General features: G+C 42.0%; 1 protein-coding gene across 1 annotated transcript; it reads right to left on the bottom strand.

Moving 5' to 3' along the window:
• Positions 1-22,971: 22,971 nt before the first annotated feature.
• Positions 22,972-102,876, bottom strand: LOC126245092 (keratin, type II cytoskeletal 68 kDa, component IB-like). The gene is made up of 3 exons (XM_049948289.1): positions 102,766-102,876; positions 31,802-32,072; positions 22,972-23,450 (listed from the first exon to the last, which is right to left on the bottom strand). Exons 1-3 carry the CDS (start codon positions 102,845-102,847, stop codon positions 23,213-23,215), a joined length of 591 nt encoding a protein of 196 aa, XP_049804246.1. The 5' UTR covers positions 102,848-102,876; the 3' UTR covers positions 22,972-23,212.
• Between the last annotated feature and the right edge of the window lie 41,303 nt (positions 102,877-144,179).

Below are 144,179 nucleotides of genomic sequence, written 5' to 3'. Positions count from 1 at the left end.
TTATATCATCTTGTCCCTTTTTCTTGCCAGAGTTTCCGATATGTTCCTTTCCTCGGCGATTCTACTAAGAGCCTCGACATTCTTTACCTTGTAAGTCCATTCAATTTTCAATATTCGTCTGTAGCGCCTCTCTCGAAAGTTTCGATTCTCTTCTCTTCCGATTTTCCCACGGTCCTTGTTTCACTAGCATGAAATGCTGTACGCCAAACGTACATTCCCAGAAATTTCTTTCCCTATTAAGACCTATGTTAGATACTATTAGACTTCTCTTGGCGAGGAATGCTCTGTTTGAAAACGCTTGTCAGCCTTTTTAGTCACCAATGCATGGCTTCAACTGGATATGTCGTATCTGTAGAAACTTGTAGAATCTCTTCCAAGCCGAATTCAGCCAGCTATCAAATCTAGAGGCAATGTTACACGTTATTAGCGTGTCTCCTGGAAGTAACTATTTCTCTAATCCGGTGTGCTTATCTTCACATATCGAGGTACACATGACGCCACTGCAGTGCGTTAGTGGTGCTTCCCCACCCACAACGATGGTATCGTAATTTGCTTAATATGCAAATAATACTTGATATAATTTCAGCTTTGTGTTCACAACATTGATTTGTTCTCAATCAGTTACCTGAATATGTTCCTATTCCTAGTGATCCAGTAAGTCAGAGAGACAGATTACTAATCAACTACAGATTCATTACTTTATTAAAACTGATTGTTAACTTTTGTGGAGCTATAACTGTCTCAGGTGCTTAGTCAGTCTTTCGTATGAAATACTCGATATGATCGATAAAAGAGAATAGTAAAAGTTTTCCAAAATAGCTACTAAAGAAAAAGGCCTATTTACATTATTTAATCTTCATTCGTATGACAAAGTTTGCTCAGTATTGAAGTAACAATAGCTTTGTGGTCACAAGAAGCATTTTCCGACCATTACAGCTGTAAATCCTACTCAATTGTTCTCCATGTTGTAGGTTTGTGACGTTTTTATCCTTGTGTTCCCATCTACGGTTTTATCTTTATTGTGTCTGGTTAGAAGTAGTATTTCTGTAATCATTCAACAGATGGAAAAGTTTCAGGGCCGCCCAATTCATGAGCAATCAGTTCAATAACTATCTCATGAGAAATTATTCATGAAGTTTATTAATCATTTTCAAATGGTTCAAATGGCTCTGAGCACTATGGGACTTAACATCTGAGGTCATCAGTCCCCTAGAACTTAGAACTACTTAAACCTAACTAACCTAAGGACATCACACACATCCATGACCGAGGCAGGATTCGAACCTGTGACCATAGCAGTCGCGCGGTTCCTGACTGAAGAGCTTCGAACCGCTCGGCCACAGCATCATTTTTCGAGATATTTGTGATCTTATGAATACTGCTGGGTTAGTAAGACAGTAACAGAATCAGGTCCCCCATGTTTCACTTGCACTCTACTTAATGCCGTGAAGTATATGATCCAACTGAAAAAGTTTAGTAATCATATCAATTACCATAGCACTTTAATGATCAATTCCATATTACATTTTTCAAGTGTAAAGTGTTAGTTTCCTCATGTCTAAGTTAGCTGTGTAATGAACACTAAGTTTCTGCTTTAATGTTGATAGTATTCGTGAGCGGGGGAGAGGTTTCTACCAAAACAGTTTAAGTTTTTATCTTACCACTACTTACTGTTGTTTCGTGTCCAATTTACTAAACAGATTTAGTTGCAAAGTCAAGCTGTATTGAGTAGTTAGTTTTTTGATTTTGGCTAATTGGGCTGGCGACCGTCTTTCATTTACACGAATACAGTTTTACCTTACAACCACAATAACATTGGTTGGATCCCTGTTAAATTAGCTACTGCTCTGTCAAAATGGAATCTGTCAGATGACAAATCAGAGTCCGATTCCTTTCCATTAACATACGATCACTGTCAAATTTTTAATTCCTATCAAGTAACATTTTTGAAGATTGACTCACGCAGTAATAATCGGTAGTGCTACAGTACCTTTACATTTCCGTGTACACATGACGCCATCTTCACCGCATTAGTGGAGCGTCCCACCCACAATAATAGTATACCTCGTCGTTGTGAAGTTCGCCTGTCTCACAATGTAAGCATCTATTGTTGTTTTGCCTTTCAGTCCGAAAACCGTTTTGATGAAGCTCTCCACGCTACACTATCATCTGTAAGTCTTTTCATCTCTGCGTAAGTACTGCAACCTACATATATTTGAACCTATGATGCACTACTGCCAGGCCTCAAACTCAGTCTACAGTTTTTTCCCTCACACTTCTGTCCATTATTAAATTCACTGTTCTCTGATGACTCCCGACGTGTCCTATCAACCTATACCTTTTGTATGTCTATCCTTTTGAGAGGAGGTCTTTGGGACGACGGCCGTTTACTATTGTGAGAAAATGAAACGCCTACAGCCGTCTTTATGATTTTATTAATTTTGTTGCTAACAGTTTCGGCGCTTCAGTGCACCATCTTCAGGCTTTAGTTGATGCGGAAGGAGTTGCCACGATCCCTATGTATATCTCGTCAGTGGCCAGCATAAGTGGTTACGCAGTCTATCTGAAAACTGGTGGTTAGAGTGCTCACACCAAAGTTTTGAGATAGGCTGTGTGACCAATTACGCTGGCCACTGATGCGATACATATAGGGATCGTGTCAACTCCTTCCGCATCAACTACAGCCTGAAGATGGCGCAATGAAGCGCCGAAGCTGGTCGCACGAAAATAAATAAAAATCGTAAGGACGTTTCTAGGCGTTTCACTTTCTCACAATATTCCTTCTTGCAGTCACGTTATACCATAATGTTGTTTTATCGCCAGTTAGATGCAGCATTTCTTTACCAGCTACTTTGTTTACCAGCATAATCTTCAGCATTGTCGTCTAACATGTCAGTAGCTTCCATTCTCCTCTTGTCTTTACTATTCATCACTCGTATCCCACTTTCAACCAAACTCATTCTGCTTTCAAGAGGAATCTAATGTGGTATACCTTTTCATCGCCGTAGCTTCCCTCTTGGTATACAGCACCTGTTTTCCTACTATCCAACAGTGAACCAGTATCTCTGTCCCACTGTCAACACTATAAATAATTCTCTCATATCTCTCTACTTTTTTTTTTTTTCCTCCATCCGTATCTGACATTACCCTAGTATTCTTCGTTCTTCCCCAGACCAGTGAACTCCCCTCTGCACTGATGCCTTACTTTTCTGTTATGTGTCAGTACTCACATTCGACACCAGCCTAATGACAGTTTGTACAACATAATGTTAAAAGACTGAGATTTCCGAAATTCTATGTACTCGTCCTGTACAGTATTGTAACGATTACTATACAGGGTGTAAACGGAATAAGTTACCAAAAAAATCCTGTCAGTAGAGCACAAGTAATTGATTTAAAGCGCCTAGTAACATGTTTGTCCATTTTCTGCGGTTGGCGCAGAAAAAAGTTCATCTCGGGACAATGCTTTTGGAAAACTAGACACGAGACAGTGCACACGGATTAGACGTAGCTTGTGGAAACATTATGCACAGTAGATTGGCAGAATGCATTAAACAGGATAAAAATACTACGGGGTACTAGATCCACCCCTGCCGCTGCGCTTATTAGTATCGCGAGCGTGAGTCGCAAACGCTTAGGCAACAAAGACCTGCGCGGTTGAGTGACTATAATACGCCGTTCGTCTGCAATCATAGAGTTACCTGTGCAGACGTTATTGCAACTCTGCTAAAGGTCAGGTTGGAAGGAAGATTTGCCATGACTGAACTATGCGAATTTCATTTAATGTATAGAGCGGCAAAAAGAGTTTAGAGGGCAGCTGCGCGTATTTTTTGAGAACGTTTCTCATAACGAAGATTTCCTGCACGATTGACATTTGTTGCTGTTCGCCGAGGTTTGTATCATCATAGTTCTCTACTTCTACCTGAATATTTTGCAATTCATTCGTAGCAAAGTACAGTAGTTATCTTTATCCTTTTACATTTAAATCTGTATGCGAAACGTATTGTCTTTTCTGATGTGTCTCCGTTTTATTATCAAATAAATCATGACAGAATAGAGCTTCCGAGTGCGTATTCAATTTTTATAGATTGAGAGACACTGGCTCTTTACCACCCCGCGCAGAAGGCAGTGACCCACAACGCGAAGAACGTACATTGGAAGCTGAGGATCAAATTCTGCACCGCATCCACGAAGACCCTATTCAGACTACTAGAAACATCGCCAGTCAAGTGGCTGTATCGCACACTGTCGTTCACCACACTTTAAAAGAGGAGCCTCTGCGTACGCGTACAAGAGTTGGAAGAGCTTAAGGCAAATGCCGGGATGGTTCCTTCGAAAGGGGACCGACGCTTTCCTTCTCCATCCTATCCTAATCCGAGCGTGTGCTCCGTCTCTAATGACAAATGGTTCAAATGGCTCTGGGCACTATGGGACTTAACTTCTGAGGTCATCAGTACCCTAGAACTCAGAACTACTTAAACCTAACTACCCTAAGGACATCACACACATCCATGTCCGAGGCAGGATTCGAACCTGCGACCGTAGCGGTCGCGCGGCTCCAGACTAGCGCCTAGAACCGCTCGGCCACCCCGGCCGGCCTCTAATGATATCGTTGTCGACGGGACGTTAAACACCGATGTCTTCCTCCCAGGAAGAAGGTGTAACTCCAGCTGCTACAGAGTTTTCTGTGGGTAGAACTGGAAGAAAAGTTTCCGTTACAGGTCACGCTTCTCGTTTTTCACTTTCTGCCTCAAGGAAGCACCACACCTATCATCTAATCACCTTTTATGATGTCCGTCGGCGACGAGAATTCTCAGAGTGGTTTTTGTTACAAAGTGCGCAGCGTGATATTGTAAGCCAAATACTCGTCACAGATGGGGCGTGTTTCACTCGCAACGGAATAACTAAGTTCCGTAACATGCACACGTAGAGTACACACTCCGCACCAAGTAGTAGCAACATATTTTCTGCGCAGTTTTTCTGTAAGTGCATGAGCGGGAACAATCGATGATTACATTACTGGGCCTTAAGTTTTATCTGCCCGATTTACTGGTAAGTTACCGAATCTTTCTAGAGGATACATTGCTACCAGTTTTATTAGAAATGATTCAGTTAGCCGTACGTCATAAACATGTGGTTCCCTCAGGATGGTGCTCCATCCCACATTGGTCACACAGTACGGAGGTTTCTGAATAGACGATTTCCAGGACGATGGATACGACGTTTTGGTCCACGTCGATGGCCAGCACGCCGTCCTGATTTAAAACCATTGCGTTTTTACATTTAGGGCCATATGAAGAAACTTATTTATGCTCAGCAAGTAAATAATGTGGACCAGCTTACGCAGATGATTTTCGATGCTATGTGAACGAGTGCGACGAAAACTGGGTTCGCCGTAATGAAGCATGAGTCGAATCACATGGTGGGCATTTTGAACTCTTATTGTAGTAATGGTGTAAGAGGAGACAAAGTAATGTAGGTTTCATTTTCGTTGTGGCGCTGTTATAGAAAAGGAAAATAACCTGAATGTAATTTTTGTTATGGTATTGCTTTAGAAAGAGGAAATAGTTGATTGTAATTAACGCACAACAAATTATGTGGTAATTAGTTGATTTTATACTAAGGGAAACACATTTTATTTGAAATTAGCTTCTCTTTACTACCACGACCATCGTTATGCTAATGTTGTAAAAGAGAACGTCTGGTTGAACTTAATTCATTGTTTACGTAAAACGAATTACACGTTCTTGGCAACCCAATGACTGTTTACAAAATGGCTCTAAGCACTATGGGACTTAACATGTGAGGACTTCAGTCCCCTAGACTTAGAACTACTTAAACCCAACTAACCTAAGGGCATCACACACATCCATGCCCGAGGCAGGATTCGAACCTGCGACCGTAGCAACAGCGCGGTTCCAAACTGAAGCGCCTAGAACCACAATGACTGTTTAAATTACCTAGCTGCCGCGCCGCGTCGTTGTACACGTCCAGTGTTTACATTGCTCTGATTCGTCTGTTACCTTTCTCTGACTGCCGCGTCGATGTCGCCAATACACAAGCAAGGTCGTGTCTGTCAGTGGACAATGTAAACAGAAATAAATCTGCTATCAAACCTACAAATATCTGTCTTTTAGTAATACAAAAATAACATGATACAACGGTATTTCATTAGACTTTTTGTTCAAGTACACAGATGTACCGTCTATATAATTTTCGCAGCTTATACCGTTTCCACCCTGCGTATATTATCGACATCAGTTTTATTATCATTACTGTTATTTTTATTAACATTATTACATACTGCACATGTACTATTCACACTACAACGTTAACTCACTAAGGATATCTGGTTAGATGTAAAAGAAAGCCTGAAGCTCCAAATCTTTCCGAATTTCGCTTCAGTGTACGGTAATATTCCAAGGAATGTGTAGTAGAGCCAGAAGAAACTTATGAGGATATCTGTGACATTAATTTTTAGAGTAACTCAATTATTACTCTGTTACTATTAAGACGCGGAGGGAAATACGCTTGCCAGAGAACTTCGAGAAGAGATCGAAGATCTTAACCATACAAATAATGCTCCACACCAAAATGAACTGTGAGAAAATCTAGCAAACAGTGCGAATTCCCCTGTCAACTAATATTAAAACACTTACGTCCCAGAACAACCTCGAAATTGACAGTGTAATAGCAAGGATAGGATACGAATCTCTGGCGTGTTAAACACTGTGTGCCTCTGTAGCTGAGTGGTCAGTGTGGCTGACTGCCTCGTGGAGAATCCGGGCTAGTTTCCCAATACTGACAGCAGTTTTGCCTCGCTGGGATGACTGGAAGGGGATGCGCTCGCTCAGTCTCGTGATGTCAACTGAAGAGTTATTTGACAGGGTAGAAGCTGCACTAGGCCTGCCAAACAGACAATAGCCAGAACAGTGCCATAGTGACATCCAACCATCCAGACCGCAATGGAAATGGGTGACACGGCGGTTGGTCAGTGCGGACCGGCCCGTATGTGGCCAGAATGGCTGTGCGTTGTGTATAATATTAAATTCTGACATTTGTAAATTTATATTATTCTCGAATAATCAAGTTTTCCAAGGCCGCTAATAACGCATTTTTATTACTGTTATCGATTTCGACAGTTCTACGCTATCGTCATTGGATCTTGTAACATTATTAGGTATACATACTTTTTACAACATTGAAAGTCACATAGTGATGATGTGTCAAATTGTAATCCAAAGTGGCAGGCGAAACCAGAGAGTCACAAATAAAATACCACACAAATTAAACATACAACATGTGCTGACATCCCAGCAGAAAGCCGGCCGCGGTGGTCTCGCGGTTCTAGGCGCTCAGTCCGGAACCGCGGGACTGCAACGGTCGCAGGTTCGAATCCTGCCTCGGGCATGGATGTGTGTGATGTCCTTAGGTTAGTTAGGTTTAAGTAGTTCTGAGTTCTAGGGGACTGATGACCACAGATGTTAAGTCCCATAGTACTCAGAGCCAATTTTGAACCTCTCAGAAAACATTGCAATTAGTAAGTGCAGCTGATAGTATGGCGAAATAACTCCCACGTTGAGATGAATCACTGCAAACAGGATAAAAGAGCAGAAGTCCGTCGATATTTCTCACGTTACCGTTCATAAATGAAGCGAACTAATGAGTACCGCAATTTTTTGTATAAATGTTTCTTTTTTTTAAGTTACTGAAACTTAGTACGAAGCACGAAAGTATTCATCAAACGTAATGTATTTTGCCCTTCTCCTGATAGAAAAACGGTTCGTCAACGTCATTTGAACATTATGGAAACTGGATCAGTTTTGAAACAACCACCTGCTTGACGTTTGAGCGTCGTTATGTGAAAACATTCAGGCCATGAAGTAATAAATCGTACAACCTTCAAGGCGTTCTATAAGTGAACATGAAGCTATCCTTGGAGTTTTTGTCAGGGTATAGAAGAACGCTGCATCAGGAAATTGTGATACATGCCGACAAAATGCTGATGGCTTAGGTAGTAAATGAGAGTGGAAAAATAAAGACTAATGCGCACAGATGTCCAGTCAGTGAGCCAGTGTCAGGACGTTTTGCAGGACAGCATGTTGCTCGTACAGATACTGTATTGCTTAGCGGCTGTGCGTTTTTTGAACACCAAACAAACCAAATTTTCAGTATTAAGCAGTAAGTGCCCCGTGTGAAATTAGCGAATGTCAGCTGCGTAACCGCCTTGTAATTTTCTATTGCTCTGGAACCGGATTTGGCAGCATCAGTGTATCTACGATAAGGAAGCTGACCGAGGGGGCTGGCGCAGTGGTTAGCGCGCTGGACCGGCATTCTGGAGGACGACGGTTCAAAACCGCGTCTGACAATTCTCACTTATTTTTCCATGATTTCAGTGAATCGCTTAAGGCAAATGCCGGGATGGTTCCTTCGAAAGAGGGCGGTCGCTTTCCTTCTCCATCCTATCCTAATCCGAGCTTGTGCTCTGCCTCTAATGACATCGTTGTCGACGGGACGTTAAACACCGATGTCTTCCTTCCAGGAAGAAGGCGTAACTCCAGCTGCTACAGAGTTTTCTGTGGGTAGAACTGGAAGAAAAGTTTCCGTTACAGGTCACGCTTCTCGTTTTTCCCTTTCTGCCTCAAGGAAGCTGCCCATCCATCATATAATCACCTTGTATGGTGCAACGGATCGCTGATTTACATCGGTCGATTATTTCTTTACCTAAGGTCTAAAAATGTTACCCTTAAATCATTGTACCGTTAAAGAAATCAATACAAGACGTCGCCTTCATGTAATTCTCGAATGTTCACTAAGTCTAGGTCAGCTTTCGCGAGCAGCTTCAACGGTGTTCTGCTAGTTAAAAGTTCTGCTAGATTTATTTTCCCTTTAAAATGTTCCTTCTGTTTATGATGCTGAATCTGTTAATCATACATAATTGCAAAGAATAAACCTGGTTTAATATATTTTTTGTATGGGATCTAAAATTTAAAAACCTCTCTCACACCGGCCTGATTTAGCTTCACTGATCAGGATAGTAAAAACATGCGTATATTAAGGGGATTTTCATTGACAAAGCAGGCTTATCACATTCACACAGTTCAATACTGTTTTATCCTGATTAAATTAAGCTTAACTTAAATTCCATAAGGCAGTGAAGCAATTTCGAAGTCTCGGTGCGACGAAAATTGTCAGTCGATCTCCTGGAAACATTTGTAATAATTATTAACTTTCGGTGATCACATGGGGAAGACCGGAGATCTGCTGGTAAGACCGTGTTAGCCCATTTATTTGAAGTAACTGGATATCTTGAGCATACAAAACGGCAGGTTCGTCCAGTGTAAATCAGACGTTCCCCACTGATCCCGTGCAACACAGCGTAGTAAGCAGACACTGTCAATAATAATAATCCGTTAAATAATACGCGAACACAGTTACTTTAGTTTAGTTCATGTATTAAATTCCTTCTCATACAGAATCTCATCAAGATGGCGACTAGCTCAACAATACATACATATACGTCCTTCTTTTACGACTAATCGGCAAGAAGTCCTCTTCTTTTTCCTAAGAGAAAAACATAGATAGCAGAGAAGCTATTCCATGGAGTAAATGGACGCTCCAAGGAATAATTGGGCTTGAAACTACTTTGCCTTGATAATCGCTAAGATAAGAAGAGATATTTCGAGATATGTACTGAGTTATATGATTTATAAAATTTCTGTAAATATCGCGGAGAGACCGCTGCAAGAGACATTACACTGGTAAACATTTCAATGGTTTCTTAGACTCCTTGTTGCAATTACATATTTACTGTTAGATCAGACTCCTATTAGTGAAGAAATGGGTGTAATAATGATACTCGTTGCCATTGTTATTACTCTACTTCGATCTTTCCGGCGGCACGATAAGTTCTCAAACCGGTAATGCAGAATGTACTTTAGTGATTTCTTCTCTCGTCTTCATGACATTCCCTTTCCAACTTTACTTCCGGCAAAACACCCATTTTTCTCTGAGAACTCACTCAGAATTTTTCTTGCCAATTAGAATAATTTTTATGCCAACATTGAATATATTAATTACGTTATGAATGAGAAAAATACACTGCTGGCCATTAAAATTGCTACACCAAGAAGAAATGCAGATGATAAACAGGTGTTCATTGGGCAAATATATTATACTAGAACTGACATGTGATTACATTTTCACGCAATTTGGGTGCATAGATCCTGAGAAATCAGTACCCAGAACAACCACCTCTGGCCGTAATAACAGCCTTCATACGCCTGGGCATTGAGTCAGAGCTTGGATGGCGTGAGCTTGGATGGCGTGAGCTTGGATGGCAGGTACAGCTGCCCATGCAGCTTCAACACGATACCACAGTTCATCAAGAGTAGTGACTGGCGTGTTGTGACGAGCCAGTTGCTCGGCTACCATTGACCAGACGTTTTCAATTGGTGAGAGATCTGGAGAATGTGCTGGCCACGGCAGCAGTCGAACATTTTCTGTATCCAGAAAGGCCCGTACAGGACCTGCAACATGTGGTCGTGCACTATCCTGCTGAAATGTAGGGTTTCGCAGGGATCGAATGAAGAGTAGACCCACGGGTCGTAACACATCTGAAATGTAACGTCCACTGTTCAAAGTGCCGTCAATGCTAACAAGAGGTGGCAGACCCGTGTAACCAATGGCACCCCATATCAGTACGCCGGGCGATAGCCAGTTTGGCGATGACGAATACACGCTTCCAATGTGCGTTCACCACAATGTCGCCAAACACGGATGCGACCATGACGATGCTGTAAACAAAACCTGGATTCATCCGAAACAATGACACTTTGCCATTCGTGCACTCAGGTTCGTCGTAGAGTACACCATCGCAGGCGCTCCTGACTGTGATGCAGCGTCAAGAGTAACCGCAGCCATGGTCTCCGAGCTGATAGTCCATGCTCCTGCAAACGTCGTCCAACTGTTCGTCTTGCAAACGTCCCCATCTGTTGACTCAGGGATCGAGACGTGTCTGCACGATCCGTTACAGCCATGCGGATAAGATGCCTGTCATCTCGACCGCTAGTGATAAGAGGCCGTTGGGATACAGCACGGCGTTCCGTATTACCCTCCTGAACCCATCGATTCCATATTCTGCTAACAGTCATTGGATCTCGACCAACACGAGCAGCAGTGTCGCGATACGATAAACCGCAATCGCGACAGGCTACAATCCGACCTTTATCAAAGTCGGAAACGTGATGGTACTCATTTCTCCTCCTTACACGAGGCATCACAACGACGTTTCACCAGGCAACGCCGGTCAACTGCTGTTTGTGTATGAGAAATCGGTTGGAAACTTTCCTCGTGTCAGCACGTTGTAGGTGTCGCCACCGGCGCCAACCTTGTGTAAATGCTCTGAAAAGCTAATCATTGGCGTATCACAACATCTTCTTCCTGTCGGTTAAATTTGGCGTCTATAGCACGTCATCTTCGTGGTGTTGCAATTTTAATGGCGAGTAGTGTATAGCAGTAATGGATTAAAACATTAAAATCTCGTTCTGTACAATATATACACACCTAACAGGACACAGTTCCGTGATTTCATCTTATAAACAAAAAAATCAGTCAAGTTACATTTTTTATCATAGCTGGATGTTCCTGCCGAAAATTCTTTCGTAGCTTAGAGGATATTCTGTGTTCTCCCCGAAAATATCCATAGCCGGCGTAGCGTACGGTGCTGTATATTGTCGCAGTTAACTACTGAAATCACAGTTATACAGTTATGGCATTCTGCTCTCCTTCTCTTGTATCTGCAGTACCGGCATCAAACATCTCCTCTTTGTACACGATCTAGTGACTTCAAAAATTCCTTGGCCGGACTGAAACAAAGTGGTCGCCTAAGTGGAGCCGACACAAAACCTATCTGGATTTGTGGGATTCCAGTCATCATGCAATGTGCACAAATTTCGAAATCTCGCATCTGCTTTTCACCACGCTTCCGAGGCGATTTTCTTGATTTCAGTCAACTCTTGCTTTTTAACAGCATTGTTTAATTGTTGATAATCGATGTGATATTTGGACCATTAATCATCTAACACAAGAGTGTGAACCGGATTGCAGAGGGCAGACGTTTCAAATCAACGACACACATTGTTTCGTGTAGATAGAATACTTCTTGTTATGGCTCCCTTGCCATTCTTCAAATGGTTGTCGATCTTCTGCATATGAACAATGTTGGACCGCACGAAACCGTAGTATTCAGCTGCTGATTAATGAAAGGGTTGTCAGTCTAGCAGTTGTTCCATTAGCGTCCCAACCAGTTCCTGGTATTTTATGTACGATATTCGTTCACGATTTCACCATAGCAGCTTCGTGTCTATGAAGATAAGACCATGGTGATTATATTTAGTGCAACGCTGTGCCTAATGGTTCTGAAGAGCGTAAGTTTCAAGTGTAGGGCTTTTATTTTACGCATACAACTAATTTGTCTATTATCCAGATGAAAGAAACGGGCACTACAAATGTAGGGGTTGAAGTAGTTGGAAGTAGTATCGCATCACAATAATTGCCTCACATGTCTGAAAATTATTTTAATGTGACCTGAAGGCAATGTGAAGTTATTCGTCGTAATGAAAGTTTTGTCTGCGGTGAAGTTACTGTCGGGAATATATGACATAATTTGTGAAAACCTATTAATCCTACTATATTTTTACATAGATGAACGCGAAGACGAGAAGGAAGGAAGATGGACTCGAATTATTCTGTTGCATAAAACATTTTCCATTAACGAGGCAGAGATCAAGTGAGTGTCCCTAATTACTTGGCGTCTTCCTCTTAGGTGCGTCGAAAACAGGTTGTCTGGCTTGAGTACTGTATTAAAATTCCTCCTTACAATCTTCTACGAAGACGTCCAGTTCCCAAGAGAAGTGAGTGAACCTCAACAAACCTTCCTTTCAGTTTCCTCTGAATAAGAGTTTCGCACATGACCTTAATTTAAATCGGTTGCGAATTGAAGAGGTGTGTGGATTTCGATAAGAGCTGAACGAAAGTTTTCATAAAATAAATGCTACCTGTAACGTTATTTTGTCGTATGAAACTGAATTCTCTTTGCAATTACACTTAAGAAACCTGACATGCAAACCAGCAACATGGATGTCAATTGGGAAGACTTTTACCACACAAAAGAATAATAATTAATTTATTCGCGCTTTGTTGCATACAAATTTAAAAAAAATTACAAATAATCTCTGTAGCGCTGTTGTGTAGCATCATGAAGTAATAAATCCTGACTGAGACACGAACACAGGGTCTTGCCTTTTGGGCTCAGTGCTCTTACCGCGACTCAGGGCACGTCCTGAAACCTTTAGTAGCACCAGTATTTGTTGATTGCTTACTCACAATCTCCTTAGACTCTAATACATTGTTGTGCACCAACTTGACAAAAACAGATAGCATTTCAGGACACTGACTCACTTCTTCGATGCTGTAAAAATGTCTGTTATATATTTTCAACGGTGTTTTTCCAAGGAGGTAGCAGTACATAAAGTGGTTCCTAAATACTGCTATTTATTGAAAGCTCCAAATTCACCATTCGGTCTCATTCTATCCAGAGGTAGTTGAGGTTTAAGTAATCCAGTATGTCCAAAAGAATAGAAGCAATGGACGATGAACAAGGACTGATCAACAGCGCGTCGATAAGCACGCACTTTACTTTAGACACCGGGAGAGTGTGGTGGTAAGAAATTCGCAGGGCAGTTCCTGATCATCATTTTATTAATCAATGTCGTGGGTAAACTCTCATGAAGCGAGAACATATGACGCTGGTGACAGTGATCGGCCGTCTTAACAGAACAGTATGGTACATGTTGGGATGAGGTTTCACCCCTTCTCTTCATTGCATTTCGACAGTCATCCAATGTAAAAATACAATTCATAACTACACGGCTGCTCAGCAGTCATATGCTCGATACGGGAAAACTGTATCTCGTCAGATCATACACATGTGATACACTCAGCGGAAGAAAGATTGACAGTACCTCTGAACATCAGTGCGCACCATCAGTATTCATAAAGTAGATCACAATGATCATTAGCGATCAAGTAACAGGAATTTAAAGATAATAAATTCCATAATTTTAACACCTTTGTGACAGAGAAACTTCCCGGCGGGGTCAGGGATTTTCTCTGCCTCGTGATGACTGGGTGTTGTGTGATGACTGGGTGTTGTGTGATGGCTGGGTGTTGTGTGATGGCTGGGTGTTGTGTGATGACTGGGTGTTGTGTGATGGCTGGGTGTTGTGTGATGACTGGGTGTTGTGTGATGACTGGGTGTTGTGTGATGACTGGGTGTTGTGTGATGACTGGGTGTTGTGTGATGACTGGGTGTTGTGTGATGACTGGGTGTTGTGTGATGTCCTTAGGTTAGTTAGGTTTAAGTAGTTCTAAGTTCTAGGGGACTGATGACCATAGACGTCAAGTCCCATAGTGCTCAGAGCCATTTTTTGAACAAAGAGTAACGTCACTCTCGAGCAACTTATTAGGACACCGGACATCATTGAGTCTTAATAACTGAATAGCAAATTTTAGACAACAAGCAATTTATGAAAAGCTCTATCGCTGAAGCCCCACAAAGTGATGTGTGTGGATGGAAAGATACAAGCTTATTGGTTCAAATGGCTCTGAGCACTATGGGACTTAACATCTGAGGTCATCAATCCCCTAGAACTTAGAACTGCTTAAACCTATCCAACCTAAGGACATGACACACATCCATGCCCGAGGCAGGATTGTAACCTGCGATTTTAGCGGTTGCGCGGTTCCAGACTGAAGGGCCTAGAACCGCTCGGCCACACCGGCTGGCTACAAGCTCATTCTTTACGTTAAAAAGAAACTAAGAAAGGTTACTCGGCAGCATCTATGGAAATAGCACAAGCTCGGATGGACGAGGCTGAATAGGGGTGCGTCTTCCCTGTACTCACTCTGAAATGATTTAGACAAACACATAAAACCTAAAACGAGGATTTGATTCCTGCCCCTCCTGTACACAATTTGAGTATATTCTTGACGTACTTGAGGTCCAGGCATGTTTGATCCACATCCCTATGCATTCTCTTGGACAATAATATCACCTCTAAAATTTTGTGTGTAAATGTTCTATAATATGAACATTCTACCTGATTCCCCTCTGAGCGTAACACGGCACAATGCTCGGTTCATTGCCAGACACGAATTTCACTTGACCTATTTAATTCCTTGTAATTATATGTAATGCAAATTCCAAGCAAAACTAGTTCTGGAGCGGTAACAACACACTCACGGGAGATGCGATGTCGTTCCTGTCTGGCGGCTACCTGTTTTTCGTGTTAAAGAGGAAACAAGTTTCTGTTATAAACCTTTACAATGTAGGATGGTAATTACTACAGAGACGGTGGAAGAAACATGCCGTTGATACGGATGTATATTCATCTCCACTGAATGAACCGCATAAATGACAGTATGTGGAAAGAAATTTACTCGTCTGTCTTCAGAAAAAGGAAAGTTAAAAGTAGTCTTACAGCCTTCCCTATTCACTTCCTTGAGACACAAATCAGTCACGACAAGGCAATTACGCTGCATCAGTTAGGTAGCTACTGTTGGAGAAGGGAACTGGCACCGTGCTGGAGAGGTTGGAGATAAATGTGAGGGGTTGCTGGGAAACCCAGCGGGGACCCACACTTGGCTGCAGGCAGACAGAATGCGATTTTCGCGCGCCTGACGCAGCCACTTATTAGCTCCGATCCGATACATTATTTTCAGCCCGCGCCGGCCTTGGCATTTGAGTTACGTAAGCAGCGGAGGAGCCGGGTGATGCGCCTCGCGGGAAGTTGTTAAGGGCCAGCGCTGGGTAAGTCCGCGCCGTGACGTCACGCCGGCCAGCGTAAACAATGCGGCTGCCACGCAGCGGTCCTTCCGCGCCTTCACACGCCTGCTTGACAAACAGCCGTCATTACGTTCCCGACAAACTGCACGTCAAAGCTTGCACCATCGTTCTTAATTTATGACTGAGAAGTGTGGCTAGGAATATTCCGAAGCAAGTGCATAACTAGTGTGTGGTACTTCAGATGAATCTGAGGAAACGTTCGATGCCGACCGGTGTGGTCGAGCGGTTATAGGCGCTTCAGTCTGGAACCACGCGACCGCTACGGTCGCAGGTTCGAATCCTGCCTCGGGCATGGATGTGTGTAATGTCCTTACGTTAGTTAGGTTTAAGTGGTTCTAAGTTCTAGGGGACTGATGATCTCAGATGTGAAGTCCCATGGTGGTCAGAGCCATTTGAACCATTTGAAACGTTAGATGATCAGCTGCACATTTCACGAATCGCAATGTTTAAGTGGAGTCGTATACTACGTCAGTTACCTAAGCTGTTAACGCTTTATAAATCAGGAAGCGCTGAAAATTGTTTTTGAGAGGCAGATGGGAGAATGTTTCGCTGTGCACACAATACTCATAACTTTTCTACCTAATGAGACATTAGTTCCACGTTCTTTGATCACATTCACAATAAAAGTTGTGATTTGGAATGTGTCAGCTGAACAAAACACATTCTCTGTATACTGGCCATTTACGTATTTTTAACTGACTAACGATTTCTGTTCAAAAGTTTTCCTATGGTATAGAAAGAGTGGTTAAGGAGAAAAGCTTCCATCTATTGTCTGACATTTCGTTTCAATGGGAAAATTATTAAATAATTTTTTAGCTGAATATTTCACTCTTTTCTATGCCAAAGTTTGTGTCACTAGGGGGAAATGCAGATCATTTTTCCTTCTAGGACTCTGTTGGATAATATCCATATTACTGTCATACTTTTCGTAAGTGAGTAAATGTACTGCGAGGATATAAATTGTTTAAAAAATGCCCTCAAGATGTACGTATATGAAATCTACATATAATCCTATTTTCTTTTGTGCAATAAACACCATTTGCCAAACCCATTTTTGCCCGATGTTCCCAAATGGAACAATATTCTTTAAGTTTTCGTTTATTTCGAGTCATGTAATGGTTATTAAATTGTGAAATTCTTTTTACACTGCTTGGAATCTAAGTTTATTCTTAGTGCTCTGGATCAAATTTGAAATGTGTGTGAATTCCTAAGGAACCAAACTGCTGAGGTCATCGGTCCCCTAGACTTAAACACTACTTAAACTAATGTATGCTAAGAACAACACACACACCCATGCCCTAGGGAGGACTCAAACCTCCGGCGGGAGGGACCGCACAATCCGTGACACGGCGCCCTAAACCGCACGGCTGCTCGGGATCGAACATGTTTGCCGTCTGATGGTTATTGTATGTTTACAAAGTTGTTACTCATTTTAGTTTAGCAGCAACTGAAGTAAAAGCCATCAGACCTGACAGAGCAGAATATATCGACAGAACTGCTCCACCTGAACCAGAATCTCATTCTAATAAATATGAAAGTAATACTAAACGTTGCTCAGGAGATCACTCATCTTCTTATGATTGGGAGAAAGCTGACATTACTCCCAATTTCAATCAGTTTACTCCACTGCAAGGAAACGATATCTCCTCTAATCTTGTTGAGTGCTTTGAAGTCTTTTTTGACGATAGTATATTGAATCACCTTCGAGAAACGTTATCATGAAGGTGACCATAGTTTAGCAATTTCATGTGACGAACTCGGAGGTTCCTAGGCAATTTTGTTTCCGTCAGGGTACATAACCGTTCATAGCTGTAGAATGCTGTGGGAAGTCGACACAGTCCAGCAATGCACCCCAAAAGATTTTAAACAATAAAACAATTAGTCCACTGTGCTAATAACTCCGAAATACCATCAGGCAATCGATCTGGTAAGTTTTCACCCCCGATAAGGCTTCTGAATGATCACTTCTTGTCTCATCTAACAGTTGACGAGAGTATGGTATCACATTATGGCAGTCATCGAGCAAAGAAGTGTAACTGCATAAGATTTCGCTTCAAGTAGTAGTGTCTCTGTAGGCCACTTGGATACATAGTACAATTTGTTCCTTACAGCCGATAAGATATTGATATGCTGAACATCATCAGCTTAGGTGAGCATGTTATTCTGGAACTAGTGAAAGACTTTCCACCAGCTCCATACAAAATCTGGTCAGACTTTTTTTTCCTCAATTTATTTGGCCAAAAAATTGAGAGAGAAAATTGAATGAGATTCAGGGGTACAATAATGAGCAATAGAATACAGAACTGCCCTACGGATGATCCAAACAAAATAGCGAAGTTCCCTCGCAGTAGCTTCGACTACAGAAGAGAAAAACAATCGAGATCACTGATAGCTACTGGGAACAACAACAACAACCTACCAGATCATCTCATATGAACATGTAAACCTGTTCACACCATCAGAGAAGCCTGCAGTTGGACCCAGGCTGAAAAGTAAAGAGTAGTAGTTAAACAGCCGAATGTAGTCCAAGCGTATAACCGTTTTATGGCCGGCGTAGATCGGATGGACTAAAATATTTCGTATTTTCGTACATCTGTATGATTAAAAAAAATGGTGGGGGCCAATATTTATTTTCTGTCTTGACGTGTCAACGCAAATTGCATGGGAACTTTATAGGAAAAATATAAATAATAATTCTCATTTAGAAAGAACATAGTACAAGTATATTTTCAAAAGTACGATGGACCACTAACGCCAGAAGGAAGAGCTAAAACACCGAAAAAATTGCTAAAGAGGAATATCGACACAGTTCGCTTTTACAACATTGGCCACTGGATTTGAAATGCATCCAAACATGGAGGATGGGGAAAAAACAGAAGGCATGCGAAAAATGTAAATTAACTCTTCAAGAGTATTGTTTCAAGGATTAACATTCGAAGAATTAACTATTGGTGGGACGTAGGTAATAAATATTTGTACTAAAGCTTGATGCAGAGAAGCAGCAGAGACGTTCGTTCCGAGGTTTACGTTCCAACGGAAGCGGTAGCGCCACCGGCGCACACATTGACACCGTCTGCGACAGCAGTATGTAATCGCCAACCAATCATAAGCCGACCAATCAGAAGCCGTCCACCGGCTATAAAAAGGCTACCACAGCAGCAGTGAAGACAGTCAGTTGCTCCTGACGATGACGATGGAGGTAATCATCGAAAGCTTCAGTTTTTATTCAGAATTGATGCGGCAAGAAAACCGAATGTTTTACATATAAGTGCCGTCGCGGAAAAACTTCGTTCCCGTATTAGCTTTTGTTTTACTAAATAAATGAATAATACTGAAAAAAATGTTTTTTTTCTTTCTTACTTGTGCAATCCCTCTCATTCTTGGTGTTCACATTTGGGCATTAGGGAACAATGTTCCCTGCCGAAACCATTGGTGTACATTCAAAAATTATAGGAAGGATATCTCAAACAAATAACTTTAAGTACATTTTACATGATCGCCCAAAATCAAACAGAAAAAATAATTCAAGCCAAAGTGGACTAAGTGAGGAGTTACACTAGAATTTTATCATCAGAACATCAGTGAATTAAAATGTACGCCGGCCGATGTGGCCGTGCGGTTATAGGCGCTTCAGTCTGGAACCGCGTGACCGCTACGGTCGCAGGTTCGAATCCTGCCTCGGGCATGGATGTGTGTGATGTCCTTAGGTTAGTTAGGTTTAAGTAGTTCTAAGTTCTAGGAGACTGATGACCTCAGAAGTTAAGTCCCATAGTGCTCAGAGCCATTTGAAGCATTTTTTGAATTAAAATGTACAAAATATATTCAGAATATATTGACTTACGTACTTCCCATTATTCTTATGACAAAAGTAGCAGAGTTAGTTTACAAAACATTTTTTTCTTCAATTTCTCATTGACATACATCTCAAGACCTTCTTAACCAGTTTATTATGATTTTGTTTGCAACCTACATCCATAGTAGCTCTGACAGTCGGAAACGGGATGTCCTGCGTTTCTTCAAAATCTAAATCTAATCCATTTCTGCAGAACCAGTTAATAACTTTGGCAAAATTATGAAGTAATCGCGGTTGCTAAATGGAACTGGGCATTTCTGTAACTTTCCAAAGCTTTAAAGAGCCTTTCGAAAGAGGAGTACAGTAATATATTTGTTATCTCCTGCAGGGGAATATTTCGCAAGTGTCGTGGGAAGTATACAAGATTGCCAGCACAACGCAGTATCACTAGATCCGGCGCATAAACATCAAGAAAGAGAGCTGTGCACCTATCCGCAAAACGCTTCGCTACAAGTCACATCACACAACATATCAATACATTCATGATTCCAAGCCCTCTCGTACATCACTGATGAAATTTGTAAATCTTTTTCTAAATAACTTTTTCATTTATGTAGCAAATAAAGAAATTGCATCTCCTTTATTTTCTATCACTTGTTGAAAACGCAAACGATATCTGACGCATGTCTAACCAAATCTTCAGGATTAAAATTATGCATGTGGCAAAGATCTCCACGCTGAGTACTTTGAGTTAGGGCAATAATGGAAGCAAATTAATATTTTTTCGTCATATGCCGGGCTTAGGCGTCATAGCAGATAGCAACCGTGCGGAATGGCCAACGTCAGCCAGAATGCATACATTATAATATAATCCATTGACCTATTCTCGATGTTCAGTATCGATTTATCTCAATGCTTGCACTCATTTCTTAAGATAGAAGGGTAACTGTTTCTCCACCAATTCTCTCCACACTGTATTCTTCGGAGTATGCATTTTAAGTCCAAGTCGATGCTTGCACATTGATGAATCCTCTCACACAACTCTACACCATCTGCTTAAATTCTGTTGTGCTTCTGGAGAACGCTGATCAAGTCTTCGTGTCACGAATGATCCATTCTCTCGCAAGTTTCCATCCACGGCGATATTTTTTTTCCAATTCAGATGAAGCATGTAACTAAAGTTTTCTCTGTACATTTGTTATGTCTGTGGGGGGAGGGGGGGGGGCTACGCCTATAATGGGCTCGTTAAAACGGGTACAAATAGAAATGAAATACACTAGCCATACATGTAGAAGAAAACAAGGGTTGTGTTAGAATACAATTGAAGTTAGATCAGAATAGCACAGAAAAGAGGCTTAAGGTATTGACCGCACGTTAATCTGGAGATGCTTTCCTACAGCCAGTCATTAGTATTGGAAATCTGTATACCACCCAAAGGCGAACGACCCGATGTGTGCAGCTGAGACCCTTGCGTCTGGTGGGAGCTTACACATTCTATCCTGTGTTCTTCCTTTTTTTTTCCCTTCCTGATCAAATGATCATATGTCAAATTCTTACAATTTCTCAAGCCAAAGTTATTTTTAATTTTTTATTTTTTGTCTTAAGCGTATACTAGGTATTTTATGAAATAGCAATACAGATTTATTTATTTCTGTACAAAGTGTTACAGAAATGTAAAGTAATATACAGTTCATTTAATAAGGTAACTAATAGACCATCAGTGCAGATAAATGTTAAATGCAAATATTGCATATTGTCTGACTGTTCGGACGCTACAGCTACCAGCTGCAGATACATGAAAGTCTATAAATGCAAGTCTATAAATTCCTATAGCAAGTAACGCTCCATCTTAGACAAGCCATGAACCGTAAACAGTGGCAGTTCCACCGTGGGCGTATCGTCAACGTCGACATGGGAATGAAACATACACAACCGAGTCTCCCATGGGTAGATAATCAGATACCTCGTAACACCTGAAATATTCATTCCGTCCATTATTTCCTTAACCCAAAACATGATCTTCTGCAGTCTGCATACTTTTGACCATGATAGTTTCTGACACGTTGTATAAAGAATCTGGAAATAACTGTATTTAAGTTTAACAGATTATATGATCCAGCGTGTACTGAATAATAGAATACAATGAACAGTGATCAGTATAAGAAACATTTACTTCAGGCACAGGGATAATAGGCTTAAACGAATGGCTTCGATCTAGTTAAAAGCGAAGTAGGCAGGAACCATTCTAATAATCATGCCTTACGTGCCTTACGGAGTCCTCGGGAAACAGAAGTGTGGGTAACAGGACGTGAATTTGAACCATGCTCCTCCATTATGAAAGAATAGTGCCTTATCAAAGGCTACCACTTGCTCCAAGTACGTTACATTTACAAACGCCTTCAGACTATTTTTGCAAGCGGAGAAAGCCCTCGACATTGTCTATTGTAATAAGAGGCTTTGATGATGGTATTATAAATAAAACGCGAAAAACTTCCTCCTCAAGTATAGATCACATATTTCAGCTGCACAAGGGTCGATAACGAAAACCAAAGAATTATTTCTGGATTATTTGGAGGAAACTAAGCAACCAGACTTTACTCTTCGACCATTAAAATTTAAAACGACTTATAAGGTACGTACTCAATAACATTTTTTTTATTTTTTATTTTTTTTTTTTTTACAAAATGTACTCTAAAAAGGTGCACTGGTAACTTACATATGTATGCGGCGAAAGCTTGATAGGATATTGCAAAAAATGCAATTAATCAGAATGAATCAATGGATAATTTATTAAATTTATTAACTCAATCAGAGACATAACAGAGAGACAGTGTTACAGTTGTTTTTGTTTGTTTGATAGGCGGCACACGGGGGGAAAATTTCATACAGAAATTGGTCATTATGGAATTGGTCCAGCACTGCGTCTGATACCACTGACTTCTGAGCAACGTTGCTGGTTGTTCTAGACTAGAAATATCGTCGATATCTGTTTATGTATCCTGTCAGAGAAAAAGTGTTTAGAGTCACGAATGGTATACACTATATACATACCCCGACTGCAACAACGTTTTAAAAACATTGTCTCTAAACGCCTGTTTTAGTTTAAGTTCGACTAATTCGGAACAACAAACGTGCTAAGAAAACATACACTAACTGAGAATAAGATGGGAGCACATCTTTTATTACGAATGACGGAATTGTCTCGCTTTAAAAACACGCTAAAAATATAAGTATAAAAATTAGACGGTAGGGTTATGTTGCAAATCATGTATTAAAATTTGAGCAATGCTATTTATTTATGCTTAAATGGTGAGAGGCTGAACACAACGTTGGAGTTATGGCAGTGAGTTGCAACACCTGCGGGTGCTTTGCTTACATTTACAGCTTTGGTCAACTTGAGGTTTTCTTCGGTAACTTGTGATGGTAACTACTACGTAGCAGGAATTAAATTTAAAAAAAAAAAAAAAAAAAAAAGCTTGAGCATGGAGACATTTTTCCTAGCACAGCAGTTGTCAATGAGACGAGGCCGCTGCCCTTCGTAGAAATGTCGTGGCGTTTCGCCTGGCAGTAGATAGGCGTCGCATCAGTCGCCGCAATAGCTCCGGAGATTTCAACGCTGGGTTGGAAGACGAGCCGCGACGGCGTACGAACTCTGGCGGCAGCTGCGGGAACTGCTGCTGGCCGTGGCCGAGGCCCTGGCTGTGGCTGAAGCTGAAGCTGGCCGAGTGATGGACCGCCGCCCCCGCCGGCCTGAAACACGGCGGAGGCGGCGCCTGTGTTAGCGTACACTGTTCAGAGATCGGTCTGAAAACACGGCCGTTAGTCTGAAACTGGGATACATCTACGTTCTGAAACGATTAAACGTCAACCTGTTTGATCAGAATTACATTTTCCAGTTTTTTCTTGATTTTTTTTTTAATTTCGAACGACTATTTTGTTATATTAATACAAATACAGAATTACAAAGAAGAGAACATTAAAGAAGTACCCTTCTTCAGTACAGCCAAGTGCCTTAAAAATCATCCCATAAGGTTGTTAATCTCTACTAACATAAATCATTAGGATTTGAAATCAGTTGCAACATAGAAGCATGATGGTGCTTAAAGAAATAAAGGACGTGAAACGTCTATGACTAACACTTAAAACGTTTTGTCCAGTTGTAAATGCAGCCTTCACAGATAAACGACAATGATATTTTTCCTGGTTTAAGACACAACAGAAATACAAAATGATCAGTGTGGTTTCGCAGAGGAAGACTGCACTGACACAACCCACAAATGCTATCTGTCCGTATTCGCATGTGATTTCTCAAAGTTACATTAACCACCACCGGTGGCGAGCAATTTGATGGAGAACCTTTGACAGTGCATAGCCACTCGTCCTGCCGAAACGACAGAACAGTCAGAGAACCGTCAGCCATATAACCCAAGCAAGATCGTAAGAGATGGAAAAGAGCCACCGTGGTACAACAACCGAGTTAGAAAACTGCTGCGGAAGCAAAGGGAACTTCACAGCAAACATAAACATAGCCAAAGCCTTGCAGACAAACAAAAATTACGCGAAGCGAAATGTAGTGTGAGGAGGTCTGAGAGAGGCGTTCAATGAATTCGAAAGTAAAGTTCTATGTACTGACTTGGCAGAAAATCGTAGGAAATTTTGGTCTTATGTCAAAGCGGTAGGTGGATCAAAACAAAACGTCCAGACACTCTGTGACCAAAATGGTACTGAAACAGAGGACGACAGACTAAAGGCCGAAATACTAAATGTCTTTTTCCAAAGCTGTTTCACAGAGGAAGACTGCACTGTAGTTCCTTCTCTAGATTGTCGCACAGATGACAAAATGGTAGATATCGAAATAGACGACAGAGGGATAGAGAAACAATTAAAATCGCTCAAAAGAGGAAAGGCCGCTGGACCTGATGGGATACCAGTTCGATTTTACACAGAGTACGCGAAGGAACTTGCCGCCCTTCTTGCAGCGGTGTACCGTAGGTCTCTAGAAGAGCGTAGCGTTCCAAAAGATTGGAAAAGGGCACAGGTCATCCCCGTTTTCAAAAAGGGACGTCGAACAAATGTGCATAACTATAGACCTATATCTCTAACGTCTATCAGTTGTAGAGTTTTGGAACACGTATTATGTTCGAGTATAATGACTTTTCTGGAGACTAGAAATCTACTCTGTAGGAATCAGCAAGGGTTTCGAAAAGACGATCGTCTGAAACCCAGCTCGCGATATTCGTCCACGAGACTCAGAGGGCCATAGACACAGGTCCCCGGTTGATGCCGTGTTTCTTGACTTCCGCAAGGCGTTTGATAGTTCCCCACAGTCGTTAAATGAACAAAGAGCATATGGACTATCAGACCAATTGTGTGATTGGATTGAAGAGTTCCTACATAACAGAACGCAGCATGTCATTCTCAATGGAGAGAAGTCTTCCGAAGTAAGAGTGATTTCAGGTGTGCCGCAGGGGATTGTCGTAGGACCGTTGCTATTCACAATATACATAAATGACCTTGTGGATAACATCGGAAGTTCACTGAGGCTTTTTGCGGATGATGCTGTGGTATATTGAGAGGTTATAACAATGCTAAATTGTACTGAAATGCAGGAGGATCTGCAGCGAATTGACGCATGGTGCAGGGAATGGCAATTGAATCTCAATGTAGACAAGTGTAATGTGCTGCGAATACATAGAAAGATCCCTTATCATTTAGCTGCAATACAGCAGGTCAGCAACTGGAAGCAGTTAATTCCATAAATTATCTGGGAGTACTCATTAGGAGTGATTTAAAATGGAATGATCATATGAAGTTGATCGTCGGTAAAGCAGACGCCAGACTGAGATTCATTGGAAGAATCCTAAGGAAATGCAATCCGAAAACAAAGGAAGTACGTTACAGTACGCTTGTTCGTCCACTGCTTGAATACTGCTCAGCAGTGCGGGATCCGTACCAGATAGGGTTGATAGAAGAGATGGAGAAGATCCAACGGAGAGCAGCGCGCTTCGTTACAGGATCATTTAGTAATCGAAGACTCTGCAGGAGAGACGCTCAGTAGCTCGATACGGGCTTTTGTTGAAGTTTCGAGAACATACCTTCACCGAGGAGTCAAGCAGTATATTGCTCCCTCCTACGTATATCTCGCGAAGAGACCATGAGGATAAAATCAGAGAGATTAGAGCCCACACAGAGGCATACTGACAATCCTTCTTTCCACGAACAATACGAGACTGGAATAGAAGGGAGAACCGATAGGTACTCAAGGTACCCTCCGCCACACACCGTCAGGTGGCTTGCGGAGTATGGATGTATATGTAGATGTAGAAGAACGCCAACAGGTACTCGTAAAACAGTATGAGGCTATGATAATGTCGTCCATTCCTGTTTCTTGCACGTAAAGAAGCTATCACAGCCTAACTACTACCAATAAAGAAATCAAAATTAGCAACAAGTACATTTCATTTTGCGAATAGCTGAGCTTAACAATGAAAAGACAGCAGTATGCACCCCTGTTACAAGGACAGAGACACCAACAGTCGCGCTGAATTGCTTGCCGATACTCTATTGGTTCAAATGGCTCTGAGCACTATGGGACTCAACTGCTGAGGTCATTAGTCCCCTAGAACTTAGAACTAGTTAAACCTAACTAACCTAAGGACATCACAAACATCCATGCCCGAGGTAGGATTCGAACCTGCGACCGTAGCGGTCTCGCGGTTCCAGACTGCAGCGCCTTTAACCGCACGGCCACTTCGGACGGCGATACTCTATTGATGTCATTTTCAATGAAAAAGCAATTCTTGTATTGTCGTAAAGCAATCACATCGTATTCACGAAATATGAAGAAAAACTGCTGTACTGCTGTCAATTATCTTGCTGATAACTATTAGTTCCTAGTAAAATTATGCTGGAAAATAGCTTTACATTAATAAATGATTATAAGCAAATAAAAATAGAACCGACTCCTTTGGCAGTCCCAGTGCGTACGAAATTAGATGCTCGTCAAAAATTTTCATGATGAACATTCTTCTCGTTTGTAATCTCTGTCCGTACGACATCAGTTATACTACGTGAGATTTCATTTAGCAGACTGGATGTAATAGCAGAACGAAATTAAATTCCCAGTATACATGTATCGGAAGTGACATTTATTTGTAGATGGATCATAAATATTATTTATTATTTACCAAGGCTTAGAAAAACTAAAACATACAGTTTATAATCTCTTTTAATCGCATGAAACTCAATAAATATACAATAGACCATCATGTTATTCGTCTAGCTAATTTTTGAAGCTGCATTCGTAATTGAGTTTCAACTACATAGTAATCTACTACACGGCCGAATAAATTGATAGTGATATGCACTCACTTGTCAGAAACTGGTGAAGAAGAAGAAGAAATACATCTCACTGAGACAACGTATGCCTTTCTGCGAAACTCTGTAGGTGAAATGAATATAGGCGTTTCGTTCGTATCAATGGTTCTGTGACACACCATTATACTTGTTTGTATGAAATCAAATCATATGTGACGCCATGCTTGTGAAACCACAATAGGAACATCGACTTGGAAGCGACAGTAAACGGCAGGTAATTCAGCGATAATTAGAGCGAGGAAATGGATGCAGATACTTTGAAGGAGATGGTTGTATGAAATTATCACTTTGAAAATGTGGAGAAGTAAAGAAGACAACCAATCAGAGAAAATGTTACAGCAATATGTCGTCATTTTGGGTTCTGGCCAGAGCTTACTGCCTGCAGTCCCAGAATGAATAAACACAATGATAGGTAGAAAGTGAATTTTGGAGAAATAAAGGAGGAAAACAAGCCTAAAGTGTAATGTCCCTTCGATGTCGAGATCATTAGAAACACTAGCTCGGATAGGAAATCGGCAAGATCCTTTTCACAGAATATGGCATTCACCTTAGGAGACTTCAGGAAATCGCGAATGGCCTACATCAAGAAGACTGGGTGAAGCATCTTGGGAGAGAAGGGTCGGTGCTGTTCTAATGATCTTTTGAAACTACAACAGTGTCATGGCAGCAAAATTTCTACTAGGAATTAACTACAGTATTAGTGACCTGTTTGATTTGCGCAGCAGAGACAAATAATATGTAGTACTCGGCATATAAGTTGCGTCAAATTACAGTTAAAATGCAACTCTTCTAGGTAAATTACAGCAAAAGAAGCCTCCTCAGTAGAGATCACTAACACATTCTTTCGTGGTGGTGCTCAACTTTGAGGTAACTCAATCGAATCCTGATCGTGGAAGTTATTTTCATAGCCAGAATTTTGTCGGCAAAGAGGTAGTGGCGTAAAATTCCTGATCATTATCACCAGAGTTTGCGCCAGCGTTCTGGGAGAAATTCAAAACCCCTCCACAATGTCTCATTGAGTGAGGGTCCGTGGCTGTGATGCTGATCCGTTAGCTGGGTGGTCGTCGGACCCTGCGAACCCCTTTTTGCTGTTCGAGAGCGGCAGGCTGTACGTCGGCACTGACATCCTATCTCTTTTTCGTTATCGTCAGCATCAACAACGACACATTCATGGTACTACACACTACATATGCACGTATCAGTCACCACCACGACTTATTTTACACTCAATACAATGATACAGAAGTTGTTACAATTGTGCCTGCTAGAAGGGCTTGCACCAGGCTACACTACATGCCTTGGTATTAGCATGATTGCTAGACTGAGCTTTCAAATGTTCAGATGTGTGTGAGATCTTATGGGACTTACCTGCTAAGGTCATCAGTCCCTAAGCTTACACACAACTTAACCTAAATTATTCTAAGGACAAACACACACACCCATGCCCGAGGGAGGACTCGAGCCTCCGCCGGGACGAGCCGCACAGTCAGTGACTGCAGCGCCTTAGACCGCTAGGCTAATCCCGCACGGCAGACTGTGCTTTAATTTGTTGCGACTTACGTAGCAGGAACTTTATATCGAGGGCGTTTTTTGTCCTGTTCATCAAAAGCAAACAGCGGATACTTGGGAGTCTCTTGGACACCATAAGGTTGGTTGCAGGGTATAGATATAGATAAGCTAGGAAATCGGAACACAATCTCATAGCGTTCAAACCGTTGCGGAAGGACGAAGCTGGTCGAGTTGAAGTCCATCGGCCAGGTTCAGACTAGAGTAAGACATTTTTCTACGTCTATCCTCCCGAGACTATGAAGACTTAAAAGTATGCGAAATTCACTGAGATTTCAACGGAACTCTTACGCAGAGAAAAAAAACAGATGTCTGTGCCTTACCCGTATTGTGATTGTGTAAACCGTGTTAGACTAATTTAGAGTAAGCAGAGTATAACATAAATGGACTGAGTGAAATCAGGGTGCAAGATTTAAGAAAAATAAATAATACATTGAAATATTTCTTTGGTTTATACTTTATTGTAGAGTAATTTCAGTTGAAATCTTCGTTCATGTTTGAAGCCGTTGAAAATGGTTTGCTATGATTTTGTATTCCTCGCTGGGAATCTGCCCAGCGAATAAACTACACTGTATTTCCTCATTTTCAGAGTGTTGCAGGGCTATCTGTTTTAGTTGTTAAAAACCATTCAAAAGCAAAGATCGCATAAAAATTTCTTTATTTAAGACGACAGGTTTCAACAGTCATTGCTTTAAAATCTTTTTGTTGTAAAATATGCTCACTTTACACTGAACCTCATGCACAAGATGTCAAGTGGATAAAACTCAGCACGTCATGTTATTAAATATTTCAGCAATGACAAACGTTTGTAATGTGCTGCGTTTCAGTCACTTGACATCTTGTGCGTGAAGTTCAACGAAAAATGAATATATTTTACAACAAAAAGATGTTAAAGACCTAAAGATGACGGCAATGAATGTTGAAAGTTGTCGTCTTGAATAAACTACAGCGTATTTATTGAGTGAATCTAGTTAATTGAACTGAGTGGCACTCTTTTTTTTCTCTCTGTACAGGTCTATGTTACCTATCTCCCTCTCCTAGGTCACTAACCCATGCTTGTCCGGTGGCGCTCGACACGGAGACAAGTAGGTTAGAATCCTGGTGGTGGAAAATTTTAAATGTCAGTGTTTGGCCGGCAAGGGGAGGAGAGGTGGTGGTGCAAAGTTCCTGTTCATCAGTCTTTGCGCCAGTGCACTGGATTGAAGTCCAAACCTCTCCGCAGTGTCTCGCGAATTGAGGGCATGAGTGACTGTTCATGGTGTTCCTTCCGGCGGCTCTCCTTGGTGCTATCCGAGAGGAGAAGAGACCATGTGCCATCAGCGGTAGCATCATCTCCGTTCCCTTCTTGCTTAACACCAGTACCGCAACGCTAGACTGTACAAACACTCATCACAGTCATCAATACGGCCGGCCGAAGTGGCCGTGCGGTTAAAGGCGCTGCAGTCTGGAACCGCAAGACCGCTACGGTCGCAGGTTCGAATCCTGCCTCGGGCATGGATGTTTGTGATGTCCTTAGGTTAGTTAGGTTTAACTATTTCTAAGTTCTAGGGTACTAATGACCTCAGCAGTTGAGTCCCATAGTGCTCAGAGCCATTTCATCAATACGACACATACACTTGACACTTCATAACAGTTCCGAGGAAGACAAGGGCAAATCCCGTCCACTGATACCCATTTGCTCCCCAACGCTCATTTCCTGTATATGGGACTCTATGTCAAATTGGTAATGAGTTGCGATAGATAAAAAAGGAAGATCACGATTAATCAGCCCATCAGAAATATCGTCAGATGCGGAGCACATGTTCGTATTGGACAAGGACGAGGGAGAGGAACCATTACGGTATTTAGTTTCAGCGATTTAGGAATATCTTCGGAAAAGTGAATTCCGATAGCCGAATGGATATTCGAAGCGCTGTCTTCCCATGTACGAGCTTACTACATCGCTACTGCGCATCATCACCTAGTTACTGTAGGTAAAGTGTTCAGTGAGCTGAGTGTTTCTGGTAGATGGGCTGCTGAGATTGCAGTACACTATGCGTACGAGGCTAGTGAACTTCATGCTCCCGGGAACAAATCTCCTATTACTGCTTCTTCAGAGACTCTTACCTGTTAGGATAGGAGCGCTTCGTGTGTTGTAATGCTGCTGCACAAGGTACTTGAAGGGAATGCTTGACTAATGTAGGATGAATATAGCATGACATCTCACTACAATAACAATGTTATTACTTTTGTTCTTTGAATATTGTAAGTTGAACACTTTATTCATGTAAACATTATACATTACTGTAAATAAGGAACTCGTGCCATACATTAGCTTAAGAAAAAGATAGATCTGCGATTGACAGCGAAACGGTTCTACATCTTATGATACACTATAAACATTGTCAATCACAATTTAGCTCTTTAGGAACTATCATATTGCTAGCTCTGGCTTCATCGTCCAGAACTACCTAGGCTATTCAGTGAGTTCCCTTACATGGATAAGCATCAATTTGTAGTAATGTGGTTGAGGTTAATTTTCATAGTAAACACATTAACGGAGGAAAAGCTAAACAATTAGAACTTCACATGCTTGACGTCAGGTAAGAAAATGGAGCACAGGGTAGAGAACACATGCCCCTTTTTTAAACTTTAAGTTTAATTTAAAAAATTAAGAAATTAAGTAGCAAGAATTAATAATTTATGAGTATTTTGCTGTTTCTGCACTAATGTTAATTAATTCAATTATGCTACTAACTCTAGTGAACTTGAATGAGTCGTAAAAAAAATTTAAAGAACTGAAGGATTTTAAATCTATGGCTTAGACATAACGACAGCTTCGATTAATTTTTATGTCTAATTTCAGTTAATCTAGGTGAGCGGAGATTACAAATAGTAATTTATCGGATCAGGAACTGTGTCCAACGCATGGGCTGTACTATGGCTCTTGCATATTTTGTATAATAATATACTGGTAATAGAGAATACAGTGTTATGTTCTTGTGTGAAAATGCTGTTGAAGACCGAATCTTTCAGAAGGATAACCATGGCTGTATCAGTTTTTCGGATGAGTGTGTATAGAATGTGAACAGAGTGAGAGGGGTAGCAGGTTGAAGAGAGCGCTTGTCGAGCCTGGGAAGGAGCCTGGTCTCCCGCCTCCCGCCGCACCCGACGCTCACCCGAAGCTGGAGCTGTAGGAGGCAGCGTGCGCGCCGCTGCTGTAGCTAAAGGCGCCGCCCCCGCCGCCGCCGTAGCTGGAGGCGTGGCTGGCAGCGAACCCGGGACCGCTGAAGCTGGAGGCGCCGGCCAACCCACCCTCGGCCACGGCGCTCGCCCCCACACCGCCCCCTGCTGCCTCAGATGCCGCCGCCGCAGACGCAGACGCCGTGGGCAGTGGGGCCGCCGCCGCCACCACGTGGGGCTCCGGGAACACGAAGACGTCGCCCGCTCCTGCGGAAGATCACACTTCATAAGAGCTGCTCAAAGCAGAAATTTCAGTGGTCTCGCAAACACATGTTGCTACAACTGGGAAACTTATTTATGTTATATTCGCACATATTGTAAAGGAACTAATGTTAAGTGCCAATTTGATTAAAAAAAAACGGAAACAGAATACTATGGTGGTCAAAACAAATGCTGCATATTCTGAAGGTGGTAGGGGTAAAATACAGGGAGCGAAAGACTATTTACAATTTGTACAGAAACCAGATGGCAGTTATAAGAGTAGAGGGGCATGAAAGGGAAGCAGTGGTTGGGAAGGGAGTGAGACAGGCTTGTAGCCTCGCCCCGATGTTATTCAATCTGTATATTGAGCAACCAGTACAGGAAACAAAAGAAAAATTTGGAGTAGGAATTAAAATGCATGGAGAAGAAATAAAATCTTTGAGGTTCACCGATGACATTGTAATTCTGTCAGAGACAGCAAAGGACTTGGAAGAGCAGTTGAACGGAATGGACAGTGTCTTGAAAGGAGGATAAAAGATGAACATCAACAAAAGCAAAACGAGGATAATGGAATGTAGTCGAATTAAGTCGGGTGATGCTGAGGGCATTAGATTAGGAAATGAGACACTTAAAGTAGTAAATGAGTTTTGCTATTTGGGGAGCAAAATAACTGATGGTCGAAGTAGAGAGGATATAAAATGTAGACTGGCAATGGCAAGGAAACCATTTGTGAAGAAGAGAAATTTGTTAACATCGAGTATAGATTTAAGTGTCAGGAAGTCGTTTCTGGAAGAATTTGCATGGAGTGTAGCCAGTATGGAAGTGAAACGTGGACGACAAATAGTTTATACAAGAAGAGAATAGAAGCTTTCGAAATGTGGTTCTACAGAAGAATGTTGAAGATTAGATGGGTAGATCACATAACTAATGAGGAGGTTCTGAATAGAATTGGGGAGAAGAGAAATTGGTGGCATAACTTGACTAGAAGAAGGGGTCGGTTGGTAGGGCATATTCTGAGGCATCAGGGTATCACCAATTTAGTATTGGAGGGCAGCGCGGAGGGTAAAAATCGTAGAGGGAGACCAAGAGATGAATACACTAAACAGATTCACAATGATGTAGGTTGCAGTAGGTACTGAGAGATGAAGAAGCTTGCACGGTATAGAGTAGCATGGAGAGCTGCATCAAACCAGTCTCTGGACTGAAGACCACAACAACAACATTGCGAAAATGTAATATTATACAAACTGAAAGTGGAGGGTATGCCCGCACATCCACCGTCGTCGCGACTGCACAGATATTGCTTCGCCGTTTTCCCCCCTCCCACGAAAGCAGACAAAACGGGGTGTAGAATATTGTCGATATGAAGCTATGCTGGGGTGCTGCGGATGCCAACCAAGGGAGTCCTGCTGTGAAATGAAATGGAACCCCAGACCATCATTCCTGGTTGCGCACCCGTATGGAGGGCCACAGTCAGGTTGGTATTGCACCACAGTCCGGTGCGTCTCCAGACACGTCTTCGGCCTAAAACCTCATTGACTGGAGCAGAATTGTCTTCAGCGATGAGTCCCGCTTCGAAATGAGCCGCGATGACCAGCTAAGACACATCTGGAGTCGCCCCAGACAACGATGGGATACCAGCCTGACTGTGGCCCGCCAAACGGCCCCACATCTACATCTGCATCTACGTACATACTCCGCAATCCACCATACGGCGCGTGGCGGAGGGTACCTCGTACCACAACTAGCATCTTCTCTCCCTGTTCCACTCCCAAACAGAACGAGGGAAAAATGACTGCCTATATGCCTCTGTACGAGCCCTAGTCTCTCTTATCTTATCTTTGTGGTCTTTCCGCGAAATATAAGTTGGCGTCAGTAAAACTGTACTGGGGTCAGCCTCAAATGCTGGTTCTCTAAACTTCCTCAGTAGCGATTCACGAAAAGAACGCCTCCTTTCCTCCAGAGACTCCCACCAGAGTTCCTGAAGCATTTCCATAACACTCACGTGGTGATCAAACCTACCAGTAACAAATCTAGTAGCCCGCCTCTGAAGTGCTTCTATGTCCTCCCTCAATCTGACCTGATAGGGATCCCAAACGCTCGAGCAGTACTCAAGAATAGGTCGTATTAGTGTTTTATAAGCAGTCTCCAAAATTCTACCAATGGACCGAAGACGACTATCCGCCTTCCCCACAACTGCCATTACATACTTGTCCCACTTCATTTCGCTCTGCAAGATCCAAGAGAACATGTAATAACTCTGTAAGTGTCAAGCCGAATAACTAAACGCATAAGGGCCAGAGGCGGACCAACGTGTTATGGGCTTGCTCAATTTGTGAAGCCCTTTCTCCTGAATAAGTAATTCAATTTTTCTGAAACTGTAATCATTTTTTTTATCTGTACATGTACATCCTATTTACCGATTTCCGTCCCATTCTGATAATTCCTTAGTGGTATGTGGCTGTTTTTTCTTAAAGTGTACTTCGGCAACTTTTGGATACCACCTAGTATGGTGAAAAGCAACTTCATAATAATATTAGAGCATGGCAGAGGACATCGAATGAAATTTCCAGACTCCCAAAGGCTTGGAACGCGCCGCTTTGGCTATAAAACTGCAGTCAGTCACTGACTAGCACGTGGAAGTGTGTGTGTATGTTTAAACCAACTTGCCTCAGCTAATTTCTGTCGTATTTAAGAACTCAGTAACTACTTAAATTAAGTGAAGTTAATGGTTTCTTTTAGACGGTGAAAGCTAGGCAGACTTTGCATTCCTATCCACGGCTGGTTACGCTAGACGCGAATCCACTCTGATATTTACGGGGTACAGCTTGACTATTAATTTAGCTATGCAGGAAGTACCGTAACGCCATCAGTGCATTAACACACTAAGTTATATTCCTGAACAATACTGCAGTAAGACAGCCGACATATGACGCTGCAAGGCGCTATCAACGTCGCTACGAGGTTGATGTATTCGAAGAACATGATGATTGCCGCATCCTCTTACTGAAAACCGTACTACTAGGCGCATTCCAATACGTTCACTTACAGGCCGAATTACCTGGCACTCGTCGCTAATTAGTTGTCGTTTTGTGACCCTAGCTCCACAATGATGCATTTCCGACTTATGGTCATCCGGATCTCGATTCGACGGTCCCTACCTTGATCTGAATAATGCAACACATTTCAAAACCTTCTTCAACGTTGACTGAAATGAGCTATGGAGTATCCTTCAGTCCAATACAAATAATACCTTGATAAGAAATAGTTTTGTTTTCACAAAGACGTATGAGCTGCTCTTTCCAGACACATAAAGTCTATTACAAACTCAATCGAAAAAAGATCAACGGCGTTACACAGCAACGAAGTGTGTTCCGTCTGACAGTTTGTGACTTTACAACCAGGTAGTTTCAACTGAAAGTGATGGTGCAGCTGTGACTGATGTTATAGCTGAGTAATGACGAATGTCGTGTGATACTAGTTTCCTTGTTTCTTTGTACCAATATTCAGTCTCACAGGAAGTTTATTAGGTATAATGAACTACGGCAGATGGATAATGCAGGTAATTAGATCAGTTTATTGCATTGGGTATTGCATCCTCCGTTGCAAACATGGTTTACGCGAGCAAGAAAATAGAAAGCTCCAGTGGTTATATGAAAAACCTGAGATAAACCTACAAACACAATCGCGTTTGTTCGCCAGCCAGCAGCACCACTTGACGTGGGGGCTTACCAGCATAAAGAGCGGCCATGAGAGAACCCCCGTGCGGCCTTAACACTTCGCTGCTGGAAAGCACTACCCCATGGATACTAGCTGCCTATTTGCTATTTGCTGCCAATCACCAACGGCAGCTACCTGCCAATCACTTTCTAGAGTGACACATCCAAAAGCCTGCCGACATGCTGTTTCTTACAAGTCACCTACTAGGGTCGTCTTCCAGTCAGCCACCAGAGTATGGTTCAAATGGTTCAAATGGCTCTGAGCACTATGGGACTCAACTGCTGTGGTCATCAGTCCCCTAGAACTTAGAACTACTTAAACCTAACTAACCTAAGGACATCACACACATCCATGCCCGAGGCAGGATTCGAACCTGCGACCGTAGCAGTCGCACGGTTCCGGACTGCGCGCCTAGAACCGCGAGACCACCGCGGCCGGCCCACCAGAGTAGATACAGTCATAGCGATCTCTCTTCAAATTGTCCAGTGACATCCCTGGTATGTGACACTGACAGTTTCGATATAGAGGAAACCAACAGTATATCGGGAAAGACATTCACCAGTATTCGGAAATCAACCGTCCTGAAGATAATAGAAGCAAATCGGTCGATACGTCGGCAATTTAGCTGCTTTACTGTTTTACAGTGACGCGACCTAATACCCAAAATTTTGTTCAAAATGACACTGACCGTGGAAGCCTACTAACTGATAATGACAGGTATTTTCACTTTAATATGTTTATTATTGTTTGTTTTATCAGTTGTATTTGAATAGCAATTACTTTTTCCCAAGTTTAACCTTTTAATTCAGTTTTTCCTATCTCGTGAAATGTTCTACAATTTGAAGATGACTGGTCCATGCAAGGGGATCTCCAGTTAGCGATCGGCGTTTAAATATTTGTAAAACAGCTGATGCCACAACGATATTAAAAGAATGAATATGGTTAATTTTACTAGCAGAATTAAAACTCCACGAATGACATGGGCCGCATTTGTCGATTGTTAATCAAAAGCAAATGCGAAAACTGCCTTAGAAAAGAACGACAATGTCTACTGAAATGCTTTTTTAAAATGGCTTATTTTCCGTCACAATACCATTTAATTTCATCAAGAAATCATATGTAATTATTTTGGAAAATAAAACTAAACATTGATAAATAAAACTATTTCTTTCCTTCGTTCTAAATTTAAAAAATACTGATTTTCTGCGAAGACAAGTTCCTGTAAATGAGACCCGGGGCCACCACTTCATCTCACCATCGAAAAAGCCATCGATTTCATATACTGGGAACTATATATCCTCTGTTTCCGCGGATTTTCTGATCAATTACCTTAGAAAGGTTAAAATCATAGTTATCAGATTCTAATGAAGTCTAGTGGATGAAATGCATGAGGAATGCACTAGAAAAATCCTAAACTGCCAAAGAAAAAGAAAAGTTTATCTGCCCACAAAGACCCTTACGTGTGAGAAAACTTTAGTACAAAACGTCTGAAGTCTAGTGGATGAACTGCATGAGGAATGCGGGAGAAAAATCCTAAACTCCTTAAGAAACATAAAAGTTCATCTGCCCACAAAGACGCTTTAACAGCCAAAAAACTTTAGTACAGAACCTTTGAGCATTCACCTGCCTGGACAAAAACTTCTACTTCCACCTAGTCCAATCTACATGAAGAGATATTTGTAACTGGAGGAGATCTGAGACTCATGAAGAGGTTGTGGTAGACAGGTTCTAAGGCGAAATCAAACCCAAAAACACATGTAACATGACTCGATGAGCCCTGTATTTCTGCGATACATCGGCAGCTGCACGTATACAGCTCAACGTGAGAGTGCCACAGGAAATCTGACAACGTGAAAATGACAAGGAAAACCGAAAATGGTGCTGACCCCCCATAGTACACAAAACGGGTCAGATCGCTGTTTCAGAAGAAACGAAAAAAGCATGGTAAATTTGAAAGAACGCAAAATCCCAAAGATTGGCAAAGTTTTGCAGAAGTTCGAAATATAGCTGGTAGCTCAATGCCAGATGCTTTTAATAATTTCCACAACGAAACTCTGTCTCGGAATCTGGCAGAAAACCCAAAGAGATTCTGGTCATACATGAAGCACACCAGTGGCAAGACGCAATCAACACCTTCACAGCGCGATAATAGCGGTGAAGTCACTGATGACAGTGCAACTAAAGCAGAGTTATTAAACACGGTTTTCCGAAACTCCGTCAAGAAAGATGGCGAAGCAAATATTCCTAAATTCCAATCAAAACAACTGCCAAGATGAGAAACATAGAGGCAGATATCCTCGGTGTAGCAAAGCACCTTAAATCACTTAATAAAGGCAATCCGCTGAATTACAGGCCCGTATCACTAACGTCGATTTGCAGTAGGGCTTTAGAACATTGAAGTACCTCGAAGAAAAAGATTTATTGACATATAGTCAGCACGGATTCAAAAAATATCGTTCTAGTGAAACACAACTAGCTCTTTATACTCAGGAAGTAATGAGTGCTATCGACAGGGGAATGTCAGATTGACTCCATATTTTTAGATTTCCAAAAGGCTTTCGACACGGTTCCTCACAAGCGTCTTCTAACCAAACTGCGTGCCTACGGAGTGTCGCCTCAGTTGTGCGACTAGATGCGTGATTTCCTATCAGAAAGGTCATAGTTGGTAGTAATAGACGAAAAGTAATAGAATAAAACAGAAGTAATATTCGGCGTTCCCCATGAATTGTTATAGGCCCTCTATTGTTCCTGATCTATATTAGCGACATAGTAGACAATCTGAGCAGCCGTCTTAGATTGTTTGCAGATGATGCTGTCATTTACCGTCTTGTAAAGTCGTCAGATGACCAAAACGAATTGCAAAATGATTTATATAAGATATCTGTATGGTGCGAAAAGTGGCAATCGATCACGAATAAAAAAAGGGTGAAGTTTTTCACATGAGTACTAAAAGCAATCCACTAAATTTCGATTACGTGATAAGTCACACAAATCTGAAGGCTGTAAATTCAACTAAATACTTAGGGGTTACAATTACAAATAACCTAAATTGGAACGATCACATAGAAATTGTTGAAGGTAGACTGCGATTCATTGGCAGAACACTTAGATGGTGCAACAGGTCTACTAAAGAGACTGTTTACACTACGCTTGTTCGCTCTGTTCTGGCGTATTGTTGAGTGGTGTGGGATCCGAATCAGGTGGAACTGACGGATGACATTGAAAGAGTTCAAAGACGGGCAGCTCTTTCTTTTTTATTAGACCCGTGGTCTACGGGTAGCGTCTTTGATTCACTTTGATTCATAATCAAAACGTCTTCGGGCCCGGGTTCGATTCCCGCCACTGCCTAAATTTTGATAAAAAATCAGCATTGGCGGCCGAAGACTTCCGCCATAAGAAGTCAGCCTCATTCTGCCAACGGACTTGTCAAAGAGGGCGGAGGAGCGGATAGAGGTTCAGGGCACTCTCTTGTCCTAGGGGTGGGAAATTGCCCCTAAAGGCGGAAGAATCAGCAATGATCAACGACATGAGGATGCAAAAGGCAATGGAAACCACTGCATTAAAGACACGTAACGTGTATCCACAGGACATGTGGCCTGTAATTGAAGAAGTGTCATGATGATCTCTCCATTGGCAAAAGATTCCGGAATAGTCCCCCATTCGGATCTCCGGGAGGGGACTGCCAAGGGGGAGGTTACCATGAGAAAAAGATTGAATAATCAACGAAAGGATAACGTTCTACGAGTCGGGGGCGTGGAATGTCAGAAGCTTGAACGTGGTAGGAAAACTAGAAAATCTGAAAATGGAAATGCAAAGGTTATATCTAGATATAGTAGGGGTCAGTGAAGTGAAGTGGAAGGAAGACAAGGATTTCTGGTCAGACGAGTATCGGGTAATATCAACAGCAGCAGAAGACGGTATAACAGGTGTAGGATAAGTTATGAATAGGAAGGTAGGGCAGAGGGTGTGTTACTGTGAACAGTTCAGTGACTGGGTTGTTCTAATCAGAATCGACAGCAGACCAACACCGAGAACGACGTCGCAAGCTGAAGATGAACAGATATAGAAAGTGTATGAGGATATTGAAAGGGTAATGCAGTATGTAAAGAGGGACGAAAATCTAATAGTCATGGGCGACTGGAATGCAGTTGTAGGGGAAGGAGTAGAAGAAAAGGTTACAGGAGAATATGGGCTTGGGACGAGGAATGAAAGAGGAGAAAGACTAATTGAGTTCTGTAACAAGTTTCAGCTAGTAATAGCGAATACCCTGTTCAAGAATCACAAGAGGAGGAGGTATACTTGGAAAAGGCCGGGAGATACGGGAAGATTTCAATTAGGTTACGTCATGGTCAGACAGAGATTCCGAAATCAGATACTGGATTGTAAGGCGTACCCAGGAGCAGATATAGACTCAGATCACAATATAGTAGTGATGAAGAGTAGGCTGAAGTTCAAGACATTAGTCAGGAAGAATCAATACGCAAAGAAGTGGGATACGGAAATACTAAGGAATGACGAGATACGTTTGAAGTTCTCTAACGCTATAGATACAGCAATAAGGAATAGCGCAGTAGGCAGTACAGTTGAAGAGGAATGTACATCTCTAAAAAGGGCCATCACAGAAGTTGGGAAGGAAAACATAGGTACAAAGAAGGTAGCTGCGAAGAAACCATGGGTAACAGAAGAAATACTTCAGTTGATTGATGAAAGGAGGAAGTACAAACATGTTCCGGGAAAATCAGGAATACAGAAATACAAGTCGCTGAGGAATGAAATAAATAGGAAGTGCAGGGAAACTAAGACGAAATGGCTGCAGGAAAAATGTGAAGACATCGAAAAAGATATGATTGTCGGAAGGACAGACTCAGCATACAGGAAAGTCAAAACAACCTTTGGTGACATTAAAAGCAACGGTGGTAACATTAAGAGTGCAATGGGAATTTCACTGTTAAATGCAGAGGAGAGAGCAGATAGGTGGAAAGAAGACATTGAAAGCCTCTATGAGGGTGAAGATTTGTCTGATGTGGTAGAAGAAGAAACAGGAGTCGATTTAGAAGAGATAGGGGATCCAGTATTAGAATCGGAATTTAAAAGAGCTTTGGAGGACTTACGGTCAAATAAGGCAGAAGGGATAGATAACATTCCATCAGAATTTCTAAAATCATTGGGGGAAGTGGCAACAAAACGACTATTCACGTTGGTTAGTAGAATATATGAGTCTGGCGACATACCATCTGACTTTCGGAAAAGCAGCATCCACACAATTCCGAAGACGGCAAGAGCTGACAAGTGCGAGAATTATCGCACAATCAGCTTAACAGCTCATGCATCGAAGCTGCTTACAAGAATAATATACAGAAGAATGGAAAAGAAAATTGAGAATGCGCTAGGTGACGATCAGTTTGGCTTTAGGAAAAGTAAAGGGACGAGAGAGGCAATTCTGACGTTACGTCTAATAATGGAAGCAAGGCTAAAGAAAAATCAAGACACTTTCATAGGATTTGTCGACCTGGAAAAAGCGTTCGACAATATAAAATGGTGCAAGCTGTTCGAGATTCTGAAAAAAGTAGGGGTAAGCTATAGGGAGAGATGGGTCATATACAATATGTACAACAACCAAGAGGGAATAATAAGAGTGGACGATCAAGAACGAAGTGCTCGTATTAAGAAGGGTGTAAGACAAGGCTGTAGCCTTTCGCCCCTACTCTTCAATCTGTACATCGAGGAAGCAATGATGGAAATAAAAGAAAGGTTCAGGAGTGGAATTAAAATACAAGGTGAAAGGATATCAATGATACGATTCGCTGATGACATTGCTATCCTGAGTGAAAGTGAAGAAGAATTAAATGATCTGCTGAACGGAATGAACAGTCTAATGAGTACACAGTATGGTTTGAGAATAAATCGGAGAAAGACGAAGGTAATGAGAAGTAGTAGAAATGAGAACAGCGAGAAACTTAACATCAGGATTGATGGCCACGAAGTCAATGAAGTTAAGGAATTCTGCTACCTAGGCAGTAAAATAACCAATGACGGACGGAGCAAGGAGGACATCAAAAGCAGACTCGCTATGGCAAAAAAGGCATTTCTGGCCAAGAGAAGTCTACTAATATCAAATACCGGCCTTAATTTGAGGAAGAAATTTCTGAGGATGTACGTCTTGAGTACAGCATTGTATGGTAGTGAAACATGGACTGTAGGAAAACCGGAACAGAAGAGAATCGAAGCATTTGAGATGTGGTGCTATAGACGAATGTTGAAAATTAGGTGGACTGATAAGGTAAGGAATGAGGAGGTTCTACGCAGAATCGGAGAGGAAAGGAATATGTGGAAAACACTGATAAGGAGAAGGGACAGGATGATAGGACATCTGCTAAGACATGAGGGAATGACTTCCATGGTACTAGAGGGAGCTGTAGAGGGCAAAAACTGTAGAGGAAGACAGAAGACTGGAATACGTCAAGCAAATAATTGAGGACGTAGGTTGCAAGTGCTACTCTGAGATGAAGAGGTTAGCACAGGAAAGGAATTCGTGGCGGGCCGCATCAAACCAGTCAGTAGACTGATGACAAAAAAAAAAAAAAAAAAAAAAAAAAAAATAGCGGAGATGGTGCTACAGACATGATACGTGCATTGGAGTGGCAGTAATTAAAACAAAGGCGTTTTTCGTTACGACGGAATCTTCTCATGAAATTTCAATCATCAGCTTTCTCCTCCGATTATGAAAACATTCTGTTGGCACCCACCTACATAGGGAGAAATGATTATCACGATAAAATAAGATAAATCAAGGCTCGCACAGAAAAATTTAAGTGCTCCTTTTCCCACGCGCCGTTCCAGACTGGAACGGTATAGAGACTGCTTGAACGTGGTTCAATGAACCCTCCGCCAGGCACTTTATTGTGAATAGCAGAGTAATCACGTAGATGTAAATGTAGGTGAAACACTACACTAAGCGGCCAATTTTGTTGTCAAATTGACCTCTCCAATAGCTTTGACAGATTAAAGGACTGAGGCCGCTGTAGTTGGCTCAGCAGACATTGTCTGTACCAGTAACAACTGTAACTTCACGCTAACAAACGTAGCACCCTTGCACGAACTGTCGCCGCATAATCCGTCAGCACTCCTCTCGCTCGTTTAGACTGTCACGCGAATTTTATCTTTTTTTCTTTTTCTCCAAGACTTGCCGTTGCATTTTTCCCCTCTGCTCTACACCGCTACCCTTCAAAAGCTTGTGCTAGCTCCCAGATAGGACAATGTTAATGAGCAACCACACCCAGACGTATGGCCAAACTCAGATTGCGTGAACAGCAGATTAACCGTTTCCCAGAGGGGATAAAACTTTTGGTGGTGATATGTGCGTATAGGAGTTCTAATTATTTAATTATAGCAACCGTAGACGAAGAGTGACTAGATCTTCCACAGCTGGACTTAAGAAGAGGAATGTTTTTAACAGAAAAACGTCAATAGCGTGACCTAAAAGTTACTTCGCTGAGAAATAAGTCTTTCCTTAACTTAAAAATACAGCCTTTTTTACTTGCACTAGAAATTCCGTCCGATATGTTTCGCGCATTGTTCCAGACGGTCCCAAAGACATAAATGTTGGACGTACATTGAAGGTATGTATAATACGGACGGAGACTGAATGACATTTCACCTTGAGCCTATGAGATACGCCTGAAGAAACTAAATTCGATTGGGTGTGAACGAGAAGTTCGATGCACCGAGACAAAAGGAGACTAACCACTACGTTTCCCGAAACTTCTCATGCTACCTAAGAACGGACAAGCTGTTAATTTTAAAACTATCTGACAATGATTATGATATTTCATGCTTTCGTATTGTCGGCTACATACACTGTGGTTCATAGTGGAAGGAAGCGTAATGAAAAATCTAGGTATCTTCATAGAGGTTGTGAATCAGGTGAGAGGATACGACCGTGTAAAGTCGAACAAGACATTCGAAACCAAGAAGACGAATGGGCAACGAAACTTTCAGATAATGACTTCCTCCTACAGGTTTTCAGGACCACAGCCACTTGTAAACTTCCTGGAACCATCTGACGTCCGTCGTGTTCCCGTGAAGGTAGACTCGTTGCATTCGATAGGCGACTATTGACCTTGGCTTTTGTTCAGGTGTCAGGTTGTTGACGACTACTGCAGTTTCGACACCTTCACAGGGAGCGCGTGATAGAAAAAAACACTTCCGAGAAGAATGACATAGGTCTGGAAATGCTTTTTCCCGAATCGCTTTCATTCTAAAGTATAGACCGAGAAGAATGACGCTCATTAACAGAGTTTTACACCGTGAGATGTCGCCAGTTTCGTATCTGTAATTTTGCAGATGAATGTCAAACAACAGATTCCTCATAATGCTTAAGACGTTTCAGTTTAATTTATTTTCCCTTCTATGGAACACTAGACGTGAAAGTTGAAGCAATTTCTAAACAGAACTGCAGTCGTTTTCTTTCTTTGACATGAACCAATACCAATCAACAACAACGTGGAATTGCGGGAGCCAAATCACGAAAACCACTAGACGCTGCTGTGATGGGTACCTATTCACGGACAGCCATTCTTAGTCAAACAACCATCTTCGTGTCACCAATTGACATTAATTCAGGTAAAATGAAAGTACCTTGGCGTGGAATATAATAACACTAAGCAACCTTCCTTTAATCTGATGGATTAATACGTGAATTGATCGCTTGACCGAAAGTGGTTGTCTATAAATAAATGTACATCACAGTAGCTTTCGGTGCTCCGTAACGCCTTTCTTTAAATACACTGAAACTGTATACAGCTGGATACGGGATATAATCAGCGATTCAAGATGAAACTCTGAAAGACATGGATCAAGACAGTCGGGAAGAAGCAGTATTTCTCGACTTCCAAAAAGCCTTTGGCTCAGTACCACACCTACACTTACGACACAGCATAACCAAATTTTATCAGTTTTTGTTTCTCGTAATGTTTTAGTGTTTATATATAACTTTGCAGTGCTGATGAAGGATATAAAGGTAATTTTTTTCTTATTTCAATATTTTAGGTGTAATTTCAAAACATTCACTATTACTAAAACTAGGCTAACATAAGAAACTATTGTGTTCAACAAACTGGGGAATGATATATAAGAAAATAATATTTACAAGAACAGTATTTATAACAAGCAACAGCCATTCAAAAAGCATATTCTTTAGTTTAGGGTGAATTTAATTAAAAAGTGATCTTCTTTTGTGTGGTGCTACCTTCGTTTCACCCACAAAGCCCCGTGTATACTCCCCTATCGTAGCTGTATGCCACTTTCCTTGATACGTTTTCTCCACAGACCAAATGTCTTCCTGGAAATGTTCCCGTGTTCTTCACTCACATTTTCAAAAATCTGTCTAAAGAAATCAATATGTGAATACAAGTAGGTCATTTTAACTGACATTCTTCGTCCAGTGGTATTGCAGCTTTGAATTAGAGCACCATTAAGTTTTAGGTAATTCTCATTTATTTTCACATAGAAACCCATGTACCAGTATTCTGAAGGACTCCAGTGCATTACGTTCGTTTGGAGTCATTACTTCCTCCAGATCTTTCGACTGAATGTAAAGTGAAGCGAACCAGAGGCCCGGTAAACAATTCCACCTCTCACTTTTGTTTCAGATGTCTGGGGTTAGGCCTTTGAAAGTGAAGAGCAGCAGAATCACCAGCCACACCTTTCTTGAGCTGTTTAATTAGTCCGTATGCAATATCCACAGGGAGTATGGCCACAATACAAAAATAGCAAACATCATTATGGTTTATGAGCGCCGTCAAAATTCGACGGACTACAAAAGGCATGGTTTTTCTTTCGCCTACCCTTCCAATACAGACCTACAGCTTCACATGGCAGACGAATGGCCCAAGAAATATCCACATCCCTAACCGTAATTCCAACGTAAGACTTATATGCATTGCAAAACTCTCCTAATACAGTGTTATGTTTAACTTGTTTATGTCCAATGTGACAGCCACAGACATAACAGAAAGAGTCAACTGGTAATTCCGGCTGCAATTTTTTAAGTCACTGTAAAGAAAACACAACAAAAAACTTAGCAGCAATTTCGAATAAACTAGAAAACGGAAGAATAATTTTGCACTAATTTTGCATTGAACGACAATGGAAATGAATCTAATAAAAAACATGACACTGTGAATTATCAGGTGTAAGTAAATCAACGAACAGTGTTTTATTCTAGGTCTTTTACAAACAAGGATATCCTAAGTATCTACAAAACAATTACAAACAATCCTGTTGGGTGAACATCCGCAACTGAGCATTATAGCATAAGTTGAAAATACTGCTTAAGTTGTAAGTTACTTTATTTTCACACGTCCGGTTTCGGACTGTTATAAGCTCATCCTCAGGTGTCGTAGCTGTTCTGTGGTCCCCGAGCGCAGCGTGTACCAGGCGCGGTGTGCTGTCTATGAGCGCAGAACAGGGGGTTCAGCACAACTACAACACCTGAGGATGGGCTTATAACAGCCCGAAACCGGACGTGTGAAAATAAAGTAACTTACAACTTAAGCAGTATTTTCAACTTATGCTATAATGCTCAGTTGCGGATGTTCACCCAACCTCTGCTGCAAAATAATTATTATTTTGGCAAAACTAAGGTCATTTTAGTATTCTGCACGTCAGTTTTATTCATAAGGTGATGTTAAATTTACACAAACAATTTCTTGTTACAGAGTGTTGTCGAAAGTACGATCTTACGGGGTATCAAACGAAACTGGTGACTGCATTGAGGATTTCTTGGGAGGGGGCGCTGCCTACTATCTTGGATGGAGAGTCATCGAGAGACGTAGACGTCTTCGGGTGTGCCCCAGGAAAGGTTTCCGCTGTCTTTTTTTCTGTCTTGTTGTATACTAATGATTTTGCAGATGAAATAATTTAACTTTAGACTTTTCGCAGATGATGCAGCTATCTATAATGAAGTACTGCCTGAAAAAAAGCTGCACAAAGAATCAGTCGGAACTTGATAAGATTTCAAAGTGGTGTAAATACTGGCAGGTTGCTTTAAATGTTCATAAATGTAAAACTGTGTACATCACAAAATGAAAAAAAAACGAAGTATCCCATGACCACAGTATCAACGAGTTACAACTGTATTCGGTAAACTCATACAAATGTCCGGATGTAACAATTTTTAGCTATGTGAAATGTTAGGCTCAGTAGCAGGTATAGCAGCGCAGACTTTGATTCTATGGTAGAATATTATGGAAATACAATCAGTCTGAAATTGCTTGCAGATCACTCGTGTGAAGCATCCTAAAAGCAGCGGTCAAACGAAAACAGATAGGAAAAAAGTAAACTGTTTATTGTTTCAAATGTAATCACCATAACTGCTAATAAAGGAGGTGAATGCCTTCATGGAAAAAGGTTTTCAGTCGCCTACAGAACAATAATTGTTCCAAAGCGAGCACCTCTTCATCCGAAGCAAGTAGACGGCAACGGACGTCTTTCTTCAGCGCTCCAAGTATATGGAAATCTTATGGGCAGAGATCAGGACGATATTCAGGATGTGTAAGGGCTCCTAAGCAAAACTTCCGCAGCGTAGTAGAAACAACCTTACTAACATGTGAACGGGCATTATCCTGCGACAGAATAATGATGTCCGTCAACATTCACGGCGTCTGGACTTGAAGGTGCGCTTCAATATTTGTAAATTGTCAACGTGGATTCCCAGGATTGTTGATGGACTGCACCATTCTGTTGCAGGATAATGCTTGTCCACACATTACCAAGGCTGCTTCGACAAAGCTGCAGGAATTTCACTCATCCTCTAAACAGTGCCGATCTCTCCCCGTAGGATTTTCATAATTTTGGAACTCTGATGAAAGATATCCGTGGCGTTCAGTTTGCTTCAGACGAAGAGGTGCTCGCCTGGATACAAACACAGTCCCGCAGGCGACCGCAAACATTTTTCTGGAAAGACATTGATCATCTCGTCTCACAGTAGGGTAATGGTATTAACACTTTGGGTAACTACTTTAGAAGTAATAAACATTTTTGTCTCGTTTTCATTTGATTGCCGCTTACAGACTGTTGATCAAGTATGTGGGACCCGAATCTAATAATTCTAACAGGGGGTGCTGAAAATGGCAGCGCGGGATTAGCCGAGCGGTCTTGGGCGCTGCAGTCATGGGCTGTGCGGCTGGTCCCGGCGGTGGTTCGAGTCCTACCTCGAGCATGGGTGTGTGTGTTTGTCCTTAGGATAATTTAGGTTAAGTAGTGTGTAAGCTTAGGACTAATGACCTTTGCAGTTAAGTCCCATAAGATTTCACACACATTTGCTGAAGATGTACAGAGAACGGCAGCACGAATGGTCACAGGTTTGTTCCACCAATGAGAAAGTGTCACGAGGAACGCCTCTCATTTCTGGACTAAATGTTAGGACCAGAAGAATTTCGTGGACCACGGCATTATACTCAGAAAGGCCATCCATTTTTGCCGAATGATATGGATTTTGGCATCATCGGGATAAGAACAGAGAAAAACCATAAGATGCTACACTGTTAGTGAGGTGACAGTCCTCTTAGTGTTGTTAACGTCCAGAGGATTTTAAAGGTTACAGTACCTGGTAGCCAAAATTCTACGAAACAAAATTGCTTTGATAATTATTCTTAACGAGAAGCTGTTCCAAAAGTTAATACATTTCTTTTGCCCTATCAGAGTATCATGAATTTAGTTTAATCAAAGAGACACCATAGAAAGCTCAATGTAAGATAAAAATCAAAGGCCTGTTATGTAACATAGTTTATTTAAGGAGTACTCAAATGAACCTAGTACTTCCCCAGGGGCCTGCCTACAAAGCTAAAATACCCATAAACATCTTAAAACAGGATGATAGTAAAGAAAGGTCAGTTTACATTCCAGAAGAAAAGACGCACATGAAATGAAATTTTTACATATCCGACAAAAATAGAGATGAAACTGAAAAGAATGTTCAAAATGTCTTTAGTTTTAGAAAAATATGCAAAATAACTACTTATCCACAAAACATAAGGCTTTTAATTTATATTCCACATTGTTTAATGCGAGAAGGGAACATCTCCAACTCAAAAAAAAAAAAAAAAAGTAAGCTAATGGTATTGTAAACTGGACAAAAATTACATAATCTGTAGCAAAATACAACAACATATTTTTAGGAAAAATACAGAATAATTTTGCTTTAGAATTTTTGTACAAAGCACTTTTCTGTTTCTCCTGTAAAATTTGGAAAAGATGACCTGTTTCCTTTCTGCAGGTACCAGTTCGGTAACGACATTCTTGACATCAAAATGTTCAACGATACAATAGTGTAAGAACTGAAACAGCAAAAAATATCAAGAACACCGGCAGACATAAATTCATCTCCAATTTATTTTATAGGCTACCGGTTTAGGCCATATAATACGCCATCATCAGGCCCTCTGTATTACACTGTCCAGCAAAATTAAAGGATTACTTCTTCGAAACCCGTTAACTGTCTCCCATTTCAGCGTATAAGTTTGAAAGATGGCTCAAAGATGCCTACGACCTGTCTCTATAATGACGCAACAGCGTGGCGCGTTATAATTTCACCCTCAGACACGACGACGCTTCAAAAGCAAGGTGACGGCACGCGCGGAAAAAGGTCAGAGCTCAGAAGTTCGTGTGACGTCACATTGGTACCAAGTTTCACCACAATCTGTCCAGCACCAGAGCGTGGAACTGTCACACAATGGGATAGTCGCCAGATGGCCTCTTACCCACATTTCACCCTTCTGCTGACGCCTCTGCGATGGAGGTGAGAACCGCGACGCCCGGCTTTGAAATATTCTGTTTTCTTATTCATTTTCAGTAACACTGCTGCACCGAATCGAAACGTAAAGGCTTTAGGGGACGGTATAAATGGCATCAACGAAACCGCACCTTTCCCTGTGACGTCCATTTCCACACATTTCGCGGTAGAAAACGACAGTTCGCAGTGTGATGAGCATCATAAATACCCTCTTGACAGCCTTTAACACTGTCGGCACCCTCTGACGTTTCAGACCTTCCTCTGTGGAAATTGTGGGGCTTCATCCCCATTCAACATGATCGCAGTGCAGTGCGACAGCGAATTCTGCTCACATGTTCAGGTTGGTACCACTGTGGACCACCCAGACCCATTCCATGAAATCTGAACGTGATCCAAAGCAGCAAAGTGTCCTTATGCTTCTTTCAGTGCTCCAATCTCAAACCCTCCTGTGGTGTGATCACAGAGGGGTGTGAAATTGACGTATGCAAGAGTAAATTCGTAAAGCGTCTCTCTAAAACCCCAAGTCCAGCAAAATTCTCGGTGACACCTGCCCACGTTCACTGAGAATTTTAAAAATGTGCCTTTTCGGAGAAAACCTGCGAAGGAGCCTGAGGCACCTGCAAGTAGGCAACCACTTGACACGTGTCTGGGGTCAGTTGCCTGCCTACAGGTAACTAGGAGTATCTCGCAGGTTTTCTCTGTAGAGGTAGAGGGCTGTTTGGAAAGTAATGTCTTATCAGTCATGAAACGGAATCCACGGTGAAAATCAATAACTTTTTATTTGTAACAGGCAGCTACAGTTTCCAGCTACTTCTCTATTTAGTTAGACATTTGTTGAAGCGTTGTACCACCTTCCCAAGTCCGTCGCAGAAGACAGCTGCCTGTGCTTTCCAACAACTCTCTACCTTGGTCTGCGGCTCGTAGTCCGTCCCAAAACACTGTCTTCATGGCCATCGGTTCATGTGAGCAGAGATGAAACTCAAGGGAGTCAATTACGGTCTGTATCGTAGGTAATCAAATACTTCCCACCAAAAACGCTGCAGGAGCAGCTTCATTGCCCCTGCAGAGTGCGTCCGAGAATTGTCAAGAGGAAGGAAACACATGACAGTTATGTTATGTGGGCTGCATCACATCAGGCGAAATCTCTCACAAGGCACTCACACTTGGCGATAGACACCATTTTCTAGGAATCTTTAAGTGGGCACTGTGCGCTCGGAACTGAAAAGATCAACTTGACGCGATATACGGCCTTGTTAGGAGACATTGCCCAATACATCTGTGGAAAGCTTCATCGGATTTTCACTATAGTTTCCATTTCGCGCCCGATCGGACCTTACTTCCTGAATAGCCCTCGTACATTTTTAAAATACTCAGTAAATGTGGGCTGGTGCCACTGATGGTTTTGCCAAACTCAAGGTTTTAGAGGAAGTCTTTGCCGTTTTATTGTTGTGTGTGTCAATGTCGTGCACCTCTGTGATCACGCTACAGGAGGGGGTAAAACAGGAGCGGCAAAAAAGTGTAAGAACCCTCTGCTTCTGTAGATCACGTTCAAATTTTGTCGGATTGGTTTAAACGGTTCCTACTAGTACCAGTCTGTACACGAAGGCAAAAATTGCGGTCGCACTGCACTCCAATGATGTGTAATCACGTTCATTATCGATGCAGCCAAACGATATCAATAGGGACCTTCAAGTGTGTCAACAATGTTAAATGTTCTCAAGAACTTCTTCCTGTTGCTCATCGCACTGCGAACTGTTATTTAAGAAGCGAGATGCATGGGAATCGACATATCAAGGAAAGAGGTGGTTTACTGAGGCCCTTTAATTACATCCCCTGAAGCCTTTTCGTTTCGATTCTGTGCGGTGGTGTGTCTGAAATGTTTTCCTCGGCCATCCATAACAAAACAGCGTATTTCGAAGTTGGGCATCGCCGTTATGGCTTTCATCGCCGAGGCGTCAAAACAAGGGTAAATGTCGGTAATAGGGGCTGTGAAGACCTTTCCATTGTGTCACAGGTCCACGGTGGCGTTAGGCAGAATTGTGGTGAAATTTGACGCCAACGTGACAATATTAACCTACATTAAACGTTACATGAGCTTCTGAGCTCTGGTCTTTTTTTTTTTCACATTTGTCGACACGTTGTTTGAAGGGGCGTCGAGGCCGAGGTCGCCATGCTGTTTCACCATTACATAGGAACGTTGTAGGCATCTTTGAGCCAAATTTCAAACTTATGCGTTGTAATGGGGGACAGTTACGGGGTTTCGAGAAAAAGTGATCCTTTAATTCTGTTGCGCAGAGTAGTTAGTGGCTGAATTTTCCAATAACAAGCGTATGCATGTCATACGTAAAAATAGCCAGTCTTCGCACCAGCTAATGCATGAGTGGCATTAGCACACGACAACCTTACCTCTGAGACATTCTCGTGCGCTAATGTGCGCGCATAAGCTGGTGCGAACAGTGGTTATTTTTACATTTGACATACATACTTTTGTTAATGGAAAATTCATCCACTGTCTAGTATAGAGGGCCCGATGATTCACGTATTATACCGCCGAAACCGGTAGCCTAAAAAATAAATTGGAGACGAACTTTCAGCTGAAGGTGCTCTTTACCTTCTTACATAAATATCGGCTGTTGTCCTACAACTCTGCAAAGCAAGAAGGGTTGCACCTAAGAAAAAGTAACAGTTTTGCTACTTACGAAGCAGTATTGTGGAAGATGGCCGAAGCAACGAAGATACCTCGCGATAATGGCACAGGCGAAAAAAACTTTCTTGAATAGAAGAGCCATACTGATTTCAGATGTTGATATGGAACAGAGGGCGCGCCCGGGTTCCCGGGTTCGATTCCCGGCGGAGTCAGGGATTTTCTCTGCCTCGTGATGACTGGGTGTTGTGTGATGTCCTTAGGTTAGTTAATTTTAAGTAGTTCTAAGTTCTAGGGGACTGATGACCATAGATGTTAAGTCCCATAGTGCTGAGAGCCATTTGGACCATTTTTGGAACAGAGGGAGGAAAGATTCCACGAAAGTGTGAGTCTGTAGCTCACTAATGTACAGAAGTGAAACGCGGACCATCTCAAATCCGGGGAAGAAGAATCTGGAAGCATTTGAAATGTGATGCAATCGAAGAAGGTTAAAAATTAAATGGACAGATAAAGTACGATATGAATAAGTGTTAAAGAAACAGGTGAGGAAGTACATCGAAGACCCTTAGGAGGAAAACGACTGGATAGTAAGACATCTGCTACGGCAACAAAGATGCTCTGTACCTGGTGATACTTCCTCGTTGACGAAAGCTGAGAAGGTCACTGGTAGAGTCGTAATATTTCGAAATGTTGCTTCGTGTGTTAACATGAAATTGCTCTTAATAGCGCAGTTGCTTTCCTTGACATTCTACTCACGGCATGCAATGCAGATGGACAGAAGAAATTTTATGCTCCTTCCGTGAGCAATTATCTGGCAACCTACTACATCGTATCACTTCTTTAGTTGCTCTAACACCCATGAGTTTATTTTTTTACAAATGATATAACAGTTGTGTAAAAGTTCGAGATTCGAAGACGCCCCGGTTTTTATGGAGTCAAAATTATTACCATTGCTGACATTTTATAACTCATGATGCATCAGGATGACGTCAGGGCTCTACAGCGTGACCAGAACTCGCTTTTATGTTCCACGAAACTGACTTAATTAAAGCCGTGGAGGCAAAACGGGAAAACTATTAATTCCTTTTTTTTTCCTCTTCATGTCTCTTTGAGCAAATAAAAATATGGTACTCCTAGTAAAATATTCCAGATTGCTACCTCCGTCTTATAGCCGAAGTTGCTGACGCAGACTTCTGCAGTGGCCTTCGAGTCAGAGGAAGCCGGTTCGAGTATCAGCAGCAAAATAAATTTTCAGTATCACTAATTTTTGGTCCGCAAGGAAATGAGAAAAATGGTTCAAATGGCTCTGAGCACTGTGGGACTTAACTTCTGAAGTCATCAGTCCCCTAGAACTTAGAACCATTTAAACCTAACCAACCTAAGGACATCACACACATCCAAGCCCGAGGCAGGATTCGTGTAGCACCTAGAACCGCTCGGCCACCCCGGCCGGCCGGAAATGAGAAGTGATGGCGTGAAGTTCTTGATAACTAGGCTTTGGGGCAATGCCTTAGATTAAATCCAAAGGTCATGTGGCACTGCTGACGTTCACTCGGTTGGGGACTTCAAGCTCTGCTGCTACCATGGTGCTACACTAAACGAAAAAAATCGCAGCACCAAGAGATAGTTAATGTAGAGTAATGAAATTTCAGGAATACATTTGTCTAGGTAACATATTTAAGTAATTAACATTGCATGATCACAGGTTAAGATAAGCGCTAGATAAGCCATTGCAAATGTGAACTGCTGGTACATTAATAACCAGGGTAACCGCCAGAATGTTAAATGCAAGCATGCAAACATTCATGCATTTTGTTGCACAGTTGTCGGATGTCAGATTGTGGTATGGAGTTCTCTACATTTACATCCATATCTACATAGGTACTCCGCATGCCACCATACGGTGCGTGGCGGAGGGTACCCTGTACCATTACTTGTCATTTTCTTTCCTGTTCCTCTCGCAAATATCACTTTGCAACGTGACGCACAGATATTTGAACGACTTGACTGTGTCAATCACGACACTGGTAATACTGTATCTGAACATTACAGGTTTGATCTTCCTACTCATCCGCATTAACTTACAGTTTAGGGCTAGCCCAACCAGAAATTTTGTCTAAGTCATTTTGTATTTTCCTACCGTCACTCAACTTCGACACCTTATCGTACACCACGGCATCGTCAGCAAACAACCGCAGATTGCTGCCCTCTGTGTCCGCCAAATCATTCATGTACATAGAGAGCAATAGCGATCCTATCACACTTCACTGGGACACTCCTGACGATATTGATATCTCTGATGAACACTCACTGTTTAAGGCAACATACTGGGTTCTATTGTGTAAACAATCTTAGAGCTACTCACGTGTCTGTGAACTTATTCCATATGCTCGTAACTTCGTTAACAACCTGCAATGGGGCACCGGGTTAAATGCTTTCCGGAAATCAACGAGGGTTGCCCAGAAAGTAATGCACCGCATTTTGTTTCTAAACCGAAAACAATGCTACGAATGCGAAAAGTTTCGTATGTATTATTTGAAGTCTCCTGGCCGTCCGCTGTGGACGAGTGGTTCTAGGTTCTTCAGTCCGAAATCACGCAGCTGCTACGGTCGCAGGTTCGAATCCTGCCTCGGGCATGGACGTGTGTGATATCCTTAAGTTAGGTTTAAGTAGTTCTAAGTCTAAGGGACTGATGACCCCAGATGTTAAGTCCCATAGTGCTTAGAGCCATTTGAACCATTTTGAAGTTTCCTGAGAGAGTGCGCCAAGTTTCCGTCTCTTCCGACAAATGGCGTAGCTGCAGGGCAGTTCCAAAATGGCGCGTTAGAAGCAACGTGCCGTCATTGAATTTCTCACTACAGAGAAATACTGTGGGGAATATTTACAAACGCTTGTGCGAAGTCTATGAAGCATCTGCTGTCGGCATAAATACAGTCAGTCGCTGGGCCCGGAGGGTGAGGTCATCAAATGCGATTCGGCGGAGCTCCACGATTTGCAGCGGTCGGGTAGACCATCCACGGCTGTCACATGTGACATGTTGCAGCGAACTGATGTTGTCATTCGCGAGGAGAGACGTATTACGACTCGGCACTTGGCGCTGCAACTGTCAGTCAGCAAAGGAAGTTCACATAGATAAGCCCTGGTTCCACCACCAGGACAAGGATTGATACCGACAGACATACACGCCCTTGTTTCGTGGTGGAGGAAGGCCATAGAACGGGATGGAAATAAAGTGGAAAAATAGGGTGTGTAGATAAAACGCCATTCTTTCGTGTGTGTAAGTCTCATTTTGTTCAGTAGAGAATCGTTAAAGAAAAAAAATGCCGTGCATTACTTTCTGGGCAACCCTCGTACAATGGTGCAAGATATTCCAAATTCTGAGAAAAGTAGGAGTAAGCTATAGGGAATCTTGGATAAAGTGCTATGTCTACTAGAATAGAGAAGGAATAATGAGATTGGTAGACCAAGAACGAAGTGCTCGGATTAAAACTGAAATAAGATAGGGATGCAGTTCTTCACCTCTAGTATTTATTCCATACATCGCAGAAGCAATAACGAAAATAAAACAAAGGTTCAACAGTCGGATTAAAATTCAGGATGAAAGGACTTCAATAATAAGATTTGCTGATAACATTGCTATCCACTGAGAAAGTGAAGAGGAATTTCAGGACCTGTTGAATGGAATGAACAGTTTAATAGGTACAGAATATGGTTCGAGAGTAAACCGGGCAAAGACAGAAGTAGTAGGAAAAAGCAGAAATGAAAATAGCGGGAAGCGTAACATGAAAATTGGTGGTCACGAATTAGAGGAAGATGAGGAAATGTTCTTCTTCAGAAACAAAATACCCCACGACGGACGAAGCAAGTAGAACATAAAATGCAGACTAGCACAGGCAAAGAGGGCGTTCCTGGGCAAGAGATCTCTACTGACATCCAACACAGATATAGCTTGAGGAAAGAATTTCTGAGAATGTACGTTTGGAGAACAGCATCGAGTGGGGAAACCGAAACGGAAGAGAATCGAAGCGTTTGAGAAGTGCTCCTGCAGAAGAACATTGAAAATTTGGTTGACTGATAAGATAAGGACTGATGAGGTTCTCCGCAGAATCAATAAAGACAGGAACATATGGGAAACAGTTGCAAGAGGAAGGTCAGGACGATGGGACATGTGTTAAGACATCAGGGAATAACTTCCACAGCAGTAGAGGGAGATGTAGAGAGTAAAAATGTACGGAATACAGAGAGAAAAAAAGTACTCTCAAGAGGTGCGTAACCTTTACTCTGTATGCCGTATTTTTGTTTGTGGCGAAGGGTAGTTCGCGTACCCCTATAATTTCTCACTTTTTCCCCGTCCCATTTCTGAAAGGTGCACAGACACAATGCTGTCATAAGCCTACATATGAAGTCGAATTTCTCAGATTTTTGCCGTCATTGTAACTATAAAAAGTTCAAGACGGTGTTGTGAACTACATCTTTCACTGGTAAATTATATTTTGTTTGGGTGCTTCCAATGAAACTCAGTCTGACATTTCCTTTTCGTACAGCTAGTTTCATGTTGTCGTTCCACTTTGAATTCTTAAATATTTTACGATTGTTATTTACTGTTTCCAGTGATTGCTCGTCAGACGCGTAATGGAATAATAGCGGGTCTTTCTGCCTAGTTCCTTTTACTTATGTTGAGAGTAAACCGCCAGCTCCTGCACCGCGCGTCAATCCGCGAAGGGTCGTAAGGACGACTGGTACTACATACACTACCGGCCATTAAAATTGCTACATCAAGAAGAAATGCAGATGATAAACGGGTATTCATTGGACAAATATATTATACTAGAACTGACATGTGATTACATTTTCAAGCAATTTGGGTGCATAGATCCTGAGAAATCATTACCCAGAACAACCACCTCTGGCCGTAATAACGGCTCTGAAAAGTTAATCATTTGCATATCACAGCATCTTCTTCCTGTCGGTTAAATTTCGCGTCTGTAGCACGTCATCTTCGTGGTGTACCAATTTTAGTGGTCAGTAGTGTATATTGAGTGATCACTCTGAAAGACCAAGAGATGTAGTGTGTTCGTGTGAGACAGCATTATTATCAACTAGTAAAGTTTTAAAAGGGTTTCACTATGGGTTCCTTTCGGCCTACAGTCGAATGGTACAATACCCAGGTTTGTGGGGCATTAGGATGTGACAATAGCCCAGTGTTGTACTGCATACGCATCGTCAAGGTTCCGGTCGGCACCGTCTGATCCGACGAGAGAGAAATCGCCGTATTCCGTTATCAAGAGTATCATATCCGCTTCACATCAGCGCCTGCCATTCGACAACATGTAACGGACTCCCTGCGACAGTCTGTGCCATCTCGCTCCATTGGTCGGAGACTAGCAGCAGTCGGGCTAGGAAGTTACCGTCCCCTGGGTAGGCTGCCCTGAACACCACAACACAAAAGGCTTCGGTTGGAGTGTTGACGCGACCGGGAGACATGGACTGCTGATGACTGGCGTCGCGTTATGTCCAGCGATTATCGAGGTTCTGCATTACTCCAGTTAACTACCGTCAGCGAGTACAGTAGCTGCCTTCGGAGAGGTCCCGTTCTTCTAGCGTTATTCCTGGAGGATGGTAGTGTTTGAGGAAACACTGACGACACAACACTACGTCACAGACAGTTTGCGTGCTGGTGTGTTACCTCCCATGCCACAGTATCATTGTGCCATTTTCAACAGGACTATGTACGTCCACACATGGCACGATAGTGAAGTAAGATGGTAAGGTACTACAGTAGCCAGCAAGATCCCTAAAGCTGTCACCGATGGAACATGTGTGGCACCAGTTCAGTGCCAGTCCCAGTGCCAGCATCCAGGATATCCAGAACCACTTACAATAGTCTCAGTTGAACCACTGTGGACATGGGTCAAGCAGTCAAGTCTTCGAAGGAAGCACTTGAACTACGAAGTCACGACATCCAGAAACATACGGCCCCAGTATGCCAATATCGATTATTTGTAGAGGTTCATATGGGACCTGAGGATGGCATAATGAAATGGCGAAACTGGTAGCGAAAATAAAAAAGAATAACATCTCAATTGCATGATTGGTTGGGAAATTTCTTTGTTAAACTTAGAACAGTTGTGGGTCAGCTGGACTCAAAGGGGATACAACGGCTTTATGGCACCCTTTCAACGCCAGTGGGGTGCAACTTCATACTGATAAGTTCTTTGTAAATTTGATTCGGTTTTGTAATCACTGGAATAATATAAACACCCTCTCAATCCGTAAAGTTTCATTTCGTTTCCCCTTCTGAGTGGTTTGAAATGGTTCAAATGGCTCTGAGCACTATGGGACTCAAAATCTGAGGTCATCAGTCCCCTAGAGCTTAGAACTACTTAAACCTAACTAACCTAAGGACATCACAAACATCCATAGTTTATTTCTTTTTTCATGCAGTGTACTTAATCCACACACATGCAACTCAACCATCGTGAACATGTCTGTGTTGTCCGTTACGGTCACAGGAGCATAAATCTTGTCGTTTATCATAGTCGTGAATTTTATTCAGTTTGGTATAGCGTAGATCTCGATAGTTCTGCTCGTCTGATTTTGGGACGAATAGGCTGATAGGGTGGACATCATGAAGCTGTGGAGAGATGACCCGTGTTTGTGGTCTTCCTTATTTCAGCATCTTAAATGTGCTCAGTAAGATTACGCCATGTCTTTCTGTGTCGTGTCCTGTCAGTTGCCGTCTCCCTCTTCATGGTGGAACAGTGCGACATTTTCCAGTATTTTCGTTCCTGTAAATCCGTTTGTGTTTCTACATTTTGCAGTTAATTTCTTTGCAGTGCCCTCTACTCGCCCTCGTTTTATTTTCTTACTTCTTGCTCAAGGTATTATAGGCTACTGGACGTCTTTTGTGACTGTAATAAAAGTCTTATTTAAAGCACACGTGTTTCGTTTTATTTCAAAGCATCTTACTGTAACAATTGGGTTCTTCTTACAAATCTATCTGTCAGTGTCGTAAACAGTTCTCGTTTTTTGCATTACAACTATTGAATGGTAAATTACAATTAGTAATCACGAAGTTTTGCTTACTACTTCATTCCTGATGTTCTTCCACATATCGTTGTTCAATGTTTCGAACATCACACTTCACTGATACTTTATATACACTGGTGTCATAACTTGAGCACGAAAGTAACTTTCGCATGATTTGCCCCTGTAACATAGTTGGATGCAACCTGGACCATACATAGAAAGAACAGCTGCAGTTGAAACGTCCCCTTTGAACAATTATACAAGACTGTGCTTATACTGACACACAATATTTTTGGCGCAACGCAATCTGACTTTCAGTAATCCCTACAAAAGAATGGCCCTGACTAACATTAACCTATACGTTTCACAAATCACTTACCTCACAAAAATCTTCGTTACTCGGACTACTGCAAAACAGCGAGCGCCACTACTGCCAGCTAAATAAAAGATTCAAACTACGGAAGATACTAACTACTGACAGGCATAGTTAGCAAATGAAAGATTTTAATAGAGAACAAAAGATGTATTTACCTTAATAGTCATAATATATATAGCAGTTCATGACATCCATTCTTACAAATCTACTGTTTTTGATGGACACACCTCCAGATTATCCATTCTCAAAAATCCGCCATCTCACTTCCCCACATCCACCACTGCTGGCGGCTCACCTCCAACTGCGCAACGCTACGCGCTGTTAACAGCCAACTGCCCAACACTACAATGGCAAATTCCACCAATGCCACCCAGCCACAGACTGCGCAGAGCACAGCCAGTGATTTTCATACAGAGCGCTACATGGCGTTACCATTAAAAAAACCTAAACAGCCTACTTACACAGTATAGTACGGAAGATCACTGTAACAAATACTTAATGTGACTAATGAAGATGTCACTTTTATTCGAGTACGAGGGGCGTTTAAAGTCCGTGTGAAGTCCAAAAGATGACACGACTGGCGCGTATCGAGGTCACGTTTAGTGAGTAGCAGTCGAGTGATTGGCAAAAACTGGACAAAAAATAATTTCATGTGGCGATTAAACGTTACTTTATGAAAGTCAAAACGCCTCAGGAGACTAAAGAGAAGCTTGGTAAACATTAAGGTGACTCTGCACCTTTGATTAAAACAGTTTATAAGTGGTTTCAAAATTTTCGGAGTGGCCATATGAGCACAAGTGATGCTGACCGTTCTGGACGCCATGTTGACGTTACGACTCCACAAATCATTGATAAAATCCATGATATGGTGATGGATGACAGAAGAATTAAGGTGCGTGAGATTGCTAGTACTGTGGGCATTTCGAAGGAACGGGTACATAATATTTTGCATAAACATTTGGACATGAGAAAACTATCCGCAAGATGGGTTCCGCCATTGCTCACGCTTGACCAAAAACGGAATCAAGTGAAGTGTTGTAAGGATGGTTTGCAGCTGTTCAGGAAGAATCCGCAGGACTTTAAGCCTCGTTTCGTCACTGTGGATGAAACATGGATACATCACTATACTTCTGAGACCAAACAACAACCTAAACAATGGGTTACCAAGGGAGAATCTGCACCAAAAAAGGTGAAGACGACAATGCACCAGCACACACCTCAGCAGTTGTGGTCGTAAAATAATTGGAAATAAGATACCAACTCGTTTCACATCCCCCATATTCTCCAGACTTGGCTCCCTCGGACTACTATTTGTTCCCCAATTTTGAAGAAATGGTTGACGGGACAAAGATTTTATTCAAACGAAGAGGTGATTGCAGCAGCTAATAGCTATTTTGCAGACTTGGGTAGTTCCTATTATTCGGAAGGGATCAACAAATTGGAACAGCGTGGACGAAGTGTATAGGTCTAAAAGGAGACTATGTCGAAAAATAAAAAATGTTTACACCAAACACGTAAGTACTTTTTATTTTTTTGCACGGACTTTTCAAAGGCCCCTCGTACAATATTCACTCCGGTCATCGCGATTCGTGACGGTCTCCTACACGTTACAAACGGCGGGACTTGTTTTTAGTAGAGTGTGTAATCATCGCGGACGACAGTACGTGCCCTGCAACGTGCTCACATACTGGCCACAAGGTTGGTGAGGAGTTCTCGCGGTAGGGCGTTCCATTCCTACATCAGCGCGGCTGACAACTGCTGGAGGTCTTTGGTGCGTGTGGACATGCTGCAGTGTGACTCTCTAACGCATCCAAAACCACGTGATCGACTGATTTAAGTCGAGGGAACACCTGCGATATTCGATGCGGTCGCACATTGTCCATAGAAATGGATTCAGGGCCGAATGCACCCACGAAAAGACGCACATGGGGGAGGATTACAGTGTCACAATAACGTTGACGGGAGACTGTACCGTGTTCGAAGATTTTGACTTCAGTACGACCATGCAACAACATGCACCTCTCCCCATACCATAATACACATACCACCAAAACGATCATGTTCGACATTGCTGGTCGTAACCGCATATGGCGAGAGGTGGGAACACGAAATGCACCCAGGAACATTGTCTTGTGGTCAGCGTGGGAACACGCTGCAGAGGATGCAGTAAAGTCCGTAGTGATCACCTGTTAAACAACCCTGTTAAAGAACCAAGTCCCAACTTTTGAAACGTCCAGGGGACCATCATAAATCGAGGTGGCTTCAGTGTAATTACTGGCTTTGAATAAAAGCGTCATTTTTGTTCGTCTGATTGCGTATTTTTTTCAGTTACCTTCTGCACTACACTGAAGCAGTTCCTTCCATGTTTTGTCCAACTTTCATCGAGCTACGTTACTTGGATGTGAGACATCATTTGAATGTTACATTCGTCATTAAGTTTTGCACGCTAGTGAATTTTCGTATTCATGTTGTGTAGATGCACTAGCAATTTGTTTTTTGTTGCAAAATGCGACCGTCATTGTTTGGTTCGGTTAGTTTGCTGAGGCGTCTGCTATTCCTGTGTACGTGTGTGTGTATGTGTGTGTGTGTGTGTGTTTGTGTGACTGTCTGTGCGCGTGCTCTTATTTTTTTTTCTTTTTTCGATTGGTGTGTGTGTGTGTGTGTGTGTGTGTGTGTGTGTGTGTGTGTGTGTATCTGAGTGGGTGGGTGTGATGTTGATATATGTCCTAACTTCCGTGTGCACAATTATTACTTTGTTAACTTTGTTAAAGCACAATTTTATTCTACTGTAGCAGGTGATCATGAGTGGGTATGTTGGTATTCTTATGTTGTACTCTTTTTGTGGTGGCTACAGCAACTGATTATTATTTATCTACTATATCTTTTATTGGTTTAAATATCTTTTGGTTGTTGAGGTTTGTTTCTTTCTTTCTTACTTGTTTCTTTTCTATGGCTGCCGTTTGGGTTTGGAAGTTACCTTGTTGTATTAGGAGATTTTTTTGTTTGTTGAGCCTGTTTACTTTTATATCTGTTTCTATTGCGGTCCTGTTGGCGATGGAGGTGGGTTAGGGGTTGGTTCTCTTGTCAGAAGTGCTCTGCTAATGTTGAATGTCTGGTATCATATATGCATGATCTTTTATGTTCTTTATATTTTGTTTCAAATGTTCTGCTGATGTGTCCTAAGTATACAGCTCACAGTTTGTAACACTGGAGTTGAATGTCTAATTTTTCATATAAGTCAGTTTCATTCTCCTTCTTTAAATCTTTCTTTATTAAATAATTACCTTGGTAAGGTATCTTTATTCCTTGTTTTTTTAGAAATATTACCAGTTCTGTGTGTCAGCTTGTTTCTACATGTCAGTGTGTACCAGCGTGGCTGTTGAGCTTTGGTACTGTGTCCTTATTGTGTAATAGTGCTGTTGTTAGTGTCTCAGTTTGTGGTGAGTGTTGTGTGTCGCTGGATTTGTGTGGTGTTTTCTTTTACTTATTTGTATTGTTTTATTTTTAGGTCATTCTGGGTTTTCTTATACAATTTTGTATCCATTACTTTCTGCTATTTGAGTTGCTAGCTTCTTATTGTAATTCCGTTTGTCTAGGGACACTCTGTTTGGTCTGTGGAGACTGTATCTGAAAGCTGCTTATTTTTGGCACTGTGGATAGTTTCGTGATTTGTGTAATATTGTGTCTGTTGTCGTGGTTTTGCTGCAAATATTGAATGCGTTTTAGTTACTTTTCTTTGTGATGGATACATCTAGAAAATTTATTTGACCTACTTGTTATTATTGTGAAGTGAACTTCATGTTAATATATAGTGTGTTTATTTCTATGTGTTGTTGTTCTGTCTTTGTTTCTGGTTTGCCTACCATGCATAGGACGTCATCGATGTATCTAAACTAATGTAGTAGTCCGTATTTCCTATTACTATTTTCTGTAATAACCCTTCTTCTGTATAACTCATGAAAGTATTTGCTACCTTTAAAGAAAAAAGAGACCCCACTGGAAATCCTTCTTCTTGTAAGTAGAATTTTTAATTAAATTCAAAGTAGTTTTGCTGGGTAATAAGGTGTAGGGTTGTGCTTATCCTTGAGATAAGCTCCTGTGATAATTGATTGTATGTATGTGTATATTGTTCTATCATCATGATTGTTTCTTTGACTAGGATTGTGGAGTTTATGTTTTCTACATCAAATCAATATAGCTGTACCTGGAACATATATGTCTTTTATTTGGTTTATTAGTTCCTATGTTTTTTGAAAGATGTGTCATTTTGTGTTTTGTACAATTGAGTGTGTTTAACACATGTCTGGTAAGTATGTATGTGGGTGCTTTTCTTTAATTTATACCTAGTCTCACAGGTGTATCTACTATATGAATTTTAGTTTGGAGCAGAGTTCTGGAGCATTAGGCTTCGTATGTGTCAGTCACGTTTTTTGTCTATCTCCGAGTGTATGTTGTGTAGTTTGCAATTCCTTTTCTTTCATTCTTGTGTCGAATGTGCTTGTTGGGTCTGACTTTACTATTTTGAATTTATTCTGTGTAATGAATTCTGGTGTTTTGCTATTGTACACTTGTTAGTCCATGAGACCCACCTTATTTCCCTTGTCTGCTTTGATTATGATTGTATTCTTTGTGCATTTACCCTCTACAGGTTTTCAGAGGTTTAGATTCGGCGGTTATCCCTTTTGTTTTATTGCATTCATGTCTTATATCTATGATGCTTTTAACTTCTTTTCCTATTAATTCCCTTGTTTGACCTATGTCCATAGTGCTTATATCATTCATCTGTTCTTCATATAGTAAGTTTTCAGATACTGTGATCAAATTTTCTTTTTATTGTTCATTTACTTTTATTTCTACATTATGTTTCGAAACTTCTATAGCAGTTCTGTTTTTTCATCATGAAATTTGGCGTCAGACACCTATCCTCCACTCAAAGCCACACACACACACACACACAGATACACATACAAACATACACACACACAAGCGCGCGCGTGTACACACACAAAACACACACAAGTATGTATCCTTCCCCCTGCTGAAAACGAAAAAAAATTTGTATATATCATTTAAAACATAATGTAAAAATAAAAGTAAATGAACATTACAAAGAAAATTTGATTACTGTATCTGAAAACACAATATCTCAAGAACAGAGGAAAACACAAGCACTATGAACATAAGTCTAACTATACATATACTAGTCGAAAAAATAAGAAACACACACATCCACAGAAATATAGCAGGCACCTCCACAACCACAGAAAATAAAACAATTTACCACTGCATCAAAACAAACTACTTGAGGTTTAAGTCCATCTACACTGTGTACAAAGATAAATATGTCCAGGGTAAGTGAAATTTAATGTTTCAAGAGTCGGGCACCTGTGTGTGGCAGAATATTAGGAGTGTTGTAGGAAGCAAAAAATCTTGATTAATAATAGTAATTTAATACTTTTAAATAGTGGTACAGTAAAACATGAGAACTGTTTTCAATCGTGACAATCAGATTTGCAAGAGAAACTAGACTGTTACAGTGAGCACTGAAGATGCTTTTAAAGGCATGGGAGTGACCTTGGTATACACTTCCATGAAGATGTAGAAGAAAAGGCGATACTTGGTCACTGAGAATGTCACTTGTATGGCCTAAATAAGACTTTTATTACACTCGCAAAAGGTGGTATGCAACCAGTAATTCTTGTATAGCGGTAAATGTGGAAAAAAGGAGGACTAAAAACAAAAAAGACGACATTAAATAGTATATATATTAGGAAGAGAGGTAAATTGTTCTTTGTGTCAAATCCTGAGCTCTAGTTTCTTTTCCAGGTGGTGCTACTTCGTACGCCATACTTCTTATAAGCACACCAGAAGAAAGAATAGTCACGTTCAGAGGACACCATGTTAATACCCCCTCCAGCTTTGATAACGGCCTCAGTACGGTGTGGAAGAGAGTCCACACGGTTTTTCAGGTGTGCAGAAGCCACTCATTGATCGTTAGATCCTGTAGAACTACCAAATTGCGGGGATTCGCCCACTGCTCCAAATAGTCGCAGACAGTTTCTGTGCGATTAAGCTCGGGTGATTTAGCGCATCAGTCGAGGAATGTTGGAATACCTGAGTGCTCATCAAACCAGGAGCATGTGTGTGAAGAAGCCCTGTCAACGCGGCTGTTGTTATCTTGGGAGGTGGGGGTGACCACGGTATACACATTCATGAAGTTGTAGAAGAAAGGGCGATACTTGATCACTGAGAATTTTGAAATAAGCATCCTGCTTTGTGTTCACGGTGCCCTGAAAGGATAGATCCAAGTCGTGATACGAGAAGTAGCCTCTAATCTCCAGCCTGAATTACATCCTCCACACATTGCGTGTTAACTGCCTCGTGAGGCCGTCGGCGGGGTGGACGCCTAGTTTCATTCGAAAAATAGGCAAGAACGCTACTAGTCGAATCATGCAATACGCCTTCAGTCAGTTACCGTCTGGCTACTGCGATGCTTGGCCCATTAACGCTCGGAAACCAGATCAGATGGTCCTGCATTAACCTGTCGGCAGCTGAGGGTTTCAATTAATTATCATTTATTCTAGAGAAGTCATCAGTGGTATCTGTTCTTTCGAGAACAGTTACTATCTTCATATATATAGTTAAAGGCTACCCAGCCATTGACCTTTGTCTGTGAGAATGCGCACAGGTTGTCCGAATTCTTACAGGAATCGTCACCTAAGTGTGCGCAAGTAATGAGTGGATGGGCAAATATCTATTAGGTACATTAAGTATGTAGATTGTGGACAGTTGGGAACGTGTGTCTCATGGGAAGCGTGCAAGGTATAAGCCCCTGCAGTCGCGTTATTCATCTGTGTCCTCGGTGGCTCAGATGGGGCGCTGGCACGGTAGCTTAGCGTGTTCGGTCAGAGGATTAGCAGCCCTCTGTAATAAAAAAAAACTGAGTTAATCGATCAACAACGAACTTAAACGGATGTCTTACGACGTCCGCCCCGAGCAGATGCAACGAACGAAAGCGAACAAAATGAGATTTTTAAAAAAATATGGATAGAGCGTCTGCCATGTAAGAAGGAGATCCCAGGTTCGAGTCCCGGTTGAGGTACACATTTTCAACTGTCCCCATCGAGGTATATCAACAACACCTGTCGGCAGCTGAGGGTTTCAATTAATTATGATCTACCATATTTTTTACTACTCTTTTGGCTACAAAATCCTATTTTTCAACATTTTCTCCGTTCAGTGTGACAGCCTTACGCTACCTTACTGTAAGTACCTGTTTCCTTATGCCTGCATGGTACCACTCTACTGCTCAACATCGGAGCCAACTTGTTGTTGCATTAATAACCTCTCATCAACCAAGTACTGCTTCTTGCAGAGAGCATCCTTCGTTGGGCTAGTCGGATGGAAGTCTTCTGTTATGTGACAAGGAACCCAGTCTGCACACAGTTTTCAGTACCCTAAATGGTGGATATCCTAACTGGTGGATGAGTATGTCAGCGATACCAGCAGAAACATCCAGTTGAGGTGTCTAATTGTGATCCGTCGATCACCTCGAATTACAGTGTCCACACGTTCCAACAATGCCAGAGTCACAGCTGGGTGCGGCCGGCCGGCACACGGGAGATGGGACAGGTTTGCTCGACCTTGTTGCGATGATGGCGGACGCCAGCCCGACAACTCACCGTGCTTTTGTTCGCTGCCAGGTCTCCGTAGACATTCTGCAAGCGCCTGTGAATATCTGTGAAGCTCTGGTTTTCCACCGAAAGGAACTCGATGACAGCTCTCTGCTTAGAAAGCACTTCCGTTACAGACGCCATTTTGAAGGCTAAGTATAGCGGCGCCACCTATCAGAACCTTGTGAAACTGTAAGGGCTGAAGCGAGAATAATCCACGATCTCTAACGATAAATTCCGCATTTTTCCACCGAAAGTGGCGGGGAAAAAATGTGTTGCGTTACTTATCGAACTCCTCTCGTAGTAATGGGTACATCCAGAAACGATAGCTCCTTTCTGACATTCTGTCTTGTCTCCACCTCGACCTATCTTACTGCACTTGATTAGATGCACTCGAGCACTTCACTGCTAAGACTTAGTCAGCGATCGGGGGTCGCATTGCCACCCGGTACAAACTCTATGATTTATTCAGCGCTCCAAAGTGACCAGTGTGCTCTTTCTAAGTTATACTGTGGCTGCTGAGATTATTAGGTAGAAGCTCGATTACAACGTGATGCTGAGAAAGCTCTTTAATTCACCATTGCGGATTTGCACATACACACACTAGCCGGGAACACTGCCTACCCGTTGCTTCAGGTCAAACTGCGGCCGTGACAAAACAGTTACGTCGAGTTACGCGACCGTGGGCGCCCGCGAATGTCGAGGCGAGGCTGCGCGACCCATATCGCACGGTATGGGAGGCGGCGCGACTATGCACGCGGGGCGCGGTCCGCATACAGAGCGCCAATTAGCCACCTGAGGTTCCCGTCGCGGCCACCAGCCGGATGTGGCGCTGGCGGCGGCGGGCTTTCCCCAGACGGCCGCAGCAGGCAAGTGCAAGGTCGGCCGCGCGGGTTTCCCCAACCTGTCCCGTCCGTACACAAGCCGCCTACCATCTGCAGCCGTTTACGTTATTTTCCTCTGTTTGCAATGAATCTTCTGCGGAGATGTGACGTCACTGCTGCCTCAGGGCACAGTAATAGAGCCATTATTCTTTGCGCCACGTGTTAGTCTTGGCCCACAATCTCTCTGGTAGCGTCACCGTGTTTACTAAAGAGCAAGTGGGATCGACTTGTAAGAACAATGGAGAAATACGCTGTGCTAGCTTAATAAAATCAACCTCAGGGTAAAGACAGCGAATGTTCCACAGAAACAAAAGTTATGTCGGGTACGCTTAAAGAATGCGTTACAGGAACCGTAATATTCCCGCTATCTCCTTCTTCTTCCTTCTTCTTCCTTGTCTCTACCGGGTCGCCACTGTTATGTGGGATTTGGTAATGTTAGTGCAGGTGGTGATGAGGTGACGCCAACACTCCCCCCAGGAGGAATTACCTGTCTGCGTCTAGACTAAATCTCATGTTCAAGTGCGAGGACGTGCTCTAAATGTTTGCGTAGCATGTATCTCAGGTGGGACATGGGTATTATCTCAATATTTACCTAGCTGGATGTGGGAAACCGCCTAAAATCACATCTAGGTTGGCTGGCTCGCTATCACTCGTCGTCCATCACTAGGCGGATTCATCAGCGGTAGGATCGGTTTCCCAAATCTCGAGAGCGGCCCTTTAACGTGCTCATTCATTCGGGACGGTAATGTTATCAACGGTTTTGGCATGGTTGGTTTGGGGGGGGGGGGGGTGGGAGATGTCCTTCCTATCGCCACTTCGTGACGAAAAATAAGTTATATTTAGTTATTCGTTAAACCACGAATTCATGAGTCAATGAGACAATTAGCTCTGCTTACTTCTAACAATCTTGAGCCGCGCGTGGCTCGTGTTCGTGCCATCTCTTATTTTACATCCTGTTTGTTTGTTTGTTTGTTTGTTTTTACCATACTGCCACATCGTTATGTTAGTTTCAATTTCTGTTGTCATTGAGTTGGTGTTTTGCCTGCCGATGAGCGGCAGCATCAGCGCTTATCGATACAGCCCTGCCGTATCATCTTTGCTGACTTGTATTACTTCCCGGTTGACTTCTGTCATGCAGCTAGTTGGAACGGGCCTGCAGTGCGGTTCGGACCTGGCAGTCGTAGAGTTGGGACGCGGCGGAAGTCTGTCGGGTTGGAGCAGTGGTGAGGCTTGGATAGCCATGGATCGCCCGACCGTCGCCGGCACACATGACTTGAACTGGGGACGGTCTCGGTTGATCGTCGGTTGGTCGTCTTACCGGGTGTATTCGCTCGCCGGTCGCTTATAACTCGCGGTTCTGCCGTGTCATTGCCCAGTCACTGCTTTTAGCATTGGCTGCGTTCTTCGTCCAAGTGTCTGTGTAATTGTGTGTAGCTTCTGATGTCGACTGCTCAGTTATTTTAGTGCTCTCCATGGTGGGGTGCGAGTCGTCGGTTGGCGTGGAGCAGCGAGGAAATCTCTGTAGGGCGTCGTTTGGCCGGGCCCACTGGCGGCCTCTATGCAGTGTCGGAGTGTGTGGGGCTGTTCCTATTGCTGTGAGGTCCGTGGCTCACCCACCCTGGGCATGAAAGTGCCGTCTGGTTCTTGTTGTTGGCTGTTGGGACATTCCCGCGAGCAACAACGTGTGTGTTCGAGTTGGCGAAGGTTTAGCCACCGTCCGGTGGAGTCTAACTGTATTTGGTTATTTGCAATTGAAGTGCACCAGCGGAATTTTCTGCCTTGTGGTCGTTAATGTTCTGGTTACCTGCCCTGGACGTTGACGTAAATTCAGGCACTGTCCTTTCCTCACCGTGTTGTCACTGTCCAGTGTGTAATTTGACAGCTATTGTATGCTAGGTTGTGGGCGTCCATACCTTTTACGTTTTGCATTGAACTCCCAGTTGCGTGCTGGTCGAGTGGAGCGCAAGTTACCTTGTCAGTGGGTCTGTTGACTGTCTGTTGGTTGGGTTGGGTTGTCGTCCGATCGAGAATGGTTGCACCGACTGGCTGTCTCACCTAAGTGATCGTTAGTATTTCAAGTGCTGGCCGCACCCCGCAACTTCTGAGCGCCGTTAGTTGCACTTCCATTTCTTATTTTCTGTTGTGTGTATTTGTATGGCTCATAACCGATGGTTTTGAATTAAAGTTGAATTATTTTTAGTGGCGTTTTAAGTCATGGGCCTTCAGCCGTTTTAAAATTAAAGCCCCTTGCTTGTCAAGTGTTAGATTGTTTGGGGCCTCCAGCCCAATTGAAGATAAGGCCTTCTGTCGTGTGTGTGTGTGTGTTTTTTTTTTATTTAATTTTACCTTGAGTCTTAAATCATGGGCCTTCCGACGTCTTTTAACCAAGGTTGTTGCTTTTCAAGTGTTAGATTTTTGTCCTTCAGCCAAATTATAGAACTTACTTGAATCTTAATTGTAATTGCCTTTTCAAGTGGGTAGAATAAACGAGAGCACAATTACGCTGAATGCGACCTGCAGAAAAAAGAACACTCCTCTAATCAATTACCTGTATGGTACCCTGGTGTTTAGGCGTTTCAAACAAAGTTCTGCCATCGACATCCAGAATCTATGTTCTCGAAAATATCCTGAGTTTTAACTTCTGTAGACACACACACACACACACACACACACATACACACACTATGTCACAATGTCTGTGTGCGTGTTTGTGAGTGTCGCTGACATCAGATTATATTTGTTTCTTCATGATGACACGTGTCATCCACATTAATAAATTACTTCTAAATTCTTCACCCCTTCATTTGACACACACACAAGCACACGAGCGAATTCATTTAATAGCGCTGTTTGGAATTTCCCATCGATGGTTATTTAAATTATTCTGTAACACTCCAGACTAAAGTAGCACCTTCACAGAATTGTCACCCACGAAGGATTCGACCGAGCGAGGTGGCGCAGTGGTTAGACACTGGACTCGCATTCGGGAGGACGACGGTTCAATCCCGCGTCCGGCCATCCTGATTTAGGTTTTCCGTGATTTCCCTAAATCAGTCCAGGCAAATGCCGGGATGGTTCCTCTGAAAGGGCACGGCCGACTTCCTTCCCCATCCTACCCTAATCCGATGAGACCGATGACCACGCAGTCTGGTCTCCTTCCCCAAACCAACCAACCAACCACGAAGGATTCATGTAAGTAACATGTCATAGAATAATCTGAAAATCATTTTGCACTAATACTGAACAAATGACGAAATATTCATTTCACGTAAAAAGCTGCAAGATGTGCTCTAAAAGGCGTGCCAGCATCAAGGCGGGAGAGCGGGTGAACCTCCCCACATAATATCATATCATCCCACCGAGAACACTCATTCTGCAAGCCTTGTGGCTTCACGTATCAGTTGCAGTGGCTGTGATGCAACAGAACAATGATCTGCGCTTCCTGGTAGTCTCGCTGTTCCAAGAATGTTTGGAGGTCGCTACAGCGCGGCGTATATATGTGAGCGTCGGCAGCTGGGAGGCTGCAGAGAACTGATCTCTGCAACAAGGAGGGTGTGCTCTGCTAGACGCGCAAACACCTGTTCGAAAGAAATCGCCTACTTGCAGAAGTGACCAGTCCCTTTCTGTGGCGATAGACCCTAAGACACCCGTTTTCATGTCTGGGTTGCAATAAAATTTCGACTCAGGTGTTTTGCTGGCGTTAGAAACGTGCCTCTTGACTGTTGCCACCAAATTGCTTTCCATCTTTCACTTTTTTGTGGCTTAAAGAGTTGAGCGTGTAGGACACTGTTGATTCTGAACCCAATGTCGGGTGGGGCTATAGCCCTGGCGGGCTCGTTAAGTCCTAATCGTATCTCCGTTCTGTGCTTTAAGTCCTTTCCACGGTCAGTGGCAAGACGTAATTTTACACGGCTTAGCTTGGTGCACATACATATGATCACAAATGTACACATTAACACTACCTCAACAGTAGTCCATCAGAGAAAGAAATGAAATATCGTGTAGCGAGGGCCCCCTGGCGGGTAGACCAGATCGCCTGGTGCAAGTCTTTTGAGGTGACGCCACTTCGGCGACTTGCGCGTCGATGAGAATGAAATGATGATGACGAAAACGACAGAGACGCCCAGTCCCGGAGCGGAGAAAATCTCCAGCACAGGCGGGAATCGAACCTGGGCCCCGCGGCACGACATGTCGGCACGGCGGCAGACATGGTGCCACTGATGGTTGCAAAAAACCCGTAGGTGAGGAGTGATACAAAGACAGTTTTGATGCTTGCGGAAAGTGTTGAGACGCTCCAGATTAACTGCAGAACAACTATACTCCACATTGGTAAACGCGAGGCCTATCCCTGCTAGAGATGACGTAGAACCTCTTGACACCGGCAAACTTTCTGGTCGGCGAAGGACCACTAAATGTGCGCATTTGACACGAGTCTGTCACACTCAGTCTGACCAAAGAATTATCACAGCACACTACGGCAATAAAAATAGGATTATACAGGCTCATCTCGATTACTTGGAGTCTATCAAGTCCATACACATTGCGAATTCAAATGGTTCAAATGGCTCTGAGCACTATGCGACTTAACTTCTGAGGTCATCAGTCGACTAGAACTTAGAACTAATTAAATCTCACTAACCTAAGGACATCACACACATCCATGCCCGAAGCAGGATTCGAACCTGCGACCGTAGCGGTCGCTCGGTCCCAGGCTGTAGTGCCTAGAACCGCTCGGCCACTCCGGCCTGCTATTGCGAATTCATGTTCACGTAATTCTAAATTTATCGACTGTGATGGCCGCATCCAAGCTTTGCGAGCGCACGGTGAAAAAGTTAGTACAAGGGTTGGAACTTTAATGGCAACTATTTATTTACAACTTATACAAAATAGATATGTGTTTCAAAGTTTTACTGACCTTCAAAGTAGTCACCAGCATTGTGTATAACCTAGCTCTAGACCTTCCCAGTTGGAGAGAGATACGGTGGCCTTGCTGGCCAAGGTAGAGTTGCCAGCGATGCGGAAGTCGTAGGATACTCTTAGTCCTGGCCAGTTGTGTTGACAGTTCGAGCGACTCGGTCTGTCCCCCCGACGAATTTGTAGCAATTCTGGAGCGAATGCCGTGAAGTGTTTCCTTCAATTTAGAAATCGAGCTGAACTCACGAGGGCTTAAGTCAGGGGAATGCAATGGCTGGTATAGCACTTAGCAGCCCCATCAGTCGAACAAATCAGTAACAGCTTGCACTACACGTGCTTGACCAATGTTCTGCAAAATGATGGTCAGGTCCTGCAGAAAGTACCATCACTTCTGTCTCTAAGCTGGTCGTAGGTTGTGTTCCAAAAATGAACAGCATAGAGACAGAAGTGATGACACTTTCTGCAGGACCTGACCATCATTTTGCAGGACATTGGTCAAGCACGTGTAGTGCAAGCTGTTACTGATTTGTTCGACTGATGGGGCTGCTAAGTGCTATACCAGCTATTGAACTCCCCTGACTTAAGCCCTCGTAAGTTCAACTCGATTTCTAAACGGAAAAAACACTTCACGGCATTCGCTTCGAAACTATTACAAATTCGTCGGGCAACAGACAGCGCCGCTCGAACTGTCAACACAACAGGCACTGCTAAGAATATCCTACGACTACCACATCTCTGGCAACGGGTTATACACAGTGCTGGTGACCACTTTGAAGGTCAGTAAAACTTTGCAACACCTATCTATTTTGTACGAGCCGAAAATAAATAGTTGCCACTATTAAAGTTCCAACAATTGTACTTATGATCGTGTACAAGCACCAAAAGGTCTCAAAACTTTCCCGACGATAACTGCTGACGCTGGCTTATTCATGTCATGCAAACAGGTTTTACATGAGGGGACACACTTCGCTTAATGGAATTTATAGGAGCTGTAATAGACGCAGCGCTTCCTTGTCAGGAGATCTACTGTTCCAATTAACTTTCGATTACACTCCCGTGCCAGTGGCCCCTCTTGTCCGTGCTAATCAGAAATAGACGTTACTCAAAGGTAATAAAAATTACGGTCTATTTTGGATCTTTTTGCGAAGAAAGTGGCCATCGGGACGAAGAATGTGTTACACTTTCTGACGACACTGCATGAAAACAGAAACTGAGACTTACTAACGGGTGTTTTCTATGTCTAAACCGACGACTTAAAGTGTCATACTGCTGAAAGAAGCGTATGGCATTTTGTGATGACTGTAAAATACCGAATCACAAATCGATATCCATCGAAGGTACGTAGTGTAAGATCTTAGTAGCAATGAGCAAAGTCACTTCCGTTATTAACAGGCTGCGGACGGATCCCGAATTTACTCATGTCTCGCGCCAGGTGTTGAGGTCGGATCACGTGTTTAACTACAAGCTGCGAACAGATTTCTGCTGTTTATGCCGGTAGCAACGTAGCAGACGTGATTGTCTCCATGTACCGTATGCTTCTTTAGCAATGTCATATATCAGGTAGTTACCATTTGCGTCTACGAGTTCCTCCTCCTTTTAGGGATGGCCCTTTTCAGAAATGAAATGAACGACCGTGAAATAGGTCCAGAGGCTGTTGCCGGTCAGTATTTAGATGTACCTTTACATGTAGTTAGTGATTACATCACGATTACAATTTATAAAAAGTGGTACTTTTCTGCACGAATTAATAATCATTTTTTCATAATGTCGAGAAACAATTTATCTTCAAAGACCGAAAGTTTAAAATAAAAAAATGCAGAGTTGAAGAGATATAAATTTTTTCGAGATTACATGAACGAACCAAACAGCTAGCGCGCAAAATAAAGTTTTGTGTAATCAAACGACTGTACCGTAGGAAGATTAGAGCAACTGCGTTGATCAAGCTCCGGCCACGGTGCTAAGATGGAACAAAGACACAAAAAAGACGCTCTGCGTATTAACTATCCGAACGGGACGGAGTTTGATAGATGTGATGTACATGTAGACAAACATATGATTATAATTTCAGAAAAATTGTATGATTTATTCAAGAGAAAGAGCTTCAGGAAGGCGATAACGCATTGGTCCACCTCTGTCCCTTATGCACACAGTTATTTGGCTTAGCGTTGACTGACGGAGTTGTTGGATGTACTCCTGAGGTATATCGTGCTAAATTCTGTACAACTGATGTGTTACATTGTCAAAGTCCCGAAATGGTTGGAGGGCCCTACCCATAATGCTCCAGACGTTCTCAGTTGAAGAGAGATACGGCGACCTTGCTCGTCAAGGTAGAGTTTGACAAGCACCAAGAAAAGCAGTAGAAACTTTCGCCGTGTGCAGGCAGGCTATGTCTTGCTTGAATTGTAAGCCCAGGATGGCTGGCCATAAAGGGCAACAAAACGGGGCGTAGAATAACGTCGACGAACTGCTCTGCTGCAAGGATGCCGCGGATCACAACCAAAGGGGTCCTGCTATGAAGTGAAATGACACCCGAGACCCCATCACTCCTAATTGTCGGGCCATATGGCTGGCGACAACAGGTTGACATCCCACTACTGTACGGTGCGTCTCTAGACACGTGGGTGGCCTGGAATCCCATTGACTGGTGTACAGTTGTCCTCAGTGACGAGTCCCGCTTCGAAGTGAGCCCTAATGACGAAAGACGTGTCTGGTGACGCCTCGGACAACAATGGAATACCACCGTGAGCGTCGCCTGCTACATGGCCGGACAACCAGGCGTGAAGGTCTGAGACGCCATTTCACTCCATAGAGGAGAGTAAATCGTGGCGCGCGGCATCAAACAAGCCAGAAGACTGATGGCTCACAAAAGAAAGACAAGACCCCTTTGGTTGTCATCCGCAGCACCCTTAAGCACAGCGGCACGTTGAAGATATTCTACTCTTCATCGAAGCCATCCTGGCCTTACATTTCAGCAAGATAATGCCCGCCCACACACGGCGAGAGTTTCTAATGCTTGCCTTCGAGATTTCCAAATCCTACCTCGGCCAGCAAAGCCACTGGATTTCTCTCAAACTGAAAACGTTTGGATCATTATTTGCAGTTCTCAAATAGACTCGTGTTTTGGCTATGTAACGAGCCGGCTGAACAGAATCTGTCTTGAATGCCTCAGGAGGACATCTATGTCAATAAATTCCAAGCCAAATAACTACTTGCGTAAGAGCCAGAGGTGGACCAGCGCGTTATCGATTTGCTCAGTTTGTAAAGCTCTTTCTCCTTAATAAAACACCCAGTTCTTCTGAAAATGTAATTATTTGTTTTTCTGTACATTTATATCACTTCTACCAATTACCGACTAATTCGGATAATTCCTTCATGGTGTATCCGCTTGTTTTTTATTGTTTATATTCGGCTCAGTAAGTTAAAATAGCTGCAATGCGCCAAGCTTCAGTTGCGTATCGTAGGGTCAACAGGACTAAGAAAACTTACTCGATGTGTGTTAAGAGCCGGCCGCTGTGGCCGAGCGGTTCTAGGTGCTTCAGTCCGGAACCGTGCGACGGCTATGGTCACAGGTTCGGATCCTGCCACGGGGATGGATGTGTGTGATGTCCTTAGGTTAGTTAGGTTTAAGTAGTTCTAAGTTCTAGGGGACTGATGACCTCAGCTGTTAAGTCCCATAGCGCTCATTTTGTGTGAAGACAACAGAAACCAAGCAACCCTCATATCAAAGTCGTTAACAGGAGATTTGAAACTGCCTGGCTCCTACCAACGACAACTTAGAGTTTCCACGTCTGAATCCCATACTAGCTCCTCGTGCTGCTACAGCCTTGTCAGTTTCGAAATTACAGAAGTGTAGACTGACGCTACGACTTTCGTCAACACGTATGAAACAGATCAGTGGTTTACGCCACAGCCCTATGTTCCAGAAGATTATGGTGGCACATGTCCGCGCACTGCACTTAGGTGATCGACGAACAGTTTCCCAAAAATACATGCCCATCGAGCTTTTAATTGGTAGTGACCATTATTGGAAAACTGTCTCCGATAGACCACCGATCCGCGTTTCTATATCCACTGTTCTGATTCTCACCATATTCAGTTGGATTCTCATTGGGAGAAGATCTGCTGTCTTTGTACTTTGGACTCAGATGCCCACAGACGACGAATTGAGACAATTTTGGGACCTAGAGGTAACTCGCTTAACAACACATCGTGATCCAGTAATGACCAATATAAATTGTGTCTTTCAAGCCCACAGACGACGAGTTGTGACCATTTTGAGACCTATAGGCAACTGGCATAACTGCACATCGTGATCCAAGAATTCCAGGTATCTTATTTTGTGCTTCATGATCGAAGAGTCGTCCGCCTTCATAAGAAATATTATTCAGTATTCTGCTAACCAACAAAATGCAGAACATAGATTTCGTAGTTCGCATAAAAGGCTTCTTAGCAACGACCATCATCTTATACTGGACTACACATAATAATACACTGAATGCATAACGTAGATTTCGTAGTTCACAATAAAACGTTTATTAGCAACGACTCCTTACAAGACATCAACCATCATCTTATGTTGGACTACACATAAGCATGTAGAGCTCGCTCCTCCTGAAAATCCAAGTGACACTGAAAGATTGTAACTCTAATTTGCTTTGCTGAATAGCGTAAGATTGTGACTTGAATTTGGTATGCTGAAATCGAGTGCTAATTAGACCATGAAAGCGGTTACAAGCCGTTGAGCTGTCTGGGGAGAAGTTAACCGTGCGTTTACTGGGCCACTGTTTCAGCAGGTAACTAGTCTAAGTTTACCATATTACCAATCAGTCTATCATTGATTATAATCTTTTACAGTCATACAACAACCGGTAATATATCTATATAAAAGGAGAATTTAAATAAAAAGAAAGAAATCAGTTTATATTTGCAAATTTATTTTAAAGATTGTTCATTGAAATTTCAGCATATTATACGTGAGTTATAACTGAGCTGGTGCCTTATTTACGATTGTGAGACTGTGAGATTGGAATATTACGGAACACATAAAATATGGAGTCAAGATTGGGAGACTGGATACAACACTGCATTCATAAAACAACACACAAAGAACATTGAAACGCATGCAAGAGAAAGTTAATCACTACAAACAGATTCAGAGATTACTTTCATAGCACAATCCTGTCCGTCTTGTAATTACCCTTCACGTGGTCAACTTGGTTTACAGAAAGCGTATAACTCCGCAATAATTTAGATAATAAAAATAAATTAGATCAAAAAGCGAATTACAAAACAAAAACCTCGAACTGGTTACTAACGTCCTACTATTAACCTGATGGGTCAAACAGTTATATAAGCACGTGGTACTGGTCTCACAAAGTACACGCCACGTGGGTTGAACATAAAGAAAAGTTGGTATATTCAAAATCTTTTCAAGACGATACGTTATAATCACACAAGCATTTGCATTTAAGATTGATCTTACTTAGAGTTACTGACCAACACGTGGTTCCACTTTACTCACAAAGTAGTAACAAAGCAACTACCGCAAATTAATCTGAACTGGACACGAGAACTACACTCCGCTGCAATTAAAGATAACCTTAGCTATTTTAAAGCTAACCCGAAATAAAATGATTAAATTCTCAGTTAACCTGAACTTAACAAATCCATTGTCCTATGGACTTAACAGACACGCGCTTGGCCGGAGATCTTACCACTTCAGACGCTCGCACCGCCAGACTGCAACTGCTGGACTGCCCTGCGCTACTACTGGACTCCAACTGCCCACTCTCCAGCTGCCAGACTCCTACTGCCTACCGCTCGGCTGCAACTCTCCAACTTCCAGACTCCCACTGAACTACCCAGCGTGCTCCCGAGAGTCGCTCACAAAGACCAACGGAAGGAGCCAGAGGGGCAGCTTCCTATACCAACATGACAGGGGACGGACCGGACCATACTAAGAATGGAAACCTCTCTGCTTTTAGGAACCGTAGCTACCTGTTTCAACGTTGGTCCTACTGTTCTCTAGCAGACAGCCTTGTCTGCTACCCTCAAGCATGCAGCTACAAACACATTTGATCATTCATCCTCTCACACAGAAGGGAAGGGGGATGACAGTATCTTATCATACACAGTATATAAAAGAAAGCGGATGTAGGTTCCGTATGAGACTGTGTGACATGAATTACATATAAGAATTACATATAAACTGTGCTTTAAAGTGTAGTAGTGTGAGAGATCGTTCTTGTTTACGTGTAAAAGTAACACGTTCCACTACTCAGTCTCCTCCCAGATAGTCAGAAACGCCACAGTAAATTTAGAAGAGGAATTTATTCCTTAAAAGACAACAAATTTGAGAAATTAAACATGAAAGGAATCCAACAGAGACCTTTCATAACCCCAACGCTCCGGGAAAAGACTGTGCAGGGAATTTTCTGGCCATGCTAGGACATTCCCAAGCAGGCTTCTCACACCCTACTTAAACCCAAAAGTGTAAAGAAAAAGGCAAAAGGTCACCAGCTACTTGCTAAAACACAATAATTTCAAACATCTTTACAATCTACCAATTTCAAAGAGAGAAAAATAAAAACACACAATCTGTGACACCTATTTAAAAGATCATGTAGACCTAAATCGGTCAGCAAGTAAAAACAATGGTTCCTGTGTCATTAATATGAAAACAATTTCTGGTTGTTACCCTTATGGAGTTCACCAGTATTTGCTCATTGCAAGAGCCAACTGATCACAGGCAAATTTATGACTGTTTATTAACAGGCAAAATTTATGAAAATAGCAAAGGTGCCACAGCAATTAAAAAAAAGAACATCAAATAACATCAGTATCATAAAGTAGAACATTACAATGCACAATTCGCAAAAGGCAAAAAATCGACAAAAAAAAACATGTTTTACTAAGTGGTTATCGCAAAAAAATTCTATATCTTATAAAACTAATAATCTGTAGGATTAACCTAACTATGTGGCACTAATTTAATCACTCTACAATATTTCAGTTAGTTAGCAAACAATGAGCACTGTGTCATTATACTGAAAGTACAATAATTGTGTGATTGTTACCCTTAAGGGGTTCCTCACAATAAATATGCCCCATGCAAAGGCTAATCGATCACAGTCCAATGAGAATGAAAAGCTATCTGACTGATAAAGGAAGCAGTGCCACAGCAATGAATTTACAAAACAAAATATCACAAATCTAATACCTAACACAAGAACAAACATTGATCAATAAGACAGTACAATAGTCAACATCTCAAACAAAACACCAATAAATAAAACACCTGCAAACTACAAGAGTCAAAGTTTCAAAACAAAACAAAAATATAGAACACCTGCAAAATACAAGAGTCAGAGTTTAATAAACACCAATAAATCGAGTCCCTGCAAAACACACGAGTCAAAGTTTCTGTGACAGAAACACACGTATATGCATTGAATTAAGAATCGTATAATCACTGTTCACTGATACACTCACTAGTTCCACTGTTCCGAGGCACAATATAAGGGGAGGGGGAGGGGGTTCGTCGCCGCAGCTGTCAGTAGGGATTTTTGTCCATCTGTTGCGTGCGATCCCGCCGTCTCTGCCCTCTCATGAAGTTTCTCTTGTGTCACGAACATCTCGATTTTGTTCCATGTTTGTATTGTCAAATTCGTGCAGTATCCTCGATTGACATGCCAGGTTGATATTCCTGGGCAAGGATGACACTTCAATGGCTCTTCTTCGTGTCACCCTTAGCGACCAGAGAACATCGAACCATGAATTACTGTCGCTTGACAGTAGGCATCCGTCAGGAAATGTCGATAGGCGTCGTTGACGTCTGCAAGTTTCTTTGGACAGTACCTGTCAAAAGGCTCCACTCCCTTTGTGTTGTTACACCGCAGCCGTCTCGTCACGGTCGCGTGCGTGAGGTGCGTTGCCAGGAGATGGATTTCCGCGCGGTGGACCGCTCGCCCATCTCAGGTCATTCCCTTCAGCTAGGGTCGCGCGGGCGGCCGCCCATTAGCTGCAGGTATACGGGAAAGTGTTTGCGGCGTAGGGTCTTTTGTTGTCGGCCGCGCTCCCGAAGTGGCCTGGCTGACAGCGTGTCCCGCTGGGAAACCCGCCAGTTTACAACTACCTGGCTGCTCCCGCTGTCTCTTAAGAGTTTTGCCGGTTCGCTTTCACGTTCTCAACTGCATTCACAGAAATTTTTTTATCATCCTTATGTGATTACACAATGTCATACATAATACCACTTAGTATTGTCTTTCACAATTTTTAAGAACAAAGTTATATGAATCGACAATATAAAATTAAAAGTTAAATGACTTGACAATATAAAAAATAAAAGTGAAATGACTTTACAATGTAAAAATAAAAATTAAATGAACTGACAACATAATATTTAAATCCACATCACTAATGTGGTTCACTTGTGTTTTCATAAATCAAATGCCACTTATTAATCCACTAAAATGAATAGGGTTATGCCTTGCGTAAGTATAGGTTAGGAGAGCATGGGGTTCACATGTTATTTACACACACACATGCACACCTGTTGTCTATTCTACAAACTAACTACCCATAAACATGCATTACTCAAAATTCTACTTCTATCCACTACTAATTAATCCAACAAGCTACTTCAATGCTACTTCCAACACCGTGTATACACCACTACAGCAATGTTCTAATTTGTCCTCTTCTTTACGCTCGCTGCCTACGTCTTGTCACATGATAAATATGGAGAAACTTTCCTTAAACATACACAGTAAAAAGAACAATGGTTATTTACACGCAAGAACATTTATATCAGTTCACCCACCTGAAAAGAGACTCACAATTATACATTTATCATACTCATATATTCACACATCAAACAGTAAGAAAATTTCCTCTAAAAATTACATTATCACAAGAATTAATCACACAGATGGCTCTGAGAAGGTAAAATATTTTAATTATACAGGTTATATTACATTTTCTTACCCATTTTGCTTCGATTTCGTTCCTTCTTTACGTTACCTTTCGCCTTCAAATCAGTTATTTCGCCTGTGGTGGTTATTCTGGATTCATTTCTCATGAATGGCAAAATTGTGGTCACCTCTATTCTGTAAAATAGAATCATCTTAACATATTGAACTTACAACAGACACAAAAGCTCCGAATCCTCCTGTTGTTTATATGACAAATGTTTTGCTTCATTCTTATTACCTTAAACCAAGCTTTCCTTCGTTCCCATAATCAAAATTATTTAATCATCCTCTACCTTCAAGAGGGAAACTTCCTCAGTACAAACCATATAAGCTGCAGTGCATCCCGCACCAGCGAAAACAGTAGGCTGTAATGCTCACAGCATCAGCAAAATCACATAAACGTCGCTTTTCTAGGACAAGTATTCACGCAGAATAATTTTTCAGGCTTTGGCTCAACATCAATCAAGACTACAAAAAGGATCCACATTTCCGTTCCATTCTCTATTTGCTGAAAAACTGCTCGTATTTGACTACCACAATAATATTTCAGGGCCACGTAAATTACACAAACCACAATTCTTCTTTCACCTTGAAGGGAATCAATCTACTTACGCAATCCACAGGCAACACTTTACGTACTCAGCTATAAAGAACAAAAAAAACATATATCATCAATATTAACATATCATCGCATATTGGGAAGCCAATGGTTAAACAATCGTATTATCGCATCCTGTTTTCAAGATTCCAGATTTACTCATTACTTTCTCAGAGTTCTCCTATCTTAAAATATTCATACAGCACGCATACTATAGTAAGAGATCCTCATTTATACCGACAGATATAGAATAGTAATAGATAGATAGTAGCACTGAAAGCAGAAAATCGGAAACAAGGCTACTAACAGCTGGGGACCTGGGTTTGCCAGACCCATAATATCCACAGATCGGATATTCCCCTGAGTTCTTGCAATTTCAGCAACGATCTTGCTTCTCTCAGGAGCAACTCTTTTCAATTGACACAAAAAAAAGCATTTCACTTGTTCACAAGGAAACCTTTTATCCTTACGTTTGAATCAAACTAAATCCTAATTGCACAAGGAAAGAAAACAAATTAACAACATCACTTCAATCAATCACATAAAAATATCTTTATCACTATATTTACCATCATATTATTCAAAATGCCTACGCCATAAATTTAAACTAATCAATTCTCTCTCCTCACCGTCCTCTCTACTTCTCACTGTCCTTTCTACTCAATGTATGGTTTTACGTTTGACACATGGTGTAGCCCTTTTGATTTCTTCGATCGAAGAGTTTCCACTTCTATGGCGTTTTCATGGGGAATCCTCCTTATCCGATACGGGCCGCTAAAGAGATTAAAAAATTTCTTGCAGACACCTGACCGTTTGTTAGACAGCTTGTGTGATCTGATAAGAACTTTTTGTCCTACATGAAACACTGTTTTTCTCACGTGTTTCTTATACGCCTTGACTCTGGCTTCTGCTGCACGCTTGATGTTGCGTAAAGCTAAGTCAACAATTGCGTTCCGGCGTAGTCTCGGCTCTAGTGGCCAAGGCACCACCTCTTTGATTTTGCTTGGGGGCTCCTTGTTTTTCAGCACAGTGATTGGCGGAAGCTTTGTTGACGTATTAGGCAACTCATTAATTATATTCTGAAATCCTTTTAGGTGTATGTCCCACGATCGGTGATCACGACTGCAATATAACCTACATAATTTTCCTAATTCACGCATAATACGCTCACTGGGGTTCGAGCTGGGGTGAAAGAGAGAGATATATATAGGTTTAATTCTTCTTCTTCGAAGCATCCGCTGCCAGTATTGCGATCTAAATTGTGGTCCATTATCCGAGATAACCCTTTTCACGCTCCCAACTTCATGCAGAAACTGCTTTGCAAATGCAGTTGCCACTGCCCTTCCTGTGGCTCGCTTCAACGGAGTCAGACACACAAACTTGGAGGTTAGCTCTACCGCTACGAAAACATATGCAAAACCTGATTTAGATCGTATTAGTGGCCCAAATAGATCCACGGCCGCGAGGTCACAAAGTTTGCTTGGTATTATCGGGTGCAATGATGCAGCATAAGTCACTGTGGCCGCCTTTGCTCGCTGACAAGGTCCGCACACTCTAAGTACACCACGAATACGCCGTAGCATGTTATTAAAATAGCATGTCTCTTTCAGTTTTTCACAACATTTCTGTGCTCCGAAGTGACCATAACTCAAGTGTATGTACCATATAATTTTGTTTACGAGTTCCTCCGGAATCACCAACACCCATCTGGAGTCGTCCGGGGCTCGTTTCTTGAATAATATTCTGTTGCGCACTAAGTAGTACTGGCGTATTCCTACATTCTCCTTGTCCTCCCACTTCTTCTTTATATCTTTCAATACTGCGTCCTTATCCTGTTCGTCCGCTATACTCCCTAAAGAGGTGGTAACAAAATTCTCGAACGCTACATTCTGTAAGTATAGGATGCTAAAATTATTTTCACCGAGTTCCCTTTCTTCTGTGTGAACCAAACCTATAGGAATGCGCGATAAAGCGTCAGCAATTACATTTTTCTGTCCAGGAATGTATTCTACAGTGAAGTTATATTCCTGTAGGTATAGTGCCCAGCGTCCTAGTCTCCCATGCGTGATTTTTGTGCTCATCAGAAATTGGAGTGCACGATGGTCAGTGTACACCTTGGTGGTCCTCCCAAATAAAAAATACCTAAATTTTGAGAATGCCCAAACTATCGCGAGTGCTTCGAGTTCCGTCACGGAATAATTTTTTTCACATCGAGAGAGCACCCTGCTCCCAAACGAGATTGTTTTCCAAGTTGTAATATCATCATTTCCTTCCGTTTGAAACAGTACCGCACCTAATCCTGACAAGGAACTGTCCGTCATTAAACAGAATTCTTGTGTCAGGTCGGGATGCACGAGGATGGGAGCCTCTACCAATGCCTTTTTTAATTTATAGAATTCATCCTGTGCCTCTTGATCCCAGACCCACAAAGCGTTCTTCCCTGTTAGTCCACATAGACGGGGTGTACCAAGTACACTAAAATTTATAAATCGCTTATAAAAATTACACAGGCCTAAGAATGCTCGCAACTGTTTTTTATTTGTCGGCATTGCACACTCCGCTATCGCCGCAATTTTCTCCGGGTCAGGTTGTATTCCATTTGCTGAGACAATATGGCCTAAGAATTTTATGTTCTCTCGTCCGAACTGTGACTTATCTAAGTTGACTGTTACACCTGCCTTCTCAAAAACATCCAGTAGTCTGTTCAGAACGTCATTATGGTCCTCCCACGACTTTTCCGCAATTAATATGTCATCCACGTAAATTGTCACTCGCTGTTTCAAATCATCAGGTAAAATGCTATTTAATCCCCTTATAAAAGCAGCTGATGAGACGTTTAGTCCGAACGGGAGACGCCGGAATTGGAAACAATTTCCGTAACACAGGAACGCTGTATATAATCTGCAAGATGGGTGTAGCACGATTTGCCAAAAACTCGAACGGAGGTCGACAGATGATAGTACCTTTACCCCGTGGAAACGTTGTAAGAGTTCCTCAAGGCTCTCAGGCCTGTCCGTTTCCGACATGATAATTGTGTTTATCTGTCTCGAGTCTAGCACCAAACGAACTGAGTTGTCGCGTTTTGGCACGACAAGCAAAGGTGAGTTGTACGAGCTTACTGCCCGCTCAATTATTCCTTGTTCTAACATCTTGTTTATTTCCTCCTCCACCTGTGCTTTATACGCCACGGGAATAGGGTATGGTCTAACAGAAAACTTCTGATGGTCACGTACTCTGAATTGGTACATAAAACCCTTAATGGCCCCCGGAGTCTCAGAAAATACCCGTTCATGATTCCTAAGTAGGCAATACAATTTCTCCTTTTCCCTGTCCGTGGTTCTGACACCCGCGATGCTCTTTCTCAGTGCATCAGCAAAAGCAACATCTTTCCCCTGCTCACCAGACATAGAGCACGACTCACTTACATAGTTCACGAGTAGCTCCAGTCTGGGTTGCGACTCGGTTTGAGCTTGAAATTTTAGGCAACTAATTTCTGATTCGGCACGTAATATGCATTCATCAAATACTAAATTAATTTGCTGATCCCCAACTTGAACTGTCATTACTCCTCCACCCATGTCAATTACCGCATGGTGGGTATTCATGAAGTCATTGCCTAAAATCATTGCCACATTCAGCATTGGGAGCACATAGAAATTGTACTCAAACTCTCTTCCCTGGCAGGTAAAATTAAGCCGAGTCTGCCTTCGGATTTCTACGCTCTTACCGTAGATTGCGCCCTTCACCTTTATTCCTCGCACTTGAAAAACGGGCCAAGTCCCAGTCCCTTCGCATTTTTGAAATGCTGCCTCGCTCACTATCTAGAAAGGGCTTCCAGTGTCAATGATACACTTAAAACATATTTCGTTTACTGCAACTGTCACGACTGGATTTATTCCCGAAATTTTAGCACTCGTAGTTTCTTGCAACAGATCCTCTCTAATATCTTCCCTCTCTATATACCGTATGCACTCCTTTGCCATGTCGTTCATTGGTTCCGATTGGGCGCCTTCTGCGCTGATCGTTTGTCATTGCCGGTTTTGTTCATTTCCATTTGCTGGATTATGTCTAGGGTTAGCTGGCCGAATTTCAACATCATGAGGTGCTCCGCCTATAGTCCTATTCCCACCGTGTTCACCGTAGTATCGATTCTGGTTGCCGTAACTGTTCCGTTCACGATTCTGTCCACGTCCTCGATCATTTCTGTTGCTCCACCTGTGTTCGCGACTGTTACCCCAGTTTCTATACGGCCTGTCCCGATTATTGTTTCGTTCGCGTCGCGACGACCAGTCACGCCGTTGATTAGTAATACGGCCACGACTGCGATCGCGCTGCTGTGCCCCGTAATAACTTTGTGCCTGATTAGGCGGACATTCTGCTGTATTGTATTCCATCTCTTGGAGAAGCGTTTTAAACGTTTCCACGTCCTCTTTGCATCGTCCCGCAAGAATGACGTGCCGCAAGTGCATCGGCAATTTGGTGATGCATATCCTAATTAGTTCCGCAGGCCCGTATGGGTCGTATAAAAATTGATTTGCCTGCAGCATGTGGTCGAATAGGCGTGCAGGGCTGCCGAAACCAGACTGGTTCAAATTTGGTAGCATAATTATGCCATGTTTGACCCTATCTTGTGCCGCTTCCGACCAATAGGCGGAGAGAAAGGCTTGTCGAAACTCCCGAGTGGAGTTGCAGTGACGCGCTGCCGACCTCATACGACTCGCCGGTTCGCCTTCCAAATAGCCACACATATACTCTATTTTATGTGAACTTGCCCAGTCGGGAGGAAGACAGAACTCAAATTGCTCGAGCCATGCTCGTGGATGTATGCCTTTTTGAGAATTTCGGAATATCTCAAATTTTCTTACCGTAAGGAAATGTTTGAAATCAAATCCCCGCATTTCCTCCTGGCGAGGCCCTTGAATGTTTCTATTTGTCTCATGTCTGCCCCTTAAATTACATTCTTCCCTGTCGTCAAAATCTCCCTCGTGGCCGGAGTCCCTCTCTGCACTGTTCGTACGGCTATTTTTATTGCTATTGGCGAGTTCGGAATCACACGCCATGCGGTTTTCCAGATGCGCCACGCGTTCTTGTAAATCGCCTGTTACAGCTTTGTGCTGTCTGTTTACTTCAAACTGTCCCTTCTGGAATTTAAGAAGCGAACGCACTTCTTCGGTCTCTGCGGCCGCTACCTGTGTGATATTGTTCTCGCTTTCCGTCAGCTTCATTGTGCCTACCATGTCCGCTAATGCCGCGATCTTCTCATCTATTTGTCTCTTGTCCTCCGCCCCAGTCTGCTTCAATTGTTCGACCTGCAGTTCCAACGCGTGGATCGCTAAACTGTTGTCCGCTATTGTGTTGCTAACGGCCGTGGGACAATGCGTTTCAGCATCTTGGACCCTCGAGAGTACCTGCTGACGATCTCTTTGGCATTGTTCTCTCAGCTCTTGGAAATTCCTAAGTAGCCGTTCTTCGCTTTCTTTAGATTCCGCCTCGCCACACTGCTTGCTCTGTTCTAGGGCTTGCAGACGGTCATCGATTTGTTCAAATGTACGGCCTAATTCTTTCATAATATCGCTTTTTATTTCACTTGCCAGATTGTTTATTCTTTGTGAGATATCATCGGACACTCTCTGCATCGACTTGTCGACTTTATTTGTCTGCTGGATTAGTTTTTCGTCTATTTGTTCGCCTAGCTCTCGGATCGATTTCTCAGATTTTTGCGTCATTTGTTCGCCTAGCTCGCGGATCGATTTCTCAGATTTTTGCGTCATTTGTTCGCCTAGCTCGCGAATCGATTTCTCAGATTTTTCTGATTTCTGCGTCATTTGTTCGCCTAGCTCGCGGATCGATTTCTCAGATTTTTCTGATTTCTGCGTCATTTGTTCGCCTAGCTCGCGGATCGATTTTTCGGATGATTCTTTTTGTTCTCGGAACAATTCTTTATTTTGTTGCAATAAGGCTTTCATGAATTCCGCCAAATCAATTTGGTTAGTTGGAGGCGAATTAATTTCTGGCTCTGATGTGAGCCCGTTCGTGCTGTTTTGCATTTCGTCTGAAGTATTCCCCATTGCATTTTCGGAACCGCCCGACGCGTTAATATTGGAAATCAAATTATCCCCTTGGTCCATGTTGCTTAAGTTGTCGGACCGCTTACTTTTAGCTTGGTTACGTGTCAGCATTAGTGCAATTTACACCCAGTACGTAACACACTAATCACAATAAATGTGTCCCCCAAAAATTACGACAGTCACAAGAAAGATACCCAACCTAGTACGCAATTTTTTCATACGCAAAACAAATTTTTATCTTTGTTCGAAACCGTGGAATTTACAAGCGAAGAGAAAAAAAAAAAAAACAACACACATATATAGAACAAACAAATATAGAAAAAGACAATATAGAACAAGACAAACAACACAACGCCGATCAACAACGCCGTGAATCTTTTGAACGTCTGCTCGGAAACAACGCAAAAGTTGTTTGAGCGCTGTAGGAAAAAAAATTAAGATTATAACACGCTCGCAATCTAACGTATCAGAGATTCCAGAGTCTAGCGGAATCACAGAACAGGGTCGCCATGTGAAAGATTGTAACTCTAATTTGCTTTGCTGAATAGCGTAAGATTGTGACTTGAATTTGGTATGCTGAAATCGAGTGCTAATTAGACCATGAAAGCGGTTACAAGCCGTTGAGCTGTCTGGGGAGAAGTTAACCGTGCGTTTACTGGGCCACTGTTTCAGCAGGTAACTAGTCTAAGTTTACCATATTACCAATCAGTCTATCATTGATTATAATCTTTTACAGTCATACAACAACCGGTAATATATCTATATAAAAGGAGAATTTAAATAAAAAGAAAGAAATCAGTTTATATTTGCAAATTTATTTTAAAGATTGTTCATTGAAATTTCAGCATATTATACGTGAGTTATAACTGAGCTGGTGCCTTATTTACGATTGTGAGACTGTGAGATTGGAATATTACGGAACACATAAAATATGGAGTCAAGATTGGGAGACTGGATACAACACTGCATTCATAAAACAACACACAAAGAACATTGAAACGCATGCAAGAGAAAGTTAATCACTACAAACAGATTCAGAGATTACTTTCATAGCACAATCCTGTCCGTCTTGTAATTACCCTTCACGTGGTCAACTTGGTTTACAGAAAGCGTATAACTCCGCAATAATTTAGATAATAAAAATAAATTAGATCAAAAAGCGAATTACAAAACAAAAACCTCGAACTGGTTACTAACGTCCTACTATTAACCTGATGGGTCAAACAGTTATATAAGCACGTGGTACTGGTCTCACAAAGTACACGCCACGTGGGTTGAACATAAAGAAAAGTTGGTATATTCAAAATCTTTTCAAGACGATACGTTATAATCACACAAGCATTTGCATTTAAGATTGATCTTACTTAGAGTTACTGACCAACACGTGGTTCCACTTTACTCACAAAGTAGTAACAAAGCAACTACCGCAAATTAATCTGAACTGGACACGAGAACTACACTCCGCTGCAATTAAAGATAACCTTAGCTATTTTAAAGCTAACCCGAAATAAAATGATTAAATTCTCAGTTAACCTGAACTTAACAAATCCATTGTCCTATGGACTTAACAGACACGCGCTTGGCCGGAGATCTTACCACTTCAGACGCTCGCACCGCCAGACTGCAACTGCTGGACTGCCCTGCGCTACTACTGGACTCCAACTGCCCACTCTCCAGCTGCCAGACTCCTACTGCCTACCGCTCGGCTGCAACTCTCCAACTTCCAGACTCCCACTGAACTACCCAGCGTGCTCCCGAGAGTCGCTCACAAAGACCAACGGAAGGAGCCAGAGGGGCAGCTTCCTATACCAACATGACAGGGGACGGACCGGACCATACTAAGAATGGAAACCTCTCTGCTTTTAGGAACCGTAGCTACCTGTTTCAACGTTGGTCCTACTGTTCTCTAGCAGACAGCCTTGTCTGCTACCCTCAAGCATGCAGCTACAAACACATTTGATCATTCATCCTCTCACACAGAAGGGAAGGGGGATGACAGTATCTTATCATACACAGTATATAAAAGAAAGCGGATGTAGGTTCCGTATGAGACTGTGTGACATGAATTACATATAAGAATTACATATAAACTGTGCTTTAAAGTGTAGTAGTGTGAGAGATCGTTCTTGTTTACGTGTAAAAGTAACACGTTCCACTACTCAGTCTCCTCCCAGATAGTCAGAAACGCCACAGTAAATTTAGAAGAGGAATTTATTCCTTAAAAGACAACAAATTTGAGAAATTAAACATGAAAGGAATCCAACAGAGACCTTTCAACACCATGCTTTACCTTCCGCATCAAGCAGTTAACAAGGAGTAACTTGATTAAATGAAGTGAACGATCGTTTTCAGCGCGTCTTATGAGATCAACGCTTTCGCTCTCAACAATGTTAAATAGATGTGACATTCATGTATATATGAAATACATGTGATGTACACCGGCGAAGCCCCGGGAAAAAACCTAATGTGAATAAAATGTATAAGTCTATGGGTTTGGAAATAGGCAGTTCTGCCTAAGTTTAAACAATGGATTGAAGCACTAAGAGAGCTACTTCAAGAGAGGCGATTCATTTAAGATCCAGTTCAGTACCAGGACGCTTGAAAGATCGCGCTCGATCTGGAGAAAGCTGCTTCGCATTTTGCTTGTGGAAGTAATTTTCGACAGTAATATTCGGCCAGTGGGGCAAGCACAGGTGGTGGCATAAAGTTCTCCATCAGTGCCCGGGGCTATCTTCCAAAGCTCTGTCGATGTCCCATGTAGCGAGGGCACCCTTCTGCTGGATGGTGGCGTTAAGTTCAGTAGCTCCGCTCCCAGACGAGTAGGCTACGAGCAGGCTCAGAAAGTCGCCTTATTTTTTTTCGTTTACCAACAATACAAATACCAAACTACACTCCACGCGCACTCATCACAGCCATCTAAACGAAACAGTTACGTTCAACCACGAAACTCATTCTTCATAAAGCCACCGAACGGTCGAGTATAAAAAAGTTTGAATAATTTAGGCCTCTGTACGTGTAGGTAATTTTCCAGCCTAAAGTGCTACACAGAATTCACAAAGTAACTAATTTTGTTGTTATCAGAACTGTCGGGACTGGAGATTGGAGATTTATTGGTACCATCCGCGAAACCAAATGTAACACTAAAAGATGTTAATATGTCGGATCTCATTAAGTAGTTTAAACTGAATACGTTAATTAAAATTACAGATAGCATTAGCGTTAGATACAACATGCATGTACTCGATTTCTAGTGTCCCTGTGGATATGTAAGTAACTACAGGATTAGCAAAATAAAAGTGGCCCAGAAAATATTTCATATACCTTAAGACAGCCAACCCAACGTACGTACATCATCCGCAACTAGGCAGATGGTGTTAATTAGGTTTCCTCTCTTAAGGGATGACTTTTATTTTGCCCACCCGGTATAAGAGTACAGATCCAATAAAATTTATTCTGACGCTTAATTCTTCTTTCGCCTCCTGCAATGAATGTCGAATGCGAAAACTATTGCGTTGCACCATTCGGAACCCATGGTGAAGTGTAGGTAACGATGTGACTGCCTCCGTAAGTCAGTTCAAAGGCCGGAAGTAGGGAAGGACATCCTACCACCAATACAGCTACGTGTAGTAGCGCACTTCAGTGTTCAAACCTTCGGGTTGAGGACAGTTCCGCGCTTGCGCAAGTGGGCAGTCATTTCTCAGCAACAACATACCGAGGTGGGGGACTGGGCTTTCAACAACGACTCCATCCAGCGAACTGACGCTTCTCTTGTAACCGATGCTCTGAAGTGAGGAAAAGAATCTTTTTTCGAACTGCTGAAAAGTACCTACATTTAATCTATTGCTGTCGCAATACTGTCATTAGAGATGGTGGTTATCGCTGAAACAACAGGTTTTCGGTTATACCCGTTCTTTCAACTCCAGTTTATTCTGACTGTTAAACCGCTCGAAATAACCGATTTCTGAAATAAGTTTCTGAAAAAGCCGATTTTCGGTATTTTATTGCTGTTATTTTTTCCCTCAAGAGAACCGCAGCAAGTCGGTCGAAATGTCGGCAGTTTAGCTGATTTAGTAGTTTACTATGACGCGGCTCAGTACCGAAAATTATTTTGTCCAAAAGAACACCGGCCGTGGAAGCCTTATATCTTACTCCTTGTGTTTGTTGCTCGTTTCTAGTCGTCGCCGTTGTTGTTAACATAGCACTGATCGCATTTTCCATTTTCCATAATAACCCAATATTTCAAAGCAATGGAAATTTTACAAATAAACTCTTTGTTTAAGTTTTATTTTAAAAAAAATTACATACTGTTATCTCAGTTTTTATGCAGGATGTTCGGAAATTTCCGTTACAAACTGCAAGGATTTGTAGAGAGGAGTGACGGTTTCAATTCAGATGTTTAGCTCATTCATTTCTCCTTAAGGACTTGGATCAGGCGTGACGCAGTGCAATTATTAGGTAAAAATTCGAAAGGAAGCATAATGGTACATTCATTTATCACTTAAGAACATTTGAAGTATTAACTCTTAAACATTACGTGTTTACATAATTCCAAACAAAACAAGAACCCAGCATGCTGTACGTAGCGAACCGTACTGATGCATTACAACAGCTGCTCAATGTACTTAAGTGATAAATCGAGGTTTCGTTATGTTTCCTTTCAAACTGTTACCTAATAACGCATCAAGCTTAATTCAGTTCCTCAAACAAAAGTGGATGCGTTAAATATCTGAACTGAAAACGTGGTAGAAACGGGGTTCTGTTTGAAATATTATGCACTCATTCGCCTCTGCAATTCCTATAAGTTTGTAACGGGAATTTCCGAACACCCGGTATATTGCTGGTTCTATCATAAGTGGAATGTTATTACACAAGACCACTAGACTTTTAATGATACACTCACAGTTTACCATAGCTGAGCTGTATATTCAATACACGCTCAGCTAGTGTATACCTGCCCTTAGATAAATTACATTTCGTACTTACACTGATGCTTATCTCTGCAAAATTGTTACATACTAAGCTACATTTTACATCTAACTTTGTAAATTTTGTTTTATGTTATGGCTGGAATATCAATACACTGAGCCCACCGTTTTTATGTATGCGTTAATGAATACTAAATTACGCATTGTTGTAATATATTATTTTATTGAACAGCTAGATGTTCACTTGTTTTAATTAGATTTTTGTGCAATGACGCAATCTTTTGATGATCATTTTCGCCAGAGTCCTTACGCAAGCTGATATTTATAAGATAATAAACTGGGTGGTGTAATAGATAGAACGTTATTTGTCATTTATAACTACATTGTATCAATCAATTGCATCAATACTTCTGTAATTTTCATTAACACCATGTAGGACTGCCACCTGGGCGGTTCTTCATCAAATACTTCGATGTGTTTAATGAACCATTTTGCATTCAGGTACCATCATGTAATGTAGACCAGGTACTCCATATCCATGTCTGCGAAGTTAAGCTTCGTTTTACCTAAGAATGTGTTACGGATTTTTTTGTGAACTCTGTCTCTCCTTTTTATGATGTTCATATCATGTATTTTATTAATGTTTTTCACTGAGTACGTGCTTCTTCCGTTTCTACTAAGATGTTTTATGTAATTGTACCAATGTATTTTCACTGATACCCTGTCATATATTTCTTTTATACAGCCTTTGAGAATGACGTAGCGCCGAAACGCGTAAGCTAGTACAAAATTAATTGATACAGTGACACTATAAAATTAATTAATACAATGGTCAAGGTAAATATCAGTTTTTGAGTGCACTAAGACGTCCGCAACGTTTCACAAAGCATTTACAAATTTTTCTGCTGATTTCACGAACAGCCGCTGTTATAAGAAGTATCTAAAAGTTTATCTCTTCAAAAGGCATACCTCCTTTGCACATAAAATATTACATTGGTGTGGTTTTTAAATTTTAAATTTATGGTTGCTGTTTTCCATCTGTAAAGGAAATAACAACCATAAATTTAAAATTACCGGAAAGACTCCTTTACTGACATATTCATCCCAGATTCCCCTCGAAATCCTACGCCCTACAAACATGCAGCATCCCACCACATGATCCACCGTCTACTTTCTATCTTCATGTTCCAAGAAGACTATAACTAGGAACCCAGTACAGTAGAAACAGTAGCCATAAATAATAAATTGGATTCCAATATTATAGACAAAATTCTCAATGAAAGACTGAGGAAGCAAACCAGATCCTACTGTACCTTGTAAACAATATAGACATAGACAGACCGAAAAGCAAGTGATGGAATTTACCTTGCAAAGGTAAAACTTCACAAAGCATAAGCGACATTTTAAAGGTAAATGGTCTCGCTGTGTTTTTCTATGTCCCACAGACACTAGGTAGATGTTTCTTCAGTTCAAAAGGTAAACAACCAGACATCATGTTTAAGTTAGGCTTATAAGATCATCTGCGAAGAGTGGCAGTTCTGTTACATTGACAGACTGGGAGGTCAGTATGTGCTAGGCTCAGAGAACACGGTAGAAGCTGGAGATTAAGGAAGACAGATTAATCCTTTGGTGAATATCGCTGAAACGAAAACCACAAATACATACTACATTTAAAAGTCCTACATGTAGAGCGAAAGGGTGCAAATCTTACTCAGAAGTATAAGAAATTCAGAAACAAATGTCTGTATCCCACATTTATTATTGAATGAGCAAACTTAATTCAATTATTCACTCCTTTTAGACAAAGTTACAGTCTCTGCTTAGGAGCAGAACCTTGGTGCTTTCATCCATCGATAGACAATGACAAAAATAGCACTCTCCAACATATGTTTAATTGCAGTAACTGTAAAAGCTGTCCAAATGAATTTTGTAAATCTTTGGGTAAAATTTGGCAACAGTCGTAACTGTTACAGTTTAAGTCGAGAATGGGTAGATCAAGAACCTGAAATGTTTATGTTGGCTTGGTTCTCATCTGTGAGCAATTTTGTACTAGTGAATGGGCTTATAACCCGAAACATAGGTCGTACAATAATAATAAAGTTTGTGAAACAAGGCTACACATGTGTTTCATTCAATTAGTACAACATACTATGTTTCGCCAAGAAACCACAGTTGAATCAATTGAAATGAAAGTTCAATACTTTCAAAAGGGTCTTTAGTTCAAATTACACAGCGATTGCTTCCATTGTCGTTACCAGCACCAAACACGAAGGGATCCATGGAAACGTTGTTGGCTGACATCTGTGCCGCTACGGGAAAAGCGGTCTCATATCTAGAAGTGTGCTCCTTCAGCGTTGCCGAAAGCAAGGATGGATTGTATATCGGACCGATCAGAAGTCTAGTAAAATGACAAGTTACTTCGTTCGTAGTATGGTAGTTTCCTTGACTACCTCGAAAAACGTGCCATAGAAATCTTCTCACACTCCTGTCGTCTTCATGGAAGGCGAGCAGCAGAGTTGCTTGCGTAATATCGCTAATAACAGCCGAGGGATGTAATCGGAACTGTAATAGAACAGAAAGCATTTCTGGCAAAAGATTACGTCCCGCTTCGCACATATTTCTGCACATATTTCATTTGTATCTGTAACGAATTGTGCCCGGTTTCATCGAAATCCTAAGGGAACTTGTAATTGTTCCAGCGAATGTATGCAAAATGTCCTTGGCAATTGTTCAGCTGTTTTGGTGTGAAAATGAAACAAACACTTTTTACTTTTGTAAAGGGTAAGTATGTCGTCTCATTTCATCACATTCACTCGCATTCCATCAGTTTTTTTTATTTTTTTGTCGCATTTAAAAATACAGATAAGAGACAGATTGCACTTCATACTTTTAAAGTAGTACGACTCAATTAAATGTAGGTAAGAAATAGCAACTGGTCGTTTTCGAACGATTTTCCATGTCAGCGCTTCTCACCCAATCCTACCCCTCCGTAGCCTAGGTCGCTAACGCATGCTTGTGCGTTGCGCTCGACTCAGAGATAAGCCGGTTCGAATACTGGTGCTGGATGAAATTTTCGCTGCTAAAACTTGGCCGGCAAGGGGGCGAGAGATGGTCCGTAAAGTCCCTGATCGTCAGCCCTTGTGGCAGTGTCCTGCATTAAATACCAAAGAAGACATGCGACACTGTTGATGGCGATCCGTCCGCTGGATAGGGACATTAAACTCGGCGGCCCCCTCGGTGCTATCCCCGAGTACTAGGCTATGTGCAGGCACCCTCTCTTTTATCTCACCATCATAATGCGTAACACTACACTATACACTCATTATGGGTAATATATAATGTGTACAAGAGCCAAGATGGAATAATAAGAGTGGACGACCAAGATCGAAGTGCTCTAATTATAAAGGGTGTAAAATAGGTACGTAGTCTTTCGCCCTACTGTTCAATATCTTGGTGGGAGAAGCAGTGACGGAAATAAAGGAAAGGTTCAGGAGTGAAATTATTCAGGGTGAAACGATACCACTGATACGATTCGCTAATGACATTCCTATCCTGAGTGAAAGTGAAGATGAACTACATGATCTGCCGAGAGAAACGAGCAGTCTAATGAGTACAGAATATGGACTGAGAGTAAAATGAAGAAAGACGAAAGTAATGAGAAGTAGCAGAAATGAGAACAGCGAGAAACGTAACATCAGAATTAATGGTCACGAAGTAGACGAAGTTAAGGAATTCTACTACCTGGGCAGCAAAATAACCAATGACGGATGGAGCAAGGAGGACATCAAAAGCAGGCTAGAACTGGCTAAAAGGGCATTCCTGGCGAAGAGGAGTCTATTAGTAACAAAAATAGGCCTTAATTTGAGGAAGAAATTTCAACGAATGTGATTTTGTAGCACGGCGCTTAATGATAGTGGAACATGTTCTTTGAGAAAACCAGAACAGAAAATAATCGAAGCATTTGAGATGATGCTACAGACGAATGTTGAAAATTAGGTGGACTGATAAGATAAGGCATGAGGAGCTTCTGCGCAGAATCGGAGAGGAAAGAAATATGTTGAAAACACTGACAAGGAAAAGGGACAGGGTGATAGGACATCCGTTAAGTCATGAGGGAATGACTTCCATGGTGCTAGAGAGAGCTTTAGACGACAAAAACTGTAGAGGAAGACAGAGATTGCAATACAGCCGGCAAATAATTGGGGACGTACGTTGCAAGTGCTACTCTGAGATGAAGAGGTTGGCACAGGAGAGGAATTCGTGGAGGGCCACATTAAACCAGTCAGAAGACTGATCACGCAAAAAGCAGATACACTCATCCATTATACTCACCTATACAATACTACTAAGACATATCCGAAAGGAAAGGGTCAGTCTGTACGGAGGAAGAACACCAAAAAATGTTCAAATGTGTGTGAAATCTTATGGGACTTAACTGCTAAGCTTACACACTACTTAACCTAAATTATCCTAAGGACAAACAAACACACTCATGCCCGAGGGAGGACTCGAACCACCGCCGGGACCAGCCGCACAGCCCATGACTGCAGCGCCTCAGACCGCTTTTTTTTTTAATAGGTCTTGAACGCTACCCACTTTTTTATCTCATTTTTTTCTTTATTGTTCGTTGAATTTGTTCATGGCGGACGTTCGATGACACTCGTTCAGATTGTTCGTTGATCCGTTCACTCAGTTTTTTGTTACAGAGGGTAGCTAAACCCTCTGACCGAACACGCTGAGCTACCGTGCCGGCATCGCTCGGCTAATCCCGCGCGGCTGGAAGAACACCCTTTAGAATTGGCAAGTGTAATCACACAGCCAACAATGCCACACGACATTTGTATTTTTTATACAAATAATGAGTTATGTATATACCAATTTGCTCCAGACGTTCCTGGGTTGTGCACCTACGTGAGCACCTTTTCGTTTCCACCCCCAAACGTATGGTAGGTATGTGGTTCATATCCTCATAGTGCCTCTCTCCAGGTAGTAAGTGATACGTGTACCAACTGTGGTTGAAATCGATCCAGTGGTTTAGGATTATATATGGAAAGTACATTTATACATACATATATTCATACATACATACATACATATGTAGAATGATTTTTACACATACGAATTTAATAACCATTTGATGGATTAACAGCAATAAATTAATAAAGAAACTGTTCCTACACCTCAGAGAAGCTTCATCACAATCTGAGAACAAATTATTGAATAAGTTCAGTACACACTGGGTGTCCAGAATTTTGTAGGTCGAATCTATACTTATGCTCGAGGATGCTAAACTGAGTATTACGAGCTAAAGAACTAATAGCCGGAAATTACTACTTAGTTCTTTATGTTGTAAACAGCTTGCACCTTACAGATCAACTTAAGCTCACAGCTTCTGTTCAAAGTGACGACCACCATTCTTAGTACGTGTTATAACTGGGTATAAAAAATTACCACACTCATTGTCCCTACCGTTCCTCTTCGGTTTCTACTGTTGTTTCATACAGGACCACGAAAAATTCCATTGTGAACACACATCAGGCGATTGTGTATTGCTTTATACAGGTAGCGCCACTAACGTCGATGGAAAGCATAAGCAGTTTGAAATACTTTTTTCGCGTCCAAACACTATTCATCACCTAGTACTGCGTGAAATATTTATTTCCGACGACTGATTCGTTACTCGAAACATTCAGTTTCGAATACTCTGTCATATATAAAATTTTGACATTAAAGATTTCAGTCCCATGTACGTAACAGATTAAAGGTATTTGCTAGAGCTGGATTCAAACCTGCGTAACTACTATTTTCAGGTTGTGCATTCTGAGCTCACTTTGCAAAGCCTTGACTGATTACAAGATCAGCTCTCGACACTGTACAAAGTTTGCCTCGCCCGAATTGACTGGCGTTTCTGCTCTCGATGATTTCGTGAAACGAAAATTCGATTACGCAAGTGCTTCACGTAATTGACGTCTAATTATACATCTCCCCAACAGCTAGAACACCGACGCGCGTTCTCGAGTTCGATTCCCGGGGGTCGCATCGGATTCTTCAGTAACAGACGTGCCCGATTTTGAATCATTTGAGGCCAGCTCGGAAGTTGCTTAGACAAAGAAGCAACAAAATGGGCACACGGGCGTATGGAGTGGTAGAAGGAACGAAGGAAGCTGATAGTTTAACGTCACCGTTAGTGACGACTAGGACACTCAGTGTGACTGGGATTGTTCGTTATAGTACATGTTACACAGATCATCTGAATATTTTTTTTTACTTAAATAGTGACGAAAGAGTAAGTTTACATTATATGTAGACATGATCAGTTTTAACAATACTGAACATATTATTTTTCATTCCTACTAATGTGGCTACCTTTAAAAATTAGTCTTTTTACAGCCTACTACTTTTTAAATAAAAATTCTAATGTGAAGCAGAAATAGTCCACAAGGAATGATATTACGTTAGATTTAAAGCTTGTGGTGCTATCAGACATCTTATGTTGCTGGGCAAATGATCAAAACTTTTTGATGATGCACACTGAACTGCTTTCGGAGCCACTGACTACTTTAATAATGTGTAATAAAAGTCGGTTTTTTCTTCCTGTGCTGTAGGTATGGACAATACTACTTGGGTAGAAAACGTATATAGTGTGAAGATGCAGTTAAATGGGCAGTATGACTGCGGAGAACACATATTATTCTTGCTGCTCGATTAATATTTTCTTTCTAAGTGATGAGTTACTCCAGAAACTTATTCCATAAGGAATTATAGAGTGTAAATATGCAAAATATATCAGGACGCTTTTTGCTGACTCCTGTGTATTTGCCACATCAGTTGTTCGTATGATTGTATTCGTTGTACAAATCTGAATATAAGTGTCACATCTATTTAAAACACTACGGCCTATTGCGCCGTGGTCGGATCAATCTGTTGCTAAAACCCAGCATTTCTACTCTATCCGCAGAAGACATTTTCAAGGGAGTTCTGAAGTTTTTGAAGGTCCGATGTACGACCTGACTAACTGTTGACAGCAACGAGTCAGGGCTTCCATCGGATCTTTGAGAAAGCTACAACCCTCTGCTTGAGATGTTTTCCGCAGATGACTAAGAAATGTTTGGTTTCAACAATTAATACATGCGACCACGGCATAACACCAAAGAGTATTTTAATTAGTGGGTCGTTTCCGGCCTCGAAAGTGTACGTTTTACAATGAATACAGTGTGATATAGCAGAATATAGCGAGAGTAGAATTTCAGATAAATATTTTAATAACTAAGACACAAAAGAATTACAGACATTGGCTGGGTGTGGGCATTGACGGAAATCTATGGGGAAAGTTGAAAATTTGTGCTGGACTAGGGTTCGAACCCGTGTCTCCTGCTTATTACGGACGCCATCAGGACACAGTGGTTATCGCAACTGTACGGACTACCCTTAGCACGCCTCCCCCCAGCCCCAAATTCTCAACTTGGCCACACGCTACTAATGTAGTGCCCCTTCCCCATTATCCTCATCCATTATCTTCATGTCCGAAAGAACAGACATATCAGCGATCTTGGTGGGTTAATGTATGGTGCGGCATTATGGGAGGAAGGATAATTGGCCCCCATTTTATCGATGGCAATTTAAATGGTGCAATGTATGCTGATTTCCTACGTAATGTTCTACCGATGTTACTGCTAGATGTTTCACTGCATGACAGAATGGCGATGTACTTCCAACATGATGGATGTCCGGCACATAGCTCAAGTGCGGTTGAAGCGGTATTGAATAGCAAATTTCATAACAGGTGGATTGGTCATCGAAGCACCATACTATGGTCCGCATGTTCACCGGATGTAACGTCACAGGATTTCTTTCCGTGTGGAAAGTTGAAGGATATATGCTATCGTGATCCACCGACAACGCCTGACAACATGCGTCAGCGCATTGCCAATGCATGTGCGAACATTACGGAAAGTGAACTACTCGCTGTTGAGAGGAATGTCGTTACACGTATTGCCAAATGCATTGAGGTAGACGTACATCAATTGGAGAATTTATTGCATTAATGTGGTATTTACAGGTAGCAACAAAAAAATGGCTCTGAGCACTATGCGACTTAACTTCTGAGGTCATCAGTCGCCTAGAACCTCGAACTAATTAAACCTAACTAACCTAAGGACATTACACACATCCATGCCCGAGGCAGGATTCGAACCTGCGACCGTAGCGGTCACTCGGTTCCAGACTGTAGCGCCTAGAACCGCACGGCCACTCCGGCCGGCATGGTAGTATCAGCATGCGCTCTTAGAAAAGTTCACAAAAGTAAATGTATCACATTGGAACAACCGAAATAATATGTCCAAATGTACCTACGTTCTGTATTTTAATTTAAAAAACCTACGTGTTACCAACTGTTCGTCTAAATTGTGAGCCATATATTTGTGACTATTACAGCACCATCTATCACAAAGCGAAAAAAGTGGTCCAAATAAAACATTCACATTTCTTTACGTACTACACGAATATGTAATAAAAATGGGGGTTCCTATTTAAAAAAAAACGCAGTTGATATCCATTTGACCTATGGCAGCGCCACTAGCGGGCCAACCATAGCGCCATCTGGATTCCCCCTTCAAGCTAGACAAGTTTCGTTGTTTGTAGTTTCTTCGTTTGACGCTTATTTCGCGAGAAATTTGGCCCGGTCAGGATCAATGGACCACCCTGTATATATATTACTTTCTCTCTAATAGGGTTTATTATGACGCTAGAATCGCCTGCAAAAAGTACCAGTTCTGCTTAATGAAAATGTAAGGACGTTCACATATATAAGGAATAGGAGTGGACTCAAAATAGAACCCTGTCGTACTCCATGAGTGAAACAGGCTATTACTTCTGCAGAGGAGCTATCCTGAAGTGCGTCAGGAAAGCCTAAACTGGATGGCAAAAAGTACAGCTTTGTTCTTCTAGAATGAGAGTCCAGTGCCTGACCCATTAGCTACATTGATCGGTTGCCCAGGTTTGCACCTGGTCGTGAACCGTACGGCAGTTCTTTTTCTCCAACAGCACAAATTACCCTTCGATATTAATGCCTCGCACGCGCTCCAGTGACTGGGCGACCTACTGACCTGCGATGTCGGTAGGTGCGGCTCGGGCGAGTGCGGCCAGCAGCAGTGCGAGCAGCAGCGGCAGGTGGCGGGGCGTCGCCATGGTGACGGCTGGCGTCGCGGCGCGCGCCGCCGGCCTTTTAACACTTCCCTGCCCCCGGCGCGGCGCGGCGCGGGAATCCCTTATGTCGCATTGTGACACGGCCCAGGGGCGTGGCCCCCGCTCGAGGCTACTTCCGGCAGCCGGCGTGCGTCCGCCCTCCGTTTTTGGCGACGAGTGCTTCGTGACGAGAAGTGCTTTGCCCCGCGTCGACGTCTCACGGACCACGCGCAGTGGATCGTGGGAACACCCGTGCTCTGACGTGAAATCAAGGATACTCTCAGTTAGCGTAGATAATCCAAAAGCGGACACATACTGGAGTCTCATAAAAATGTTGGGGGCACGGAGAGGCCGCAAAGGGGCGTAAGGACGACTGGTACTACATAATATAAATTTATTATGCGAAATACAAGCTGACAGATTTCATGTTAAAAAAGTTTTGACGTCGATATTTGTTTAGGTATGAGTGTACACCTGTGCTTCCACAAGCAGTATAAGATGGAAAACAGCTCTATCGTTTGAGAGCCTTCATCAAACTAAACTAACATTTGATGTTGTATGCATAAAAACAACGGTGAGGGTGTCTGTACCAAAACTTCTGAAAAATTTCGAAGAATAGCGCCTAATATCTGGCGTAATCCTACGCATATAGTTTCAAGGATTAGGTTTCACTGCGAAAACTACCAATATTTGCATGCACTCATCACGTCGCTCGTAGAGTTTGTTAAATTTCAACAGGCTTTGATCGCTAAAACTACACTACTGGCCATTAAAATTGCTACACCAAGAAGAAATGCGGATGATAGACGGGTATTCATTGGACAAATACATTATACTACAACTGGCATGTGGTTACATTTTCACGCAATTTGGATGCATAGATCCTGAGAAAACAGTGCCGGCCTTGGTGGCCGAGCGGTTCTAGGCGCTACAGTCTGGAACCACGCTGCTGCTACGGTAGCAGGTTCCAATCCTGCCTCGGGCATGGATGTGTGTAATGTTATTAGACTAGTTAGGTTTAAGTAGTTATAAATCTAGGGGACTGATGACCTCAGATGTTAAGTCCCATAGTGCTTAGAGCCATTTGAACCATTTGAGAAATCGGTACCCAGAACAACCACCTCTGGCCGTAATAACGGCCTTGATACGGCTGGGCATTGAGTCAAACAGAGCTAGGATGGCGTGTACAGGTACAGCTGCCCATGCAGCTTCAACACGATACCACAGTTCATCAAGAGTAGTGACTGGTGTGTTGTGACGAGCCAGTTGCTCGGCCACCATTGACCAGACGTTTTCAATTGGTGAGAGATCTGGAGAATGTGCTGGCCAGGACAGCAGTCGAACATTTTCTGTATCCAGAAAGGCACGTACAGGACCTGCAACATGCGGTAGTGCAGTATCCTGCTGAAATGTAGGGTTTCGCAGCGATCGAATGAAGGGTAGAGCCACGGGACGTAACACATCTGAAATGTAACGTCCACTGTTCAAAGTGCCGTCAATGCGAACAAGAGGTGACCGAGACATGTAACCAATGGCACCCCATACCATCACGACGGGTGGTACGCCAGTATGCCGATGACGAATACACGCTTCCGATGTGCGTTCACCGCGATGTCGCCAAACACTGATGCGACCATCATGATGCTGTAAACATAACGTCGATTCATCCGAAAAAATTACGTTTTGCCATTCGTGCACCAAGGTTCGTCGTTGAGTACACCATCGCAGGTGCTCCTGTTTGTGATGCAGCGTCAAGGGTAACCGCAGCCATGGTCTCCGAGCTGATAGTCCATGTTGCTGCAAACGTCGTCGAACTGTTCGTGCAGATGGTTGTTGTCTTGCAAACGTCCCCATCTGTTGACTCAGGGATCGAATCGGGGCTGCACGATCCGTTACAGCCATGCGGATAAGATGCCTGTCATCTCGGCTGCTAGTGATACGAGGCCGTTGGGATCCAGCACGGCGTTCCGTATTACCCTCCTGAACCCACCGATTCCATATTCTGCTAACATTCATTGGATCTCGACCAACGCGAGCAGCAATGTCGCGATACGATAAACCGCAATCGCGATAGGCTACAATCCGACCTTTATCAATGTCGGAAACGTGTTGGTACGCATTTCTCCTTCTTACACGAGGCATCACAACAACGTTTCACCAGGCAACGCCAGTCAGCTGCTGTTTGTGTATGAGAAATCGGTTGGAAACTTTCCTCATGTCAGCACGTTGTAGGTGTCGCCACCGGCGCCAACCTTGTTTGAATGATCTGAAAAGCTAATCATTTGTTTATCACAGGATCTTCTTCCTGTCGGTTAAATTTCGCGTCTGTAACACGTCATCTTCGTGGTGTAGCAATTTTAACGGCCATTAGTGTAATATAAATTTATTTGACCGTGGATGCGAAATACAGGCTGACAGATTTCGTGTTAATATACGCATCTCGGCACGATCTTCGACATATTTGTTTAGGTATGAGTCTACACGTGTGTTTCCACAAGTAGCGTACAGGCAGTATACGATGGAAAACAGCTCTATTACTTGAGAGGCCATATCAAACTAAACTAACACTTGATGTTGTATGCATAAAAAGAGCAATGAGGGTGTCTGTATCAAATATTGTATACATTTTCAAGGATTAGGTTTCACTGCGAAAACTACTAATATTTGCCTGGACTCATTACATCGCTCGTAGAGTTTGCTAAATTTCAAACAGGCTTTGATCGCTAAAAGTATTATTCTGTAACCAGTATCGATATATATTATCACCATTAGACACGTCTGTCTTTGATAACTAGCGTATTAAACATAAAGTATAGTCAACAGACGCACGGTCAAAAGATGTAAAACATAATAAAACTGCATTATAAACACAAATCACATTGTAATCTTTCTTAGTTACTGCTTTGTATTGTACAAAACTTCACAATTTTGCTCGTGGCGCAAGTGATCAAGGCGGAATATTACATTATCTAGTGTAACTGAGACCGCTGACTCTTTTACTAATTTAGTGGATTCATTGACGGAACTTAAATTAATCGCCGTCAGCGTACTGTGCTTGTAGTTGCGACGAAAGCAACTCTTGTAGAGAGTGTCAGTGCAAAATTAGACTAATAACAGCTCTCACAAGATATATAGTCCAATAAATTCTTCCACATTGCAAAGTGGCTCTGAGCACTATGGGACTCAACTGCTGTGGTCATTAGTCCCCTAGAACTTAGAACTACTTAAACCTAACTAACCTAAGGACATCACACACATCCATGCCCGAGGCAGGATTCGAACCTGCGACCGTAGCAGTCACACGGTTCCGGACTGCGCGCCTAGAACCGCGAGACCACGGCGGCCGGCTCCACATTGCATCCTAGAATGGAATGAGAAGAAATCTTTGTATATGACACATTAAAAATTACACACTGCCACGCACTGAAGTGTATACAAGATGATCCAAACGTAAGTAACAAATTGAACATGAGAGGTAGATCGGGTCTAGATGATAATTTTAAGAAGATTAACAAGGGGACTGCTATCCACACATGGAGTGCTAAGCGAAAGTGAAGTGCGATCGGTCCACCTGGACGAAACACGTACATGCATTATAAATAAGGTAATATAATTAGATCGGCCTTGATTTTTGTTTCCTTAAATATTTTAACTGTTGTTATTTGAATTTAATTACGATATATCTTACAACAAATGCTGCTTATGAGCGCCAGTTCATTGACAGTACATCTCAATTCGTCCAACTATGAACCGCTGGTCGTTAATAAATCTTTCATGTGCTTGATCTCGAACTTCGCCCGGAGCACCAATTATATCTAAGAATGTTTCCTCACTGTTACTGGGGTTCTGAAATACACAGAAGCCTTCATGTGATCCCAGAGATACAAATCAAGTGATGTAAAACCTAATTATCTAACAGGCCTTTTATCCTCTAAAATGAGTGTGTGCCCCACCGTGCTGGATCGACATTCGTCTTTTGATTTGATGCGGCACATCGAATTATCATTTAAAAGTGAAGGAAGAATGCAAGATACCGTCGTAATTACGCGTCGAGAGTTCCATGTTCACTTGCTCAAAACGAGTGTGTATATACATCCCACCGCCCAACAAAAATTATTTATCAAATGTGGCACGAACGGCTTCGCGAGAGCTTTACTTTTCCCATTCAGTGAATGAAGTGCGAGTGATGTGAAATGAAAGTGGAGATACTGTCGCGGAACAAAGTCAAAATTTGTCGAGAAACACAGTCAAAAATTGCTATGCTGGCGCAGAAACCATTGTGAGTAGTTGGTCAGCAACTGAAGTTGTCAGATCGACAGTGAAGAAAATTAATTATACTGGAGTTACTGCTGAGCAGCTCTTACAAACAACAGAATAATGCTCCGGCAAGGAGGAAGGCACTTATTGATAGATATCCATTATCGCACATTTTTTCCCCGGAAAAAAATTAATATCAGTGGTGCCCCGACCTGTTACTTATCTAGAAAATCTGACTTGCCCGAAACTCTGACTCATTACGACCAAACCTGACAAAAGAAAAGCAAGTGTATGTATGCTGTTTCTAAACAAAGTGTCAGCAGCCTGTTTGTCGTCGAAGAAATCATACAGAATGTTTACAAAACGTTTTTAACCGATGTCGAATGCTACAACAGCAAACGAGCAAGAGCACGGTTCCATTTTCAAGGATTCTGGCCAACGTCGTTCGTGCAAGAAAGTACCGTTACCTATTTTCATGCCAAACAAATGTTAAGATCAACGAAAGGTACCATTACCTACACAAGGAAGCGACGCTCACTGAACCTCTCATTGTGCGTGTTGTTTTTATGGGCATTCGTCAACAGCAAAGCTCATCATATACCTCCGCTTCCAGCGACGTAGCATTAAATAACCGTTTCGACAGCCATCGAGAATTTCATATCTGGTTCAGAGGAGTTGGCAAAAAAGCGACCACGGCCTGTAGGTCAGGTGTTTATCGCATTGGGCTCACTTCGGATGCACCAAAGGTTGATGAAATAAGTTCAGACCTCCTTCCTTGATATGATGTTAATATCAATGCTATTTCAGAACAATTACTGCCGTGACGTGCGGCCAAACTGCGGTTTCCTAGCCGCGAGAAGTGGCCGAGAGCTAAAATGTAAAACTATGTGCGCTGCTTTAGATAACCTGACATCTAACAACAGTGCTATAAGCCTCAAGAAACTCTTTTACACGTGATTATAAAAGCTGTTTAGCACCTGTCCAGTATGTCAGATTATTATAAACTCAAAATTAGATGGCGTTGCTCAAATCCTACATTTACTGTCTAAAAAGCTCTCACAGAAGAATTTTACTATGAAAGCTATACGTTATTGCAACTGCACGTCTGTCCATTGTCATTACTTGGTAGAAATGACTGCTAAGTCTTTTAGATCATCTTATTTGTATTGTAGCAGACACTAGCTTTATTGTGCTAGTCAGCTGATACTTCCTTGATCTCCATGTTCCCCAGTACTACATTTGGTATATATGGCTTATGAAGTTTTCAAAGGAGGAAATTATGGGCAGAATATTCGTATAACTGCATGTGTAACCTGTAGAGAACTTGTACCCAAGAGGCCATAGTGGAGGCGATGGAGAACGGGGAGAAAGATGAATTGCGAGCCATAAATGTTGTGACTAGCGACCTGGCTGTGCAAGTTATTCGGCGAAGCAGTGCTCTGTGAATTTTACCTACAGAATGACTTCGGGCTGTGGCACTCCATTCTTCCCACTTAGGGTTGGAGCAGTAGGATGCCGACTCGCAAAACATTTTACCTGGACCCAGGGACAGATCACAGCAAAGGCGGCCAGTTGGCAGTAAGTGGGTTGAGGAAGTCATTTAACAGAGACTACTGTAATATGCGCTTTTCTGCAAATGGTGGGATGGACATAAAACTACAAGCATTCTCATGTCAGAAGATGGGACGATTCGAGCAGTGTGGCGGGTGCACAACTTTAGTAGAGGCATGACTGTAACTCCCCTTAAACCAGGAAGTCACGAGGCTCTTTTAGCGAATGGTAAAAACATATATTTCCTGTGCATGACTGTCTAGGAAGCTTAATAGCCTTCTTTCAGAAATTGGAAAGGATCAGAAACATCGGATCTCTCTGTACATGAGGGACTGTGGTCCCATCTAGGTAGTCGTTTTTTGCCAAAACGTGTCCATACTTACCATGATAACGACGCCTCCCTAGTCGAAAATCTTCTTTCTTCCGACATGAGAGATTTTGAGTCGCTGATTGGCTCCTCTTAGGATATGCAAAGTAGATGCTTGCTCCCCCAGTGTGAGAACCCCGCTGTTGTGTCTGTATTGGCTACATGGCCAGCAGAACAGTCGAGAGGGGAGATTCAGTAAATAGAGAATAGCTCTCTTGGTTTATGCAACATGGAGGCGGGTTTTTTTCTGCTAATTCGGCTCCCATACCGAGGCTTGGTGTAAAGTGATTAATTCTTTGCTTCTTCGTCTTCTGCCCCCCCCCCCCCTCCCCCCTGGTGTGGAACTTCAGTTCGCCGGCCGGTGTGGCCGTGCGGTTCTAAGCGCGTCAGTTTGGAACCGCGTGACCGCTATGGTCGCAGGTTCGAATCCTGCCTCGGGCATGGATGTGTGTGATGTCCTTAGGTTAGTTAGGTTTAAGTAGTTTTAAGTTCTAGGGGACTGATGACCTCAGTAGTTAAGTCCCATAGCGCTCAGAGCCACTTGAACCTTTTTTTTTTTTTTTTTTTTTTTTTTTTTTTTTTTTTTTTTTTTAACTTCAGGTCTTTCCCTAGTGGGTGGCTCTTGTGGTCTGCGACTTGGGTGCGCTAAGGGCCAGTGGCAGTATCCAAGAGTACCGACAGTGGAACTGCGTATCATCTCGGACGTATCGTGCGTCACGAGGGTGAATTTATTAGCCCTGAGTCGGCCGTCTGACGTTTGACAATTGCAGCACGCGCCGTCGTGTCAGTGAGTCAAAATGGTTGGCCAGACCAGTAAACGGATGCACCTCACACTGAAGGCTACCGGGATTTCAGGGCTCTGATCAGGAAGTTTCCCACTTTCTATTAATGAGAACTCCAGTCCGCGTAGTTTGTAAGTTTTCATGGACGCGTCAGAACATTACAGCTGCAGCAGCATGGCCCTCATCACCCACAGCATGCCGTCTTCTACCGCCGCCTGAATCAAGGTGAAAGGGTAAAGTATTGCTGCACCGGCGTAGGGTTGTTAAATGATATTCACAGCTCCCTGTTCTCCGTGAACCATACTTCGAGGCGATCTTCGTCGTAGTTGATTCCATTTGAATAGAATTGGGCCTCACAGTGGATTCATGTAAACAAAGTCGACTGCTTTCTAAGAGGAATTAATTCAGGGGAGAATTTGTATAGTTTCCACCCCAATAAATGCTTTGTCAGTCAAACACCATCCCTTCTGATTCACGTTTGTCAGTTTTTTGTGAGATTTATCAGCTCGAATGTAGTTATAAAAGAATGAACAATAACTTGTCATCATTTTTCTAAACTTAAATAAGCCACAGTTCTTATTCCTCATTTTATTGCTGTAATTCATTGATACATCAGCAATTCAAAATTCAATAGAATTACATTACTTAATTCATTTGAGTTCTGAAAGTGACCCCAAACATAGGCAACAAAAGTGGAATAAGTAAATTCACTAATTTCATATATATAAATTAAGATTGTAGCTCACTAGATTGTTGAGAAGATAATACTTTTCTTTATGTAAAGATAATAACATTTAGCATCACTTGGACATATACTTACGATTAAAGCAAGCGACCTCTTGCAAAGGACCCATGCAGCAGTTCGATCACCAATCCTGTCAATTAGCAACATAATATTAATGTAAATAAGTAGGGCCAATGGGAAGACACAAGATGCGCTAGATGTCATGCGCTTCTTTATGCCCACCCAACTATCAGAGGGCTAGCCAGCCCTTTTGGCATCCCGCTAGAGGCATCAAGGGTGGAGACTGAGATAATCCGCAGTGGCGCTATGCCGGCGATGTCGACTGCTTCCACATCTGGTGGTGATACCAAATTCTTGAGTCCAGATGATTTCACGAATGCACAGATTTATTAATCATCATTTTTTATAAAAAGAAATAGCCTTAAGAAAACGTTCAGTAATATCTAATCGTTTTGGTCATTCCGAGTTTGAACCTAGTGCCGAAGGGAGTATTTCGTCGGAACCATTGCCTCGTCCTATCAACTATCATGAGTGTATTTGATTGAAATCAGGCTTACAGGCGAGGAAGGTTACCAACAGTTTACTCACATTATGTCTATACTATTGAGTGTTCGTATGCTCGCCCACACGGGAGTTATGCTAGAGAACGAGCTAGACAGCTTTGGGCACCGGAAAACATAGCGTCGAATGTGAATTGGTAAGTGGTTGTTTAGATCCAGACCGTTATGGCAAAAAAATTTAAATGTATTTAAAAAAGTATTTCAGCTACAGTCTCCGTCAGTAATGTGTAATAGATAGTGAAGAACAGTTATGGCGTCACTACTTCCACAACGATCTACAGATATCTTGCTGTTGACGTATACAATACGTGCTGCAGGCAGTATCGTGGCCAGTCAAAGAAGTGCAGGAAATCACGACCAAAGGAAACCAAAGGAGTCGGAGAAAATGAAACGGTTAAGAAAGAATAACAGGGGTCTAGAAATAGAGTAGAATAATCTGCATCTATAATATTAAAGGAAATAATTAAAACAACTTTAAGCGTGTTACGTAAAAAGTAAAATTTGTGTGGGAACTGTCAGGAAATTTTGAAAGAAAATCAAGAGTAAGACGGGAAGATGGCTGGTCACCTCTACATTTTAAATGCGCTTTAGACAAAGTGGTTAGCGAATAGAGGAAGGCCATAAATATTAAAAGTACACAACTAGGAAGAAAGCCAAACAAGATTACTTTAGATTGCCTAGCATTTGGCGATGACATGGCTCTTACAACAGACTCCCTGGAAAATGCACAAGAAAAACTCACAGAACTACAACGTCAAATACCAACAGTAGGCTTACAATTATCACCTGAAGAAAACAGAGCTCATGAACAACATCAATAATAAAATAAATTACAACACAATATTTAAAGTACACTGTTTTAAATATCTAAGACAATGGACATCAAACAACGTGAAATAAAATACAACAATAGAGACTAGAATACATAAATTGGAGAGCGCCTTTCAAATAACAAGAAACATCTATAATAAAAAATCCTGGAACACAATATTGAAATGCTATGAAACAGTGGTAAGACGAGAAACATTCTCTGCAACAGAAACTTTAAAACTAACTACGAGGTGAGAGCTTGAAAAATTATAAAAACTGGAAGAAGATTCCTAAGAAAAATGCAAAGAACCAAAAGCAGCGAATCAGAATACAGGTTGAGATAAAATACAGAACTACATTCAAAAGTTGTAAAGGTAACAGATGTAAATTATAAAGAAGCGACAGAAAAGGCAGGCTTTCGGGGCAGAAAAAAATTAAGAACTGGAAGTAAGAAGACACAAGAAGCGAAGAAACAACATTCTCGAAGAATGACAAGAAGTGTGGGCCCAAAGGACACTACAAATGAAAACAAAGAAGCAAGAACAATGTAGATTTATCGTACCTTCCAAAACGGTTATTCGAAATACTAAAAAGTTGACGCTATCAGTCACGTAACCACATCGGACACGCTCACTCGAATTTCCTCGAAATGGATCCTCTCAAAATAAGTGCATAATTTGTTCATCGAATTACGTGGTGTGCGGAATATTTTATAGTACATTGTACCAGTATTCGTCAATGTTCATGTGCCTATTTTTCCCCATTTTATTTAAGCATTTGAATTTTAATTGGTGGTTCGCCTGTTGACGAAATAATGTGTACAGCCAGAATGTCTCGACCCCTGGTGAGGACAGCAGCCAGCGATGTACTGCCCGAGCAGGCGTAGCCAACCGTAATTCATTTACCTGTCGTTCGGCTGCCAGCCACACCTGGAGGAATTTCCGCGGAACAGCGTAACGTTTCATCGGCAATGGCCTCACGTTTCCGAGAACATCGCCTTTCAGGAACGCTGATGGAATTGGAGAATGCTTGGGAATGAGAGACTGTGGAGAGTAGTGACGCCACATACATTCTTCTGCTTTCGTGTCTATCGAAGTCCAGTCTGGTTTGTCTACACCATTAAACCACTTTTTTTGACATGTTCGTAAAAATCTTCTTATTATTTCCCTACTCAATATCACAAATACTAAAGGTCCAATAGAAATAATTAGAAAGGGACGACAGTGTCAGAATTGTGGTCGTAAATAAATTTCGTATTACGAACAGATAATAGGAATGCTAAGGGAAAACTTATACCAAGAAATATGCTAAGGGAAAACTTATACCAATAAATTGGTGAACGTAAATGTAAACTGCCCCCAGGTTGCGTTCCGTGTTACACAGTTTCTCTCCGTATTTTAATTACAATTGTCACTTGGCAGTATGTAACTAAGTTACCATCTCTAAACTCTACTCGACAGCTTCTGTACATCTATTTAAAGACCCACATTAACTTATTGACAGATTTTTATTTTCTACAGAACTCATTGTAGTTGTATTTCGTATAGTGAGTGCCAAGCAATGGAGAAAACAACAATGTATATTATACCTCAAGAACTTCATCACAACTCTATTGCATGTCACTGATTTTTAATGATGAGTCCTTCAGTTTCCTATTTTCAGGCGCAAAACGTATTTATGAACACGTTTGAAGGCAAACTGCCAGACTTGATGCCATGCGGGAGATAGCTTCAACATCAAAAGTGTTACACCACACCCACCGCACCGCTTCGAAGATAATACACTGTTAGTTGACATAATCGTGCGTCATTGTGTAAGAATGCGCCCAAACAGGGAAGTTGAGATTATGAGGTTAGCTTATCATTTCGTTATAGGTAAAATACTCAGTTTTTGGTACAAAATGAAGTACAGTGAAAGGAAAGAAGGCCTTTCAAGAAGCAATTTTGAAGGCGATGCGGATAAAGAAAACACTACAATGTTTTATCTCAGAACAGGGAAACATTTACAGAACCTAAATGTGGAGCGTGGACAGGCAATGGTCAGAAGTTTTTTTCATAGCAACAACGCAAAGAACAGCAATCTGTGGACTATTACGGTTATTATCCGTATTTTCATAATAAATTAAGAACTTTGGTGTAAAGCTGGAGAGGTTGAAAAATCTGCCAACCAGTTGCAAGCCCAAGATTTATGTAGCACTTGACCTAAGTTTCGCTATTTTATAAAACTATCTTCTTCAGATGGAGTGGACCTTGCTACATCATATGTTGGTAAATTACGTAATCTGAAGCCGATCGTAATGATGTAACAAGATCCACTCCTTTTGAAGAAGATATATCTACAAATATCGAAACCATGGTCAAGGCCTAATAAACCTTTGATTTGCAACTGGTTAGCTGATTTCTTTCAACCTCTTCAGATTTATACAGTTGCTGAATCGCAGCCATGTTTAAGATATTGAGTTTCTGATCAGCTGACATTGTGAATATCCAGGGCTAAATTTCAAATCTCTCCGAAGCGTATCATGAAGTAAGGGCAGGTGATACTGTTGTTGGCGATCCGTCTGAAAGAGGCTGGCGTCAGGCTAGACTGTCCCCTTGGTGCTAGTCGAGAAAGGCAAGCTATGTGACAACAGCGTGTTCCGTCCTCTCCCTTTTCTTCAGTCATAACAACACAGGCATATCACTATGCTCTATACGCTCCCAGCGATTCACGTGAGGCAGATAGACTCGTCTACACAACAAGGGAAGCAAGTCATAAGCCACTTATGTTAGCGTAGTTTCCAGGCAGCGGTTGGCGTAGCGCAAAGTGCACGAAGGGTACTGGGATCATCGCAGGATCTATTCCCTGTTTGTAAACATTTCTTTTTCTTGTTTTTATTTTCAATTTTTGTGTTACTTAGACTGCAAACGAAACGAAATAATTGTATTATCATATATTGTGTTTATTAATACTTTCATAAAAGGCATGAAAAGGAAAAGCAAAGGAAGTTTGGGATTTAAAAATAAATTTACAAAGACTTCGCAAATTGTTTTCCAAATGCAAATGGTGTAAATGGCTCTAAGCACTATGGGACTTAACATCTGAGGTCATCAGTCCCCTAGGACTTGGAACTACTTAAGCCTAACTAACCTAAGGACATCACACACGTCCATCCCCGAGGCAGGATTCGAACCTGCGACCGTAGCAGCACCGCGGTTCCGGACTGAAGCGCCTGGAACCGCTCGGCCACAGCGGCCGGCAATTATTTTCGAAGAAGGAATTGTAATTAAAGTGTCCGGTAGAGCAGGTAAGTCCACAATTGTCATTCGTCAACGTCAATCGAAATGCTCTTTTTAACAGCTTGTATGGTAAAACATTTACGTTTGTGTATTCTCACTCCAGGCTGACAGTAGCAATTGACTTATAACCGAACACTGGACCATCGAAGCGAAAGTAATTCTTGTGAAACGACAGGATATTATCAAAATAATCCACGTATGCAGCGCAGTATGTTGTAACCCTTTCTGGAAAATTATTGCAGTCTATGTATGCCTGAAAGTGATTAATGGCTTATTTGGACCGAGGATTCAAAAAAATGGTGGTTGAGTACGCTGTAATAACAAGAATGTCGTCATTACTTCATTAAAATCTGGGAAACTTAAAACAGCTTTACACAAAAGCCACCAGAACAAAGTGAGTGATTGTATTATAAAATTTTCATGTAAGCAGAAAACGAATACACAAACTGACATCGCCTCTTACTAAGTTATTCTCCTCTCTCTCCACAGTATTAACACAGCATTCCTGTAAAGAAGCATTAATAATTGTATAAACATGGTTAAATGTTTTTGTAATGGCAGTATAATATGGTGACGAGATATCAACTCGAGACATGTCCCTGAATAAATAATTTAGTTGTGCGATTCCCAGCCTGGTCGGGGATTTTCCCCTCTCCGAACTGGATTTGTGCGTTGTCCTCATCAGCACTGTTATCATCTACGATGTGCAAAGCGCCGAAGTGCCGTCAGAAAAAGACATGCACTAGGCGTCCGAATTTCCCAGAAGGGAGATCCCGGCCACAAAATCAATACGCATATTTCATTTCATTCTATCATCTGAAACTTGTATAGACGACACCTGAGAATTATGATGAATAATGTTCATTCAATTACGTAATTTCCAATAAACGGAATTTTATATCAGCGAACTTGCCCAACGTTTTCGTGAAGCGAAAAATGTTAACTTCACCCTAGTCTGCTTTTAATGGATAAACACACGCGAAGGGCTGGCGCGACGTGTGTTGCTCTGCCCTCGTTATTCTCGGAAGAATTTAACTATATTGGATCTTTTCGTTCTCTGCTCAGGAGATTTACGAAAAGAATTCAGCCAGCTCTTGACTGAATTTTGGTGCCGGATGAACAAAGTGTTCACGCCAATATATCTCTTTTCCCTGTCGTCACTTCAGAGAGGGACGTCCTCAGACCACACTCGACGATGTCTCGAGGGAAAGGGATTGTCGCGCTGGGCAGTTGCGCATCTCCTCAGCCTAACTTTCTTTCCCTCTACAGTGGGTTGGACACTGGATGGAACAGCCAATGGCAGTCGCTCTTCCAGTTCTAGTAGGCATGACTGCCCAATCAGCAAATGGCTTAATAAGTATAGTGTCGTATAATTGGCTGGCTTTCAAGTGAACAGCCAGGTCTGTTACCCCCCTTTTTTAGCACTCCATCATCCACAAGAGTAGTAAGTTACGTCCTCACGCGCCCCTCACGTGTCCATCACCTGCACTTGATCTTGACTAGGTTGTGTCTCAGCAGGCCACTGTGTCACAGTGTGTCTAACTAAAACTGGCTTCCCTTCCAGTGACGCTTCCACCCTGTTTCTACTTAAAATATACATCCAAATTTACATAAGGGAGTTATTCTCGTCACTCTCGATGTCACATGTATTAAATCTCAAACAAGTTAAATATGCATACAAAGACCCGTCACATGTGGCAAAACCAGTGTCTTGCAACACTATAAAACTGAGGCACTCGCCTTGTAAGGTGTCCAAAATTCTGACGCCTTACAGTGTGTGTGTGTATGTGTGTGTGTGTGTGTGTGTGTGTGTGTGTGTGTGTAAGGAATCTGTCCCCTAACTTCGTAAAAGCATTTTTGAACCGTATATTCATATTATGAAAGTTTATTGCCCTCAGGGGCTCAGCATTCATTTGCTGTGTACAGGCTTGGCGACCCTGAAGTTTTTTGAGCTGGGGACTAGTAAGCGCCGCCAGTCCCCTGTCACCGTAAGCTCTGGGCATGCTTCAGCGACCACTGTATGGCACGGCAGTTGAACGTTGTGTGTCCCAGATATGGGGATCTGGCATGACTGTCCGGATCACGAGAATAGTAAAAATCCCTGAATCTGAAGGTGTTGTGAGCGGATGTCATGTATGGCTGTTGACATGGAACAGTCGTTAGCGTGTAAGTAGGCTGTTTAGGTTTTTTTATTGGTAACGCCACCTCTGTATGAAAATCACTGGCTGTGCTGTGTGCAGTCTGTGGCTGCTTTGCATTGTTGTAATACTCGCCATTGTAGTGTTAGGCAGCTGGCTGTGAACAGCGCGTAGCGTTGCGCAGTTGGAGGTGAGCCGCCAGCAGTGGTGGATGTGGGGAGAGAGATGGCGGAGTTTTGAAATTTGTCTTGAACTGCTATATATACATATATATATATATATATGATGATATCAAGCTGGCAGTAGTGGCGCTTGCTGTATTGCAGTAGGGGGGGTAACCAAGATTTTTGTGAGGTAAGTGATTTGTGAAAAGTACAGGTTAATGTTAGTCAGGGCCGTCCTCTTGTAGAGATTATTGAAAGTCAGATTGCGTTGCGCTAAAAATATTGTGCGTCAGTTTAAGCACAGTCGTGTATAAATTGTTCAAAGGGGACGTTTCATATGGCGACCCTTAGCCGAGGATACCTCACTGGAATCTTCTGATTTTTTTTTCTTGTAGTTTGTGTAGTTAGTGTAGATTTTGTTTATTGCTAGCGCGTAATTGTAGAGAGAATCTCCTTTGTAGTTGCAGTCTTTCATTGTTGTACAGTAAAACAGTTGTGGCATGCATGTAGATTTGCACCAAGTATTTCGCTGCTGCAATTAACTAGATATTATTTTTAGTGCTATGTTAATGTGTTCTCTTATTTTTGCTCTTTAAATTGTGCTTTTCTGTGTTATCGTGAAATATTGTGAGAATAATGGCGTGTGAAAAACGTAACACTAGGCTACAAAGTAAACTGAGAAATAATAGTGACGACGAGCGTAGCTTATCAGCACCACTGTGTAATGAATTAACAGACATTCAAAGTAGTAATTTGGTAACTGTGCATAGGGAAATGGAGCAGGCGTCAAATAATGGCGTAGACAATGAAACAAGTAGTGAACAGGGAAGCATTATCGACCGATCGGTCGGCAACAGCTCGCCTCAGGAATACGAAATGACAGGACACAATCTTGCAAATACTGCAGATTCAGGTTTTGGGTCCTCACCGTTTTCTCAAATAAGTCAAGACACATTTTCTGCTTGTCAAAATGTCAATGTTGCCGGTGCAAATTCACTGCCGAAAAGCACTGAGGAACATGTTTCAGACACTAGTGCATTGTTATTACAGTTAATGCAACAAATGGGACAAAAGCTACAAACAGTCTTGTGAAATATTTTGAAGACATGTTGCACAAGAATCAGTACCTGTCAAACCCATACAGCCCCTCAGAACTCATCCGCATTTGCTTAATCAAATTGCCTGAACATTTACGACACATTATTTTGGCAGGACGTTGCAAAGACGACATTGAAGCTTTTCAGGGACTGTTACAAGAATTGGAAATTGACACTGACAATCGCGGAATGCGGAAACAGGAACACAACAATTACAGGTCACATCCGTCACAATTCCGCGATAATAACTGGACGCGACAAGGCTATTCTCACAACACAAATCGTGACCAAAAGAGACACCATCCGTATGACAACCGTTGGCAGAGTAATAGTTACAGAGAAAGATCGCATTTCCGTAGTAATGAATATGACAGAGACAATCATAGAAACAGACAATATGGTAACCAGAACTATTATTATCACGGGAGACAGAATAATTTCAGACGCAACAGTTCAGCGCACAATTACGATTCAGGGAGAAATTCTCCAGCACGTGACCGACAAGAAAGAAACTGTGGAATCTACCGACATGACGACAGACGATATAATCATAACGACAGACCTGAATTTTATCAGAACTGGCGGGATTCTAACAGAGCTGGGCCCTCTCGGCAATGCGAATTTGTAGAAGTTAGGTCTCCTAATCCCAATAACAACGCGCGCCAACAAAGAGACAGACAGTGACTCGCGCTGCAGGCACCCACGTGCGCCGGCTGGCTCAGAGAAAAATAACATAGAAGCTAACCTCGAGAAAAATTCCAGTATTGTTTACTGACGTATACTGCATGATAATTGCGCTTAAGTTGAAACTCTGAGTACTATGAAGAGTAAAGGATTCCACCACATTTGACATGTAAAACCGTTTATTGAGAGATAATCTGCTTTTTAACTTTGTCTTTGCCATATAACTTTTCACTTTACATTGCTAGTAAGCTTTGTCAGACTTAGAATCTGTTAACATACAACAATGTTTGAAGTTAAATATCCAATCAAGAACCAAGAGAACTTATTTAAACAGAAATTACGAATGCATTGTTATTGTGAACAGACGACACAGTGTTATTGTGTGTGTGCATTCTTGCTTGTTTGTTGCACGATTACGACTATAAGGCTCACATACTTAGAACATTTACCAGTACTGCTAATGAGATTTTAATGCAATATTTTGGTTTATTTGAAAATACATTCTGAAATTAAAGTGCCAGATGACACAGAGGTTAGTTTATGTGACAGCTACACGATTTTATCACGACGCTACTAATGTGTGACAATTTACAATGTTGCTTTTGCGGTGTATCTGTTTTATATCTGCACAGTTTTCTGAATTCTTCTGAAAAGAAAAACATGTTTTAGTAGTAACTTTTGTGGTATAGCAACAATGAGACAGCCTTTTCCGTGGCACAACAATACGTTACAGCACAGTACTTTCCTCATCACGGCAATAAGCGTAATAACTAAGATATCTATACGCAAAGCATTTCACTTTTGTGTATCATGAGGTAAGTACATTGACTTCTGCAGAACTTAGCTTTCGGAGGACGATAACTACGACACTTCCACAGAATTATCTTACAGCAAGACGCACATTTAGCGCTACAGGACACGCATTTGAGAGATTAATTTTGTACTTAAGCCATTTATTTTTCAAGATTTTTGAATTGCAAAGAAGGTTTTCCGTGATACATTTCATTCCATTGCAATAATCTATAACACCTGAGGGTATAATTACATTAATCCTCAGGGGGGTACATGCCTACTTTGTGTACCATGTGTTGGGCAAGCACAAGGAGCCCTAGCTATTATGGTATTTGCTTATACAACTTTACACATCGGTACCATATTTCTCTAACACATAAATTACACAGCTATCTGATTATTTAACAAAAAAAAAAACATTTTTTTACTACATTAGTGACAGATGTTTACGTAATTACACAGTTGAATAACTTCACACTTATGAAATTGCATTTTGTCAGTACTTTGTGAACTGTTCATATTTTTTCGGAGCCATTGTGGTACTATGAGAGCTTTGAATGATGTATTTGGTATGGGATCATGATTTTAAAGTACGTTTGAGGCAGATGACACTTTTGACATGAGCAGAGAATTTTTTTAGGTTTTGAAATTATTGGAGGAAGCTACGACGATTTTGAGATTTGACTGAGGTGTTATGATGTTATTTTTTACGACGACGATGTGTATTATGCTGCTGCGGTATGTTTATGATCAATAAGATGATGCTATATAAGGAATGTGATTACGTGTTTATATGTATATGAATAATGAATAGAAGGTAGGGACTCTGACTGGTGAAAAAGAATGTTGTAAACCGAGAATCGTACTTTAAGAGTTATGAAATGTGTGTAAAGGCGTGAATGTATCACAATGCCGGCGAAAATTTTTTGGACACTGTTATATTCATACGATTTTGTTTCTACAGATTTGTAACGCAAATTCGCGTCAGTTTAAGCACAGTCGTGTATAAATTGTTCAAAGGGGAAGTTTCAAGCGGGCAACCTCTGGAGGAACCTGCCGCGCCTCTCAGTTGTATGAGCTTACTCAGGTATACAGGGCCCTGTTTGAGTGGTCCCTTATTTCCCTAGCTGATGATGGGACCAGGAGTCGAAATTTTCTTTCTCTCCTCCCAACTGAAAGGGTGGGCCGTTGTAAGATACAACCACCGAGTCTAATAAGAGGGCTCATGAAGCCAGTGTTTCCAAGTCAGGATTATTCCAGAATACTAGTGTTTTTAGTAACAGAATGCATGCTGCTACTCACAGAGCGCTTCTATTAGTTAAAAGGGAAGAGGAAGTTTTGAAAAAGTCTCATCCTTTTACATTCAAATGAGGTGTTTGCAGGTACCTTAAAATCTAATAAGCGGAATATGCCACTGAGACTGAGCTCCACATCAGATCAGACTACAGTAAAGGCGTAGTGAAATGTAGGGATCTGTTATGAAAAGAGTGGAAGACGATCTGATTAAATCTGACATTCATCCTCACTTTTAATAGCACAGAATAAACTAAGGCGGGTTTTCGTTTGCTTAACCATTTGGCCTTATGTGCCCAACCCAACGTGCTGTTTGAAATGCCAGGGCTTCGGCACACCACTCTTGGATGTAAGGGAGAGGCCACTTATGGCAAATGTGGAAAGGCTGCCCACAAAGGAGTCGGATGTTCATCACCTCCAAAGTGTGTGAATTGCTCTGGGCCTCACTCTGTCTGGAGTAGGGACTGCTGTGTCTTCCTTGAAGAACAGAAGATACAGGAGATCAAACTCATAAGATGGATCCCCTACAATGGGATCAAAAAGATTTATAAGACCATGCAGCCGCTCAACCCCCCCCCCCTTTTCCACATTTGCTACGTCCTGTGTTTCAGTTATTAAACAGGCAGTACAGAAAACCAATGCTGCTACGCAAACGAAGGTATCTAGTGTTACCACTAGTACCTGCAGATGTCAGTTTACTTGTGCTGCTGCTGTTACTTCAAAGCCTACACTTCCTCCCAAAACATCTGACAAGGCCGTGGTCGCTAACGTTGCAGACCTTCCTGCTCGACCAAAGGTTCAGTCTGTTCCATCATCCATGGCTGCCACCATGGCTGTGTATAAGAAACCTACCCTGGACAAAAAATCAAAGGCCAAGGGTCTACCACTGACGGAGTCGGGAATCAACAGTTGGATGATTTCGACGTCATCCTATCTGACGTCTCTCGCAATTTCTCTGTAGAGCTAATGGACCTAGACGTCAGACTGGAGCAATTATCTCGCCCCAAGACTGAGCCTCTACCCATTACAGACTCCCCTGTCCGCCCGCGGTAGCTGAGTGGTCAGCGTGACAGACTTTCAATCCTAAGGGCCCGGTTTCGATTCCCGGCTGGGTCGGAGATTTTCTCAGCTCAGGGACTGGGTGTTGTGTTGTCCTAATCATCATCATTTCATCCCCATCGACGCGCAGGTCGCCGAAGTGGCGTCAAATCGAAAGATCTGCACCAGGCGAACGGTCTACCCGACGGGAGGCCCTAGCCACACGACATTTCCATTTCTACAGACTCCCCTCCCCAGCGGAAAGATAGAGTGGAAGTGCAACCGCCTTCATAGATGGCTCCCATATTATAGTGGAAAATTAAATGATTCAGAACATATGTGGAGGAACTAAAACTACCAGCATAGGAACGCCCCCTTTGCCTGTGTTTACAAGAAACACGTTTTAAAGCCACTGACGCCCCTGTGCTTCAGGGCTGTACACTTCACTAAAAGGAAACTTGACTGGGGACAGAGGCATAGGAGGAATTCCAGTGTTTGTGAATAACATGCACTATTCCTCTGCTCTCCCTCTGGATACTGATCTGCAAGCAGTTGCTGTTGAAATTCATGTGTCTCAGAGGATCACTGTTTGCTCACTGTATCTATTTCGAAAGATGCAATAGACACTGAGGCTCTCACAGACTTCATGGAACAACTCCTGAGGCCAGTTCTCCTACTGGGGGCCTTAAATGCCTATCACATCTTGTGAGGCTCGACCTTGGGGTCGGGTTTTGGAGAGTGTCTTGACGTCTCACGAGCTGTGCATCCTCAACACAGGTACTGAAACCCATTTCTGTGCTGCTGCTGGGTCATCCTATGCCATCAACCTCTCTGTCTACTCTCCAGCCCTCGTAGACTCTGTTCAGTGAGACGTAATTGATGCCCTTCATTGCAGTGGCCACTACGCACTCCGCATTCATTACTGGATGCAGCAGTAACTGAAGAGAAGCCATCAAAATGGATCGTCAGCGGGACTAACTGGATGCTGCTCAGCGAGCTCGCTGTGTTTGAACAGCGCAGCTGTGTACAAGAATGGGTGGACCACATTACACGAAGGATCCATCATGCCTCTGACCTATTGATCTCAGAGTCGTCTTAGGAGGCAACCAGTACTTTGGTGGATCAGAGAGGGCCCCTCAGCATTCCAGGTCAGTCGTGCAGCTCTTTGATGGTTTAAGTTGCACCCAGCAGCAGAGAAAATGACAGCATTTCGGATCACAAGATCTAATACTCGACGCGTAATGAAGGAATGCAAGTAGAGGTAATGGAAAGCGTTCCTGACTACATCAGCTATTCCACTTCTTTTACAAAAGTATGGAAAGTCATCAGAAGGATTTCTGGTAAACACAGTCGTTTACCAATAGCAGCACTACTGAAAGAGGGATGTCTCCAAACAACGCCCAGAGAAATCGCTCAGATGCTGGCAGAGCATTTTGCGAAAACTACAGTCAAATGCCAGGCACAATCCATTGTTTCCGCCGTTACTGTGACTGCAGAGAGGGCCAAGTTGGACATCAGATCCTACAGTTCTCAGTCTTGCAACTGCCCTTTCTTCATGTGGGAGATGGAATCGGCATTGAGATTCGTTATACTGTAGCTGGTCACGATCAAATCCGGTGTGCATGCTTCGACATATGCTAGCAGCATCAAAGGAAATCCTCCTCGAATGTTTTAATCTTGTATGGGAGACAGGTAACTTTCCAAACTCGTGGAGAGAGGCAATTCTGACACTTCTCCTCAAACCAGGCAAGGATCACCATGTCCAAGTAGTTACCAGAGCGTCACTTTAAAGATCTGTGTAGGACAGACCATGGAGCGGATGGAACCATCGTCTGGCCTGGTTGTCAGAGACCAGGCGACTCCTTAGCTGCTTCCAGTGTGGATTACAAAGATTTCAGCCCACTCTCAACAACCTTATCCTACTAGAGGCAGCTATTCAGGAGGCTTTCCTTCGTGAACATCACTGTCTCCTAATTTCTTTGATATTAGTAAAGTATACAACATTACTTGGAAAAAGTGTTCTCGAGCAACTTCATCAATATAGGTTTCATGGCAACCTCCCAATCTCCATATGGTCCTTCCTGTCTAAGTGCTATTTTAGGTGCCGAGTTTGTGATGTGCTGTCAGATCGTTTAGAGCATGAGAATGATGTTTCTCAGGGCAATGTTTTAAATGTTACCCTCTTTGCCATAGCCATAAAAAGTATCACAGCTACTATAAGGAGTTCTTTACAGTGCTCCTTATTTGTAGTTGATTTTACTGTTTTCTGTTCCTCCTACAGTTTTGCAAAAGCGACCTGTCAGTTGCAACTCACAGTTAAGAGGTTAGAGGAGTGGGCTGCAAAGAGAGGTTTTCAGTTTGCTGCAGAGAAATGTGTGTGTATATTCATTTTAATCGTTCTCATCGTATTTTTAATTTACGTGGCTTGCGTATTAGGGACACCTGTCTACAGTTTAAAGACTCAGTGAGGTTTCCGCGCCTCATTTTCGACTCTAAACTCTTGTGGTTACCACACCTGAGCGACCTGGAAGCCAGAACCCTGAAGGCACTGAATATCATCAAGCGCCTTAGCCACAGGTCTTGGGGAGTAGACTGGATGCACCCGCTCCAGTTTTGTATGGCTTATGTGCGTTCACAGCTAGGCTGTGGCTGCATGGCTGTATGGCTGTATGGGTCAGTAAGTCCATCTTACCTGAAGATTATTGACGCTATACACCATGAGGGGATTATGCCAGCGGCAAGTGCTTACAGGTCCAGCCGCATACCCAGTCTCAGGCTGGGGAACCGCCACTCACTATCCGGCAACAGTTCCTCATGGTACATCAGGCATGTAAGTTCCTCGCAGCTCCAACTTCAGTTGCATACCGTTCTGTTGCTCTTCCACCTCTGGAACGCCGTTTCTTCAATCTTCCATGCCGTTTGGGACACACGTGCAGTGTGTGCTGGAGTCACTTTGTGCGGAGCATGTACATCCCCAAATCCTGGGTTTTAACCAACTGCCACCATGATTACTGTAGAGGCCCAGGGTGATTTTAGCTTAGTACAGAACAGGAAAGATCGCACTCCTGGATATGTTTTTAATGCTTTATTTTCTGCCATTAACAGTTCTACAGCTTCTTTACGGATGGCTCAGAACAAGGAGACTCCGTTGGTTGCTCTGTTGTTTGCCCTGATTGTGTCCTCAAGGACCGAACTGCCTCGAGACTTAACTGTATTCGACGCGGAACTGTATGCGATCTTGTGGGAATGGAGCAGGTGAAACGTTCTTCGGGTGCTAAATTCCTTGTCTGTTGCGACTCCCTGAGTGCCCTTCACACTCTGCAACGTTTGTACCCAGCAGATAAAGTCGTCCAGAATAACCAGGACGTCCTCCTCCAACAACAATGACTAAGGAAGCAGATGTTTTTATGCTGGGTACTAGGGCACATGGGTCTTGCGAGGAACGAAAGGGTGCATATAGCAGCCGAGGAGAAGTGTAGCGATCGTCAGTTGTTTCAGTGTGCTATCCCCCTGCACGCTATCCCCTCGCTGTTGAGGTTGAGGGTGATGTGTTGATGGAAAGACGAGTGGCTGCAAGTGGTTGATAATGAACTGCGTATAGTAAAGCCCACTACGCGGCCGTGGCGTACTTCCTCTCAGCCACGAAGACGGGGTGAGGTCCTCCTTGCTCGTGCCAGCATAGGCCAGAACCCTATGACGCATAGCTTCTTGCTCTAGCAAGAGGATCCCCCAGTGTGTGATACTTGTGACGTACAGATCACTGTGTGCCGCAGTTTACTCAACTTATTTTTATTTTCAGGCCAGAAGGAAGCTGCAGATTTGCTGGCATATCTGCCCTATTTTGTCGCTTAAACGAATGTAGTTACAGTTTTATGATGTGTCCAACTTGTTTCCTAAAATTTTAGGGAGGCGTTCTTAATGAGTTAACGGGGTGACTGGTTCACCCACGTTTTTTCGTAAGTGGCCAGCCAGTCACAGTCCCATGTCCTTTTCGCTCATATGTGGTTTTACTTCTGCTTTAATCCCATGCATCGCATCTTTCACCCTTCTTCATTGTACTAAGGCCTTTGAGGCTGAGTGTTTGTGTGAGTCTACGCGAGTGAGATGGGAGTGAGTGGATGAATGTCATTTTAAAGGCTTCCTCCTCACTGTGTCACAACGATGTCAGACATTTTACACACATTCATTTCTTATAATATGTATAAATTCGCTGATAACCTCGGCGTCGAGCACAAGAAAGTATATGGATTAATAAACAACAAAGGAAAGTGACGAATCACGACAAATATTTCTCGTAAACAAAAGCTTGGAACAAGTGATGGCATATGTTTAAAAAGCAAGTGATTAAATCATCAAACCGTTAAAAAAATGGTATCTTGTGCTTCCTGTTCAAGCCACCTCAGTATTTACCGAAACGGAATTACTAGTGAACGGTTGAAGCCAGCGGGATTACATAGACAACCTTTCACTAAATTTGAATAATAAAGTAAATGTTTCTTTATTTAAACATAAATTTTTAATGTATCACCAGTTATTAAACTTTTAGAAGCAACCAAAATCCGTATTTAATGCAAAAGTACGAACAATTCGTATTTAAGTAAATAAATACATAAATTTTGAAAACACTTAATTTTTAGATACATACGTTTTATTTGCCTCTTCTTGAAATAAGACACGTTATTTGTCGACCCTGATATGGTACATGTATAACTGAAAAGGCTGGAAAAGTGAAATCACTCAAACACGGAGACTGAGGGAAAAGTTTCATATAACTGCAGTAACTGCCAGAGACTTCTGTCAGTCAGTTGTCGCACATTGAGTGAAACCACTCAGACCCGGAGAGTGGGTGTAAAACATTCATGCTGCTGACGTGGCCGTAGAGACTAGTTTCATTCGATTGTTTCAGTCAACTGAAAGAACAAACTGAACGAAAAAACAGTCGAATAGCCAGTCGGATTTTAAAGCAAGTCGGTTGTCCCATCACTATTAGCGTCTATGGTAAGCATGGCGTTAAGCAGTAAACTCTTTTGGACGATCGTCAATTTTACACTTGACCAAGAATTTGCAACGGTAGCAGCTACATGAGCTGATTTTAGCTTATGGAAGTACACGGTCCAGTAGCGTGAATGTGGACACCGCCTATGTTCACCATCGTCAAAGTGCAATAACCACTTACAGACGGCAGGTGGCGGCACTAGAGGTGGAGAGTATATAAGTTTGTCTGGGGGGGGGGGGGGGCAGGGGGGGTAGGGATACTGAAAACAGTGTACAGTGTAGTCGTGCTCGTAATGAGGAAACAGAGATTTATCTGGCGACCAAAAGGGCATTATATTGTCTTTCGGTACAAGGGTGGAAGCATTTAGAAAACCGTTAAGTTTGTAAACTGTTAATGAGACGGGCTGCGGCTCGCGTTGGTGCCGTTTGTAGCCTTCCGCCCTCTGTTGAAGGCCAGACCGTATCCTTTAGTGGGCATGGTTGCTCGTCTTCTTCTCGTGTTGACTGGCGCCACTCGGTTTCGCAAGCGTTGCCTGTCAGCTAGTGGCAGCAGCGGTGGTTATCGATATGTACTAACTGTTGCCCTATCTTTGGGGCGACGTCGTTGTTTTGCCGGGTCGTGTGAGTTCGGTTGGAGACTGAGGAGAAACCAGGTCCGCGCAGTGCGATGAACATGCAGGGACCACTGGCGGACGCATGGACTGCCGGATGGAAGGTCTGTGGTCACGAGGGTGCACGACTTCGTCGTAAACTGGATGCAGCAAGCTTTAAGATGAGTGCATTTCAATCCAACTAGAGAAACCTCCACCATTGTGATATCTCGCGATTCTCAAGTGACTTGGGTTCGTGTTGCTGCTCGTAGTGTCGCCGAGGCGAAGAGCAGTGAGTGCAGTGCTCGGGGAAGGTGGATCTGATTAGCTTTCCTCGACTTCTTACTACTTACTGCGTTCAGCTTGTGACAATTTGCGAAGTTCAACCAGCGGTAATTTATCTTGCCTGGTGGCCGCTAACGCCCCAGTTATCTGCCCAGGTGGTTAGAGTATGTAATGGCAGTGTACATTTCCTCGCCTTGCCGCTGCTGTCTGGTAAGGCGTGTAAATTCTTCTACTCTGGTGGTAATCATTCCATTCTCGTTCCAGGCGGTCTAAACACAGTATTCTGGACGTAGTGCAGACCACCGGTTTCGGCTTTGGCATATTGTTCCATTTGGTTTATCGGACGTCACGTAGCTTCAGCAACATTATCATTAGTAATTCGTTAGACTGCCTCTGGTCTGAGTTACCATCTTGTGAAGTGAATGCAACTCTTGGCTGCCTATCTCATCGCTCGCGAAAGTGTTTGTTGCCGGACCTTCTCAGAGGTCGATTCCTGGAGCACCATCTGGATCAGTTGCTTGTTTTTTTTAATTAACTTTTGCCATTCTATTTGCTGTTTTACAGCAGGTTTCAAAAATTTTTTATATTATTGCCATTTCTGGCGTGTAAGGCCTTCAGCCGTGATTGTGGTCATTTGCTTTAAAATTCTAATTTGTTATTTGTATTTTAGCAGTAAGGCTTAAAACCTTATTTACTGCCATTCCTGACATCTGGTGCCTTCTGTTGTGTTAGTGGCGACTTACCTTAATATTTCAATACCTGTTTAAGTTGTAATTGCAGTGAGTTCTTAAACAATTCTTAATATATTTCCATTCTTGGTGTGTTAGGCCTTCGGCCGTGATTGTGGTCGCTTGTCTTAAAATTCTAATTTGGTACTTGTATTTACGCAGTAAGCCTTTAAAATCTTCAACTTTTATAGTCGTGTCTTCCTCAGTTGCGTGTAATATTACGGTATATTAATAATTTTTACTTATGGACCGTCTGACAGCAACTGAATAAAACACAACTTTAGTGCCATACGCGTTTCGCCTTTATTTTCTGCAAGGCATCATCAGTGGCAGGTTGCGTGGACAATTTCCTACATATTACGCCCCTGTTGCATTTTTGGTGTTGTTCTTCCTCTTATGAACGCCAATTTGCGGTTTTTTCCCCCATTCCACAACACTATGCACTGAACGCTTGTTTTAAAGCAATGTTGCTTTAAAACAAGCGTTCAGTGCATAGTGTTGTGGAATGGGGGAAAAAACCGCAAATTGGCGTTCATAAGAGGAAGAACAACACCAAAAATGCAACAGGGGCGTAATATGTAGGAAATTGTCCACGCAACCTGCCACTGATGATGCCTTGCAGAAAATAAAGGCGAAACGCGTATGGCACTAAAGTTGTGTTTTATTCAGTTGCTGTCAGACGGTCCATAAGTAAAAATTATTAATATACCTTAACTTTAAAATCTTATTTACAGCCATTCCTGGCGTCTCATTCCGTCTGCTCTGTTTGTGGCGACTTGCTTTAATATTTCAATACATGTATTTTGTGAGTGGAAGCGAGTTTTAAACAATTGTTAATTTATTGCCATTCCTGGCGTGTAAAGCCTTCTGCCCCGATCACAGTGGCTTGCTTTTAAAACATTATCTGTTGTATCTGTATTTAATAGTGGTTTGCCAAATTGTAACTCACTGAGAACACTATTATTTACACTGTTGTTTATTTCTTCGTTAATATCGTGTGGTATTTTTTATTTATTGTTGAGTCTGGAATTACTGGTTTAAAATAAATTGTGTGTAACTGTAAAAGGCAACCAATAGTAGCTGGTTACGGCCCCGTCCACAATCGTAACCGAACCCTGCCTTCCCTTGACTACCAGGTTTCAGTTAACTGACCACTGTGGTTAAACTACACTGTGGGTAGCAAAATGGCTCTATTCAAAAACCGGCGCCGAGGCAACTGTGGGTCGCCAAAGGCCGTAGATGATACGTGTGAAAGACGGCTGCGGAGACGTATACAAGCGATTAGACGTGCAACTGTCGAGCACCTGAGTGCCCAAATGAACCAAGGGGCTACCAACAGTGTCTCCTCAACGACTGTTCAGCAAACGTTCCTGTGTATGGGCCTTCGCAGCAGGCGCCTGACTCATGCACCCATGCTGACCGCTGTTCATTAGGCCGGTATTACACTATCAAATTTCTTTGTCAAAGATTTGATCAAAGATGTGATCAAATATTCCGTCAAATATATTTGACAAAGATATTTGATGTAGCGCTAGAAGGGGTATTACACTGTCACCATATTTTTCGTCAAAGTTCAAGATGGCTGACAACAACAACTTGTTACTAACCGCAGCAGTTGCATGTACCACAATTGCACATGCGGAAGAGAAGCGGGGAAAAAAAAGGAAACGTACCTGGGTGAAGCCGTGGGTTTCATGACGACACGATAAAAGCATTCAACAAAACTTGTTACGTGAGGTTATAGTGGAGGACGTCAAGTCGTACATCAATTACTTAAGAATGGATGAGCATACATTTCTGTATGTGCTCAATGAAGTGTTTCCTCATATCACAAAGCACAATATTCACTTAAGAAATGCTACATCTGCAGAAGACAGGCTCACTGTAACACTCCAATTCCTTGCTACAGGAGAGGGTTAGCTTAGGTTAGGTCAGGTCAGGTCAGGTCAGGTCTCCAATCTTCATAATCTATTTTTGTATTCAGGGTGCCTCATGTTGTAAAGCGCCTCATTAGCTTCATACATCTCTATTAATTTTGTAGTTGTCGGCACACACCAATTGTATTTACCGGCAATGTTTATAAAAACACTACAGACGACAGAACGCTGCAGCGATGCTAGCGCTCCATGTGGTAACATGTCACATTGCAGTGAACAGAAGATAAGCGACTTCTTTGATAAAATCTACAGCGAGGCCCTAGATTTGATCAAATATTGGACGACACTTGACAAAGTTCCCTATTACACCATCAAATATCTTTGACAAAGATTTTTGAGAAAGATATTTGACAAAGAAATTTGATAGTGTAATACCGACCTTAGTAACGAAGGTCAGACTTTGCACACCAACACCGCAATTGCAAGTCCATTGAGCGGCGACAGGTGGCATTTTCAGACGAATCACGTTTCATGTTCTATCTCACTGGAAGCAAACATCCTACAACAATCGTCGGCAGGGTCAACCCCGGAGGAGGGAGCGTTATGATCTGGGGAATGCTTTCGTGGCATTCACTGGGCGATCTCGTCATTCTGTGGGTCAACACGGATATGCGTTTATCCTTGGGGACCATGTCCACCCATACATGCAGATTGTTCCTTCTCGGCACCACGGCATCTACCAGCAGGATAATGCAGTATCATACAGCTCGCCATACAGACCTTTGTTTGAATGGCGCCGGTATGAGTTTACCGCACTCCGCTGGCGATCAAACTCCGCGGATTTAAAACAAATCGAGAATCAGAGCGACAACTTCGGTCTAGCTCCTCGTCTCATAGGTCCGCAACCGAGATACAGAGCGCAGCTGGTCAAGGCAGGGCTTCACATCCCTGTCTTCCAGAATCTCACTGATTCTTCCTGCATGTCTCGCAGCGATCTGCACTGCAGAAGATGCTTATTCAAGTTTTTGACAGGTTTTCACATTAATGTGACTGAACAGTGTAAATGCTCATGCAGGCCATGTGCTTAACTGAGTAGTGTGTGTGTGTGCTATCGCTATGGTTGCTGAGGACTCCTCACCAGTAGTGAATTGTTTTATTGTGTAAGGGACAATCAAAAAGTTTCCATTCGAAGGCCATGCCAACCCCTTGCCTAGATGTCGGTGCCCATATACCTGCATCGGAGTCGCTCTGGGTTGCATACAAGCTGCAGCAACCTACTGAAAAAATATGGCTGAAATGGCTCTGAGCACTATGGGACTTAACTTCTGAGGTCATAAGTCCCATAGAACTTAGAACTACTTAAACCTAACTAACCTAAGGACATCACACACATCCATGCCCGAGGCAGGATTCGAACTTGCGACCGGTGGAGTCGCGCGTTTACAGACTGTAGCGCCTAGAACCGCACGGCCACACCAGCCGGCAACTGCTGAAACGGAAACTTTTTGAACGTGCCTCATGTATCTTACGACACTTCATATTTGCTTTTTTCTCGTCTTTATGGGTGCATGATCACATTATTTTGTCTCTAAGCTCACTCGTTTTAGGTCAGTTAACTATGTCGCAGTGACAATCGATAACAGGCCCTGATCCAGCGGTGGTGAAACCGTCACCCACCCTGTGACAAGGTAAGAGACAGGTTTGAGGTCTGACACATTACAAAAAGTATTACGAGAGCCCCAGCTATAAGCGCAATGCTGGGCGAAAATGTCTATACGTGTTGCGACTCCAGCCACTCATGGACTGTTAAAAATTCGACAGCTTTACACTTAAGCGAAACTGCTATAAATGACGATACAGTGACGACAGTGACGTGTTAGAAGATTTCAGCTACCGTCAGCTGACGCCCACGAAGGTGACAAGACGCCCTTATGGGTCGCGAAGGCCGCTGTGGACGATAAAGACTGCAGCACGCGTCTCTGTGGTTACCGGCCGAAGGATAGCGTGCAAGTGTTCTCCACACTGTGAGTCAGGCTGACTTCGTGCCCCTCATACCAAGACGGCAAGCTACCTACTACTTTTCTTGGTGCTTCTTAAACGGCACTGAGGCGTAGCTACAGTGGTTATACGAGGCTACACCACAGTTACAACATTCTGATCAACAGTATTTTTGGATTGTCCGCAACAAATATCTTTTTTCCTGTATAAGCCTTCATGAAATATACAGGGTGATTCAAAAAGAATACCACAACTTTAAAAATGTGTATTTAATGAAAGAAACATAATATAACCTTCTGTTATACATCATTACAAAGAGTATTTAAAAAGGTTTTTTTTTCACTCAAAAACAAGTTCAGAGATGTTCAATATGGCCCCCTCCAGACACTCGAGCAATATCAACCCGATACTCCAACTCGTTCCACACTCTCTGTAGCATATCAGGCGTAACAGTTTGGATAGCTGCTGTTATTCCTCGTTTCAAATCATCAATGGTGGCTGGGAGAGGTGGCCGAAGCACCATATCCTTAACATACCCCCATAAGAAAAAATCGCAGGGGGTAAGATCAGGGCTTCTTGGAGGCCAGTGATGAAGTGCTCTGTCAAGGGTGCCTGGCGGCCGATCCATCGCCTCGGGTAGTTGACGTTCAGGTAGTTTCATAACTAACCTTTTTCGTAGGACTCTCCATACAGTTGATTGTGGAATTTGCAGCTCTCTGCTAGCTCTGCGAGTCGATTTTCCTGGGCTGCGAACAAATGCTTGCTGGATGCGTGCTACATTTTCATCACTCGTTCTCGGCCGTCCAGAACTTTTCCCTTTGCACAAACACCCATTCTCTGTAAACTGTTTATACCAACGTTTAATACACCACCTATCAGGAGGTTTAACCCCATACTTCGAAATGCACGCTGAACAACTGTCGTCGATTCACTTCTACCGTACTCAATAACACAAAAAGCTTTCTGTTGAGCGGTCGCCATCTTAGCATCAACTGACGCTGACGCCTAGTCAACAGCGCCTCAAGCGAACAAATGTACAACTAAATGAAACTTTATAGCTCCCTTACTTCGCCGGCAGATAGTGCTTAGCTCTGCCTTTTGTCGTTGCAGAGTTTTAAATTCCTAAAGTTGTGGTATTCTTTTTGAATCACCCTGTATATACAACGACGTAAAAAATTGCAACACAAAAAGTAATTAATTAGAATAATCAAATTTCGGAAATACATTTTTCTAGGTAACCTATTTAAGTGGCTAACATTGCAAGGTCATAGGTTAATGTAGACGCCATTGCAAATGTTAAATGCTGATACATTAATAACTGGTATAACCGCCAGAATTTTGAATGCAAGAGTGCCAACATGCACGCATTACGTTGTACAGGTGCCGGATGTCTGTTTGTGGGATGGAGTTCCGCGCCTGTTGCCCTCGATCGGTCAATACAGGAACGGTTAATGCTGTCTATGTATGATACTGGAGTTGTCCGATATGTGCTCGACTAGAGACAGATATTTTTTGTATGTCCATCCTTTTAGCAGGGCGTCTCTGGGACGACGGCCGTTTACTATCGTGACAAAAAATAAAAACACCTACAGCCGTCCTTATGATTTATTTTATTTTGTCGCTACCAGTTCCAACGCTTCATTGACCATCTACCAGATTTTGCTGGACAGGACTATGGCATCCCCAATGTTGCAACTGTAACAGTGGATATAATGTCAATTCGTAGACTGCTATGACATGGTCAGTCCCACAACAAACATAAGTATATGGTTCACTTACGATTCAATTATTGACAGTTTGTGTGGGCACCACACTGGTCAATTGATAATTTGGTTTGTGTAACGATAAGTATGGCCAGTAAGGCTCTTTTGAAATTTGATTACATCGATATGATTTTTAGGTTTGACGTAGTTCAAAGTGCAAGATGTGTATTGGTTACAGTACATTTACTCATAAGTATATTAAATTTAAATTTTATTGTATTTTTGCGTGGTTACTTGGGTTTCATTTGTATGAGTACTTTTCGAGTGGGTTGCTGGTCAGGAAGTTGACGTGAACGTTGATGCCACTGGCCTCTAGTTACGTGTTTGGTGGTAGAACTGTGTATGTTAAATGTCGCTTTCTATAACATGCAATTACCTTAGTCATACATGTGACATTGATTATATACCTTATTCTATTTCGAGTAGACCTGCATTACATTACCTTAAGTTCTACTACATACGACTCGTGGCATTGCCAATGTTTTTCTTGTACTAGTGTATGTATTGCCAACATACAGATAGATGTCACTCGTTAACAGTGTACCACTGGTCGAAAAATTACTATTACTTACGTTTTAATTATGAGCATGGTGTGTGGCCTCTTCACTGCCCAATTAATAATGTAGCTTGACTTTGACACGATTTGAATGACTGGAAATTTTTTTAATTGCTGGCATGAATTGGCTTTTGGTTTTAATGCCATCGAAAGACGGAAGTGTGTACTAGTTACAATGCATTTATTCATAACTATATATTTAATTTTTCAATTAGTTCATCGTGATCACTTATGTTTAACGCACAAGAGTACTTTTCGAGCAGTGTGCTACTAACTAAGCTGTTCTGGTTTCTTTCATATATATATATATATATATATATATATATATATATATATATATATATATATATATATATATATATATATGAGACACTGCATCCTTGCGGGCTACTTAATATCCCTGTGTGTGATTGTTTCATGGCAATACACGATATATGATGCATTCGCATATGAATGTTTGCATCATGAACAATTTCCTTGTGGGTGTCTTTCATACGTTCTATGTATGTGGGTCCTAAATTCGGTTTATACCACGTCTCGGACGATCATTTTATAGATATGACATAGTGTATGCCCCTCATCTGTGTACGCATAAGCATTTGATACTTTGACACGACACATAGGTCATGTTCCTTCTTTTTACTTCTTTGTGAGGTATTGTTTCCTTCCATTCATCACCTTTTACAGTTATTTTGTCTTAGAGTAAGTTATTCCAAGGTTGTGCAGATAATGCATGTCCGACTCTCAAATAAAAATCGTGAATAATATTTAAAGAATTTTTAATAGATGGTATAATTTTACAATATATTGAGTGGAAATTAGTGATGGTAAATTTTAGATATGGGACAATGGATGTATCAGTTCTTTCTCTCAAATGTTCGGTGTCAGTTCATGTATAGAGTCTTGCCGTTGCTCTCATTCTATTTTTATCCCTTTCTGTATTACTTGACCGATAAGTTCATAATGCTATCGTTAATGTTTTATGCATACAGGCCTGAAGATGACCCAATGAAGCGTCGAAACTGGTAGCGACAAAATAAAATAAAATCATAAGGACGGCTGTATGTGTTTTTATTTTTGTCACGGGAGACAGATGTGGTGATCGAGCAGGCCAAGGCTACATGTTGACACTCTGTAGCGCATTTTGGGTTACAACAGCGATATGTGGACGAGCGCTATCCTGTTGAAAAACGCCTCCTGAAATGTTGTTCATGAGGGACAACACAAAATGACAGCTCAACAGGTCGAATCACCAGATCGACGCACAAATTTGTAGCCACGGTGCGTGGGCTAACTACGAGAGTGCTGCTGCTGTCATATCGCTCCTCTGACCATAATTCCAGGGGTGTGTCCAATATGTATAACACGCAGAGTGGTTTCAGGCCCTCAATTGGCCTCCGTCTAACCAACACTCGCCCACCACTGGCACCGAGGAAGAACCAGCTTTCATGAGGAAACACGCTACACGGAGTCTGGCTCCGAGCTTTTCTTGAAGTAACCGATTTTTAACAGTTCGTTGTGTCACCGCGTTGCTAACTACTGCTCAAATTGCTGGTGCAGATGCAATACGACGCGCCACAGTCATACGTCGAACACAATGGTCTTCCCTCTCGGTAGTGCCACTTGGTCGTCCGAAGCCCCGTCTTGTTGCGACCATACATTCTCGTGACCACTGCTCCCAGCAATCATGCACGGTGGCTAGATGCCTGCCGAGTACTTCTGAAATATCGCAGAAGGAGCATCCGTCTTCTCGCAGCCTTATTACACGTCCTCGCTCAAACTCAGTGATGCGTTGATAATGGTGTCTTTGTCGCGTTAAAGACATTCTTGACTAAAATCAACTCACCATGTCCATTCTCAAAGGTAACTAAGCTCACGACCGTCTATTTAAAGCAAACCTGATTTGCATTCTCTCCACTCTTGTGCAACTGGTGCGAAATTTTAATCGACGTTATCTTTCAGATATAGAAACACGCCTTCCAACTTTCGTTTATGTTGTGTAACTCCTACTTGTTGTTGCGATTTTTTCCGTCAGGTTATACATACCAAAGTTTGTAGATCAATATGAATGATTTGAATTGTTTACTTTTTGAATTTTGTTGGAGTCTTAGCAGCAACAATAAAGTTTCTTTCTTTTCAATAATGTAAAAAACTGCAACCAATCACAGTTTCATCTAAAGATAAACATCTTTTAAGTTGCTTCCATGCCTGTATGTTCAAACTAATCAATAATCAAAGCGTAAACGTCAATTACGATGGGTTGGAGACGTTTTGCTCCATCACCAGATGTTTAACTTGCACCATGGTTCTCGAAAAGCCAAGGATGCAGACATTTCTCCTACGCATCTGCCCTGCATATTTTCTTCAACCGATCTCATTTGAGCTTTACACACTCATTGTTTTCAAACTGTACAGAAAACACGCAGGCGGAAGCTCCAGGCAATTTCTACATATAACTGTAACAGAAAATGGGCCCCAATACATGGTAAAATTATTTCAGGAATTTTGTACAAAAAATGGCATTGAATACATGACATCTTTACTTACATAGCTAATAGGAGGGAGGAAACATAATATGTTCATTTAAATCGCATATAAAGTCTAACGAAAATAACGAGGGAAGAACCTAACATAGATGCCATTGAATTTGTCCATAAAACAGTCCATGGCACGTGGCCGTATTGCCAGTATATAATATTTTTCTCCGACGTTTCGGCCAGGGTGTTTTGCTCACAAAATGGGGCAACATGTTTACAATACGGTCATATACCATGAGTAATTTTATGGGCAGCCGCTGAAGCCTACATTTACAGACTAGATTTATTCCTCATGACACAAGTGAAAGAAACAAATCATACTGACGTACTGCACAGGGACAACAGCCAAACTCACTTCACTACATCCGCCCCTAACCTACGCCATCCCTCACCTGCAGTGCTCTCCTACACCAGACTGATGCCCTGGAGTGGGTGTGCACGTCTGGGATACAATCAGGTTGGGCATCAACCAAGATGGCTGACACCTACAGACATATAATGGAGTGCATGCTGGCCAGCAGAGACGGCATTCTTTGATGTATTCAATATGGCGATCTCTCTTTTCTGCCCCCTGGCCTAACGTCTTTCCCCACCAGCCCACAAAGCCCACCATTAGCAGTAAAATATCCGCATATAAGCATCTTAGGGGCAGCAACAGACTTTGTAGACGATCTCAGTTAAACTGTGGATAGATCCAGTGCACTTAATCTATGCACACTGCCCAAAGGAGAAAAGACTTGGTGGTCCAAATGCCACTACCTTTCGAAGATGCAACTTGAACAATGGTCCAATAGCCTAGCTCACACATCCACCAACAGAGATACTGCTGCCCAGGACATCCATTTGCCCAACACTGTGTAGTTGTTAAGATCAGGATACTTCTACCCCACATGCTTCTCATAGGGAGGCAGAGGTTATCGCCAAAAGAGTGCCTCGTCGACGTCAACGCCACTGTTGACTTAAAGGCAAATCCGATGTACATAGAGCCCCACCACTCACCCATTCAGGACATCGAGTAGACTTGTTCTCGGGACTGGTTGTGTAATGGTTGGATACTTACCCCAGCTCACAGACTCAGCACTCATGAGCTCACCAGTACATAACGACTGGCTTGGCGCTGGTTATTCGTCTCAGAGCAGGTAGTCAACCATCACACGACGAACTGCCCGTATGGTTTCTTTTTTTTCTGCAGACAAATCATTTCACCTATATTGCAGCCCCCAAGAAGATAAAAGATGAGATATACAAAATCAAAGACATTTTTGGTGTAGTTTCTGATCGACACTTTCTCACAAACAAATATAGAATTATTTTCGATGAGAGAAAAATCTTTTCGCATAAAAAATTGCTAATATCAAATACTGAATAGTAATTTTCGCTGTTGTATGGTAGCTGACACTTAATACTGAGAGGTTACAGAAAAACATGTCGAGTTTGCAGTTCCGTTACTCTGCTGGAATTCCTCCTTTGTAAACACTGGCGTAATCTGTAGTAGTGCTTCTAAATCTCTAGAACTTTGAATGACGTTTCTACAGAGTCATTTGGACGAATATGTGATAGGAAATCCCAATATATAATCAGTTATGACAGGTGTTGATAATGATACAGTGTCATGAAATGCTTAAGATATAGTTTCAATCTAAAGCAGCAATTAAATCGTGAGTATGTTATTTAATAATGTCGTCGTCAAAAATTATATTAGCATGATGTACAGATGTGGGGTATTGAAATAACATGTAATGGTTATTTTGACATTATTCACTAATTTCACAAAATTCTACTATTTTCTAGCAGATTTTCTCGAAATTCCAAAATAGTTTCGGTAATTGCCCAAAAATTCACATTTTTCCTTATCTTTCTCAGCAGGGCATTGGACAGACTAAGTAGGAAGCAATATAAAATTCTGTAATGGAAAATGATTGTTTTATTTGTCAGGGATCAGCAGTTCCAGTCCTTGTTCCTAACATAAATAAACTAATCTATTAGGCCACTAAAACATCTATGTGCATGCCTCATGCTTACAGCTTGATGGAACAAATATTTATCTTCATGCCCTCACGAGCATTGAGAGTCATCGTTAACATTGATCAAGTGGACTACAGCGATGCTGTGAGTATCTTCGTGCAGTATACTCACTAACACATCGAATTTATGAAAACACTATTGTCTGTACAAGTAAAATTTAAAGAAGTATTATTTTTTGTCTTATACACCCAAAAAAAACTACACAGCAAAACGTTTGTCGGCAAATTTTGTATCCATCCTGTACTGTATTATCAGTCCGTATTTATAGTTGTGCAGTTGTTACCTTATGGCTCCACGCAGTAAATATCCGATATTATAGTCTTCAATAGACACGCCGAGAGTAGTTACAAGGTGTGTGCACCATTCTATTATCCACAGATCCGATTTCAGTCACGATACGCATTCGAGAGGCCATTTAGGTCACAGGGTGTGATGCCTAAAAAATCATCAACATCTCCGGGATGTTACGAGTTTAGGCACAACCAAAATGTTTAAAATTACCACTGCTTTCTTCGAATCACTCTTGCGTACAGTCTACATTATGTGTATGTACATTTTAGGGTTCTGTGCTCCAATTCATAAAAAAGGAACCCTTATATGATCGCTTTGTTGTCGTCTGTCCGTCTGTCTATCCGACTGTTAAGAACCATGTTACTCAGAATGGATAGACGTGCCAAGCTTAAATTTACGTCACATATTACGGGCTATGGTCCCTTGGCGGTGTGTTAATTTTAAGTTTCTGAATCATTTCAATCAAAAGATACGGCCATTTATGTTACACACTTTAATACTCGAAAACTCGTGCAACAAAACCTGTAGGGTACTTCCCGTTGCCTTATAATCACGAAATTTGGCAGGAAGCAGTATTTCACACTAGAAGTAAAGGAAAAACTCTGAAAACAGTTAATTATATCACTCGAAAAAATTGTCACTTTTTTTACCGTCTGTCTGTCTCTCTGTACGTGCGTCGGGAACGGGCAGACGTATGAAGTTCAAATTTATATAACATGTTGTGCACCACGGTCCCTCGATGGTGCTTAAAATTCTAAATAAACGCAATCAAAATATACGGCCATTTACGTCATATTTTGAAACTCGCAAACTCAGTCATCAATACATACACGATACCTCCCGTTCACGTAGAATCATGAAATTTGGTAATAAGCAACGTTGCACACTGCCAGCAAAGTAAAAAATGGAAAACTGTAAAAACTGTAACTGTATCAACTAAAAAAATCTTTTTGCTATTTGAACATACACTGCATTCATCATCCGTCAAAAGCTTAATAGACGAACATTACTGCATGCGAACATAAATTGTAAGTTGTAATCATGGTTTAGCAAGGAAATAAAAAATGTTTTATCAAATCTTCTCTCTCTCTCTCTGCATTTAAACTGAAGTCCCCCGCTGGCTTCCTTTTGTATCTCCGTGCTAGTCTGAGGAACTACTGTACAGATTTTGATATGGTCTTGAAATTCCCACTACTAATATCTTGCAAGTATCGACATCTATAACAGGCCAAAATCGTTCAGATTATCCATTCCCAGGCTGGATGAACTCTGTATGGACATAATTAAGTTTGGAGGAACCCTCCATGCGCAAGTCATACTTTTCGAAGTATGAAGAATCATTTCGCATGCTTTGAAAGCACCATTTGCTCCCTGAAAGCCCTTTTCTTTAGAAATGTTCGCAACTGAAGAGTAAGGGAATACGGTAAGTCGCTATGTAGACAGTACAATAATTCACATAAAACTGATATTTACAGACAACGTTAAGGCCTGGAAAATCAGCAAGAAATGTAATTGAAAGAGCTGATAGAACTAAATACTGCGCTGTGACTGGGATAGTTACTGAAATGTATGATATAACACTATTTACTTACTTTTTATTTCTCATTTACTCCATACATGGTGCAGTTATTTGTCTATAAGATACTGTCAGTAATCATCAGTAGATCATCGGCTGATGTAAATTCGCAGAGTAGCTAAGGCACGAATTTGTGTGCCAACCGCCTTTAAAAAAAAAAGAAAAAAGAAGAAAGAAAAGAAAAAAAAGAAACATTTTAAGACTTGTGGATGAAATCAGCGTCCACGGTGTGCTCTGCCCACGAGTCTGGTCAGGAATGTGGTGGACGATATGTATATTATTGTAGAAGGTAATGAAGCAGCATTGCGCTCAGCTAATAACGTATGTTAATTGTAATTAATTTGTTCAAAAAAATGCCCCAATAATAATTTTTTATAAAGTAAATCTTTTAAAGAAAAGTAATTTCAATTTAAAGAATTTTTCCACTCTTTTGAAGAAAAAGCATTCATTTCAATTTAAAGAATATTTCCTATGCATTTCCTCCAAGAATCAAAATTAAATACAGGCCAGCATTGCACGGAGCTGTGCCGAAAAATAACAGCAGATATGGATGCATTTTTTTTTACTGAGGTAAGAATTTTGGTTTTTCTATTCAGGTTTAATTATTTCACAGGGCCGTAGGTCAGCGCTGCTGTCCTTATAAAATTTGTCAGGTTTAATTATTGCTGTTGAATTGTTACATTCTGTTCATGGTTCATTATTTAATTAATGTTATTGTGGGTTTGTGATAATCTTCATCCCTTAACGATATTTTGTGGGGAGTTTACATTTGCGCAATTTTTATTCTTTAATTTTGCAATGAGGTTACACTTGGCTCATTTTATTATTCAGTTAATATTGACAAAACATTATTGTGGGAAGGTTACACTTGGCGACATCTGGACCAGGATCGTATTTCTTTGTGAATCTTCTGATAAGTAGTCAGATATCTGCTCTTATTTACTTAAATATAATTAGCATTTGGCGCAAAGCATTTACTAATTTTGTCACTTTCTTTCACAGACCATCGGCAATTCGTTGCTCTTTGTTGTATTTGTGTTTGTTGCATTTTGTATTGTCTTTGTTTCATTATTGAATAATTGTGATTTGTGTAAAAATGCCGCGAAAAACTGTTAATAGTGCATCGCGAGGTATAACCGAGTTAAAAAACTTGACCTATAGTACTTGCGACATGCAGTATAATGATGACAATCCTCCATTTGCAGACAGTCAGTGTGTACCGATCACTAATGTTGATTTTGATCCTAGTGATGAACAGGCGAATTCAATTGTGTGATCTGTTAATTTGACGACAATTGATGACGCGGGGCGTTCTGTTGCAATGAGCGCTGCCCAGCTTAACACACCTGATTTGCAGGATTTACGTGACGAACAGACAAATTTTTCTAATGAAAATGAACAGTGTAATCAGAGTACGACAGATTTAGTTAATTCCGGTGTAGTGACCAACAATGCACATCCGATTGGCAAACCTTTTTGTAAATTACAGAATGACCAAATGGTTACACAAAACGTGACAATTGCATGCACGTCATCAAACAGCACAGAGAATAGAGTAGGTAATATTGGCTCGGATCAAATTATGGCACTATTGCTACAACAATTTGATGAAAAATTCAAACAACTTAGTGAAAATTTCAAACAACAACTTAATGAAAATTCCAAACAACTTAATGAAAACCAAAGTGAGAATTTCAAACAACTACTTAATGAAAATACCAAACAACAGAATGAAAAACAAAATGAGGATTTCAAACAACTTAGTGAACAGAACAAACACCTTAATGAAAAATTAGACAACAATTCCAGACAGTTAAATGAAAAATTAGACAACAATTCCAGACAGTTAAATGAAAAATTAGACAACAATTCCAGACAGCTTAGTGAACAGATTAGAGCCGTTGCCGCGCAGTGTCATGATACTGAGGAACAATTATGCGAGGAAATTGAGGCTTGTGCTAGGAAAAGTAGCGAAGAAATTAGATCTGTTGCGCAAGAATTAAGAGATATGCAAACAACTACAACAGAATCACTTAGAGACGAAATTAGTGCAGTCGGTAAACAATGCTCTGAAAAAGCAACACAGTTACGGGACGAGTTTGAATTGATGACAGCAGAAATTTCGCGAACACTGGATGCAAAAATAGACGCGAAATTCGACCAACAGAACACTCAAATTGACGAACGTTTTAATCATCACCTACAAAACAGTGATACGCGTTTCCGTAAATTTATACAGGATCAGAATAAAGTAAAACGACAAGTCATGGAAACAATCACAGCACACAAGAACACAAACGTAAATTGTTCGCGAAAGCAAAACCATACGTAGACAACAATATTACTACAGTGTCCGACGAAATTAATACCATCAAGCAGTTGAACACAGAATTACGTGATGAAATTTCCGATCTTAAATCGAAAACAGACACACACACAACAGACTTTCAGACAGTGACAGACAGACTCGAACAATTAGAACTAACACAGGATTCCGATGTCATCAAAGCCGACGTTAAAAAATTGAACGAAACCACACGTAAATTACAAAAACAGAT

Source organism: Schistocerca nitens, chromosome 1 (genome assembly GCF_023898315.1).
Source record: "Schistocerca nitens isolate TAMUIC-IGC-003100 chromosome 1, iqSchNite1.1, whole genome shotgun sequence".
NCBI lineage: Eukaryota > Metazoa > Arthropoda > Insecta > Orthoptera > Acrididae > Schistocerca > Schistocerca nitens.
This window is presented reverse-complemented; position numbering and strand designations above follow the sequence as displayed.

What these genes read in the sequence shown, in the direction of transcription:
- LOC126245092 (XM_049948289.1), bottom strand. Translation starts at nt 102,847, where the DNA reads ATGGCGACGCCCCGCCACCTGCCGCTGCTGCTCGCACTGCTGCTGGCC. An exon ending in CGCACCTACCGACATCGCAG is followed by an intron (nt 32,073 to 102,765) that starts GTCAGTAGGTCG and finishes GATCTTCCGCAG; the next exon opens with GAGCGGGCGACGTCTTCGTG. An exon ending in TCCTACAGCTCCAGCTTCGG is followed by an intron (nt 23,451 to 31,801) that starts GTGAGCGTCGGG and finishes GCCGTGTTTCAG; the next exon opens with GCCGGCGGGGGCGGCGGTCC.